The sequence below is a fragment of the Corvus hawaiiensis genome, chromosome 2, assembly GCF_020740725.1.
Source record: "Corvus hawaiiensis isolate bCorHaw1 chromosome 2, bCorHaw1.pri.cur, whole genome shotgun sequence".
Taxonomy (NCBI): domain Eukaryota; kingdom Metazoa; phylum Chordata; class Aves; order Passeriformes; family Corvidae; genus Corvus; species Corvus hawaiiensis.
This window is the reverse complement of record NC_063214.1, coordinates 117,921,053-118,064,645: the sequence shown is the minus strand read 5'-3', so window position 1 is coordinate 118,064,645 and position 143,593 is coordinate 117,921,053. Positions and strand designations below refer to the sequence as shown.

Below are 143,593 nucleotides of genomic sequence, written 5' to 3'. Positions count from 1 at the left end.
TGGGAAGAAGACAGCTGGATTTGGTGCTCTTCCCAGCATCTCACAATTTTCCCATACTAAGGAAAGGTGGACATCTGTGCCATGGGACTTCCTGGAGAGTGTAAGACCTCACCAGAGGAGGATCCACCACCCTGATATTAATTACCTGCTTTGGATGGAAGAGGCAAGAAGGACTGGCAAGTGCTGCTCCCTGTGGAAGGTACTTATAGGGACCTCTGTTCCAGAGCATCTGCAGTGAAGGAGGCACCACCTAATTTCTAAAGTTATAACACTGTTGTATCATTTGTTGGGAATTAAAGACCCCCTACATCTATTATTCTCAGCAGCCTTTTGGTGGTTCTCTTCCATTTTCCTTCATCCAGGTAAAAACAGCTTCCAGCAGCACCGCTCAGAAGTAACCATTGCACAATTTTGGTAGTGTCATAATTGCATGGTTTTTCTGCCACTTTCACTCTGAATGCTGTGAAGGCATCACAAACCTCTTACCCAGTCGAGTTTTATCAGCTCAGAGAGGTGCTGCTGTTGGGAAGGTTGAGGCTTTTGCAATTTTTGCTTTAACACTTTTGCTGCCCTCTGGTGTTTTAGATATCCTGGACGAGGAGTCACCTTGGATGATTCCATGATATCCGTGGTCGGGAGAGGTGTAATTACAGAGTTGGCTTGTTCATAATCAGGGAAGGAAAGCGAGGAGAGTGGAGAGGCACTTTTCAGAGCATATCCACGAGGATGTTCCTTTGATTCCTCTAGGAAGAGGGAGAAACTGGGAGGACACAGCTGCTAAGTTTTTCCATTGCAGCAGCTCTGTGCTCCCTCCCTGAGGGCAGCATGATCTGTGTGTGGGAATACACATGGAGGCTGATGCCTTCCAGAACTCACCTCGCAGGTATTTCCAGCAATTCAGTCTTTAGTCATTTCACTCAGCGTTTTCTATCAGTTTCAAAACACACTAACAACAATAGCAACTTTCTTCACTTGGCAAAAAGAAAACAAACCAAGAAGTGGAGACATTCCTTTCTACCCAATTCACCCTCCACAGCTAAAGTTAAAGCTAGCCTGGCTTTCTGTGGCAGGTTTGCTGGGGCACTACTTGCAGTACAGCTGTAGTTATTTGGTTTTGGGGATTTTGGGGGGTTTTTTTGGGTTTTTTTTTTGGGGGGGGGGAGTGGTTTGGTTTGGTGTTTTTGTTTGTTTGTTGGGGTGGTTGTTTGTTTGGGTTTGGTTTTTTTTCCCCCTAGAAAATACCAGTGTGATTCTTTTGAAAGTCAGATTTGTTTGACTATTTTATACAATTTAATTGAGTAAAACCTTGCTGAGGTCAATAGAGCTGCTTCTGCTCACACCAAGTTAGACTCTGGCCTAAAAAGAAGTGAAATGGGAGGTGTCACATTACAAAAAGTATACTGACATTTGAAGTAAAGAATATGACATAACCAACTAAAATACTTGTAGGCTTATTTCAAAGACAAAAGTATTATCTTGAAAAAAATGGTGCATGACTGTTTATAGTGTGACTTCAAAGTGTCTTTGAATTTGAAAAAATCTGGGCTGCCACTGCAATTTTGGCAAAAATACTTTAAAGCTAGCATGTCCTCACTGAGGCACCACAATGGTATCCACAAATGTATTTCAGACCACTGGAATGTCTTGGGTCATAACATTGCATCACGGTTACATAATTACCATCACAACAATGATCTTTGTCATTAAGGTTTATGACATTTCATCATTAACAAGGCGATGACATCTCACTGGCATAATACACTGAGCTTGTCTTGCAGGATAAAGGGACACAGACCTTCTCTTCATCATTCCTCCTTTTCTAGGGCTAGGAAACTGCTTCTGAAGCGGTCACCACCAGGTTTGTTGGGGTTCTTCACTCTCCTAAATATAATGTGGTACAAAATTTGCCACTAATGCCAAGGCTCTGAGTGTCTTTGTTTGTATAAAGGGAAGTACAAACACAGAACAAACAAGTGGTCTATGCCCTTGAGAGTGTCTCTGTTTCATTGTAGTCATTTCCCTTCCGTGTTTGTCACTCTTACAGTGCTCCACTGTGCCTGGGTACGTGAGCCTGACTGACAGCTGGCAACAAATACATGAAAAAATTATGTAGAAAAAGAGAAGTGGGACAGGTTATTTCCATTGCCCAGGGTAAATAAAATGCAGCAGGTAAACAGCCAGCATGGAACAATGGCTTTTGAATTTGGGTTTTTTCCAATCAAGCTTAATAGCCAAAGGTGGTGATGGTAGTAAAAGGGAATACACATCTGTAATCTAAATGTGCCTATTTAAATTTAGATAAAGTCACTTTGTTTACATCTCTTTAAACATCCATCTTCAAGGTATCCTGCAAGGTGAAGCACTTATTCTACCAAAATTTGACTGAAGAGGACCAAAGGCCCCTGAGTCTGAGCACATCTGTGTTAAGCTGCTGTTACTCTTGGCGTCAGGATCAGCCAGGCAGGGACCTTCCTGGGGCAGAACCACCTGGACTTCAGATGCCTGCAGACCAACACTTGGAAAAGGCACTTTCCCACCAAGACCATACAATCTTCACAGACAAAAGGCACAAAAGATAAGGAAAAGATGCATTTTCCCCCACTTTACCTGCTTTACTACTGGAGGGGCAAAAAGCCTACAAGGATGAAGTGTCTTGCCCATGGTAGTGACGAGGCAAGTCTATGGCAGAGTTGGAAAATACCTTTGTGTGTCCTGAGCTCAGCCAAAGTGCTCCATCCTTCACACTGAAATTAAGTGATTAATGTTAATCTTACAGCTGGTATAAATACAGTTACGTACATGCTGGGTTTAATACAGTTTATACTTATATGTAATTTTTCTGTCAGGTTGGACTTTCTGTAAGATTAGTACTTGTAGTTTAATGTTGTCCTCCCACTCCCAGATGAAATGTGGACAGAGAGCAGGTCAAACAGCATCAGCTGCTTTCTGCAACTCCCAAGATTTGCTGCTCTTTCCCAGCAGTTTCTGTTGAACGTGTGTATTACTTCTCACTGCTCCCTGAAACATCCTACATACTGTAGTAGCTCATGTGTTGCTTTGTTGTTTGGGGTTTTTTAGGCCACAACTTATCAGGGAAGTTTAGCAGTGTTAAGAGCAGCCAGAAGCTGCCAGCTTCCAAAGCAAAAAAAAAAAAAAGCTAAGTAGACTTCAGATATGAGAGCAGAGGTGGGAGGGAGGCATGTCCATGATCCATTTCACAGGGGATTTCATTCCTGCAAAATTATCCTTCCCCTTCTCCTTGTGTCCGATCTTTTCTCTTTGGGATCTTTTCTCTTTAGGATTCCAACAAAAGAGTTGAGGAAATTCTGCCAGGCCGATGGGAGAGCTGGAAACGAGTTTGGGAACCTTCCTGTGGGCAGGCCAGGAGACTGAAGGCTGTTGCCCGTGTCATTACAGCCACTGGAGTTGCCATGAGGTGCTCCCACGTGGGAAAGACCTGCCAGCTATCCTTCAGCCAGTGCAGGGACTGGATGTCTGCTCCCGTGCTGGGCTGGAGGGACAATCTGTGAGGGCAGGAAGGAATTCAGCCTCGTTCCTTTTGGACTGACTGTCCCAAGTGTCCTATTGCGTTTTACAGGAGTGCCATAGGATGCGGGGGTGCCCCGGCCGTGCAGCTGTGGGTGATGTGGACACGTGCCCAACAGGAAGCATCCTGAGACAATGGAATTCACTGCACACACACGTATGTCCTTTGTTGGTGGCTGTGCTGGAAACAGTGACCTGAGTGAGGCACTTTTGATGTCCCCTCGCTGCAGCCTCCACTCCCCTCCCCTCACTTGGTGAGTGATTCATGCGGAAAGCTCCAAATCATTCCCCAGGGACAAAATTAATAAGGGCCCCCTCACCTTTCTTCTGTATTCATGCATTGGAGTCTGAGATCCACCGTGCTCTTGCTGCAGTTTGAAATGGAAAGGCAATCACTTCCCTGGAGTCCCAGGTAATTGCTTCATCTGCTTGTGCCTGCCTGTACCTCTGCCAGGCAATGGGATGTGCACAGGCTCCTTTTGAGAGGGTTTTAATGGCATTTGTCTACTGCATACCAAAAAATCAGGAGCTTTTCCCCTCCCCCTTCCCTTTTTCTACTTTGCTCACTCTGAAAGAAAACAGAAACAAAATAAAAGTTGAGTTTACAGCGCGGTGCCGGTGGTACAGTTATTCCACAGGGAAAACCTGATATATCCACCTATTGTCTGAGCCACTAGCAAGAGCCCTTCGTCAATGAGCAAGTTACGAAAACAGGTATCCTTCCTTAGAGATTGATGTGATATTTGTGTTGGATATTTCCTGCCATGCAGCACAGATTGTTTGTGCCGGTGGACAAGTGAGAAATGCAGCTTTCCAGCGGGGGGGAGGACTGTTGCAACACACCTTTATTGTCCTCCTCTGGAGCAGCATATTTAATTCGTTTTCCACCCATCCATCCCTGCAAATACATTTCCTATAATTGCTGCTCTGTCAGATGCGCTGTAATCCGTCCCCTCCTACGACAGCTGCATTGTTGTCACCCCACTCCTGTGTCAGGAAAACTGTAATCCTGCTCTTACGTTACTTGGGAGCTGCATTTCTGGCATTTCCAATCGCATTCGCCCCGAGTCAGGCAGAGCAGGGACACAGAACAAAACACCACTTTCTGGACCACGAATGTAATGAGTCCTCTGGCGTTTGGGGTGTGCACGTGGGTTGTTTGGAACAAAACATAAATGCATTTTACACACTGGGAGGTTGGCATTCTGCAGCCACACACCAGACAAAGGCTCCCATTGGTGGCGGCTGTGAGAAGCTCAGCAGAATTTTTGCGTGGCGTTGAATCATGCGTGATGCATTCTTGCACACTGGTTCTGCACGTGGGCTGTGATGGAGGCAAAGACAATAAATAACCTTTCAGAGGGAGAAGGGTTAGCAAAATTCCTGCTTTGTGCGTCCCAGCTGATGAAATGACTCCAAGGGAGCAGGAGTGGGGGAGGTGGGTGGGCTCACAGTCTGTGAGTGAGACACCAAGACAATCTATTTTCCAATGTGCACACGTGTGTTACGCTCCAGTTCCGGGGCTGAGCAAGAACCTATGAACAATAACACATGGGAAATTTCTTATGTGCAATTCTTGGCACAAGCCAGCCCTGAGTTTCCAGGGAAGTGAAGTACAGGGCATATGGCACCTAAATACATGCCATCATGGATGACAAGAAACATGGAAGAACTTTTTGGATGGGGTTGTTTGTTGACATCCTGAAAATATCTTTCACAAGACAGATACTGACAAGACAACTCCAAACCAGATGATTCTCCAGTGATGGTTTCATACGAGCTTTAAGTTTGGGGTGAAATAAGCAGTTTGTGCTACTGGAGCAGATTGATTGTGACTCCTCAAATAGGAAACCAGATGTTCCTGCTTCAGCTACAGCTATTCCCCTGTTACACAGCTGATACAACCAGAGAGCACACGGCTTTGTCCTCACACTCAGCAGGACATGCTATCTTCAAGAAGTCTTCCTGTTTCACGCTCTTGATAATTTTTCGAGTTGGCTCAAACTGCTTCCTCTCTGTCGATACCCGTCACCTCTCACAAGATCAGTGACACAGATTCTCCTTCCCTGCTTAATTTATGCTTTTCAGTTGGGCAGATGGCTCCCCAGTCTTGTTGGACATACCGGGAGCAAACCTTTACAATTAAATCTGCCACTGCTCATCTTGGAGGTAAAGACAGACAGACAGGTGTCTTGGTCTAAAGAGATGCCTTTTAGAAGGTGTCCTAATTATGTGAGGATAGCAAGATCATATTCTGTGGGTATTTATTTTAAAGAGTAACACTTCTAGATGCATAAGAGGTAGAGAGTCAGATTAGGAAGAGACCCAGTTATGCAGAAATTCTCACTGCAAGCAAGGGTGAGAAAGCCAGGAGCTGAACTCATCTCCAAATTTTGGGCAGATGCTTCCATAGGAGCTGAGATCTGTGACGTGAATTCCTCCAGTCAGCATGTTCCTACTTGGGTAGGTCATGTCACTTATGTCAGCAGCAGGGCTTTTTGGGATGAAAACCTCTAAATTTTGTAATTTGTAATTGAAGGAGGAAGAGTGTGAAGAAGGAGAACAAAATGGGTATAGATTTGCAGTGGGTTCCAGTGCAAAACCTCTTCTGGTGAGTCTATGTGAGAACACCCCACTCTGGAGCTGCAGATGGGACATCCCATCAGGGGGAATGATCTGTGATTGAGGGAACTGGTGGTAAAAAGTTGCATAGTCTGCAAGGCATCCAGATACATCTTTTTGCTTCACTGCATGCCAATAAAAACTAATGTGATGGCCAAACATTTCCATAGACTCATTTGTTAATAAGAGATACTAGATAAGAAAGTCAATATATTTGCATACTCCTTCCTTTGACAGCATGAAATTATTCTGCTGGTTTGTAATATCAAAGGCAGTCTAACCTGGGACTTGAGGCTTTAGCCTATTGGCAATATTGATAAATATTTTCCTTAGACAAAAAAGTTTCTCACCTTTGAAATCAAAGGGATAAGCCATAAAGGGATATGTGCCTTCTCTGTTAGCAGGAGAAGTACTTTTGGGAAAAGAGGAATGCTTTTGGGACAGCGCAATAATCTGCCTTACAGAACATGCATTGAATTGGGTAAATACAAGCTTGCAGTGTAGTTGGGACAAAGTACAGGAAGGAGCAACCTTCACCACCACAAGTAGGATGGGGCTGTGGTGAGAACATCTATTACTGCATCTTCACAAGACAGGAAGGTATTCAGGAACTCCTCTTTTTTTTTTTTTTTCTGTCTTGTTAAATAACACAGCAGCCACGTGAGCATTCAGAGAGAATGTACTCATACAGCAACATTTATGGAAAGGAAACACTAGTTTGGGAATCAGAAAAAAATGCCAAGGCCAAACCTGATGGGAAATGAATAGTAAAGGCATGGTCAGAGTGCAGTTCACTGGGTGATCCAGTGCCAGCCACTGAAGCCATTCACTGAGGAATTTCCAGTGATGACAAACTCTCTCTGCACCCAGCTTCATCAGTAGACAGAAAGACAGTTTCTCTTGGGCACATTGTTAATGGCAAACTGTTTTCCTGGCATTGGAAGAGAGCAGAGTGGAGTTTATGTGCACCACTGTATCATCATGTCCTGACACAGAGGGAGCAGCATTCCTGCACTGCCCCGGCAAATATCACTGGGAAGGACAGGGAAACTTTGCAGAAGCATCACCAGTGCAGGCTGCTGGCCTTTAGAGTCTCATCAGTGAACTGTTTTGCATAAAGTCCATTAGTCAATGCAATAAAAACACGGCGAGCCATAAACCAGTTGTCCTAATAAACTAAGACAAAAAAGGCTGGGTCCTATGCTGGAGAAATGGCAGCAACTTTTCATCACTGGAGTAGCATGAGACAGCTGGAGACTTGTGCTGGGTGCACAGTGTGTCTTGTTTGACAGGACCTTCACAGCCAGAGCTGGTCCACTGGCCATGAGTTTAACTCTAGACTCTGCCCCAGTGCAGTCCTAGTGCGAGGGGGATGCTGCCCTGGTCAGCTCCTGCATCTGTCCCACTGGTGCTGTCCCACTGCTCAAGGCATCCTTGAGAGGACATTTCACCACACACCTAGCTGTCTCCAACAGGGCATTCCTACCCACAACATGGATGCTTTCTTGGAATGGCAGACCCCCCCAAAATATAAAAAGAAAGGGGAGGAAAAAAAAGCTTTAAAACCAAGAAAATCATCAGTGACCCCTGCTGGACATAGGCACAGGTATTGCTGTTGGGCTTCCCGTTCGCTCCAGTGCCAGTGAAATGTGTGCCTGGCTGAAGCTCTTGGGAGAGGAATAGAAAAAAAAAAAAAAACAAAAAAAAAAACAAAAAAAAAAAAAACAAAAACAAAACCAAAAAGTGGAAGAAAGTTAGAAGTTAAAATTGTGCCATTTACCCTGTTTCAGTGTGCTTCAGAGCTTTATGGAATCTCACATTTCCACCTCCACCTCAGTTGTTGCTGCCTGCTCCAGAGGAACCCTTTCCTGGCAGCCTTGACCCTTCCCTTCCTGCCTGCTGTCTCCATGGGCTCCAATAACTCCTGCCAAGGCCGAGCATGGGAAGCTCTGTGCACCTTGCCAGCTGCTTCTCCCAGGAAAAGTCCTTGCTCTTGTCTCCAGGATCTCCTCACAGTAGGAGTTTTGCTTAGACATGCAGGTTTCTGGAAGGGATCCTAAGCTTTCCTTCACATTTTTTAAAGCCAGCTCTGAATGTCCAGGCAGAAGCAAACCAAGTGCCCATTCATCCCTTCCTCCATCCTTCCTGACCCTGGGGGCAGTCTAAGGGGAAGTGTTCCTCCCAGGGTTCCCAAATGGCTCATCTTTGTCTCCTAGTGGCTCTCTGGCCAATGCAGTTGATTATCCTTGGAAGCCCTCACAGCTGTTGAGTCTTTCATTTGCTCTTGGAGCCAGGATAGTTGGTGAGCTCCAGGTCCAAAATAGTTTAGGACAACTGCATCCTGTCCACCTAAAAGTGCCCAGCAGGTTCTTGTGGATGGCCCCCAGCAGCTGCTCGGTGTTTTCATGTGCTGTGCAACAGCTGGATTTCCAAAGGGGAGAGGGGGCTCCTGTAACGTGGACAGTTGTCTCAACTGCCTTGGAAAGGAACAACACAGTCTCTGTCCCAGCTTGACTGAAAATGCCCTCAGCCAATGCTAACCGTGCCAAAACTATAATTACTTTATCTTCCTTGTTCTCCCGGAATCACCAAGAGCTGTTTTTTATAGGTGATAATCACAGTGCAGCTGCTCCTGACGTCGCCATTCCTTGAATCCAAAGAAATCCCTTACCTGCTCTGTAATTGTGTGCTAACTGCCGAGCACACAGGCAATGTATTCTGCCTGATTTGAGGCCACTGGGCTTCTGGCTACAGCACCATCCTCTGTGCAGAGGCACTGGAAGAAGGTGGACACCAGCAAACAGACTGGTGGTGTGATCTTCAGTTTCCAAAACTGCGGTGCCTTTCTGCGTAAGCAGCCCCACGCAGTCAGCAGAGCGGTGAATCCTCATTATTCACCCTGCTAAAACGATGAAGTATCTGCAAAATCTGGCAGAGTGTGTGCACAGGATTTGGACAAGTTCTGGTGGAGCTCTGGGGACCCCCACAGAGGGGATGTGGTGAGCCTGGAGCGAGTTGCCTGCCCACCCACTGGGTTAAGTGTTCTGCTCAGTGACCAGCATTAGGTTTTGACTTCAATTAATCTATGCACAAAAACCAACCAACCAACAAACAAACAAAAGACTTTGCATCATGGGCACTTTTTACCTCTCTAACAGCTGTGATCCAGCATTCTCCTCCCTTCTCTCCCAGCTCCTGGGGAAACAGCCTTTATATCAAGCAGTCATGTCGCCACAAAGATGTGTTTGCCAGGTCAGTAAACAGCAGTGACATAGGAATCTGCAAACAGGCTGAATCTCTGCTTTAATGACTAGAGAGTTTGAACAAATACAGGTGAAGAACAGTATGAGCCCTCTGCTTCCACCATAACCCCAACATCTAAGGCCTTGCTGGCTCAAGGGACTGACACAGATGTCTTGGGAAGGAGCATCATTTTTTGCCTCTACTCCATGCAAGAGTAAGTCATGAAGGAGACTGATTCATGGATTAGGCTTCCCTGACACACAGTCTTTGCAGAAGGAACAAGCCCCTCATTCCTAGGTTGTGTGGAGGAGCCCAGTGCAGTAAATGAGCCCCAGATGGGCACTCACAGGTTACCTGCACTGAGAAGCGAAGAAGGGCACACAGACCTGCCAGTCCATGCTGCTGGCTCACACTGTGGGTCTGTTTTGGACTGCTCCAGCTGGGCATCTCCTTCTTGAAAGGAGCCTAATTCTTCACAGTGGAAAAAGGAGTGAGCAAGTGCTCCATAAAATCAGTTTGTGGCTTTATTTTTTTTTTTTTTTGTCTGTCAGGATGAGTGCCACGGGGCTTAGGTGCTCTCACTAACTGAAAGCAGTGGGAAAATACCCAGTTTTGCACATCCCAGAGAACATCCCTACTGACTCAGCAGACCCAGCACTGACTGCTGATTTCCCCTCCCCTGCCCACGAGGCATGTTTAATGTCTGCTTTGTGTTAAACAGTGAAAATGAATGCTTCCCTGATAATTGCTCTCAGGAAGGAGTAACATCATAGTCAAGGCATCCTGCAGGAACACCATGAGTCAAAGGAGAGGTAGTTCCAAGACAATCTTGCTGTTAGCTGGGGTCCAAGCTGTGAAGATCTTGCACAGCTCTGAGCAGGCAGAACCCAGTAGGGCTGTAATTTTGAGTCTGACATCCTTTATTTTCCCTTTTTTGTACAAAGTTGTGCCTGGTCTGAACCCCAGGCCAGGCTTATTGCTTTGCCTGTGTTCTCAGGGGTAGAAGTACCCTTTGGATACACAGCTTGCATCATTAGTCACAGACTTTGATCCTTCTGCTCCCATTTCCTCTGTGGCAAGAGCCCAACCTCTTTCTTTCTGACACCACTCTGCAGGGCTCAGTCCTTTCACCACCACACTGAAGAGCATTGCAATGTTTTCAGTAGCTACTCAGGAACCCAGTGAACCCAGTGCAGATGGAGATACCCAAAATATTCCTGTATGGATGTGATAATAACATCCAAACTTTGTTGGGCAATAAAATGCAGCAGGGCTGGTGCAATACTCCTGGAGGACTGGCACATGAAATGGGCAGATCTCTGCACCATGCAAGCTTCAGTAATGGGCTGGACATGTCAGGTAGGTGGGCTGGGCACAAAGCCTCATGCAGTTAATCTGTCTCCCAAATGAGGAACTTCCTGTGCCTGGGTTTGTGTCTCATAGGCAGAGTGAAGCTTGTCTTGGTTCTTTGCAAATACCACATTAACAGCTGGCATTTTCAGTGGCCAGAACTTCAAAAGCACAAGCCAAGGAGTTGGAGTTCTTTGGCAGGGGGACAGGGGGTGTCATGGTGGAGGTGCACAGTGACAGGAAGAGAGGCAGCAGAAATGGGTTGCAAGAGGGAGATTCTGATTAGGTCCTAGAAAAAGTTGTCTCCTTGTGAGGGTGGGCACACACTGGACCAGGCTGACCAGAGATGCTGTGTAATCTGCAGCCTTAGAGATACTCAGGGCTCAGCTGGACAAGTCCGTGAGATGTTTGAACTGTGTTGGCCGTGCTTTGAGCAGGGGCTGGGACCAGATGTCATCCAAGGACCTTCCAGACATGCTCAAGCCAATGGTTTTACGATGCTGCGGCCAATGCCAGACAAGTCACAGTGACTCAAGAGGGCACCCTGAGGATGGAGACTGAGCTAAATTCTCCTCTGCTTTATAACTCTTAAATGAGACTGTGCAAAAATCCTCTCAATCACCTCAGGGACTTTGGGGAGCTACTCTGCACCAGGGACCCTCAAGGCTGTATCTGCTCTTGCTTGTCTCTAAGCTATAACTTTATTAGCACAGGATTTCTCTTCTGGCTGAGAGCTTATCCACAAGAAACACAGTTCCAATCAGCCATGGAACACACAGCTCCCCTTCAGCAGCTGATATTTCAGGGGCAAGTCATGAAGCCACAGGGACCCAGCAGCAGCACTTTGTGGTCAGGGCACAGAGCTGTGGGAAACCCATCTGCCTCTCTCAGACCAAGTGGTGGAAACAACATGTCCCACCACACAAGGAAGTCTCTCAGCTCCCAGGCCATCATCTCTTTGGCTCCTGGCTATTTAAAGAGCCTGTGGAAAGTGGAACAACTCCAGCACGAGGAACTGGGAATAATCCACCCCTCAAGACACAGAGACGCAGTCAGGACGCTGTGGAGGAGGCTGGAGACATGAGATTCCCTCGAGGGGTGAAGTAGTGGGATCTGCATGGCCTCCATCCTGTGCCACAGCCCTCACCTCCTGCCTCATGTCCTGCCACATCTACAGCAGATCTGCCACATCTGGGGGTTTGTGAGGAGCAGATAAGGGGCTCCATCCCATGCCAAACTTATTTCTTCCTAATATCTAACTTAAACATACTGTCTGTCAGTTTGAAGCCATTCCCCCTTGTCCTGTCACTCCAGGCCCTTTTAAATAGTGTCTCTCCATCTTTCTTGTCAGCTCCCTTCAGGCACTAGAAGACTGCAATTATTAGGTCACTCTGAAGCTTCTCTTTTCCAGGCTGAACAATCCCAATCCTCTCAGCCTTTGCTCATAGGAGAGGTACTCCATCCCTCTGATCATCTTGGTGGCCTCCTCTGGACTCTCTCCAATAGTTTAGGCCAAACTTACTGCTCTGCTTTGCTGCCAGAACAAAAGACCAATGGGTACCTCCAGAAGGGAGGAAACAGGGGCACAGCAACACCTGACACACCTTAAGCAGAGAGCAAACAAGAGAGAGGGAGGTGAGCAGGATTTATGGCTGTGACCTTGAGGCTTTCAGCACATCTCGCTCTATATAGGGGGCAGTTTTCTTTGACAGAGTTGCAACACTGCAATAACCTCCTGCACCTGGTAACAGAGGGCGGGGGCATTGCTTGTGTGCTTTGAAATAAAAACCAAGCATTAAACTAGTGAGAATGATATATTAAAAAAAAAAAAAGGTAGAAGAAAAGCAGTAACCTGAGAACACGTTTTCACAGGAATTGCCTGCTCTTTCTCATTGGGTCAGTGTATTTGCCCAGCACATAAACAACATTGCTCACACAACTCGCAAGGAAATCTGACCGGCAGCTCAGGCTGCCTGGGTGGGGAGATATTTTTGTCCTAAGGCCCAAAAGAGGAACAAACAACACTGAGCAGGGAGCATAGGTGAAGGGCAAGCTGAAGGAAGGCAGCTCTGAGGCAGTGTGGGGAAGATGGACCAGTTGCTCAACAGGTGAAAGCAAGAGCAGAGGGAGCAGCCTGGAGAGATGAGGAGCGGGAGGCAGGAGTGGGAGCCAGAGATGAAGAGAGTGGCAAAATAGATGAGTCTGTGGTGCTACCATGAGGATAGGAAGAGTAGGAGGAAAGCTGAGCTGAGATGTGATTAGAGGCTGGTCAGCTCAGAGTTTTAAATGTCAGGATGAAGAGCTTGACCAAACGTGGAAGGGAAGCGAGTGGGATGGCAGTGCAGCGAAGGGGCAGCCCTGCAGGCAGGCATTGGCCCTGCTGGGTGTTCCAGGGGACCTGCTGTGCCCAGCACAGGGTGAGGGCAGATGGAGAGGGGAAGGGAGGTGCCAGTGCAGAGCTCCCAGGGTGGTGGGAGACACCCTGACATCCCTGAGAGGCACTGGGTGCTGTGATGGTGGGAACAAACAGCCCTTTTGGGGACCTCCACAGTAAACAGGAAGAAGAAGATAAAGCTGCAGCCGGAGAGGCCACTTGGTTTCAAGGGAGATTTCCTCTGTCTTTGAAAGACCAGGGAGTGCTTGCAGCTAAGCAGCCAGTCCTGAGGGAAGCACAGCCCATGGATGGAAGGGAGATCCTGCTGGAATCCTGTGCCAGGGAGCAACGTAGAGTGATGTGGAGGAGTGTAGGTACAGCTTCCCATTCTGTCTGTCATGTTGGCACCTTTTCTGTGCTCAGTTCCTACTGCCACAAGCCTTCCTGATCTCAAGCCCACAGGAGGAGGACCCCCCTCAGCATTTTGAGATCAGCTTCACATATCCCAGCGACCAGAGGAGAAGGTTTCCCTGTGACAGGCTCTTCCAGGAAGCTACCATCCCACTGGAGTGGCAATGCCATGCACGCCTTGGGCTGACTTCCTCTGCTTGCACAACTCCCATCCCATCCCATCCCATCCCATCCCATCCCATCCCATCCCATCCCATCCCATCCCATCCCATCCCACTTTATCCAATCCCACGCTCAGGATGGGAACAGCAGCCATGAAAAGAGCTGGGTCGTACTGAAGCAGCAGCAATGCAAAGGAGATGCCAGAATACACAAATTGAAGGTGCACCACGAAAGTGTGAACAGATTGGGGTGCAACTGCCTGACCCCAGGAAGCACAGCTCTGTGGTGTCACATCTCCACCCTGTCTCCCAGTGGCCCCGTGTGTGGAGCCAGGTGGGGTGTGGTAAATGACGCCATGTGGAAATCACACTTAAAATGGTTTTGAAGAACAGTCACACAGGGCCTTTCTTTGGGTTCCCATGCAGATTTGTTCTCTGATGCTGATAGTGCTGTCAGCACGTCTGTCCTGGGCTGCACTGGCAGGGGAGGCAGGGCTGCGGTGCCTTCCTTACTCTGCAGTGTAACCCGAGCCGGTGTGGGCAGGAGAAGTCCTTGTCTGGCTGTACTGCTCTCACCCCCGCTGGCAGCAAGCAGAGATAGTGGAGGGGAAGTGTTGGTTTTCTAGCACGGATTATTTTCCTAAGGATTCCTATCCCTCGTGAGTCACTGGAGGTTTTTCCGCTGACTGCAAGGAATGAAATCCATATCACTGAGATACTCAAAAAATGTGTGCAGTGGTCAGGAATGCTGCTTTATCAGCTTTTAGGACACCCTTTGGTTATGAGACAACTTTGATTGGTGTGAAGATACAGCTAATTGCAATTTAAAGGCCACATCTTCAAATGAGGCACAACAGCTTCCCCTGTCTGAAAAATCTGTAGTATCCCAAAACGAAGTGCTAATTTGGTAAATGTTCAGCCCTCTGAGACTTAATTAGATCCTTTTGTCCAGGAGGAGAATTTGGAGCTGGGTTTCAGTGCTGGATGGCCCCGATCCCACTGTAGATTCTGGACATGGAGGAGCTTTGCTCTTTCCCAGAGCTCACAGTGGGATCACATCAGCCACAGCACCGTGGGCAGCACGGTTTGGGAGGACAGAGTCCCTTCCTCCCAGCTTCCCAGATGTCAGCAGTGGAGCACTTCCATCCCACACTGCCGGAATAGCAGGTCAAGATATTCTCAAACAAATAGACACCAAGTCAAAGCAAAGTTCAGGGGTTTACAGACCGGCAGTGTGCGTGCAGCTGAAGAAATTCTCTGGGTGGTTACTGCACAGCTTTAAAACAGCCAGGCTGGGGGAAAGGGCTGCATTTACATAAAAATATCCATTTTCCTGCAAAGAGAGTGCTTCTTCAGGGCTTTCTTGGAAAGAGCCCTCCAGCCGGCTCATCCCAAGCATCACATGGGAAGGATTTTTAAAACACACTAATGAGCAGCGAGATGGAGACACTAAGTGCTGGTTTAGACATTCTAGAGGAGGTCAAAACCGTGTTTAACTTCCATTAATGTCACTCCAGTCCCTTTTGATAGTACTGAATAGCAAAGGGAACAAGAGAAAGACAAAAACAATCTTAAAAGCTTCTCAAAAACACCACATTCCTAAAGAAGATGACATTTGTTTAGAGTGGCTTTAACGGGAAAGAAAGCATGAAAGAACAAAGATTTCTTCACTGATTCCCAAATTGTAGGCTGGGCCTGGGGAAGACTGAGATGTGATTCAGTGTTTGTTGGACACTGATACCAACTGAGTGCCCTTAGCACTGCCGATGTGGGCAAAAGAGATGGTCAGTGGGGAGCAGGGGGGTGGCAGATGCCCCCTGGTCCCCCTGCACTCCAGGAACAGCACAGGGTAAGCAAACAGAAAATCAGGACCTGTGTTGCATAGCAAATCAAAATGTTGGAGACAAAGGCCATAAGATTCTGTCCAGAAGGAAGAGAAGCAGCGGCCACAAGCTCAGAGAGACCACAACTGCTTTTGGCAGTGCATAAATGTCACACGGTGCTTAAAATACTTGATCAGCCTCGTCCAGCCAGCCCGGCTCTGGCAATAAACACACTGTTCTGCTTTAGATTGTGTTTCCCTCAAACGATGCTCTAGCAACCAACTGTGTTCAAAAAAGCCCAGCAGTTGCAGTTCGAGATTTATTTTAACTTTGCAGAGAATCAAAACAAAAAGAGCCAGAAGGGAGTGTGGGAAACTTTTTCCTAGATAAAGATGAAGTTAGATTATTTTGCTCTTTCCACCCTGCCAGGGCTGTTGGGATGCCACCGGGAGAGCATGGAGGATGTGTGGTCTAATGACTAACAGGGTCAGAGGAATCTGAGCCCAGACATTACCAACAGGCAGAAGCACCTCAGGCAAATCGCTAATTGCCTGTGACTTATTCCCATTTATCCGGGGGGCAGCAGCTCACTCCCGGGAATGTGGTGAGCATTTAATCAATTAGGGCTTGATTGCTGCTTTGAAATCCTGGCTCCCAAAACATGCGGGGTAATTGCAGAAAGTCCTTTATTATTCCCAGCAGCAGGGACCATGTTTGCACACATGGATCAGGCCCTCCCCAAGCCTGGCTGATCCCCCCTGCCCATCTGGGTAACCTGCTGAGGTGGTGGATCATGGCTAGGACAGATGGCTACGCTGCCCATCACTGGCTGGAGCTGGCTTTGAACCCCCCCAGATGGAGCTGTGAGAGGTGGATCACAGCTGAGCACAGGCAGGCAGAGAACTGTGGCAGTCGTTACCCTGATGGGAGAGGACAGCCAGTTTGTAACTCCATCCCTGAGGTGTGGCACTGGGAGGAAGGTGGGAACATGGCTGTGCTCCTGGGAGGGAGGAAGAGGCTTGCCTTGGAAATGGAGAGAGATGGAGATGGAGATGGAGATGGAGATGATGGAGATGGAACAGGCTGAGGTGACTGTGACCAATGGAAATGTCAGTGACCTTTAACTAAAGTCTGTGTACACTCTGCAGATGCTGAAACTCAGCTGGGTGGAGAGCTGGAGCAAGCTCTGAGCTGTCCTGTGCCCCTGGCAGCACCCATGCCCTCAGCTCCCCACTGGGGGAAGCAGGACCACCCTCAGGGACCCTGGCTGCTCTCCCAGGCCCCAGAGCAGTGCCACCATGCCCCCTGCACCGTGCCCGTGACAGGACACAGTGCAGCCAGCACGCAGCCGCGGGGCTGGAATGGGGTCGTCCGTCAGCTGTGTGGAAGGAAGCCAAGGGACGTTTTTTTAGGCGTCTCAGACAAGAAGGAGGTTAACTTTCTTTACTAGATAAGGCATTTGCCATCTAAGTAGGACATTTCAAAATGTCCCATTCCCAAACAAGCCTTTCTAAGAGGGCCTGAGCAAAACAAAGTGTCAGAAGCCATTGGTTTGAGCTCCTCCTGCTCTGTTTTGTCATTCCCCCCCCTACCCCTGGCCTCGCTTCCCTCTTTGCCTTCTTTCAAGGAAGAAAGAAAAAATGTTGAAATTGGAAGGCTGCCAGCAGGACTGGCCACAACAAGCCCTGCAGGGCACTAGTGCAGGAGAGGGTGTGACCCGTGGGGACAGTCCTGTGGCACCGTGGGGCTGGTGGCTGCAGCCGCCACCGGGCTCTGGTGGGGACTGAGAGGCTCTTGGAGGTGACACCAAGTGGGGTGACTTTTCTACCCACCCACAGAGCCAGGGGAGCTGGGGGGACTGGGAGCACTATGGGGCCACCCTCGTCTTCCATTGGGGGTTGCTCACCCTTGAGGTGTTGGAAGAGAGCTGATGGCTGCAGAGGCTCCAGACCCTGTTTCCTCTCTAGTTTTGTGCCATTTGCTGTTGAAATCAGTGACCTTGGCTATGGTTTCCCTTCTTCTGTGCGAGTGCCACCCACCTCCAAAGCTGGCACCCAAGTGCCCGATCTGCCTGGGGCGGTGTCATTTTGGAAAGTGCCCAAGGATGAGGACCCCTCTATCTACTACAGGATGTCCTACGTGACATTTTGCCATGGCCCACCATGTCCAGAGGACACAGCCGAGTTCAGAGCCCGTGCTGGTGACTCAGCCACATAATCACCATGGCTGACGCTCTCGCTGTGCTCTGCACTGAAGCGGGGAGCTGACGGCATCCACGCTTCACCACACACGGCTGGGGTCGGTGTGAATCCACCTTCCCCAGGAAGCTGATGAGCCAGGACAAGTTGTGTCTCCTGAGAGCAGGGGTAACCCTCACTCCTTGCAGACAAGCCGAGGAGATGTGGTAGATCTCTGGTGAAGGAAACACCCTGATGCTGCCAGAGGTTTTATGGCAGTGACAACTCTTAGGCAGACAGGAGGTGCCTAAACTGTGTGTGTGCCTTTGTCACACCAAAAATGCCATTCTCCACCTTTGCTGGGCAAGATGCATGAGCACAGCTTCCTCTACTGCAGCGCTGTGTTTGTGCCAAGCCTTGCTCCTGCTGACAGTGGCCAAAAGCTTTGTGAGACAGCCTCGGGGCTCAGCCATGGCAGGGCGAGTGCTTGGTGGCTCCATTGCCTCAGCCCTCGGCCTGTGCTGGTGCAGGAGCAGGGAGAAGCTGGTCCAGGTCTCCTGGAGCACTGCAGCAGCTCTCAGGGGGGCACACAGCAGGGAAACACCACTGATTCATGTTTCCTAATGAATGGCATTGCCACACGACTGTAAAAAGGGGAAGTGGAACCATGCAGAGGCTGTCTCAATACCTTCCCCCCACCTTTCCTCTTCCCCCACTCACTCTAGCTCATCCCAGGTCGTGTCTGTTGAGATTCACTTATTTCTTCCTCTTGCCAGGCTGTTTCTCATGGTGGGAGAGGTGCGTTTTAGGATGGCTTCCACTCCCTGTTAGCTTTAGAAATGATTCCCCAAGGTACAGAGGCACTTTCTCCAGCATCACTCTTATTCCAGCAGCCAAGCCAGGACCCCTTCACAGCGAGGATCAGCACCAGGACCTGTGAGAGGGAATCCCTGTTGTGACCATTTTCGTGCCATTCCCTTTCCCTCAAGAGACCCATGTGCTGCCAGTATCCTGGCCTGGGGGTGCCTGGGGATGCCTGTGCTGCACTGTCCTGGGGAGAGGCACAGTTCCTGTGAGGCTGGAGGTATCTGGATTGCCTGGAAAACAGCTGGGGGTTTGAACAAATCCATAGGAGCTCCCCCACACCTGTCCCCTCCACAGTCTGCACAGGCCACCCTGTACAGTGTCCCACAGCTTCGTGTCCGTGCTCCTGCACTCTGGGGTGGTCACCAGGCTACAGTGAGACTGAGATGAAACACCTTTAAAAGCCCTTAAAGGGTGTCACTCTACAGCAGAAGCACAGTCTGTGGGGTGAGGGAGCCCAAGTCCTGGCTTGTCATCCTCCCATGTAGGGAGCAGACAACAGAGATTCAAAAAAGTGGTGATGAAAAGCCCCCTGACAAACTCCAAGGCAGTGAATGATGTTATTTTCCATCAGGAAAGGTGCTGCCAGCCTGCTAACCAGGGGAGAGGACATTCGCCACCCACAGTACCACTCATGGGGCTGCCACCCCGTGCTGCAGGTGTCCTCTCCCAGCTGGTACTGAAAGCCATGTCCTGCCCCCTTGGATAACCCTTCTGGGATGGGCCAAGCTCCACTGTGATCCCACCAGGAGATACTGTGGGGAGGAGCTCTGGGAAGAGATTGTGTTCCCACAGTGCCCAAGTCAGCACTAAAGAGCCACTCCTCAGGGAACATTAATAATGTAGGAATAAACTGGAGCCTCTATTGTGTTCTGAGTAGGCTATGGTATTTGCTTATCATGACAATGTCTGAGCCCCTTCCGGCAATGCACTCGCCTGTCTGATGGATGTTTGGCACGTGCTCGTGTCCTGTCCCCAAAAAAGGAGGGGCAGGCTGCACAATTGCTTGGGCAGCAGGAGACACTTGGGTGCTGGACATTCATCCCAGATGATGAGATAGTCCTAAAACAGGCCTTCAGAATAGGGTCTAAACCCAAAGTAATCATGAGCAGCAGACACTCATGGTTCATTGAAAGCTTAGAAACACAAACCCTTGAAGAAAGAAGGGTTGTCAATTAATCTGGAATCTCTCTGCAATCTGAGATTTGTTGAACCCACTGGGACCAATTTATCCTCTGCAGTTTTCCCCAGTGATTCCTGGAAGTGGTCTGGGATAGCTTTTTCTGGACAAGCCTGTGTGCCAGCACCCCTGTCCCAGAGTGCACACGTGACACAATGCATGAGTTTTGGTTGAGGCACCCAGGAGCAGACACTGTGCTCTAAGTTCACAGCTGTCACTAACACTTGGTAGATTTTCTGTGAAAACTAAGAGTGTGGTGAAAATGTTGATGGTCATCTCGTGTTGCAGGCAAAGAGGTAATAGCACACAGCACAGCTCGGGAGCAAGACCCAAGCTACGAACACAAGAACAGACAGGGATTAAGAGAGAGATGTCCTTACCTTCCTGTCAGCTAAACTGAGGGGCTGCAACTCCTACGGGAAGTGTTTAACAGGGAAGGAAAGAGTGATTGAAATGCAATTCAGTCTGCATTCACCATCTATCAAGAAACCAGCACAGTGAGAGATCCCTTCTGAGAAGCCCTGAGATGGGATGACCCGAAGCTGGCTGGTTTACAGGAATACACAGCGCGTGGCACAGTCTCTCCATTAGCTGGATGAAGGGAACAGCTTAGTCACTGTGAGGGGAACCATTCACGGGGAGATGAAACCTTCGCCTCCTGTTGCAACAGAGGAGTTGTTGTTTCTAACTTGCCCACCATTTATGTCACCACTTGTGCGTGGCAGGCAGCTCTCCCCCACTTCCCAGCAAACTCTCAGTGTCACTGAGTCACCGTGGATGTCCCTAAGGGGGAGGTGCCCAAAAATGAATATCTCATGGGGAACGGGATACAAATACCTTGACTGAGCAGCTGCTACAGTGCAAGGGAGAACACGTTCATGGGGGATGATATCTGGGAAGTGCTGCAGTCTCTTACTGAAGCTGCAGCTCTTTATAAGAAGCAGAAAAGTCATCCAGAGGCTTGACTCAGTGGCCGTGAGGCAAATGCCTTTCATCAGAGGCCAGCTGAAAATTCTCCCAAGAGCAAAGAAGACTCATGCTGATCCCAGTGGGTTTGTACTCAGGGGTTAGGGGTCTGGGGTTAGGTTTGCAGAGGGGTTAAGGTGTTCCTTCTGTGCAGGAGCTAAGGGTGGGGTCATCCTGTCAAAGTCCTCCTGGCAGCAGCACCCTCATATCCAATTTGAGAATTAAGGCCTGAGAGTGAAGGGATTTAAGCCATCATTGCCACCCCGTGTGACTGGGCCACAGCACACAGCGGCTTGGAAGAGATGATCTCATTCCCTCCTGCTGGAGCTGTTCTGCCTGACATAGATAAATTAAGTATTGATGCAAGTATTGATTACCGTTGTGCTACGTATTGGAAAACTTATCCTCATCCTTTCGTGGGCGTTTTTCCATCTCACTATAATTAGGTGCCTGGGCAGATACTCTTCTCACTGAGGAGGTGAGGGTGGGTTTTCACTGTGTCCTGTGGGTCTAGCCCTGGCCTGGTGGGCAAGGCAGGAGGAGAAGACCCCACTGCCTTAGTGAGCAGAGAGACAGCACTGCCAGGACAAGCTGTGGCTGGCAGTGACAGCAGTGCCACCAGTAGAGCCCACACCTGAGGGCTGCAGCTTCTGGCTTGTGTTTAGGGGCTCTGTTTGAAGAACACAGTGAGTGGCTGGGACTGGGAAGGCCTCAAGGAGGATATTTCTAAGGAGAAGATGTGGTCTGCAGGCGCCTTTTGAAAACACCTTAATGCTTTCACATTTTGGAAGATGTTCATGTGCAGGATGCAAACAAAGTAGAGCCAAAGAGTCCTACAAAGACTAAAACTCCAAAACCAGAGAAGAACACAACAGTTCTTCCCACTCTGTGGTTTGATCTATGTCCTTTTCAGATTTTGCTCTGAAGCACAAGGGTAATACAGCTCTTACAGCAGAGAGACATTCTCAGTAGAAATTGAGTCATTTCAGTTAAGGTGACATACAAATATAATGGTTTAATGTCTGTGAGGCAAAGTTAAAAGCAAATGTATTTTCAGTAGAAATAGCTGATGGATCTTGTGAGCAGATTTTCCAATGAGACTGCTGTTAAGGCCCATCTGTGTTGGAGGTGTTGAATCTTTCTGGGCCAATCCCAAAGCAGAGAAACAATCTGCCCTGTGCTTCTGACCTGGGGCCATTGATAATCTCCGGGCTTTTTGAGATAAGACATGGGGCTGCTGTCCCAGTGCCATTCACTGGCATAGGGTGCATTGTTCAGGAATAGGAAGGGAAGAATAGGTCAGACAAGAACTGTTACAGTTATTCACAAAGAGAGAACAAAACTTAAATAGGACAGTTTTTGTAACATCACGTAAGCTAAAGCTCATCTGTCTGTCAATAAAGTCATCCCTGAGTAATTGCTGGCACCGAGGGAGCCAGCCCAAACATTTTACAGTTTATCAGCCTCTCTGTAGGGTGAATATTTGCACAAGGTAGAGCTTTTTTCTTCCCTTTTTTTTTAACCTTTCCCGAAATCAACTGAGAAGTGCATGATTTCTCACTGAAAACGTCACTGGTTTCCGCGATCCTGCCAGAATCAATAGATTCCAGCAACGCCTTTGATGTGGAGATGTGCTAGTGAAGCAAACTCACCGCAGTCTGTTTTTAATGCTTTCGGTGTGTGCACTCTCACAGGGGAAGAGTGGAGAGAGGGAGATGAAACAAGAACACAAAATGCATTTTACGTGACACCTTATCCCACCCAGAAGCAGAGCAGCACTTAAAGCTCAGAGTTCCTCTCTGGATGGTGCTCCTGTCAACAGCTTAAAGCAACATTGCCTAAAGTGGCATTTATCTTTGGGGCTCTCTATCAGATTCCTTTCTGATTTTGCTACAAGTGCGTTCCTCGCTGTTTATGCCATACATGGTTAAAGGGAATCTTTGTTGTTCCTCCAAAGGTTACAGCAAGGTCAGGACTGAGCACTGTACATCCTCTTGTGCCCAAAATATTGGACACTTAATCCCAAAGCCTCTGTCTCAGAGGTGGAAATGCACCTACAAGAATACCTTCTCTCCAGTCTGCCTGTAAGGTTACTCCTGAGCACAAAACACAGCAGCCATATAGGATTTGAGGCAGAAATGAGCCAGTTTCTTCCTGCTGTTTAGGTTCAAAGCTTGGTGAGAAGGGATTTATCCTTGTGCTGACTTATCCTGGGGAGTTCTGAGACAGGCTAAATAACCAGACCCTGGAGTGACCAGGGTGGTAGTCTCAGCTCTGGCCAGGGGCCACACAAGATGCCATTGTCAACTCGCAGCCCTGCTCAAGTTCCCCGAGCTGTACAGGTTGGTCTTGTTTGCCAGACATTTTGAGAACAATCCACACATGATGAATATGCAGTGCATTAAAATCAGAAGGCAAATCTCTGCCCCTTTAGGCACTGCAAGTCTGCAATTAGGGAACCCCAAAGCCTTCCTTTTCCAGGCTAAACAACTCCATCTCTCTCAGCCTTTCCTCATAGGAAATGTGCTCCATCCCTCTCATCATCTTCATGTTCCTCCTCTGGGCTCACTCCCAACAGGTCATTGTTCTTCATGTGCTGAGGACTCCAGAACTGGATGCAGGTGGAGTCTCCTGAGAGTAGAGGGGCAGAAATTAGAGTTATGATCCTCCAGTTGCTGAGACAGAGGAACGACCCACGTTTACAAAAGACCTGAAGACAGAAATTAAGAGAAAAGAAAAACACCACACATGGTCAAAAGCCTGCTTGTTCCTCAGCTCTCAGAGCTTCTCCACCTCCTTGAGGGACCATGAAAGCTTGCTTGATTCCTCCAACTGCAGGCGAGGAGGTGACCAAAGAAAATTATAAATACCCCTGACTCCAGTCAGTGAGCAGTCGTGGTTTGTACCTCATGAAGTTCAGGAGACTGACAAACAGAGGCTCCTTTGCTGTTTGTGGCACATAAACAGCTGTTTGAGAAAAGAAACATATCTGCATGAGTCTGTTATCAAAGACATACCTAAATTTTTGGAGATTTCTGGTGGTAGAATCCCTTCTGTTCCACAGCTGTCTGAGGGAGGCTGAGTGTAAACTCACACCCCTCTATTCCATACAGATGCCCATAAATCTGACAGAGAAGGCAAAATTAACAGCAGGATAACCGAATTAACTTTAATTAAGTCACTTTCTTATTTTTCATCCTGTGCACCCAGGAGAAAAATCAAGACCTGTACTATCTATTGTACCATGTCATGGTTTTGTAACACTGGAGAAGATTAATACACAATAAAGCAGGGACAAATGCCTGTGAACAACTTCATGGATAAATGGTTACATTCTGGGCTGGTTATAGCGGTGGAAGTCAAGAGAGGCAGCATTGCCATTGGTGGCACATCTCCAGCACTGATCTGACACATATTTTGTCTTCACTCCATGGCAAGAATGAGCAAAAAGTGGCTGAAGCCATTGGCCAAACAGCAAATGAGCTCAGACATCCCTGCTCCATGCCCATTAGCAGAGGATAACATTTCCAGCAATTCCAGTTATTCACCCCTGTGCAGTAGGCTCCAAAATGGAATAGAATCACAGAATTATTAGGGCTGGAAAAGACCTCTGAGATCATCGAGTCCAACCTTTGATCAATCACCACCTTGTCAACTAAACCACAGCACTGAGTGCCACATCCAGTCATTTCTGGAATGCTTCTAGGGATAAATGTTGTCAGAGCCATTGAAACCTGTCAGCGGGCACTAACAAAATGGGTTGTCTTATTTTGCCTTTAACAATTAGGGTAGCTGTTAATCCACACACGTCTTGGGGAGGAGCAGCAGCCTTTCTGCTACGTGAGCCATCTCACAGGGATTTTCTCAGCCCTTTGAAACATCTCTGTGCATATTGGTGGGTGTTTAATTGTGCAGAGTGGGACGCACAGTGAGACACGTCCTCATTGAACACAGGGTCACTTCTGAAGGGGCTGTGTTTTTTAAATCTTTCCTTGACCACAGCAAACATTTTAGGGCTGTGAGAACTTCCTTTGCTACTCGTGTGCCTGGTGAGGATGGACTTCTGAAATAACAACTGCAAGGGAGAATTACCCCCACCAACAGCTTTATCCCACAAACACTCCTTCCTCCTGCCCCGCTGGGGCACTTTTTGGTAACTGATTTTGCTACTTCACCTTCCAGAAAAGCCAAGGCAGTGTTTTACTGCAAAGCCCTGTGGGTGCACGAGTGCATGAGCACAGCTAAAGGGGCTTCTTTCTGGTGGGAACACCGAGTAGGATGTGTGCAAAAGCTGCTCATCCACGTGTAGCTCGGGGCTTGTAGGAAGGACAGCGGTGGGAATCAGTCAATGGAACAGGGGGATAAATGCACATGACCACGCTCCCTGGAAATCCCCTGGCTCATAGGACAGCCTGGCTAGGGAAGAGTTAAAAGCAGAGCTCTGGAAGGTTTGGCCAGATGACTTCCTGATGGAGTTTATACAAGTATAGTGTGCGCAAGGACGTATGTGCCTACGTGCCACTTCTCCCGGAGCAGCCTGAGCAGAGGGAGGAAAAAATTATAAAAACATCACAGATGGGTCCAGGCTGAAAACAACCATCTGATGAATGTGCAGGGTCATCACACTCCTCTCATTACAAACCTGCCAGACAAATCCATGTGATGCTTCCTCTGCTATGTAGCCCCCTTGCCACAGAACAAGAGGGCAGGGGCAGAGACAAGGCAGGGCAGGAGACAAAAGAGGGCATGAGCATGAGGAATTCACAGTATCCCAAACCAGCTGCCACTGGTTCAGCTCTGAGGACATTCCCAGCATCCGGGGAAATAATGCAGTCATCTGCAGTCGCTGGAATGCCAGGGTGATGCAGGGGTGATGCAGAGCTGATGCAGAGCTGATGCCAGGGAGATTCCAGGGAGGCACTGGCACGATGCCGGGGTGATGGCTGCAGGCAGGAGGTGTGATGGAATGCAGCTCCGTACGTACACACATGGTGGTCTCATAAAACCCAGCCTAGATAGAGGTATCAGTGAAACACTAACACGAGCTTGCTAGCATGGATTGTACAAACCTGGGCAGGACTTTGGTACTCAAACTATCCCCTGCCCCTGTGCTGTCTACATGGAAAACCCTCTGGGTTACCTTAATGCACTCATGTGCATGTCCTGCTGTGGAGCTGTGACAGCCAGAGCTGCTAATCCTGAGGGGAATGGGCTTGCTTAGGTGCAGGAGCTTAATTCCCACTGCTGTGTGCTGAGTGGGAGCTCTCTCTGTCCTCCCAAAGGAAAGGAGTGGAGACAAACCGAGGATTATACAGAGCAGCCTGCTTGATCTTCTGCAGGCAGATCAGTAAGAAGGCAAAGTCCTTATTACTCTCATTTAGCAGTAAATCAACCTTCCTCTCAATTATGGAGCACATTTGCCTCCTCCTGCTCCTTCAGAGCAGGGTGAGAGGGCGCCATGTACGAAAGGATTAAGCAGCAGTCCCTTTAGGGATGCTTAGTCAGTGAACCCGTGCTTCTCATTACATACTTACAACCTGCTGTCATTTGACAATCTTGTGGAAGGGCTTGCAAGTTTGTGCTGCCTCAGAAATTTCTGCTTGTTCACTGCAGCTGCACTCAGAGGGGATTCTCTGAGCACAGCAAGACCACAGCTAATTGCATCAGGAGGTCAGGAGGAAGGTCTGCTAAACTGCTCCTGTTACAAACCCCACCTGCATTCTCAGAGCCCAGCTAGGTTGCTTAGAGAGCCATCATTAGCACTGAAAAGTAAAAAGCTGCAGACAGAATTTGCACAAGGTAAAGCAGCGAAAAATTAAAGAAACAAGAAAACTTTCTTCCCAGTAGTTGAGCTGACTTTGGAAAGCAAGACTTGTAAATATTAGAAATTTGCCATATAAATAAAATGAACATTTTATTCACTGATTTCTTTTAGGTCAAAATACTAACACTGAATACTATCGTTTGACCACATGGATTCCAAAAGTCATGTTATTTTATTTAGCTGGATGCTTTTTATTTTATTCTTTATTAAGTCCAAAAACTTACCTTTGACTGGAGCAACAACAGATCCTAAATCCTTGAGTGCAGTTCTCTGGAAGGTGGTTTTGAATTTTTGACTTACTCTGTTGATTTTCTGAGTATTCTCATCTTTACAATTCTATCAAAGATGTCTGTCATTTCCATCTTATTTCTATGATGCCCAAAGCAAAAGAAACCTGTTGTGTTACAACCCACAAGGCAGGCAGGGCAATTAGGAGGAAGATGTGTTACATTTTGCTGCCTTCCAGTACCCAAAGGGAGCCTACAGATAAAGGGATAGTTTTGACAAGGGCATGGGGGAATGGCTTCAAACTGGCTTAGATGAAATATTAGGAAGAAATTCTTTGCTGTGAGGGTGGTAAGGCACTGGGAAAGGTTGCCCTGGAAGTTGTGGCTGCCCCATTCCTGGAAGTGTCCAAGGCCAGATTGGATGAGGCTCTGAGCAACCTGGGATAGTGGAAGGTGTCCCTGCCCATGGTACAGGGGTTGGAACTGGATGATCTTTAACATCCCTTCCATCCCAAATCATTCTGGGATTCTGAGATTCTTCTCTGCTTCTTTGCAGTGGTAGCAAGAAGCCTGCTAAAGGTGAGGTCAGGGAGTTGAGTTTTGCAGTGGCAGCTTGAGAGCTTTATTTTCTACCTCTTTGCATTTCACCCCTTCTAGAGATTAGCACGGGCTCAAGCCAGGCTGAGTAGTATCAGGATGAAGCAAGATAGTGGAAAAGAAGTGATTTCAGTTCATCTCAGTGGAAAAGATGAGTTTTCATCTCATTTCACACTGGATTGTCTCCCACTTGAGCTGACGTGTTAAACAGAGCTGTTTACCAGCCTGTGGTAAACTCAATTTTCACTGGGTACACAGCTCTGCAGCCAGGAGGGTCCCAGCTCCTGGGTGGCTGCCTGAACCCAATCTGAGAGCACAGAGCAGGGTTCAGGCTCCCTACCTGAATGGCAGACGTCTGATGCCAGCCACTACAGAAGTGCCCCTGTTTGGGTGGGAAGGACAGGCAGCATGAAACCATGTGGGGATTCATACCAGATTCATTCCAAAACCAAAGAGTCAAACCCATCTTTCCTGAGAAACAAGGTCCCTTCTCAAAAAAAAGAAGAGTAATTTAAGGTCAAATACTTTCACCCTAAGCAACATTAAGTGAAGAATGGCAAAATTTGGTTGGCATCCTGTGTGGTTTACCAGCAGTGCCTGAATTTGGATTTTGGGGAGGACTGCAACGTCACCACACTGCCTGGCAGCTGAGTGACATCAGGTCACACAACGTGGGAGAATGCCACACAGAAAAGGTCATTCCCTGGGCTCCAACCCAGCCTGTCCCACTTGGAAAGAGGGTTCTGTACTGGGCAGTAGCTTGTTCTGGAAAATGCCTTCTCAGGCTCAGCTTCTGTCACCCGAGCCCCTGACAGTGGCTGATGACAGGCAGGGAAGCTCTGGGCATGCACAGGTGGTAGGGAAAAACAGAGATGTCTAAAGGAAGGGGTCATTTCTTAGAAAGAGAAGAGGAACAGGTCACTCTGGGGCTGGCCAGCTGGTACAGGGTGTTTCACAAGCACATGGACTGAAGTGGCTGCTGAGATTTGCCCAGAAATGAGCTCGACCCTCTTAGCACAGCCACAGCCTCCTTTGCAGGACAACTACTCCCTCTCTTTCTTCTCTTTGGAGTATTTCCTGAGCTGCTGCAAACTAAACACAGATCCTCAGGGGCTGGAAGATGCCACCACTGTCTGGCATTGCCCCCACGACTGTAACCTGTCATATCTGTGTCCTCCCCCCGGTACAAATTGCTGTGGTCACCATGTAATAAAGCAGCTGCCAGCTCTCCATGAGACAGCTCCGTGTCCCTTGCCCATCCATGAGCCCCTTTGCAGCAACACCAGTGAGGCTGGCTTCTGCCCAGCCCCACAAAGCCCTGGGAGTGGTGCCAATGCTGTCCCCAAAGTGTGGCAGTGGGGCCTGTGCCAGCATTGCCAACCCAGAACGGTCTCACACAGCCTTGAAGTGAAAACCAACCTCCTTAGGTAGGAACTGTACTGGATTTTGCAGGAGATATCCAGGAACCCTCTGGCACCCGCAGCCACTGGGAGCAGAGCTGGTGTTCCCTAGTGGTGCTGCACTGTGCCCTGCTCTCCCACCCATCCGACCACTGGAATCCAGAAGAGTTTTTTTCAGTCTCGGAGGGATTCTGCCCTGCCTCATTTGTTATTTTTGTGCCACCACAGTCTTACTAAGGGATTGCATCCAAGCTAGGCTCTGGCTTATCCCCACTTAGTGAAATGCATACCAGTTTGGACACTTGTAGACCTGATGGCCTCGCTGTTGTGGCAGCTTGAAAAGGGAAACACATCCTAAATTCCCCAAGTTTTGGGGGCATAATTGAGCTTGTGAGGTCTGGTACATCCAAGGAGTGGTGTGGTTCAGTGCTCGAGCTGTAACATTCAAAGCCTGGCTTAGGGCAGGTATAGGATATGCAGCCACCAAACCTCTGGCACTGCCCATCTTTAAAAATGCCCCGTGACTTGCTCCCCACACAAGGCGCAAGACAGGCATTGCACCTGTTAGTGAGACAGAGAGGGAGGGCACTTCAGCTCCTCACAGGGACACATTTTTCACCCATTTGGCACCCATGAAAAGGGTGATGTCCCCTCAGGGTACCAGGCTCAGTGCCAAGCCATCAAGAAAACACATTGTCAGGTGCTGGGACCCTTAAATGAGGTATCAGCCCTGTCTGGGCCATGCAGTCTAGCACCTGCTTTCACACACAAGCACGTTTCATGTCCCCTTCCATCCCTGCTGGTGGCCAGCACAGCACCTTCATCCCAGCATCCCAAATACACCTACCTTCCTTCCCCATACAGGCATTTCGTTTGGAATACTTGGCTCAAAGCTTAGGCTGCTCAAGCTGGGCTGCAGGCAAAGTCGTGCCTCTGCTGAATTCAATGCCAGATTTGCCTTTGATTTCAGTAGGGAGTTAATTTTGCCCTACATGGTGGTAATTTACTGCTCGGCTGTGACCTTGCAGAACATCAGTCAGAGCCCACCTCCATTCTCATCCCCATCCTGCTCTGACAAGCAATTGCTCTCATGCCTCAGTTTCCCTCCTCTGTATCTAAAAGGAAAGCCAAGTTGAAAATGCACCTTCCCCTTCCTTATGAATTTCTTTGATACAGAGATCTAAAATACAACACAAGAGCCAACACTGACCTTCACTTTCCTTTACTGTGTCAGACCCATTTAGTGGCTATTTATGGCAACCTGGTCATTAGCACTACAAGAACAAATTCAGCACAAAGAAAGCTTTAAACCACAGAACTGGGGTGTGCCAGGCTGTCAGAACACCATTGTACACTACTTTCCTCCTTGCCCTATCAAAAGACAAAAGCTGCATTTGATGATTGAAGACACAGAAACCAGAACAGCAACAGGAGCTCCTCCTGCAAAAAGGGAATTTTGCATTTCCTAAACCCCACATTCCTCCTTTCCTCTACCCTGCTTGATCCCCTTGGACCTCTCCACACGGAGATCAGAGCAGGATTTCTCCCCCAGCTTTCTGTTCACCTCTTGCAGCCCCTCGAGCCAGACCTGGGCTAAGCTGCTCCAGCAGTGTCAGAAGAGCTTCTGGTGTGCACATTTTTTTGCTGCTTTGTTTTCAGACAAACAAGGGAGCAGGCAGAGGATGTGAGATGTGGACAGCCTCTTTGTCAGGCAGGGAGCTGCTGCCACTTGCTGGCACCCCGCTATGTACAAGTGAAAAGGTTTTTCCTTCTGCATTTCTTCCCATGGAAGATTTCAAGGGTGAAAACTCATTGGAAGGAGGTGATGCACCTCCTCCTGAGCCAGGAGGGATTTTTCATTTATGGTTTCAGGTCCTCTCATAGCTCTCTTAACACCCATGGGGCTTACTATTGCACATTTCCTTTTTTCTCTCTGTCTCTCTTCCTGGAGCAGAGCTGCTCAGTTCTGACTCTAGAAAGGGAAAGACAGGGAAAGACCAGATGCCTTTGCCTCCCTGGAGCTCACAGACAGTGAGAACACCTGAGTTAACCACATTTTTCATGAACCTTCTGAACTAAAATCAGGCTGGAATGGGATATTTGTGTTCAGATGTGGACAACAGTGAGATTGTCTCAGAGAGAAAAAGAACCTAAGAATCCTACTGTGAAAACATAACATCCTTATGTGCTTAGTTTTAATGAAAACAGTTGTGATAGCAGCTTGGTATTCCTTGAAAACATGCACAGACACCCACTAAAGTATGTATTAATAGTCACTACTTCATTTCTTGCCTTCCATTCCATTCCAATCCAAAATGCCCATCTGGCCTACGCTGCCAACAAATAGCGAACCAACTTCAGTCTTGATCAGTCCTGGGGATGTACTCACAGCACTATGTAAGACATGGGTTTAGTAATATTTTCCAGCTTGGATGTGATGGAAGTGGATATCCATACCTTCCTCAGAGGCAATATGTTGAGTAGACGCAGCAACAAGGGAAATATAAAACTGCAGAATAAGATCAGATCTTACAAACTGAGCACTTTATGAGGTGTCACACCCTGTGGATGCTTGGAGGATGCCATGCAGTCCAAAAGGATCTCTTTCTCCCCCCCCCATATTTCCTGGAACAAGAGGCTTAGAGATATTTTATGGTTGACATAGATACGCTGTAAGGAGGGGATTCATTCCTCCCAGAAAGTGCACCACACAATGACTGGGGAACACCTTTCTGCCCAGGAGGTGAAACTGTGCTCTGGATCACGTAAACACAAGGCAATGCCATGCTGGGAAAGCTGTGTTTGTTTGTTGACTGTCAGTTTAGCTAGAGATTAGATAAAGCTTAATTAATGCAGTCCAGTTATGCTTTTGAGGTTAAATTCTTAACACACAGATAAAAATTATTACTGAAAGTCACAGGCTGACTCCAGCAGAAGCCAAGGGAAGAGAGAGCTTTTTAACCACTGACTCAAAGGGGGCTTTTTTACTAAACAAACCACATTAGTGAGTTGCTATCAGCTCCATGCTCACAGCCTCCATTGCTTGGCAGACCAGTATCACCCTGGGAAAAGCCCCAGAAACAATCTTTCAAACATGCCCTTTTATGACCCCAGACATCTATTTTCTACATTCATTTGCAAATATCCTGCAACATGTAGTCAGAAAGAGATCAGATGGATGGACTCAATGATCTTTTCAACTCAAATGATTCTGTAATACTATGATTCTATATTGGAGCTGGCCTTTTATCATTGGGAAAATGCCAACTCATTTACATGAATGTCCACGGAATACCAGTGACTTGGCAAACATCTTGCCAGAAACCTTCAGGGTCACAGTCATTTATAAATAGGTATCAGCAGCAACCTCATTCTTACCAAAAAATTTACCAAAACCTCTATATCTTCCAAGCAGATTCCGGTCAAACAAGTTAATGCATCACAATTAATGCTTCTTGCCTTTCACTCTATTTACAAACACAATGCCATCCTCTGGGTCACAGCAAGTAATTCCCCTTCCTATTCTAGTGATCAACTGAATTCCCAATGAACCCAGAATCCAACTCTTTCCAAAGCCTTTTCAGGAGTCAAATTCCAGCCTGGTCATACCACTACAGCTGCCCAAACTTTTGGATGGTTAAGTGGCAGCCAAATGGAAAAGAAATGGACTGAAACAGGGATGGTGGCTGAGGGAAGCAATAATTCTCAGCAGGAGGGGTGGCCACCTCAATCTCCTCAAAACACCTCTAGAAACAGGACTAAATAACAAAAAAATACTTTGAAAACACCTCAAGTTTATGAACCAAAGTAGCAACACGAGGGAGAAGAAGGGAGGTGCAGTAACTGAAGGCAGAAGGAGTTTGTTGAGCCCTTTCCCAAATGAAAGCAAAGCCCAGAACCCAGGGCTGAGGACAGCGAGGCAAAAGGCAGCAGAAAGGAGGTGAGCAGGAGGAGAGGCTGTGGCCAGCTGATGTCCAGAGCTACGGCCACAACGTCAATGGGAGCAAGGCCAAAATTACATCGAATCTGCAGAAGGATCATGGAAATAGCATCCCCCTGACTGAAACACCATGAGTCTGAGGGTCAGCTCCAGGCCAGCTACTGCAGCCCAGTCAGGCGCTTCCCAGGGGATGTGTTCCAGCTCATCCAGCTGACCTGACTTTGGCTCTGTCCCCGGCTATCGCACCCAGCGCTGCATCCAACCATCCAGCGGGGCCACAGCGCCTTTCAGCGGGACAAGGGGATCCCTGGGAGAGCAGATCTGGTGCAGTGTGAGCCAGGGCCATGGGTTAGGACCTGGCAAACTGCCCCTGTTCTAACCTGGCTGCATTTGTAGATGAGGAACTAAGTGTTCAGTTCATCCTCCAGGCAGTGAGGATGGGTATCCCAAGGAGAAAAAGCGTCTGGGAAGAGGAAGGCATTCAAAATGACCCAAGGAGTCTGTCCATGCTGTCTGTGGAGCTGGCCAAGGGAGCAGAAGTGGTGAATGGGAGATGAAATGATCAGTTAAAACATGTGTTTTACATGTGGAAGAGAAGATATGGAAGGAGAGATGAGTTACAGCATGCTGAGATTGCAAATAGTCATTTCTATTTTTCCTCTGTGACACACACATTACCACCTTCTGCATGTTTTCCTACATAAACAAATAACTTTGCACCCCTCCCCCTGACTTGAATAACTTTTGAACTTACTGGCCAATTTTGACTGAATTTATCTGGAGGCAATGATATCAAAGATATCATTCCTGTAACAGTTTCTCAGGCCATGCAAAGAAGAGAAATTTTCCTATTTGAGAGACCAATTTTCTAAGCAACAGAGAATCCATGGGTGCACAAACCTCTGCAGGGGTGAGAAAGAAAGAGGAGGAGTGAGGTGTCCAAACACCACGCAACAGCTCTGGCCAAGCTCTCTTGATTGAGGCCAATCAAGCACTAGACACAGTATGGTGCTGGTAATTCTTTGGAAGACATTCCACTTGCAATGGCAAAAAACAAGCTCCTTTTTCCTTGCACGTGCACCACAGATTTCAAGTTATGCCCTCAGGTTAGGTTTGTGCTTGTGCTAAAGTTGGGTGAGCACCCCTAACCACCCAGCTCTCTCGCCCTCTTCCTTCCTCACCCCTGCACAGGCCTGTGCACCATGGATTCTCTGTTCCTTGGAAAATGGTGACTTTATACTGGTCTCTCAAATAGGATAAATTCTCTTCTTTGCCTGGCCAGGGCAAATATGGGAATGAAATTGTCTTTGATATCCTTGTTTCTCACTGCCCTTCCTCTCTCCCTGAGGGCAGAGCCCTCTCCAAAGCACAAGTGTCTGGGAGGCCATTTGGCATCTCTCCTGCTTTTTGGCTGTACATAGGCACTGCTGAAAACCAACCTGCATAAACCACTGGATAGGAATGGAAAGCGTAACAGAATGATCATAGTCCTGGTAGGAGGCCAAATGCTAACAGTGCAGAAGCCTGTATGGGTTTGTTAACCTACTAAAATAACATAACTCCTGCCCCACCAGCACATTCATACGTGGCTTCTGCCACAACAGGTCAGTAAAGATTTATTTACCAGGCCTGCAGTACAAAATGCTGGCTGCACCCCGCTGGGAATCTGCAGAAAAATGCAGTAAACAGCAACAAACTCTTTGGTGCTTCTCCTTTTGCTGAAAGCGAACCCTCCAATGGTGGCTATAAATCTTTTGCTGCCACTTGCAGAGGGTACTTACTAATTACAGCGTCAGCACGTCTTGTGCCAGTTGTAGGTCATTGGGATAGCCTAGAAAAGGAGCAGAAATAGTTTTGCAACGAAGGCAGGCTCAAAGAATGAATGTCTCAGCAGTGATCTCTCCACTGCTCTGGCAGCAGCACTAGGAAACTAAGGATCACAATGCAGAGAACAAGGATGTTAATTCTGCCTAAATAACAGACCACGTTTCCTCTACCCGGCTGTTCTGGGGAGCTAATTACACAGAGTCCCAAATCAAAGAAATATAAAACAGTCTGCAAATGACTGCAATGTTGATGTGTTGGCAGTCCAAACCATGACATATGGTCCTTCAGTTTGCCATCCTAGAGAACAAGCTCACGAGCAACCCTCGTTACGCAAAATTATGTCATAAATAACAGAAAGAGGCTGACTTTAGGAATGAGCTTGAGGTGACCTCCCACCTTAGCCCCACGAGAGACAGAGCTGCTGCCAGCCTGGTCATAGGTCCCCAAATGTACCTCCCTTGAGGGGGAAGGAAGGTGAATCATATCCAGGCAGGATCCTGGCTCAGTCAATACCCACACACAAACGTTGCATTCAGGTCACAAAGCCCAAGATTTCGGCACCAACACCGGCTGGACATGTGTGTGCCACCAGCCCTGCTCTGGGACTGCTCCGCAGCCGTGTGCCAGTCCCTGAGGCACTCATCAGCAGGATCCGGACCTTGAGGTCATCACTGGACCCCCATCACGGACCTCATGGAGTGAGGGACACCTGCACACAGCAGGAGGGGAGAGGGATGAGACACCAGCACGCCAAGGGCTTTCACACGCCCTCACCCACAGCAGCCGGTGCAGGTTCCTCACTCCAGTCCCAGCCGAGGAGGTGAGCATCGCTCCCGGTGCCACAGGGCTTGGGCCATTCCCAAAAGGGAGACCCTCCTCTCTCCTCCTCCTCCTCCTTCATGCTGCCCTTGTGTCAGAGACTGGAAAGATTGATACCTTGAGACATTTTGGGGTGCAGGTGTGTGGGGCAGGGGCTGGTGGGGCCTTGCCCTGGCGGGGCAGTGCCCTGCTCTGCACACCCCACCCCTCTGGAGCCTGCATCCCAGCCCTGCAGTGGTGCCAGTCAAGGGCACCATGGAGGCAATGCTCCACACCTGCCCCTGGAGCCCCTGACCCAGCTCCTGAATGGCCAAATGACTGGAATCCCCACCTGGGAGAAGGGCCCATGAAGGCCAAGGGGTATTTAAGGCTGAACACGAGGCCATCATGTTTATCTAGATCTTACCTCTCTTTGGAGTCTCTATCATCGCTGGAACCCAGGAGTTGGTAGCTATATGTGTGCTTTTCTATATCTTTTCTGTCTCTCTCTCTTTCTCCCTCTTCTTAATTCCCTCTTCTTGGAATATTTTGAGTAACTTAAAATCAAACGGGCTTAAAGTTCACTAAGTTGAACGTGCCAAGTTAATGCTGTGAGAAGTGTTTTATGTTGATTGAATGTTGCACTAAACCTTTTGCCAAACATTCACTGATTTTCTAAAGTTTGTCAGTAAAGTCTTTTGTGTTGCTTTGACCTCTTGAGAATATCTCATTGGTATTTCTCCTGTGCATCCAACTCAGAGTACACAAACCACTGTAAGCCCTTTTAAAAGGCTCATCAAGCTGGTTGACTGGGGCCTTACACCTTGCCTGAGCATTTCCTCTTCCTCCACTCCAGCAGTGCCTCACTTCCTACCTTTGTAACCTGACCCAGTGTCACCATCCCACCTCAGCCCCTGCTCAGCCCCCCAGGTCACTCTCTATCCCCCATGGACACCCCAGAACTAGTCCAGCAGAACCCCTGAGCACCAGACCTGTGCTCCTCCCTGGCAAGCAGAGAAGTGATTTTCCTGTGCAAAAGGTTAAGGACAGAGCTGATTTATTTTCTCCTTGCCCTCAGGGATACAAAGTTCAGCTGCACAGAGCAGCATCCCTGCATCGAGCAGCTCAGGGCACTGAGATCAAGACTTTGGCTCAGAAGACAGGTAACCCTGGCTCCCTTGCCTTAATCCACTCTCCTCCTGCCCCTCAGGACTGCAGGGAAGGAGGAACAGGCAAGGAGGAGTGTGATGTCCACTGCTTCTCCCTTAAGGTCATAGTTTTGAACTTGTAGCTCAGAATGGATAATTTTTATGTACGCAGCATCTGCCCTGGACACTGTGGACTTCATTAGTCCACAAAAGGCTAAATAGGCACAGTACCTTTGCACTTGCCTGCCTTACTGCACACTAAAATCCCAAATTCTGGTGTGCTGAGGGGCTGTTGGTTGCCTTGCTCTCATCCTGCCTGTGTTTGGGCTTCCAGTGGGCAAATGTAACTCTGGTAACGGAGTAGAGGAAAGCTCAGAGAGGCCACGGGAGCATTGTGCCTCTTTGGAAGGAGACAGCAGATAAACAGGATTAAGGAATTTTGCACAGTTCAACCTGCCAATTTCTGCGAAGAGGAAATGTAGGCAGTGCCTGCAGCCCTGATTCAGAGGAGAAGCCTTTGAAATGCCTGCCAGGCAAAACGTGTGAAGATACAAGCTGCTTTTCCTCTGTAGCAGGGCGCAGTGCAGGGAACAGCCCTCCCTCTGTGGAGCCCACCCTGCACCAGGCACAGTCTGTGGTGCTTAGGCAGTTTTCAAGAGTCCTGGGAGCCAAGAAAAGGCTCTTTTCTGAGTCACAGGCTGGTGCTGGTGCTGGGATTCAAACAGGGAGATCCCCTGCAAGATGTTCTGTTCTGGGCCAGACCAAAAAATTTCACTAAGAATTAGTTTCCCAGGAAGACCTTAATTATTTTCACCTCTTTTTTGTTGTTGTTGTTGAAAAGTGCTGAAAACTGAAATATTTGAAATGGGGCTGGTTGTATTTGGGGTTTTCTTTAGGGGAAGGGGCTGGACTTGGGGTTATGTCTAGAGAAAGTGTTTGGACTTTCAGGTGAAACTGGCTCATTCTGATACCCAGTCTTACAGCAGGTATATTCTGCTACGCCCTGTGGGAATGCAGTATTAGAGGGGCCACCTTGACATCACATACCTCTGGCCTCCACAGTGCTGTCCCCCAAGAGGAGAGATACACCTGTAACTCACCATTGCTCAGGGACAAGAGGAGCTGCCAGTGTCTCTCCCCAAAACCAGAGCCGTACATACCCTCTCCTCACTCCTGGTCATGACACCGAAGGATGAACACTGATTTTTGTGAGCTCTCTGTAAGCCAGCATACAGTGGGAGCTCTGCTCATTAAACCCAAGGGAAAGATATTGGGAGAAAAGGCAGGATCATTGGAAAAATAAGTTGCTGCTGTGTGATCAGCTCCATGGAGGGCCATCCCAGCCTGTACGGTGTCACTGGCCTGCCATGTTCTTTACCATTGGTGGTTCTGCCTTTTTGCCTCTCAGGTTTGGCTGGGAATGCAGCAGAGAGCCAGGTTTGGGCAGTTCAGTGGAGATGGGGAGAGAAGAGAGAAGAAAAGCAGGGCAGAAACCAGCACAGCCCAAGCATTCCCTGTGGCACGGGGACAACAGCAGCATCCTTAACCCACTGGGGTGGGACTGAGGCAACCAATGCGAGGAGGTTGGTGTAAGATATTGGAGATTTCCTGAGTGCCCAGAGTGCTCACAGAGGATTTGGCTGTGTCTCTACAAGCAAAGGGAGTGGGGCAGCCCTTGGGCAGGTGCCAGCGATGGAAGGTGAGGCTGGTGTTTCTCAACGGGAGCTCCATGTTGGGTAACCCGGTCCCATCTTTGCAAGAAGTCTGCACTCCTGGAGTATTGTATATCTAAGCTTTTCATCATTTTTAAAATGTTATTTTTAGAGTTTGTTTAATTATTTATTTGCAAGTAGTGATTCAGAAAAGTTTTTCCAAAGTTGGTCTGGACAACATGCTGTTGAAACTTCCTCTTCTTGGGCACAAGGGGCACCCACCACTAGCAAATTATAAGGAACTGAGTGAGGAGTCATGTCTGGTTTCCCTGCATCTAACTGGAATTTTCTCTCTTTCACATCATATCATATTTGTTCTGTCCCTCAGGGTACTCCTGTCATTGGATGAGGTTTTAGTGGGGCTGTTCAATCCTGTTTGGATGGACTTCCAGACAGCCCAGATAGCTGAAAGCTCGGCTGCACAGAATGCAGGATAGGACTGTTGGGATGTGGAGCAGGCATGGGGAGAAGAAGCTGCTTCTCCAGACAAGGTCCCAGCTGTGTTGTGCAGGTTTTCAGAGCAGCCCACTCCTCCCCTGCTCTGCTGGGCTTGGGGGGCTGTGGGAAATCTGCTTTGTTGGCCCATTCTGCAGAGCCCTGTGTCCATCTTCACAGTCCAGCCACTCCAGACCTGTTGGCTCTGAGGAGCCCGCAGGAGCAAAGCTGAATCGGCAAGAGAAGATGTAAGTATGGAAGATTTGTCAAAGAAATGTTTTAAAAAATATCAAATATCCCACAGCAGTCCAAAGTAATAGCTCAGCTGCTAAAAAGGTGGAATTAAATAGGTCAGGCTGTAGAGCTGTGCCACTCCATGCCAGCAAAAGGAAACAACTTCTCATCTGTTAGATTGTTTCATCCTTTGCTGTTCCAAGAATCCATCTCTCTGCTAGTAATGATGTCAAATAAATCTTCACTAAAATGTAAAAATGTTTATGATTATACGTACTGACCCGTTCCTTTATTAAATGAGGAAAACAGGATGATGCCTTGATATTTACTAATGGGTTACTCCCATCTAACCTTTTCTTGCTCATCCATATCATCTGTTTTCATTTCACCATTCAATGGCTGCCAATAAAATTAAGTCAATTAAATTAAAGGTCTATTATGTTCTTTCAAATCAGGCTGAGGTCCTTTTTCTTTCCCCAGTCAGTCAATGCTCTGAGCAGATTTTTGATAGGGCAGCTGGGAAATCTGGAGCAGATTCTCCTCTGCTGGAAATCGGTTTAGCTTTTCAGAAATCAATAGAGAGGCATCAGCTTACCCCAGCTGAGGGCCTGAGCCCTGATCTATAGGAATAAGCCTCAAGCCTCTCTTTGGGCCAAGATTTAGATCTGGAATCTCTCCCTCATGCAATGTCAAAGACTTTGTCTGCTTCTCAAAGTGTTAGAAGTTTCTTATAACATATATGGTACACTTACGCCATCATCTCTTCCCTATGGAAATAGCCCTAGCCCAGTATAAAAATGACCTTTTATATTTAACTTTGAATGTGAGCTATTGCCAAGAGGCATAAGTGAAATTGATAAAAGACTCTAATGTCGTATAGTAGAGTCTGCATGAAGCTGTTTGCTTTGGTTTTCTGATATTAAAACAGTTTATTGTGGTTTTTTCCAGTGTAGATAAAACCTTAACATCTCATTCAGTGATTATTAAAAAAAAAAAAGCAAACCAAGGAGGAATGTTCTACATCCTAACAAAATCCTAAAGATTGCAGATCTTTTCTGCAAAATTCTTATCAGGCTAGTGAAAATGTCAAGCATAAACCTAACCAAGGCACCATCACTTTGCTTGAATCTTGAATCTTGAATGCTTTTTTCAACTTTTAAGATGTGAGCCTCCCTCAATGCTCTGAATGCTTTGTCAGAAGTCATCTGTAAACTCCTGACTCATCATCTCAGTGCTGCTATTGTATTTGAAGCCCCAGCCCTCTGTTAGAAATCATCTCAAAGGTCTGCAAAGTAGAAAGTGCAAAGCAGAAAGTGTTTTGTCTTCCTGCAGACTTGGTGGCAAAGTTAGCACAATCCCCACCAAACTCTGCTGTGAAAGGAAGGCAAATAAAGACCTGGAAGAGCTCCTTCACAGAGGCTGAGAGAAGAGACAATGTTTACCCAAAAACCGTAAAGCAAACTTGGGAATTAAGGCTGAGCAGCTTTGTATGTGTAAGAGACTTTGTAAGCAAAGCTTTATTTAACTCTCTGCTGTCACAAATTCAAACAGTGAAACGGCTCCTAACCCTAATTAACTCAAAATGTTTGACATCTTAGGAAAGCTTTGAAGCACAGAAGGGCTTTCTATAAGCCAAACTTACAGTGCAGACCAAAAGTTTCCCTATTCAAATGTCAAAGTTTTTCAGTTTGCATCAGGCATCATATAAACTACAAGCAACCTCACACAAGAGCCAGCAACCTTTTTGGCTCCTAAAACACATTTTTCTAGGATAAAAGCTTTAAAGTGATTTATGGATTTCTATCTGCAAGCAGAAAATCCCAACTTTGCCTCAGACCCAAGGGGTGTGAAAATGAGTACAAGAGCTACGGTCACACGGTGAAAAGGCAAAGCAAGAATGTCCCTTGCATGGTGTTGCAAGAGGGGTAGGAGAAGAGAACAAGGTCAGACCTTCCTCTGAGCTGATCTCTCTGCCACTGGGCAGAGGATGGATCAGAGAGAACCCAAAATTGCTACTACTGCTGACACTGAACCGTGCCATAAATCAAGTCCCTCCAGATGGGAGAGAATTTGCTGAAAGTCCTTGCAAGGAGTTTCAAAGATAAGCTGAGACTTTTCCTTTAGTTTCAATGCTTCCAGATAGTTGTTTATTAAGTCTTACCAGAGGAACAGAGCTACTAACGTGACCCAGGTACAGCATAGAAGGAAGAAAAGTAGGAGTGAGTCTAATTATCAAGATTTACACAGCCTTTTAAAGATATTTTAACCAATAGTTACTAAAAACGTACATTATTTTCACTTTCCTACCAATTATTCAGTAACACGACTAGGAACTGTGGAGTTTTCTATCCAATCATTCCAAACTACTTTTACTGCAGAATATGGAGTAGTAGAAGAAGGAGAAGAAGGTTTAGAGAACAACAACAATCCTCCATTTTGATATTTTTTACTCTTATCTATTTACTACAAAGAGAAGCCTAAAACCTCTAAATTTTTCACCCTGTGACAATCTTACATAGCAGTCTATCACCTAATTCACACCACTGTATTTTCTAGTTCTTGTCTGACTGTCGGTAATTTTTTCCAAGGTTTGAAGCTAAAACAGTGTTGTTCAGGGTGGTAAGAACCCTTAAAAACAGGCAGAGAAATATTCTCGGCACTCTGGGTTCCTACAACTGCTCAGGCTAGTGATTGCCTAAGGATAGAAAGTTGAACCCGCTCTTTCCTCAAAGGATCTTGCCATTCATTTGTGCAGTTCCAACTCTAAATGGTCTCTGAAATGATGCAAACAAGATCTGGTTGCTCGTTGCCTGTTAATGACCCCGCTGCTGTGCAGCTCCATCAGCTCTGTGCAGAGCTCATTTCTGCTGAACGATCACAACTCAGCGGCTGGAAACCCAGAGATCATCAATTTCAAGAGCTGCAAAGGTGATCTTCCTCCCGGGAGACCCACACCCCTCCTGCAATTGTCAAACTGCGTTGGGGTAAAAGCGATGCAAATGAAGAGAACCCTTACTTGGCAATTTATGTGCTGTATCAGGAAAACGTTATCACCTGTGACATATCAGCAGGATTCTGTGTTTACTGACACCTTTGCAACACAACAGTGATTTTGGTGAAATCCTCGGGTAATGATTACGTCAGGAGAGTTGCACCACTGAAAAAGAATTACAGCACTTTCCATCTGTGCTGCACATTAGGTATCAGTGGTGATGACTTCCATGGGGTTATCCCTGAGTAGAAGAGAAGCAGGAGAACTCAGATTTCTGCATTTTGTCAGGTGAAGCTGAGAGCCACAGCCAGGAGAGCTTATGCTGGTGAGAGAGAAAGGGAAAGGGATGCTTATACCTGATGTGCTCACAGAAGGAGCAGGGTTTGACCAGCAGAAGCAGCAGGAAAACGACTTCTCCATCTCCAGACATGCATCATGTCTATAACTCACTGACAATGGTGGTTTTTAACAGGAAGGAGAAGAATAAAAGGAAGAATAAACACTCTGAACAAGAAAATCTGAGTTTGTATACAGCAACCTTTGCAATACATCTACTTTTTCCTTAAAGAAAGATCTTTCTTTAAATCTTTAGACCAAGGTGCCCCCATGAGAGTTAGAGCTCCTTTTGACTAAAACTGAAGTCCTGCTGTGATAAGGATTAGCCTTATCAGCCTGAGGGCTGTGGAAGAAAGTGCACCAGGCTCAGGGTAGGGGAGGGTGCTGGAAGGGTTTGTAAACATCTGGGACATCTGGGCTGCTGAGTCACACGTGCAGAGAGAGCCTGTGCTGCAGGCAATGGCCAGATGGCAAAAGAACACAAGAAAAGCTGTGTCCCATGTGCCTCTCATACAGGGCATGGGATTTGAGAGTGCAATACAGGAAATCTGTGTTGAAAGGGGTGGCTGAGGAGCTTGGCACTCACTGATGGGGAAGGGGTGTCATTGCTAGGAACAGCAGAGCAGCGTGGCTCCTGTGCAGGATGAGGCACCAGCAGTGGGTCCCACCCATGGCAGCTGGGCACCCCTGGGGGCACCTGTCCCTCCCCCAGGCAGCACCCCGCATTTGCTGAGGAAAGCTCCTGCATGGATCTGGTATCCCTGGGCTCTCCACTGGGCTCTCTTCAGGCCAGAGCTGCCAAGGAGGTCAGAGCTCTGCCTTGGCTGCTCTCCCCAGGCTCAGTCTGGGCCCTGCTGCATCTGGCTCCAAGCACCTCTGTGTAGGGAAGGGAGCACTCTCACTGCAAGCTTTCCCCTGGAAGAGCAGAAATTCACCAGCAGCTCTCAGCAGGAAAGAAAATTGTAAGAAAAAAGAGCGATAACACGTGGAGGGTGATGGGCAACAGTGAGAGAGAGAAGCAGTTGTTTGTTAGTCTGATTTATTGAGCAGGGATTTTTTGCAATATCCATGGTGCAGTGATGGAGCTCTCGTGGTGCTGATGTGTCCAAGCCCAGTTCTGACAGCCTGGGAGTTCCTGTGCCACAGGTCCTCACTTTGCTTCCCTGCCAGGTAGACTGGACACCTGGAGTGCTTTTCTTTCCCCTCCTCTTTTCTGCTAGTGGAGAGTGCAATTTCATTTCATTAATCTAGGAGCAAAAGCCACGAGAACAAAAAGCAAATATTCTAAGACTGACAAAATCACAAGAGCTGGTAGCACTGCCTGGATTTGTCTGTTCAATACTCATTCTAGAATAATTGGAAGAGACTTAACCAGCCCACTGGCACAGACAGGGACACATGGTGCCTTGTAAAACTCAGGGCAGAGAACAAAATGAAAAGGTAGTTCAGCCCAACTCCCTGCAGACACAGAATTTCAGTGTGAGAGTCTTGTGGATCCAGTCTCTCTCTGTGAATGCCCGTGTTCCCTGCTGTGTCCCCACATCCTTGCAGATTTCAGCACAAACAGGTACTCCTTGAGCCTTCTATGAAACTGTAGGGTAAACAAAGTCCATATGACAAGAGCCTGAATTAAGAAAAAGAGCTGACCAACTCCAGGCAGTGGCCAAGTTAATGTGTCTAGACTGTGTCCAGTCAGTGCTGCAGACCAGCTTTGATTCCCACAGCTTCTGGAATTCCAGTGGTGAGAAGCATTTTGTGGTGTAAACTTGTCCTTACTTCACTCACAGTTCTCTCTGGCTCTCCTGGGACTTGTTTAATATAACATGATCACCCCAGTGTCACCACAGTAAGGACCTGTGGGCCACACCCTGTGTTCCTCAGGCACTTGGTACTTTTAGGGCTACAGAAATACCCACTCCAAGGCTGACAACTCAAACAAAGAGTTAAAGATGCCCTTTCAGGCAAATTTCATGGTTGGACTTTGAGTCTTCTCTCAGGCCCAAAACTTCAGAGCTAGTCCCCCATGGTTTCAAGGAGAGCAACATTTTGCATTTTCCCTCCAGGCAGCCACTTATTAAAAATGCCAAGACAAGCAACTTTCCAGAGAATCCCATTTCTGCCTGCTGAAGGACAGCTGTGCTAACCAGGCACCAGTCAGACCAAGCCTAACATCTGGCAGCATCTACCTGGGTCTCCTCTCTCTCACTCCTGTCTGGTTAGAAAGCACAGGAAGAGGCTTGACTGATGCAAAACTGTAGGAAACAAGGTGTTCTGAGACATGGTGGGTATGGTAACACAGTACCTGTGCAGGACAGAAACAAAGCCATTTCTTTTTACAAGAACCAGGAGCAACAGCACCACCGAGCCCGGGAAATGGGAGTGAGACACATCTGACAGAGCTGGGTGAAACATTGCATCAACCAAGACAACCCCAAAAAGTCAGTGGGTAAACAGAACAGCTTTTTCTCTGTCCATACATACACACACACACACACACACATCTATATGTGCATGTGCTGCTATGTGTATTCAGGTAGAAGCATTATTCAGAGAGAGGTTAATTCCAAGCTGATAATGCCCCATTAGTGCAAGGCATAACCAGCAATCTGGAAGCATTCAGAAGTGTTCCCTTCTGTGGGTATAGAGCAGCTGAATTGGATTGTAGAGGCAGCAGTGGCTCTCCTCAGGGATCCTCAGAAGGCAGGCTGGTGCCTCTACCACCCCACATACCTTTCATCACAAGTCAGAGTTAGGCTCCAAGGAGGATTTGCTGCCTTATCACCTCCTCCTGCCCCTTTCACTGGCATTTACATCATCCTGAATCTGGCCTGGCTCATTTAAACAAAACCATAAAAAAAATACCCCTACATTTTCCTAATTACAAATGGATTTAGAGAGCCTAGTGCAGCAAAAGGCAAAGTAAAATTCACTTGCCTGACAAGCACAATCTCGTTGATGGAAACCAAAAGACCTATGCCAAGGGAAACTTTAATAGTCACCTGGAAAAAACATTAACTTGAGTTACATCTATTTTCTAATGGCATATTGTGTATGTAACAAAACACCCACAAATAATTTTGGGACCAGGGATGTTCCCCCTTCCAATTGTTTTCATCATGGGGGCCGACAGGGCTCTTACGTGCGCTTTCGACTGCCACGGTGAAAAATGTGTTCCCTGTTTGTTCTTGTTCTGCCTCTGCAGGAAATCAGAGACTCTGGCTTCCTGTAGGCTACAGATGCTTTATTCTTTGTATTCCCCAAATAGGAAGTCCTGGGGTCACTCTGCCAAATATATGGAAACTTAATTTTGTTTCAACACAGGATTAATCACTAGGAAGTGTCAGGACATTGATGGGCTGATAACAAGACAGTTACAGCAGAAACCTTTTATGGGCACCAGGGTCATAGCATTTGGCAGCAGACATGGAGCTCTGAGTCTCCCCTCGAATGGGGAAGGAAGGCTACCTGATGGGAATTAATGCCGGCAATTGTAATAGCAGTGTTTGTTTAATGCCCTGTAAACCTCACCAAACTTTCAAGCCTTTTCATATTTTGAGAGGAAGGTAAACTGTTTTTGATGACTAACCCCTGTTTTTGATGACTAAGCTCTGTGTTTTCACTCTACGAATCAAAACAGTCTGCGATAAACGTCCTCTCCTTACCACAGCCTGGCAATGGCACAACTCCACTCAGTTCAAGGAAAGGCTTCTGATTTGCACCCTTGGAATCACAGAATCATTAAGGTTGAAAAAGACCTTTAAAATCATCAAGTCCAACCATCAACCCAGCGCTGCCAAGTCTACCACTAAATCATGTTGCTAAGCACCACATGTTTTAACACTTCCAGGGATAGTGATTCCAACACTTCCCTGGACAGTCTGTTCCAATGCCTGGCCACCCTTCCACAGTGGATGAATTTTTCCTCATATCCAATCTAAACTTCCTGGTGCAACTTGAGGCCATTCCCTCTCACCCTGTCCCTTGTTACCTGGAAGTCACAGATCAGTCCCCTATTGCCACTGCATGTCAGAGGGGGTCCAGGCTAATGGATAGAACGGGATCACTGGAAAACCCACATTTAAATCCAGGAGCAATTAAATAGAGTTCCACCAAGTGTGCTCAGACTTTCTGTTTAAGCACAGCCAATACCACACTGCTATAAAGTTAACAACTATTATTATTCCCACTATAAAGGTGGGAAAAGTGAAGTACAAAGACTGAGAGCTTGATGTGCGCCCACAGAGTTGTGGTCTTTGTCAGCACTCAGGGACTGACACCATCAATCACAGAATTTATGAATTGTAGAATGGTTTGGGTTGGAAAGAACCTTAAAGATCACCCAAGTTCCAGGCCCCCTGCTATGGGCAGGGACATCTTCCACTATCTCACATTGCTCAGAGCCCCATTCAAATTGGCCTTGAACACTTCCAGGGATGGGGCATCCACAACATCTGGACCAGGGCTTTCATAATTATTATGTCATCTCCTGCAACAGAGGAAGAGATATGTCTAAATTATAGGACTTTGTGAAGATAACATGCTTCTAAAAGCATCTTCAATCCAGCATTTTCTACAATGAGTAAACAGTGAGGGAGGACTGTCCTTTACAGAAATGAAGATCCCCTTCACAGAGACCAGCAGGCACATGGTGCCCCGCCCAAACTGCTCTTGTGCAGCGTGCAAAGGGAGTTGTCACCTCCTCCCCTCTGAAAACACACTGCAGCGAGTATTTCAATTTCTACCCTTTCTGAGCTTGTGTAACATCTGCTATGGGAAAGCTGTCAGGTCAGCCCATTGTGCTTTGTGTGCATCCTTCATCTCTACTCTCTGAGACTGGAGAGGAGAAAACCTGGGTGAGTAGAAGGATGAGATGAGATGAGATGAGATGAGATGAGATGAGATATGAGATGAGATGATGAGATGAGATGAGATGAGATGAGATGAGATGAGATGAGATGAGATGAGATGAGATATCACCCAGTGCCATCACCCTTCCCACACCAGCAGAGCTGAGAGGCTCACCAAGGTCCTGAGCCACCTCACAGGCCCTTTCACCAGGCAGATCCAACACCACAAAAATATCCCTTGATGAGCAAGATTAAAATATCAACACTTTGCCCTGGGAATAAACTGTTGGATGCACAGCTGGTGGGGAGGGAAGTCTTGGGGCAGGAGTGCACCAGTTTTCTGCCTGAACTCAGCTCTGCAGAGCTCCCCTCTCCTTGTAATTAATCCCTGCCTCATTCAGTGATGTAGAGTGGACATTCACCTAAACCCATTAACAAGCTAAGGGATTTGAGCATGAGTTTAATATTAAATTCACAGTTAAATGTTCTGCTGGATGGAAATGGAGCAGAAATTGGCTTATGTGCTTTGCTGAGTAGGAACAGCTTGCAGCAGTTCAGCATCAGTAGCAGAGGGAGATTACTCTGTGAGGATGATTCACTCCACTCAAGCCCAGACAACCCCAAGCTCCACCAGCCACATCCCACCCTGCCTGTAAAGAGACTTGAGAACATGAGAGGCTTGAATTGAGCAATGATGCATATGATGAGTGCTGCCAGAAGACACCCAGGATGTGAGAACAACAAATGCAGAAAGGTTCACTGCAGAGCATCTCTCCCTTGGGGATCTGCAGGAACCTGCAGAAAAGCTGCACGAGGGGAGCAGTGACCTTATCGAACTGATGTGCAGCAACTGAGTCAAACCACCAGCACTTCAGCCAGCTCCATTTAGGAGCACTTGTCTATACTACAAAGCCTTTACCAGCAGCTAAATTGGCTGATTTATGTCAGAAAACTCAGCTTATACTTGGAGGGGGGCGATTTGGAAGATTTATCTTAATGTTCTCCCTGAATAAAATAAAGCTGTGTTCTTCTGCTGGTCTGAATTCTGCTTACTCTGCTTACTTTCCTGAGCTACCTAACCTGGTTTGGGAAATAATCTCTTTTGCCCAGAAAAATGTCAGCTTGGGTGAGGAGACCGATGCAGTGACAAACACATAAAGAGGCAGGAGAAAAAAAAAAAGGACAAGAGGCAGGAAATTTGGGATAAAACACAGGCAAGAAAAACCGGCAAGGAAAGGCTTCCCAATGATAAATCATTTTTGTTACAGGCAAAACCCAAAGGAAAAAGAACTAAGCAACTTATCAAAGAAACAGTCATGCTAAAAGCCTGTCACAGACAGAGTTTACATTAATGGATAAATAAAAGACATCAAGAAAGGTGTAAAATATTGCCCTGAAGGACACGTCCTTTACAGAAATGGCCGGGCTCTGGAGGGCAGAGCAATTGGGGATGAGAAGGAAATAGTGAGACCTAAATCATGGAATCACAGAACAGAGACCACTGGAAAAGACCTCTAAAATCATCAAGTCCAACCCAGCATCACCAAGGCCACCACTAACCCATGTCCCCAGCCACCACATCTACACATCCTTTAAATACCTCCAGGGATGGTGACTCCACCACTTCCCTGGGCAGCCTGCTCCAATGCTTGACCATCAAGAAAATTTTCCTAACATCCAACCTAAACTTCCCCCTGGCACAACCTGAGATCATTTCCTCTCCTGTCATTTGTTACTTGGGAGAAGAGACTGACCCCCACCTGGCCACAACCTCCTGTCAGGGAGTTGTGGAGAGTGAGAAGATTCCCCCTGAGCCTCCTCTTCTCCAGACTAAACACCCCCAGCTCCTTCAGCACTTCCTGATCAGACCTGTGCTCCAGATCCTTCCCCAGCTCCACTGCCTTCCTCTGGACATGCTCCAGCCCCTCAATGTCCTTCCTGCACTGAGGAACACTCCTGCCCAACTTAGGGTCAGCTGCAGACTGACTGAGGGTGCCTCAATCCCCTCATCCAGACAATAAAGATATGGAACAGAACTGGCCCCAGCACTGAGCCCCGGGGAACCCTGCTCATGCCTGGTCACCAGCTGGATGTAACTCCATTTCCACCACCTCTGGACCTGGCCATCCAGCCAGTTTTTAGCCCAGCAAAGAGTGCACCTTCCCAAGCCATGAGCAGCCAGTTTCTTCGGGAGAATGCTGTGGGAAATGGCATCAAAGTCTTTACTGAAGTCCAGGTATCCACAGCCTTTCTCTCACCTGCTAAGCAGGTCACCTGGTCACAGAAGATCAGGTTTGTCAAGCAGGACCTGCCTTTCCCAAATGCATGCCAGCTGGACCTGATCCCCTGGTTGATCTGCATGTGCCACATGATGGCACTTGGGATGACTTGCCTCATGACCTTCCCCAGCACCAAGGTCAGGCTGACACACCTGTAGTTCCCAGGATCCTCCTCCTGGCCCTCCTTTTAGCTGGATGGCACATTTACTGAATTCCAGTCAACTGGGGCTTCTTCAGCTAACCAGGACTGCTGGTAAATGATAGGAAGTGGCTAGGAAAGCTCCCTCAGCACCCTTGGATGAATCCTGTACAGACTTGTGTATGCCTGTATGGCTTGTACTAGGTTACTGATGATTTCCCCTTGGATTTTGGGTCTTCATGCTGCTCCCTGTTCCTGTCCTCCAACTCAGGGTACCCAGAACACAACTGGTCTTACTACAAAAGACTGAGGCAAAGAAGGCATTAAGTATTTCAGCCTTTGTCACTATGCTTCCCCCCATCTCCAGGAAAGGATGGAGATTCTCCTTAGCCCTCCTTTGGTTGCTAATGTATTTATAGAAACAACTGTTGTTGTCTTTCCCAGCAGTACACAGGTTAAGTTCTATTTGGGCTTTGGCCTTTCTGATTTTCTCCCTGCATGACTTCACAATATCCTTGTAGTCCTCCTGAGTTGCTTGCACCTTCTTCCAAGAGTCATAAATGCTCCTTTATTCCCTGAGTTCCAGCCAAAGCTCTCTGCTCAGCCAGGCCAGTCCTTCTCCCCCTCTGTCTCATCTTTTGGCACATGGGGACGGATGGTCTGCTCTTGCTGTGCCTTTAGGATTTCCTTCTTAAGGATCTCCAGCCTTCCTGGGCCTCTTTGACTTCAGGACTGCCTCCCAAGGGACTCTGTCAACCAGACTCCTAAACGGGCCCAAGCCTGCCCTCTGGAAGTCCAAGGTGGCTTTTCTTTGATCCCACTCCCTACTTCTCCAAGAACTGAAAACTCTACTATTTCATGGTTGTGATTAAAGGATCCTGCTGAAATTTGTTGAGCACTGTTTGCAGTACTTAAAAGTCCTAACTGAAATAGCCCCCAGAAAGTGCAAGTGGGCTCCAGCCAAGCTCTGAGCCAGCCAGCTGGAGCTGTGGTGAGCAGGAATCTCCTGAGCACAGGAACTGGCACCAGCGAGGTGCCTTCAGGGCCAGACCAAGCCTTGAGGGAAGGCTGTTCTTGCAACTTCACTGACCTCTTTGTGCAGCTGTGCAGAGCTGGGGTCAGGGAAAGGGGCAAGGGGTCCATCCAGCAGGGGATATTCTGAGAATAAGATGACCAGTGAGCAAGAATTGCATTTCACAGAAAAAAAAGAAAAAAATGGATTTCAACACTTGTTCCCCACTCCAGGAGGAATTCAATTTTGGATAGTCCCAACATGAGGAGAGGAGGGAGGAGAAGGGAGTGGGGGAAAGGATGAGGGGGAAACGTGGAGAAAGCCGGAGAGGAGCGCCTGAGGAGCTTGGGCTGGGGCAAAGCCAGCATGCCTGAGGTCAGACGTGGGGAGCACTTAATCCTCAGCAGGGCTGCTCACTTCCTCGCTGTTTAAAAAAAATACATCTATTTACAGGACCTCTCAGGGAAGGGAAGTTCTGTGAATCAGTGTCTGACTATTAGCTGCTGACCCAGATGAAGGCATTAGCAACTTGGAGTGCCCCTTTCACGTCGGCTCCCCAGGCATCCTGTGAGCTGTGTGCCATTAGAGCCAACCTCACCTGACCTTGCATCACTGCCACGTTGACACAGCACAAGTAATGTCACTTATGGACCTCAGCTGACCTCAGGGGGCTTTGCTTCCTGCCTTGAACCTCTTCTTTCAAGGTCCTCAGCGTGTCATAATGCAAAATCTTTCAGCTTCACATTAGAAAACTCCTCAGAAGGATGTATTTTCTTTCTGTGCCTCACTGTCCTTGGAGCTTCTCACAGCGACCAAGTTAGAATCATAGAACCATAGAATGGTTTGGGTTGGAAGGGACCCTAAAGATCATCCAGTTCCAGCCCCTGCCATGGGCAGGGACACCTTCCACTATCCCAGGTTGCTCAGAGCCCCTGGCCTTGGAGACTTCCAGGGATGGGGCAGCCCCAGCTTCTCTGGGCAACCTCTGCCAGAGCCTCACCACCCTCACAGGGCAGAATTTCTTCCCAACATCTAATCTAAACCTACTCTCTTTCAGTTTAAAGTTCCTACTCTCTTTCAGTTTGAAGTTCCCCAAGGTCCCTTTCATCACATAATTGCTCTGCAGAGCACCCCAAAACACATCCTACCAGTTTCCAAGACCTATGGATTGCTGAAGGTCCTTGAGGCTGCCCACCTCCTGCTAGGTATTAAAGAGGCTTTCTTTGAGCTTCCATGAGGCTCCACAGTGCCTGTCCCAGACTGAAGGGTCACATCTGAATCCAGGCCCTGCCAGTGGTGCCTTCCCTGTGCTCCACAGCCCTGACCCTGGCCAGGGAAGGGTGGGGTTCAGTCAGGTGCAGCTTCCTTGAGTTCCTCATCCCTTCAACCAGGAAAATCCTCAGAACTTGTGAATTAGAAGCCCTTGTGAATTAGGTAAATCCTCAGTTTTCTTGACGGCCTCTTCCAAAGTGCCAGCCAAAGGCATCCCTGGGGGATGAGCAGGTTGGTCCAGCCCAAGGGAGCATGGACTACAGGGGAAGGTGATGTCCGAGAGTCTGTGCAAATGATGGAGAAATTTCACAATTTGAGAGGTTTCTGGTGGGAATTTGGCACCAGGAGGCACATTTGTAAGGGCACCCAGAGGGGTTTTCAAAAGATCCCACTCTTCCAATGCATTTATTTCAGTGGAGGTTGGGGACCAAGGAGCTTCCCAAAGCCCCATTGCTGTCCCCTGCAGGACAAAGCTGAGCTGAGCTGTCACCCTCACACTGTTGCCTCTCCATTGCATAAGCCACAAACCCATGGCCCCGTGTCTGTGCAGCTCTACCCCATCACCCTGGCCTCGTGCCACCTTCAGGAGGACACAGAGCGCCTGGTCTGCATGAGAGCTGCTTTAATGACATTAACCCCTCCAAAGCTGTGTTGTCTGGGGAATGAGATGCAGCAAAGGGATTCAAAGTAGCAGCTCAATGTCTTGTGCTGCGTGGTTGTAATGGATTTGGGTCAGCGCTAAGTGCCCTGAAAGTTGATTTATGATCTCATTGAACCATGGCCTCTGCTACTTGGGAAATTTGAATAACATTTCCAGAAGTACCTAAGTGCTCCTGATATATTTTACTGCCAAAATTCCATTTGTTTCATTTCCTCTTTTTCCTCCCACTTTCTCCCCTTATTCCCATTATTGTTTCAGGAGTAAAGAAATGTTGTCAGTGTCACAAATAGCTCTGAAATCATTTGCATACAGCTTTTTTGGTTGGGGTTTTTTTTTATTATTTTTTATCTCAGTCCTCCCAAGGCCTTCACACACACACACCTCTTATCCTTATCTCTACAGTCACTATGGATGCATCAGGGATGGGCCTGGAAAATTTACATTTTGATAATTTTCAATGGGAAATAGATTTCCCTGTTTTGTTTTCTGCTTTTGCTTTTTTGCTCTGGCCACTGGAGTCCTGAGACCTTGTCCTCCTCCTCCTTCTTGTTCTTCTCCTCCCCCAGCAGGGCTTTAATGGGAAAAGAGACCTAAATTTAAGGACATTTATGCAAATTAGAGGATATACATACAGCAGGAAAGCTGCTGACATGCTTCCATGGCATGGGCAACTGTCCTTGATAGGAAAAAAGAGATTCTGAACTAATGGGAGAGCTTTAGGGTTTGCACCTTCATTTTCTGATTATAGAGTTTAGGAGTGCTTGGGGATTTACATTAAAAATAAACATAGAGGGCCAAAATGCATGTCTGTGCATCTGGGAGAGATAGGGAATGTGGACACCCAGAACTTGTTTTCTCGTTGTGCCAAATCTTGATTTGGTTGAAGTGAATGGAAACATTTCCACAGGCTTCAGCCAGATGGTAATTTAGGTTTTTTTCTGGAAAAGGTTGTCCCTGTGGAAGGAGCACTATTGCACACTCAGGACTGACTGAGTCCTTTTTATAGCTGCTTCTTGTTTATAAGCAAAAGTACTTACATTAACATTGCAAAAACAAATAGTCTAATGTTATTGCATTTTAAGGGCACATTAACTTGACAGAGCAGCCAAGTTTGTTGACTAAAATGATTTACACAACTCTAAGGCCACTAAACAAGTATTTCTTAATGTCTCAGCAGCAGCTCAAGGGAGCAGAAGCTAAAAATGCCACAGCTCAACAAACAGTTCTGTGTTCTGCTGTTGATAAATACATCACGCTTCTTTGCAATTAGGACTTTCACAGTTGTTTTAAAGAAAAAAAAAAACAAACAACAAAAATCAACAAATAAGCTGTAATTAAATAAATAACATGAATGATTTCTAAGTGCATACTGTCCTCTTTCCCTCCTTCCATTTCCCTCATATTACTCCATCAAAACTGCCCAACAAATCACCTGCAGTTTGCCCAGGATTCCCTAATTACCTTCAAACTGGCTGCTGGCTGGCCAAGAGGCAACCCTTAGGGTGGCCTGGTCAACACAGCCGCCCTTTGCCTGGCAGGGACAGGTCACTCTAGGTGTCAGGAAACTCCTTTTACACAAGTTGATCATCCAAGGTTGCCTGAGGGGCACAGAATGTCCTCCACCAGCAGATGTTTTGATGGGAGGTGAGCATGTTCACACCACACAGACAAGGTAAGCACCTCCCAGGGCCAGCCCTAAGACCAAGAGCCTACACAGGGCCATGGAGCCTTCTGTGGAATTCCAGTCAGAGAGGCACCCCCTGATCCGTCAAACTGCAGTAGGAATAGGTCCCTGTCAAAGGTTGTCATCCATTAGAGCTCAGTCAGGATCTCTACCAGCTCCCCAGAGGGAAGTGTCCAGGTGCCTTGCCAAGGGAGCTGTACAAAGTGGAGATAGTTCCTTATCAAACCAGGCAAAGGACTGGTAAAGGGAGCAGAGATACCGAATTGAGGAAAACAGTGTTCTGGCAGACATCCAGTACCGAGCACAGTCAGGCAAGGGACTCATTAACAAGGCCATTACTTGGTTCCTTTTCATCTGGCAAAACTTCCATAAAAGATGCTCTTCAACCAAAAGCTTACTTAGTTTTTGGAACTGGATGATAAAATTCAAAGTCTTCTATCATACAGAGGTCAAGCAAGGTGACCTTAGAATCATAGGACCATCACAGAATGATAGAAGGGTTTGGGGTGGAAGGGACCTTAAAGATCACCCAGTTCCAACACCCTGCCATGGGCAGGGACACCTTCCACTATCTCAGGCTGCTCAGAGCCCTGTCCAAACTGGCCTTGAACACTTCCAAGGATGGAGTATCCACAACTTCCCTGGGCAACATGTTCCAGTTGTGAAGGATTTAAAAACATTGAAGACTACAAAATCAATAATTTAAAAGATTTGAAAAGCTTTTGCCTCTGCCAGAAGTGTTGGAGAGGGAGAATAGGAAAGTGTGCTCTGCAGCTGGACTCCAGGCAGGGAAAACATCAAGCAGCACTACACTGTTTTGGTAAATTCTGTTTTGGTAATTTCTACGGCCATGGTTGCCAAACAACAGAGATCCTCACTGATGTGCTGACTTCCAGCAGGCCTGGTGCAGCATGAACACAGCCAAATTTCACAGCTCCAGAAAGAGATGAGAACCAGTAGTTTATGTCATCCAGTCACATAAAACATAAATATGTCCTAATGGAGGCATGCAAAGTACTTGCTTTACTTCCTCTCCTAAGCCAGCTGAGAATACGCTTTGCTGCTGCAGCAAAAGCAGCCAAACCGCTGAATGTCACGTTTCAGGCATACACCTTCCATCATGCACAGCCTGTCTGTTCCCTTGGTTTTCCTTATTTTCTCTGTTAGGTAGCAAGAAAGCTCCACTGTAAGGAGACAGACGTCTCACAGACCTGATTCTCACTCAGGCCCTGCCATGCATATTCATCACACACATCTCTCCTGCCATAAGAAGGTGGCTGGTCTTTTGCCTGCCATATGATCATTTGCCAGAAATCATTTTAAATAGAGAGGACAATGAGCCTGTTACTTAGAAATGTTTTCTGATAATTATGTTCTGTCATCCTGAGCCAAAGTGATGTAACATCTGTGCTCAAGCAGTTCCTACACAGATGCTGCCCAAGCCCCGTTTTCCCTGTGAACACTTGGTGAACAGTGAAAGACAGAGAAGGAAAACACCACTTGGAGTCACACTATCAGTATTTCCATGATGCAGGAAGAAGGCCATGAGCTGAACTCTCTTTACATAAACACCAATAGGGGATAAGTCAGTACTCTTGAAATCGGGGTGTCACCTTATTTCAACATCAAACTAAAGCTTGATGTGAAAGTTCAGTCAGAGCTGAGTCTGGCTCCACAATTTATAGTATTTATCTAACTCAGGAGACAGCATGATAGTAAAATGTCTCAGTTGCCTCTTTAATCTGGATAGTTTATATCCAAAATTGCATTTAACAGTCGGAGGATGGGAAGGAGGGCAAGTCACAGTTTGGACCAGGTTTTATTGGTTGCACAGGGAACTGCCTCTGGGGAATTTCTTGGGGAACAAGACCCAGGGAGAGGCTCCAGAGCAGGGATGAACTCTGGCCTTGGAGGCCAGGGGAGAGGCAGGAGAGGAATAGGGAGGGAGAAATATGTGCATACAGAAGGGCAAAGGCACTTGGAATTTCCCAAAAAATATAGGCTACAGGGCAGGAGGCTCAGATGAGAAGGGCACAGGCCAAGCTTGGCACAGGAGACAGCTCAACCCTGCTGCCCTGGGAGGAGACAGGAATTTATCCACAGGCAACACACTCTGCCTGCACTGCTGAGCTTCCCCCCTGCTCCCTCCCTCTGTGCCTGAGGACACTGCACATCTCCTCTGCAAGGGCTACAGCCCAAACCCCAGGAGCCAGGCTTCAAACTGTGGGAACACATTCCCCGCTGGGGGCTGTGAAATGGGATCCTGCCACCGCAGCTGGAGGGACTGATCCCTGCTTCCAGAGAGGCTGCTCAGGGGCCAGATGGGCATAGGGGTAACTCCCCCAGGTGGTCAGTGACTGGCTACTGAGCCACACAGACTTCCTCATGTAAAGGTCGCTGTTATTTTAGGTTTATTAATAAAATTATCTTAGACTGGGCTGAAAGCCACTTCACTATGGAATGGTATCTGAATCCTCTTCAGTTTGGGGATGCAGGGGCAGCAAGCAAAATCTCAACAATTTGCAAAATTCCCCTCTGAGACACACAGCTGTGCACTTGTATTTTTAAATATCAATTTGCATGTTATCTGGAACGGAAACATACATTTACACACATGTGTATAAAACTCAAGAGACTTTCTGAAGACATTGAAGTGCAGCAGAAAGTTGTCCCACGTCCCTTCAGGCAGGGCTCTGAAATGCCTCTCTTGGCCAGATGGTATTCCCTGTCCTTCTTCGCTGATGTATGAGAAGGTGATGGAAGTTTATGCTTGCCCAAGAGCTGGACCCCTCGGGAATTTCCAAGGAATTTGTGCTGCCCTCCTCACACAGATTCAGCAGGGGATGGACCTGCCATGGGCAAGACTGGCGAGGCCGGGTGTCGCCAAGGCCAGAGTGTTGCTGTGTTAGGTACAAAAAAAGCCAGGCTGTCATCCAGAGGGTGCTGCAGCTGAAGCTTTTGGGTGCAGTATCAGGGCTGGCACATCCCAAACCAGCCACAGGTCCCAACACAGATGTGCTGTGGGTGGCACAGCCACAATGGTGTGCTTGGACCAAAACCACGTCCACCCACAGCTGCCGTGGTGAACACCTTGGCTCCCTGGGAGGCTGACAGGAGCTAACGAGGCCTGAGGCTCTGCCTTATCCCTTTGCTTGGCCTTGGTTATCCAGTGCCAAGATCTTCTCCAGGACACTGTGACAAATACCTTGTCTAATGGCTTCCCCTGAAAAGCCAGGATTTTCTGCGTCATCGCCAGACGCTCTCGGAGGCAGACCCGAGTGATTCAAGCAGCGAGCAAATGCCAGAAAGGGGATGATTTCACTGCATTATTGAACACATATTGGGCAGATAAGCCTAGCAACAGGGCCTCTGTCTGCAGGCTGACTCCCAACAGTCAGCCACTGCTGCAGCTCCCTGTCATTCAACCACATGAATAAATAAATGAGATCCTATAGCTTTTCTGCAATAAGCAGAATATTAGCAGTGGCTCTCAAGACGACCTTTATCAAAGGAAGCAGCATTTATGTTGGAGAAATCGATCTAAAAATAAATGATTATCACTCATGTATACATAGAAATACCAAGGGCAAGATATGACTTTCTATAGTGTGAAATGACTCATTTTCCCCCTGAAGTTTCGGTGAGTGTAGAAGATCCTGCTAAGAGTGAATCACTGCAAATGGCCACTGGGTGATTGGCTGAGTTTGAACTAATCCCAGGGAGGAGAGCTGACGCAAGGGCCAGGGGCCTGGGACTTGGAATGCCTCAGCTATTTGCAGGGCAAGGACGGCAGACATTACACTCAGTTGTCACCAGCAAATCTCAGATTGCTCTGACAGGTGGCAGATTGCGAGACGTGAATGGCTACAGCTTCCAGGGCAACACTTCTGCTCATGGAAAGTGGGATGAGGCCAAGGGAATGGCCCATATTTCTTCTTTGTGTGTATACACGTGTCCACACTCTTGCATAAATAGCTGTAAAAAACAAGAGCACCTCTCCTACGGATCAGCCAACTAACTTGAACCCTCCTTTATACTTGCTAGCTCAACCCCTTGGTAAGAGTTCAAGCTTTCTGGGAGCGTAGCTGAATTTCCAGCCTCCAGAACAAGCCCCAAAACGTTCTGATGAGTTACTTTCAAACTTTGGCAGCACGAGGGAATTCAGCAATTCTGCAGATAATCATGGGCATGTGTGGAGCCCCTGCTCACTGGGCTCAAGCCACTCCTGGAACAACCAGTGACAGCAGTATGATGCTTCAAGGATTTTTTCTTTTCAGTTACCTCAGTGAGGTTTGTCCTCTGTGTCATTCCCAGGTATCCAGGTCAGCATGGATGCTGATCAGCACCCCAGGAATGGCACAAGCCTCGCTGGGGAGGGGAGGCATTCCCTCTCTTCCTGCATGCAGCCAGTCTGGACAGCATATTACTTGTGACAGCACCAGGAGAAGAGCTTTCTCCTCTCTTCCCAGAGGCACAAATAGAAATTGAGGACGGCAGGACCGAGCAGGCATGGCTGCAGTGTGCTAAGCAGGCACACAGCAAATTCCTGACTCACTTAGGAGTGCCTCCCCCAGGGCACAGGCATTACACGCACAAATATCAGCTTCACACTGGAGACGTGTCCCGAGGAGGGAGGTGAAAGAGAAGCAAGCCACGACTTTCCAGATTAGTTCACAGCTTTTTTGCAGCCTCTCTTTAAACTGTGATCAGAGCAGCCTGATTGCTGGGGAGGGAATGATCCCCAGAAAACTCTGGCTTCCAGAGGCACCCAGCAGCCTCCATAAGCAATGTAAGTGTACCTGTGCCTGTCAACAGCACATCCCAGCCATGCAACATCACACACGATAGAACGGGCTGAAACAGCAGTGTGTGGATGCCTTGGGATTGGCTTCACATGGAAACTCGTGCTCTACAATCTGCTATGGACAATTCCCATCTCACAGCCCAGCACCTGCCACGTGTGCAGGTTCCTTGCACTCCGTGAACTCAGTTGCTGAACGTGGGTCCCACAGAGGCTTTACACCTCGCTAAGAACCTGGCTGTCTTTCATTTCCCACTCCCAGAGCATGCAGTCAACACAGCTTGCCCTGTACTCCATAGGAAACTTTGTGAAAACTGGTAAAATTTTACTGTGGGTTACAAGACAAAATAAAAACCAAACAAACCAATTCAAGGAAAACCTGTTATGGAGAAGCATTTCCTCAGATGACAGAGCAGTCAAACAAAAGGTCTTTCAGAGAACAGAGAGAAACCTCTTTTGACTAACACAGTCTGCCAGAAAGAATGAAATCCTGGAAGGATTTTGAAAATGAGAGGGAAATGTGGATATTTCCACATCACAGAGATTTTTTCTGACTTTAGTATAACCAAAGCGGTTTAACTCCCCCTTTGAACTCTCACTTCTCCCTCCTTCCAAAGGCGGAGGGATGACAGGAACACCTGCAGTTCCTCCCATTCCTAAGGGGCATCAGCAACTCAAACACACGGGACAAGTAGGGATTTTAAGCACATGAATTATTTGCTAGAAACATTCATTTCCACTTGGCTAATTATCCTCAGACCTACTTGGATGACTAAAAATCCGTTCATGATTATGAAACAAGAGAGGGATGCAGCTGTAGTTCATCCTGTATGCAAACCCTTTGCACAACCAGGATGGAGTCAGCCCTTGTCCCACTGCAAGAGCTGTGCAGCTGCACAGCCACAGCCAGCTGCTGCTAGGGCAGGGAAAAGGGTCGGGATCTCTTAGCCAGCCTCACACAGGAGTTAAACAGGACTGCAAGACACTCATTTTTTTGCTGCCATGAAGTTATTCAATTGCACTTGCCAGTCCCATGGCACCTGATGGCCAAAGCTACAAAGAAATGTCAAACTAACCATAGGAACCCTCCCAAATATTGATATATTTGCATTTTACCTACTTAAGGACAGCCTCAAAAAACCCATGCAAACTCCTCAAGTAAGTGGAGTCCTCAGTAGCTGGTAACTCACATGGTTTCCAATGAAATTAAGGTTTCTGGGTCCTTCTGGGACAAATTTAAACCACTCTGCTCTTAGCAATGCAGCTTATCTAGAGGGAAAGATAAAGTATAAAAAACCAGACAAGCTGGCTGCAAATCCCACTGCACCCCAGCTCTCTGTAATTTCAGAAAAACTGGGTGAGTGTTAACTACAAGTTTGCATTTTCCAACAGAGGACATTCAAAGGACAATTATATCAATGACTGAGAAGAGCTCATAAACCACACAGGTGAGATCTATAACCATTTGTAGGTGAGGCAGGAGACTTCCACATAACATTCATATTTAACACAGTCACGTTTCCCTTCGTATAACAGGTCATAGTTGAACCCTGAAGAACAGATTCTTGCATGAAGAATTTTGTTAAGTACATCCCATTTTCAGTGGCTGAGATTCTCCTTCGGAGAATAATTAAGTATGCAATATATGGTCTAAAACAGCCAGGAAAGAGATTGAAAATTCAGAAAATTGAAAGGAAATTATTTCAAACTGGAGTGCTCTGGAGACTAAGTTATAAATGCTTTTGAGAACCTGCATTTATTACTTGCAATAAATAACTTTTCTTCCAAACACGCCTTTGTGTGAGAGATTAGCAGTGCAAGTGGAGCATATTTCTGCTGTGCAGAAGTTACTTATTTTAGAATAATGGACGTCACAAATTGGCCCTGCATAGCAACACTCATTGGAAAAAGATCACAGCTCCACTTAACACAAAAGTGCAATCTTGAAGCCCATTGAAACTGAAGTCTCTTCACAGGGCAAACACTGAAGTAGCTCCTCATTTACGTAAAGCCGGACAATTGTTCCACTTCCATACACAAAAAATTGCTTAGATATCTGCTATGCATGGGGAAAGGCTCATTAATCACATTACAGCAAGTGAACATCCCAAGGTTAAATCCTACTGCTGTGGAGCACTTCAGTGGTTTATAAAAGTCATCTAAATGGGATTTATATCTGCAAATCTTCACACTGTGGTGAAGATTTGGAGCTTACCTTTAAACTCGAGGCACTTTTTTTTTTCCCTGTAAGAAAAGCACAGCTCTGAAAAACAAATCTAGATAAATAAGGTTTAATTCTCCACTACATTAAGCCTGTTTCACAGCTGTGAAAATCAGTGGAGTAGCACTGGTGAAAAAAACCCAACATAATGATGATGAGAACTAGCCCAGGCTCTTTTGAAGGCTGTTCATGCAGCCATTCCACTTGGGTTTTCTTCAAGTCCCTTTGGATAGCTGCTGTGTGGAAGGAGGATGTAGGAAAAAAAGGCTGTGAGATGGTAAACCTTTTTCCACCCTTGTTTGCTTGTTTTATGGCATTCCTATCTTGCTGCCTCTGCATCATAACTCTACTTTCCTTCAAGGAAAAGAAAACAATGAGACCTAGATTTATCCTCACTGAGCGAGCTGCCTTTCCTTACAGTTTTGGTTTTTTTCTCTGTGAGAAGCAATTACACCTGAATTTGTTCCAGTGCTGCTGACTGCCCAGGAGGATGGCTGGGAGCACGGGCTGGGAGCCAGAGTAGCTCCAAAGGGACCAAGGGGACAGTGCTGATTTACATCCACAGGGGAACTGTCTCGGGAGCTTTGCTGTCGGGCAGGTCATTTCACTTCTGGAGTCTCCACTGGCAGACACTTTAAGTTTCCCCTTAGAAATCACACAAAGCTTCTCAAAATCCCACAGACCACTTCAAAGTCACCTTGAAATCACCTGTGAACAAAAAGGGGCAGCTCCTCTGCTTGTCACTAGTCACATGTGTCCCTGCCAGTGCCCAGTGCCTCCCACCCATCCCACACCAGCTCCCACCCACACTGCTCCAGGATGTCCTGCATGGGGCCAGATCCACTCTGTCCCAGACCGAGACAGCTGATAAAGCACATGTGCTGGGCTTTCTCCTCATTCATCACACCAAAAGCTGTTCTTTTGTGGTTGGGATCCAGACACGAGAAGTCTGAGTTGCTGTTTAAATTTGCCACGGGCTCCCTGCATGAGATTAGGGAAGACAGTTGAGCCCTCTGGCTCTCAATTGCCTGTTCCCAATGCTGACAGCACAGCTTGTCCTCTCATCCACCCTCTCTCCAGTGCATCCACTTTTGGGGACACAGGGTTTTTTACATGGCCTCCCTGGTAGGACCTACCCCATCCCAATTCACTGTGTGAAGCTCCATTTGGAGCTTTAAAAGCAAAGGGGGGTTGCACCCCTGTGCCAACATTTGGTTTTCCAGAATTTGAGTATAATGAGGCCAAGTGGCAGGAGAGCTGAGTTTTGGGCTGCAGAGGAGGCTGGCACAAGGCAGTTGGCAGCAAGGAATTACCTGAGTCAGAGGAGCACCTGAGTGGAAGAAGGGGTGTGTATGAGCACAAACCTGCTTAAAGAGCGTGGGCCACTCCTGCAGCCATGGCTCCAGAGAGCTGAGAAGGGAAAGGAGATGGGATGACTGAGCATAATCTTGGGGAAGAGTCAAGACCCTTGAAGGGACAGAGCAGTGCAAACACCAGCTTGAATTTTTCACACCTCTCTGACTGAGCCAAGAAATGTTATATCTGTGAAGCACTCTGCGTCACATGGCTGCAGTGCTCTTTCGCCCAGGACAGAGTGCTCTAAACCCAGATTTGCCACCTCCCCGACACATGGCCCCGCAGCTGAGGCTGTGCCCACGTTGGACACAGCCCTGGGAAGGGGTCCCTGCTCTGAGGCAGGGTCTCTGTTCACATCCCCAGCAGGCACTGCCGCAGTTGTGATGTGCGTGTGTGGCTGGCACAGCTCAATCACCCTTCGTCAGATTAACAACCTCTGCAAAGGCCACTTTGCAGCTGTCATGTCACCTGTCCCAGTCCTGGGTCAGACTCTTAATTTTAGCAGTCCCACATACCTTCAGGGCTACTTACAAGGTTAGAAACGGGGGATTTCCAAGTGAAAACTGTGGGTAGCCAGACCCACCCTGAGTTTTTTCATTCCAGAGGTGACACAGCTATAACTGGACCCTGGCAACGGGAAGACAGAGAGAGCTCCAGAAGGCAGCTAGGAGGCATGTGCTTGGGGTTTCTGATTTGGTCTCTCTTCGTCTGGAGGTAAAAGTGAAGTGCCAGGACTCCCAGGAAAACGACAAAGCACGAAGATGAACTGCAGGGATTCAGCCAGTGACAAGGTAATGAATGAGGTAGGGAGGAAACTCTGCCTGGAAGACTCTTCTGTTCATCTGCAGCTGGATGAATTATGCCTCCCAATAACCCACTGACAGCAGGGTGGGCTTGAGATTTTCTGCAGTGTCCAATGAAGTACAAGATTCAGCACTAATCTGTGGGGTCATGGGGCCAGGTAGAAAGGAATGAGGTGAATAAATTACATATGAGAAATAAAACAAGGTGAAAAGTTAGCTTTGTCAGTGGTCAGAAGGCCAGAAGGAAACACAGGTAAGCACAGTTTAGCCACTTCTAATTCAGATATTTCCTTCCCTGGTGTATGAGGAAGCAGCCAGACAAGTGAATTTACCCAGCTCCTTCCATACCAGCTCCCACCAAGCTACACTGTATTATGAGTTGAACAGCCAGCTCCAGCACTGACCTTTAAAGCACCACACAATCCCTTCCAACCACTCTGTAAACAGAAGAGCCTTCTATCCTTAGAACAGGCGGATGGAGATGCCCAGACCATGTCCACAAAATGCATCAGACGTGCCCAGGTCTGTCCTCTGGCACCAAGGCCAGCCAGCATGAGATGCTTCCAGTCTACTGAACTTCCTTATTGGCCAAAATAAGGCAGTTTCATCTCAAATGTCTACCAAGAACGGTGTCCAGGCTCTGCTGGCTTCCAAGCCATGCCTGGGAAACATCTGAAGGACCACAGATGTGCTTTGGACAGTACAGATGACTCAGCCTTAATGTGTGGGACTGTGCCCTGGCATCATTTAATTAAGAAGCAGAGAAGTAGCTTGAGGTGCTGAAGTGCTGCAGCTCCAGCCAAAACCAGGGGACAGTTTCAGGCAGCCCCTGGCAGCCAACCCTTCCATGGCTGGAGCATCCCAGAGAACAAAGCAGCTTTCTAAAGATGTGTCAACATCACTGCCCCAGAGCATGTCTTGGATGTCTCTTATCTCCTACTAGAGAACAATGCGGGAGTGATCCTTCCCCACATCCCCATTGCACCCTGGTTCCCACACAGAGGAAATCTGAGTGCACAGGCTGAGTTAGACCCATGTCACTGCCTGTGGGAAATGCAGCTGCAGCTGCAGGGATCCAGAAGAACTGGGAAATATCCTCCTAAGAACTCTACCTCTCCTCACACTCTCTGAAGAGCTCTACCTCACTCTGCCTTTTGCCCTGACTTTCTGGCCAGTCATCTATGGCTGGGTCATGGAATCAATGCTGATCTTAGCTGCACAGATGACAGCATGTCACTAATTAATGACAGCCATGTCAGCCTCCCAGCAGGGAGCTGCACACATGCCGTGCATTTTTAACATCAGTCAGTAAACAGTGGTGATGAAACATGATAAAAAATGCCAAATGTTTAGCACTGATACGATGCCCAGACAGGTTTGAGTGCCTTTGGCAGACAAGGGAGAGGGTGAGCTCCTTTTCTTTGCCATCACAATAAGCCAGTGGCCTCACTAGAATCGTATCTGCAAGATCTCAGAACTAAGCAGGATGTCCTGTTCATAAATCAAATCCCAGCAGACCTCTCCCTCGACAGGCTTTTCCCTTCCTGGACTGCACTTTCTGGAAACCTAACATTTAAAATTCTAATCCTGCAAACATTTGTACGCATGTTTTCTTACCTAGAGGCCCCATCACTGCAGTCAGATCTATGCACAAATGTTGACCAGGAACAGATTTTGTAACATTACTTTTCAGTGCATTACCGATTTCTAAACAAGTATCTGTATTTTTCCACATGACCTCATAACTCTGGGGCAAAGAGAGAACTGTATACGCCCACGGAGTGACTTTACAATCAGTTGCCTCAGCTGCCTTGCCCTGTACCAGATTTGGGATGTGCCCTGTGGAGTACCTCAGATACCGCTCGGTTGCACTTCCCTCCCTATTATTTAAGCAATAATAGCTGATGGGGAGGGTATTTCCTGAGAGTCATCTGGAGAAAATGAGGTCTCTGCCTCAGGCCCATAATTCAGCAAGGAATGTACTGCCAGGATGTCAGTCCCACCCCGTCCCCCTATGCCGGGCCCACCACTGCTACAGCAAGCGGCTGCTTGGTTTGGGGTTTTCAGGTGCAACAAACACGTCAGACCTACATTTGTGTTTTCCTCAGCGAGCTACTTCTCAGGTTTCCAGAGTGACTGGTGATTTTGGAGGCACAGAAAGCTGCTCCACTTCCAGAGGGAAATTTTGCCCTGAAGAGTCAATGAATCACGGCATGTCAGGCTGCAGAAGGGGACATGCAGGCAGTGTACAATAGACAGGATACACAGTCCATGCAGGATTGCTCTCATGTGCGTCGATTGCTGTGGTCTCCACAGGACACACAGGAGGATCTGTGAGCAGCAGGGGCTGCACTCAGCACTTGAAAAATCTCTGCATTATATGGGAGCAAATTTACCAGTCCAGCTACACATTTGGAGCGACTGTTCTGAGCCATAAACTGCCACCCATAAGCTGAGTTTCCGGCTACACTGAATTCCCAGAAAGCTGCACAGCAATCAGAGCTCACAGAGGAATCTGAGCAACTGTTTTATACCAGCATTTCTTCCACTGATGTGTTGTTCTTTGCTTTTCACAGAATCATTTCTTGTCTAAAATTGTTATGACAGCAGGACTTACTCTTCTCAGCAGTTACATACAAACGTATTTTCACATGCCTATACATATGTAGGTATATATTTTCTACTTTCTTTCTTTCTTTCTTTCTTAACAGAGAAATTAAATTTTTAAAAAGCCACAGGGATTTTAAAAACCTTGGATTCAAATCTGGAAAAACGGCAGTGGAGGATAAGCTGGGGAAGCTGGGGAGCATTTTGTTAGCTTTATTCATGTGAACTGTGAGAAAGAGAAAATATTTTTTCAGGTCTGTACCTGTAGGACTACAAATGATGCAGCACAGCTCTGGCAGCCTGCAGAGCTCATTGGCACAGGACAGCAACCTGTTCTCAGGCTGGGTAGGATTGATGTGGAATATTTGGAGCTATGGGATATTCTCTAAAATCACTGCTTGCCGCTGCAAATTAAACTCTTCTCCTGACTTTACCAGAGAGCTGCTGCCACCAGCAGAGCTTTCAGCTGCAAAGGTTCCTGTGGATACAAGGGCACCAGCACTAACAGGCTGTGGTTACACAATACAAGGCCATCAGCAGCAATTCTGGTTCAGACAATTGACACTGCCCTCCCTTCTTGTCCCCTGTGCCATCCCCTCACACCACCAAGCACCGCTGTCTGTGGGGCCACGTTTGGAAGTGGCTTAGGGAATGGATCCAGCAGAAAAGCAAGTAGGGAAATTGCACAGAATACCCACAGCAAAGAATCCCTGCGGTTTGATGTAGCTCAGGTGTGTTGGCAGCACTGGCCAAAAGCAGGTGGGCAGCACAAGAGGAGGCAGGTGAGCCACAGGTGAGAAGCTGAGGGCATCCACCACTGGCTGTGCTGCCAAAGACGCCACAGTGCAAAAGCACAGCCTGGCTGAGCTCCCCTGGCCCACCATGAACAGGGAAGCTGAACTTGGTGCCTCTCCTGAATGCCCTTTTGGCCTAAAACCACCAGTGTCCCAGGGATTTCCCGAGCCAGCTGCAACGTCCATAACCCTTCTGGTGATGCTCAGTGGATTTCTCTCCACAAACTTGTCTAAGCTCCTCCTGGATCCACACAAACTTCCTCAGCATCTACAGCACCCCCTTAAAGGAGAGAGCTGCTCCATCACCAAGTCATGGGATGGGAACAGGCAGTGGTGTGGCAGAGGTGGGCCCAGGCAGGGAACAGAGACTCCTGTGCCTCCTGGCAGGACTCCACAAGGCCCTGCTGAGGGCTGTGTGGCACAGATCAGGGGCAGGCTGGCCCCTCGCACTGGGCATGATGGTGGGGGTTGCTGTGGGGCAGGAGAGACACCACAGTGCCTTCTCCTGGCAGAGTGCGAGGCAGTGGCCAAGGAATGTTTGTCAAAAGCCAAGGGGCCAGCTCATGCTCCAGAGCAAACAACAGGGCTCAGGAACAAGTGCTCTATCACCCTCCTCTTCATAAGAAAAGTACCTATTCCCCAGACTTTCAGCATTTTCCCTGAGAGCCTCCAGTGGTGTTCCCTGCTGGAGACAGGACTGGCTCATGGGTTGTGATTCCACCTGATAGAGCTGTGCCTGTCTGCACAGTCCCACCACATGGAAACAACCTACCTGTGGAAGAACTGCTCTTGCTGTTGCCTCAGTGCTGATCAACTGCACATTTTGGGTGGGAATGTCTGTGTTGCTGCTGAGGTGAGTTAGGGCAGTGTCGTTCAGCATCCAGAAGGTTTTGACTTCTTGCACTTGCCACTCGAACAGCAAATCCTGGCATTTCACACTTCCTCTGAACAAAACTTCAAGCCTTTTGCAGAAGCTGAATTTTCAAAGAGGCCGAATCCCCTGCCATGATGAAACCAACAGCATTTCTATATTCACTTCAGTTTGTGTCTCTTTATTTGAAATTGCATCTACACCCTAGAGTGGCTGAAACTCTGGATGTACAAATCAATTGAAACTGAGTCACTGGGCTTGATAAAAGCAAACAGACGTCATCATAACGGGAGTGAAGCCCTGCTTCAAGCCTCAACCACCCTGATGAGTTACAAGATTAATTAGAGGAATGTATGAAACTGAAATGAATAAAGCAACCATTAAACATGTTGCTAATATTGAAAGAAACTTGGCCAAAAAAAGAAAAACTAGCTAGTGGACTCATGTTTACATTGTAAAATGTAAATTTACAGTGTTAACTTACTCCAGAATGAACAAACAAATATTTTAAGCAGGCAAGAAAAATGTACATACTTTCAGCAAACACTGACATCTTCTAACACTGGGGAAATTCTTGCCATGCTTAACCCAAGTGTGACACAATGCCTTGTAATAATTATCCATTACTGAAGCTTATCTGGGCTTGCTGATAGCCTGGTGTTCCTGTAGCACATAAAGCAGTGCATATTTCACCCCATTTATCTTGGACACCACTGTATTTAATCCCTAGGAAGCCAAGTGTATAAACCAAGAAACACTTGGGTGTTTCGAATTACTCACTTGGGGCTATAGTCAGTCTTTGTAGAGCTAGCAAATACATTAACTCAGATGCCTAAAGCAGGGCAGGGTGAGTATTTACTAAATATCTATCTCAGGAGCTGAGAGTTTGGTCCCTCTCTTCGAGTCTCACCAACAGGAAAGTCACTGTTAAGTGACTTCCCACAGATACTCCAAAAATTACCCAGAAAAAAGTCAGGGTTTCTTTTAAATCATTAAATCTGTGATGTCTCACAGGCAGATGCTCCTGCACTGCTGGGAAGTGGATCCTGTGCTGAGAATGGGAGAGAGGAAGGGTAGATGGTGACAGAGAGGACAAAGCCTCTATCCAGGGAATCATAACACAATACAAACAGTAGTTATTGATGGTACAGGCTTGATTCAGTTGATACAAGTTTCACCTCTTTCTGCCTTTTTTTCTTCAGAGAGCATTTACATCGGGTTACATCAGTGGGCCTGTCTTTTATACTGATGTGGAGAAGGGATAACACTTCCCACTCACCACAATTCCTTTTATTGGGAATAGCAGTTAGAACGTACTATTTATCCTCCGAACAAAAAAAACCCTGTTACAAAATCTCAGCAGCAGAACCTGAAGGTCTTTATTTATTCCTTGAGCCCTGGTCTGTAGTCCAAAAATTTAAGAATATTGTTGGACAAGTCAAACAACAGATGCATGGGGAACAATGAGGAGATAGGGAAGAGAATAGTGAAGATAAACAGCCCTGTTATATATACTCTTCTCACTTTTGACAGACCCACATTTCCAAGCCACAGAATGCAATTTTCATGCTGTCTCTAGACATAAGGATAACTGCTCTTCAGGAGCTACTTTGTGTGTTAAACAAATATGACATTTGCAGATTGTTTTCTCTCAGTACTTATTTGTTATATCCTGAGCTAATGACCTTAAAAATTGCTCTCTCTGATGGCATTAGTGTGAGACGATTTCCAAAAAGCATGAAATTGCAATAAACTGTCAAGTTTGCACAGGTGCACTGGAGATTAAGAGATCAGCCACAGAGCCATTAAGATCTATGGCAAAGTGCCCAATGGGACCAAGATCAAACCTTTAGAGTGTTTTTAAAAATGTCATCATTAGGAGAGAGATGCCTTCCCAGGAGTTCCACATAATGCTGGATTTTAACCATACCCTTCCACAGTGCTCCTCGGAGATGGCAGCTGGTGGAATTTTCTATTCATCTCTAAATAGATGAAGCAAATATTAATTCTGCTGGAGCAAGGATCAGTGGCACATCCTCCCTGAGATATACTACAGAAGCCTTCAAGTTCTTCCTCACCTGCAGGGAGAGGCACTTTAGAGGTGCAAGAAGCCCATTTGCACTCCTTGCACAGGGACATATTTTTACCTACTATGAAAAACTCTAAGGAGCCAGGTCTTGGGAAAAATGTGGCCATGAAAAGGTGGATTTCTCACCAGTAACTGTCTTCTCTGCAGTCACACAAGTTTCATCCTTACCCCACTGCCTTTCCACCTAGAAGGACTCTGGCCCAGGGAAATTCCACTAGCTGGTGTGGCCAAGGGCAATGGTGATGCCCTGAGCTGCTGGTCTGCACAGAGAAGGTGGGAAAAGAAACCAGTTTTCAAAATCTCCCACTGATATTTTCCTGGAAGGACAGGCAAGTTTCCCTTTAACTGCCTGGGAGTGAACTCCAGGGCATTCCAGCCCCATGAGCCAAGAGAAACGCTCTGGGATGCACTGGCAAATGCAGAACCCTTGGTACAGCAGGAGCACAGGCAGAGAATTGCTTTGCAGTGCTCCCACATGGGGTTGGCTCTGCCTAAGTGATAGGTGAGGAGCAGAGCGTTTGTAATGGCTTGGGAATGCCAAGCTTCAGTGCTTCTCATCTGGAAAATGACATCATCAATGCTGAGGTTATGTTTTACTTCAGTTCTCTGTTGGCAAATTCCCATTTCTGTCCTTTTGTGCTCTTGGCTTTCTCTGTATTGTAAGTCTTACACTCCAAAGGAGAACAAAGAGAAAGAATAAAACCTAATCCAACTTTTTCCCCCCAAACATTCCACATTGGTTTTTTCAAGAGAAAACCTGGGATGTTCACAAAAACCCCTACCCTGCGTCACGCTGTTGAGCACATACTTTCAGTTAGTTCTTCAAATATTTTTGTAAGATAGAGAAGTCAAGCAGGAGGTGGGAAATGACCAGATCAGAGGGTACACATGCTCAGCAGGCTGAGTCACCCCTGAACCCAGCCAGCTGCCTGCACACAGCTCCCCTGCTGCTCAGCTGCACGTTAGCTCTGGCTTTGGGCAGAAATTCTGTTACACAGGACATAATAGGTGCTACTGCTGTAGCATTTCATTGCTGACGTTGTCCTGGCCCGCTGTGGCACTGGCTCCTGAAGCCCTGCAGTTCATAGCTGGCAGGGCATGATGCTGAAGGTGCTTTCTGCAAGCCCATCACACAACTCCAAATCAGACCAGGATCAGGTGCTGCTGACAAGAGACAGCTCTATCTCAGCCAACACAGCAGTTCCCAGCCTTTTCCAATACAAAGGCTCATACACATCTTCCAGTGCTTAATGGCCATGGGAGGAAAGAGAGCAGAACAGAAGAAGATGTTTGTCTTTATGGAAAAGAGTAAAAAGGGCAAGAAATGCAAAAATATTCCCATCATCAGACTATAAGACCTTCTGCCCTGTCCCTGTTGTTGTATCCTTGGCCTTGGCTACTATTCTGAATTCAAGGACAGTGAGATTTTCAAGGTAAAAAAAACAAAGCATCCCCTGCAGGGCAGAGGAAGGAAGGGAACCACAGTGAGCCCTTGGGAGAGGGTCTGGATAAACAGAAGCTCACAGCACTCACCTGTCTGCCTGCCTTCCTCTCTGCAGGCTGTGGCCACAGGGCAGACAGAAGGCACCCTGCCACAGCTGAGTTGCTCAAGACAGGCCAGGTAGCTTTAGACAGCACTCTGGTTCCTGTTGCTGCTGTTTTCCCTTCCCCTTCCCTTGTTGCAATCCGTGCTCATTGCTGATGCAGAGAAGCTGAAATAGGAGCCCGGTTGGTTAAGACAGGCTTTGCAGCCCCTCAGGGGTAGCATCACTGCAGCTTCCCTGCTGCCAGCTGATCAGACACACCGTCCAAAGAAACCAGCGGCTCAGCAGGATGGGGAGGTTACTCCTTGTGAAAGGAAGGAAGGAAGGAACATTTTGAGACCTTACAGGGGGATGAGGTGCAGGGGCAGCAGTAACACAGGCTGTGCCTGTTTGAAGGCCTGGGAGATGCTGATCCACAGGCAGAACCATGCTGTGGACTCAAGTAGCTTCTCCAGGCTCCCACTAGCAGCAGGAACAAAACACATGGGACATTTTCCAGTTTCTAAGACACACTTCAAATCTTAGGTTACCTGCTCCTTGACTATACTTTTTATTTTCCAGGGAAGTTGAGTTTTTCAAGAATGAACAGATTCGGTATTCTAAAAGCACCCAGCCAGGATCCCCCCAGGGGAGGGAAGGGAGCCAGCTCTGCCTGCGCTGCAGCAGGAATGAGAGAGCAGCACACTCAGGTCTCCTCAAAGCCTGGCCCACAGGCAGTGCAGCCTCTGACAGTGGTTTCTGCTCCTGGGAGAGCTCCCCAGGGAACAGACCCATCTCTCTGCCCTGTCCCAAAGGACGAGCTTTCCTTGGGTAACTTCTTATCCCTCCCCCACCCCCATTTCCTTTCTCGCTTCCTCTGTAAACAGAATCTCCTTCTTTCTACGTCACTGTGTTTAAGGGCTGAGTCCTTGGAAGCAAGCTTCTTTTTTCTCTTCCTCCTAGTTCCAGAATGCCCTTTGTCCTTTTGTCTTCCCTCAAGATTTCCAGAAGGGATTGTTTCATTCTCATTTAGGATTTTAGCATTTAATTTAGGATCTTTGGATCCTCATTTAGGATCTTAGAAGTCTCCCACCTGGACAGGCAGAGGAGCACAAACCTGGAGAAATTCTCCCTCCCGTAATTTATGGTGGTGAAAGCAGGAACACCCTGGGCAATAGAGGAGCTTCTCCTTTTGGCTCCTTCCACACCGAGCTTTCATAGCATGAGCCCAAGAGAGTTCACACAAATTCAGACTACTGTCAACAACCTGGGCTGCAGAGAGGCAGGAGCAGCAAACCCAGGGTCTCCTTTTCCACGAGGTTCTCTCTGTTCTGGCAGAAGCAACATCTCCTAGGCTGGAAAGGACTCATAGGACTTAAGATGGGTCCTTTTAGCAACTTGCAGGGGTCTCAGTCAGTGCCACAGGAGGACTATGAGGACAGCAGAAGCCACGTCACAGCCACACAACCAGCTGGGAGCAGGACTGGGTATCCTCCACACCTCAGGCTCCCTCCTCTCCTTCCCTCAGCCAGTCATTACTTGGACTGTGGTATTATCCTCTCTGTGCCTGCCACACACTTTACTTACTTACCCCAAAGCCTTTTGCAATCCAAGTAAAAATGGTCAGACCAAGGCAGAAAGGAGGAAAGTTACAAGAAAAGAGAACCAAAGCAGGAAACTGATTTGGAGGACTGAACACTCCAGCATACTCCCTCTGCAATCAGGAATGGTCCAAGAGAAGCCCAGCCCCTCAGCAAATTTGCTCCATGTGGCTTTCCTGTGTACACAGGAGGTCTGTGACTGCACAAGGAACTGAATCCATATCCCCTGAGTCCCAGATAAGCCCAGCAGCTTATCTCAGGTCCCAGGGCTGCATCTCCTGCCCCAGCAGGAGCCATGGAGACAACATCTCCTGGCCACCAGTGGAGCAGAAGCTGTACAATCTTCTTGTGCCCACAGAAACTGAAATGCAGGTCTAAGAAACTAAAATTTAATAGCAGCAGGGCACTTCAGAGGAAATGCTTAGTTTGTGTGGTAATGTCTCCGGTTTTTGTGGTGGCATTATAGCAGTGCCTTAGTAACACTTTCCTGTCCTTCCCTCTGTTCTCCTCTTGTGCCACCTTTATCAGTGAGAAGGTTGCCAGTGGGTCAACCCTTGCCATAGACAGCCTGTACAGTAGAAGCTTCCTATCACTACAGAACACTCCATTACAATTAAAAATTAATGGCAAATGCACTCTCTCCCTCTCTCGCTCCTGAGCAATGTGTGTCATTGTGGGGACAAAAGCTTGTGGGATACCAAACGCTTTTCGTTAGAGGCTCTGTGGCAGCTCCCTCCTCAGTGCTCTCATGCTTGTCATCTGCCCTTGAAACCTGGCCTCTCCCTCGGCCACTGACAGCAGCACTATTGTTTCTAGCAGCTCAGCTTTTCAGCTGACTTCAGGATCCCCAGAGGCCATCCCTTTTTTTCTAACTGTGCTCCAGATTGCCATCAGTGCTCATGAAATTATTCCAGCACCGTTTGGCCCCTTGCCATTTACAGCCAAGAGGGCACCTCCTTTCCCTTGGCTTCCTTACCCAGGATCTGTCTGCTGCTGGCTGAGCTGCCTGGGCACTGGAGACACTGGCTGTGCCTGACAAGCAATCTCTAAAGGTTTCCGGGGCAGTGTTACACTCCGTCAGCATTGTTAGAGCTGAGCAGGATCATTGCTAGAGAGGCTTCCTGAAGGGGCTTCCTTACTGGAATGTGGGTGACTCACCGCACTCAGCCGCTCTTGTCTCAAAGAGATCACGCTCCTGCTGCACCAGGGCAGTGATGATGTTCGTGAAAATCCCTAGGAAAAAACAGCCGCTGCAATATAAAGGGGAGAGAGGGTGTTTGGGAAGAGCAGTGGCTATCGGTAGCTTCTTGCCGCTGAACGATTTCCGAGCGCACAGAGAGCGCTGTGTCCCTTTGCACCAGCCACGGGACGATGCATCCACTGCATTTCCCAAAATGCAGCTGCACCCAGCCGGGCCGTGCAGAATACAGTGACAGGAGCATGGGTGTTTCTGTGTGTGCCTGCAGGGGAGCCTGCAAGCCCTATGGAGAGTCTGCACATGCAAAGCAGAGGTAACCACCTGCCCACCCATGTTGTGGGTCCATTGTTACAGATCCCGTAGAAGTCCTGTTTTCCCTGCAAGTAGCTCTGCCGACACACTCCAGGGTCAGCAAGGGCTGCCAGGGGACCCACAGGGAGGCCAGCAGGAGAGCCTGCACTTGGGTTTACAGTGGCTGGCTGCCCTTCAGGTTGGCCACCAGGTTTGTTCTTTGGAAAAGGCATCCCACAAAATGCCATCACCACTTCCTGGCACAGGCAAGGCCCTGGTGCTTTTGGTCACCTCTCCGAAGTCAGGCAGCTCAGGACACATTCAGGACCATGTAGCCCAGTGCCCCCCAGCCTGAGCAGAAACATGCTGCCCCACTGCTGGGAGAAGAGCCTGGAGCACTGCTGAAACCCTGGGCATGTCTGCCCCCAACCTGGTCAATCCTGCCCCCAACCTGGCCAACCCTGCCCCCAGCAGCCTCAGAGACTTCACTCCCCCTCAGCAATGACTCCTGGCCCACTCTCAGGCAGCAGGCGCAGCCTGAGAATGGAGAAGATGGAGAGGGACTCTTTGTTGGGAACTGTAGTGATAGGACAAAGGGAAATGGGTACAAATTGAAAGAGAGGAAATTTAGGTTAGATATTAGGAAGCAATTCTTTACTGTGAGGTTGGGGAAGCCCCATCCCTGGCAGTGTTCAAAGCCAGATTGGGTAAGACCTTGAGCAACCTGGTCTAGTGGGAGGTGTCCCTGCCCATGCCAGGGGGGTTGGAACGAGATGATCTTTAAGGTCCCTTCCAACCCAAGCTATCTGGGATTCTGTGAAACTTATTCTGGACACTATGGATCCTGCTCAGGAGGAAGGTGTGCAGATCCAAGAACTGGGCCTTTTTTTCTGCAATTTTCCATTCTCTGTTTTGTGCTAGTACAGGGTGACTGCTGCACTTTATTTGACCCTGGTGGCAATACAGCTACAGAAGCAAGGAGGGATTTATCTCTGCAGAGAGCTTCAAGCAGTTCACTTGCTCTCTTAACACCCAACCCAATCCCCTGCCTCAAAGGAAGACTCAAACTTTCCATACAAGTTCAAAGCAAGACTCATGTGGCACAAAAGCCACTTAGGCAGCTCAGTCGGGGCTGACCTTCTCCATCCACCCCAGGTCACACAACCCCTTCCCCTCCTCAGCCCTTGCCCTCAGTGGTTGCTGCCTCTCCCACCTGCAGCCCAACAGCACAGACAAACACGTGCATTGGGAAGCACTGAGCAGCTGGAATTTGAAGTGCTTTCACTGCAGTCACACCCACAGTAAAAGTTATAGTTCCCATAAATGACATGTGCAACTATCATTTGGTCAAAGTCTTTTCAAGGTTTCCGACTGAGCAAGTTATAGGTTGTAAAGGTCATTGTAAAGCATTGGAGAAGTTTAAATCTCTACAACCTCGAGCTCGCTAATGACTTTTTATCAGCTGTAACTTGGAACTCACGTATTCAAGCAGCAAACAGCAGTTGCAAAAGTTCCTGCATACAAACCAGGAAAATTCCAAACAACACAGACATGGCCATACGCAGATGCAAATGAGATGCTATGAAGAGAAATGAAGGCGCAGCCATGCTTTGCATAGCTCATAACTTGTAGTACAAGCACTGGGCAGGGATAACAGAGCAAAGAGAGATTCCTTATTCCCCAGGAAAACTCCTGTCTCCTCACCTCCAGCATCCTCGCAGGACTGAAGGCAGTAGAGGAGATGAATCGTACAGTATTTGCAAGACTTGTAAAATCTTATCAATTCTGAAGTCCAATTTGTGCTAATCAGCACATATCAAAAGCGCAAATGATAACTCAAAGAAGCATGTAAGTGACTGGTGCCACCAGCTGAAATTGAATCATCTAAAAGTTCACTTGTGGCCACAAGACCAAATTGTCACATCTCCCATTCTTCCTCCCATTCTTCCTTAAAAGGAACTTACTTCCCTCTCTTAAGCAACCAGAACAGGATGATGTGCCTTGAACTCCAGTTCACTGCCATTCTCCTGAGTGCTGGGAATGGGCCAGTGTCCTCATGTAACCAAACACCACCTTCCCTCAGGACAGCTGCTTGCTGTTCCCACCCAAGCTCTCACAGTGCCCTTCAGAGATGCCAGGCCCCTCTTGCTGCCATGCCTGTCCCTCAGCACAGGGCACAGAGCCACCAGGGGCCTTGCTTTCCTCTACTGAGGTTTGCCAGTTTCTTTCCAGCCAGCTCGTGCTCCAGACCAAACACTGGCCTGAGATACCACACAAAGAACTGATGGGGCAGCACATTACACAGCTAAACTTCTTAAGCTGCACAAAGTAAGTTTTAGGGGATCCTCATTTATTTTTCATTTGCATCTAATTTACCACCAGCACCAACTATGAAGAGCCTAAGTATCTCCCTGGAGCATCAGCAAACAGGCATCATTCCAGGGCTCTGTACAGTGTATATAGAATGAAAGGAGCCAAGTTCACTTTTAATTGTGCAGCTGATACCGTGAACTTTCTTCTACAAGTTGTTAAAACAGATTTTTCATCTTTTGAGGCAGCTTAGCCTAAGAGTCAAATTTTACTTTCAGTTATATGGGTTTAAGTCTGGAGTAACTGATAATCTCAAAGCAACACCAAAATCACGTTTTCTCCTCCACTGAAACTCTGAGATTGTGTAACAGAGGAAATAGCAAAGCTGGAGTAACTCTGGACTTTGAACACAGCTACTGAAACTCGTGCTTTGACTGTGTGAGTCCCCTTTACTCCTGCAAGCTAACAATCCAGTTAATCAATTAAGTAATGCAGTTAATCAATTAAGTACTTCAGTTAATCAATTACTACAGAAGAATTCCAACTTTTCAACAGAATCCAGAAAAAGCAACACTCCAAGCCAGTGTTTTTTACAGCACAGGCTGAACTCTTGATTTTAAACCAATAAAGCCTCCTAATGGTCCAGAGTTTCAGAATGAAGCAAATTGAAGCAAAAAAAAGAACTGAGATTTACAATGCATCTGTTGACCAGTCTTTAACTGCAGCAGCTCCTTATGTCATACTGTGTCTTGTGTGCCAACCATTGTTCAACTTCATACATAAAGCTTTGGCACGCTCTGAGTTTTCAGAGTTTCTGTTATTCAGAGACTTTCTTTTACTCATAACCTGTCAAAAAAATATGTCTTTCAGGGGACAGGGGGACTCAAAGGAGATCCACAGTTACTTAATGGCCTAATTTCCAGTACTAACCACAAGCAGACAAATTAGGCCTTCAGACACTCGTCTCTTCCAACAGGGATCTCTCAAGCTTATCAACACACAAAATTATAAAATGCTGTCTGCAAACAGTAAGACAATCTGAAAGCTTGCTCATGTCTATTATTGCAAAATAGACACCAAAGGGTAGGATTCACCTCATCTAATTTCAGTCATCTAAATAGTTGGCATCTCGTCTCAACAAGTCACTGCAGCTTCCTCTACAGCCAATGGCATGAGATTCCCACCTATGTTAGGATGGAAAAAGGAACAGTAAAGAAGGCATTGATGCTGCTGATGAGGAAGAACAGATCAGTACTTTATGACAGATGCCAAAGTCTGGGAGAGTCCCACCATGGCGTGTCCAAGAGTATGCATGGGGTATAACAGACTCTTGTGTGGAAAGCTGAAGGCTTCACTCCACAGCACAAAGGTTCAACTAATTGTACACTGCCCTAGACCTGGAGAGGAGCAGGAGGGGCTGGTCCCTGGCTCCATCAAATGGGGGATTAGGGAAGGAAGGAACCTGAAAAACAGCAGAATGACCTAACAGCCCATCATGCAACCTGCAACTCCAAATGTCCATTTCATTTCACTACAACATTTAAGTATGAGACACCTTGAACATTTCTAACACTCTGGAACGTTAAAGGGTCAGGCTTATCCCTGGCTTCTGCCCACTCACCTTGCTTCAGCACCGTGTGACTGCACTGACACTTTTTTCCCCAAATCAAGAAGTATTATGAATTTGTTTTCCTGTGATAACAAGTTTCTCTCAAATGCTGTCTTCTTCTTTTCCATACACTCAATTAATTGTGAACACCTAGAAAAAGTACGCTAAGGGAAAATACACAGACTTTCTTAGAGAACTGTTTGACACAGGTTCTTCTCTGATGCTTCTGATACTTTTCTTCTCTAGTATTTTTAAATATACACTGTATTTCACAGATTAGATGATTTTTTTCTTATTTTTCAGTCTTGCATAATCAAACATTTTGTACAGAAAAAAGACTTTCTCAAGGTCAGTGGGTCATTGATGATTTGGCTCTGAAGAAACAGTCCTGGCAAGCTACACCTGAAAATAAAGTCATCTGGGAGACACTGAAAGAACCTACCATCAGATTTGAGCAGTTTGCTGGGGAAAACTGTATCTCAAATCACCTATTTGAGCATAGTTGACCATGCCAGTGGACACACAATTAAGATGAACAGTCCTGATTGTTTTGTTTCCCGATTTCACATGGAAATGAGGTGCAGTTGCACTGCCAGTCCCTCTCGTAAGGCTGAATTTGTCAGTGGCCCCTCACCACAGTTTACTGACCTGGCCATGAGCACCTGCGTCACCCCCAGCTCGTGCACACCACACTGACCCTTGGCTGGGAAGGGCAGGAAAGTTTTCAAGAAATATCTCAAATCCACAGGACATGAGGCTCCATCAGCTTTTCTGCTTGCAGAACTACTTTTTTCTTTTTCTGCTATTTACTGGCTTCCAAAGTTTGATGAAAGACCTTCGTGAGCAGGTAACAATTCAATGCGAAGTGGATGATGCCCTTCAGTGTTTCTCAAAATCAAACACTTTCATGAGTTGATATTCCAATTACCATTTTGATTCCTTCAGGATTAAACTCTAGGAGGATTAACTAGGATAGCAAGATAAGAAAACAAATCCAAAGAAAGTACACTTTACTGAAGATTTAAAGCCTTCCACAAGTCTGCACTTGGTAAGTTCAACGCAGTGTTGAATGAGACACAGCAGAACCCCATGCAACCCACCCATGTATGTGAGCTCTCTATCTTAATCTTCATTCTACAGCCCCAAACCAGACTGTTACCATCTGCAGCATCTGAGCCAAGTAATTTCAAGGTGATTTATTACATTTCTAACTCTGAACATCCATCATTCTGCAAACAGCCCAAAGGGAGATGCCCTATACCTTAAATTTCACGTTTTACAACCGTCTCCCTCCGCTCTCTGCCAATCATAATATTTAAATCCCATGAAGCTTACTTCATGTTTTCTGTAATTTGAAGTTCACGTTGTATTTTGTTAATACACTGAGTTCCCAGATGAGGTGCAATAACTTTAGTATGGAAAAAGGTGCTACCACAGCACTGCACTTCTCATTTGCTGCTCCCTTGAACAGCCTCACTTAACTGGCTCTGTTTCTGACATCACAGAAATGAATGCTATTTTTTTCTAAGAACATTATAGATTCTACCAATACCCAGCACTAAGTGTTTGTATTTACCCCTGAGGTGAGCACACTGTACTCAGAAGCTCTAACAAACCCCATGGTTGTGAGGGGATGTGATGCTGCTCACGACAGAGCAGCAGCTCATTTTAGCCTCTTCAGCACACAACTGGGTACCACGGACAACAGCAATTTATTTCCCCTCTCAGGGCTTTTCTAAAAACAACAGCCCAGTTTCTAGCATGCCTGGCAGCCACAGACCAGCTTGACTTGCAAATACAAATTGACTCTGAATACAATTTTTGAAAGCAGAATCCATTACATGCTACAGAATTTCAGTTTTATTACAATAGAGAGAGGTGAGAAATAACAACAATAAAACTGGAACTTGGGGTGCATTCTGACACAGAAGAGTTATAAAAGGCAACAAAGTTTTCCTCACAGTACAGTAATTCTTAAGGATGGATCAAAAGGATTATTTACCACTGCAGTGAACTGTTACCAATGAATGAGAATATTTTATTCCATCTAGACAGCAAATACACAACATAACCATGGACCATTTTGGAAACCCATTATCAATAAAATTCTGCTCAAAGAAATTAAGCCTGTCCCATCTCTACCAGATCACCCAAGGTTTTATTTGGGCAGCTAAAACCCAACACATTTTCCCAAGTACGATTTTAGTTGGGTTACCTAATTCCCAAAAAGGATTTTGTCCGAGGAACTTAGGCAGAGGTTTTTTTTCAGTCAAGCCCATCTCCAACAACTCTTGCAGCATAAAAAGATAGGAAAGACATATGCATTTGGTGTCGTAGAGCTCTTCTATGCTTCGTACTCAAATATTTTAAGATCCTCAAGTAGTTCTTTAGCGAGTGCCTGCAGCTCTGCATTGCGGCTCTGGGACAGGGCGACGATGCGCTGGAACGGCAGCGTCTCGCGCACCTCGGCGCCCGACCTGGCCAACACCTCTGGCTCCAGGAGCACCGACTGCAGGAGCCGCAGGACGTGGAGGCAAACCTCTGTGTCTGGGTCTAAAAGCAGGGAAGAAAAGCATCCAGTGCTTGTTAGAAGCCAGTCTGAACAGATCCACCAGGCAGACAGGGAATAATGGAAGTGTCGCAATTCCCAGATGCCCATTGCTGCCGGCTGGCTCCAGGAGGTACCTGAAAACCACATTTCTGTCCGCCCTCAGCAGCTTCTGCCCAGCAGTGTTTGTGAGGGAGAGATAACCAGGAACCTTTCTCTTGTTTTTCAGATGTTGAAACTGCTGTAAACCAGGGAATTTATCAACCTGACTTTATCCAGTCAGTGCCCAGGATGTACTGTTGGATGCAATCCAATTTAAGAGCAGAACAAACTGTATCCCATGATTATTCAGACTTAAAAAACAAACAGACTAACAAATCAACTCTGCAGTAGATCATCAGGCTTTTCTTTAATTTCTTTTTATAGGAGGCTTCAGATTTCTTCAAAGCTCAATAAAATATTAATCTTTATAAAACTTTCTAGCAACCATGTATCAACCTTCCAAGTGTTTAATTCTGCAGACATTGAAAGCACTGCTGCTCAGGAACGTGCCAGGGAAATGCAGCAAAGACCTTTGACTGACTTAAGCCAGGAAGACACGTAATAACTCCACTGCTAAGAACACAGGATGCATTTTTAATTACTGAAACATTTAGGAGCATTACATTTTAATCATTTGCAACGGCCCATTTGCATTTAGTGGTTTACTGCTTTATCAAAAGCATGTGGTAGAAAGACTTCCCCTATTCTGCATATTCCAAATGAAAACATCTAATATATTTTTATAGCTGAAGCAGTTATTTGTCCCACGTGCCATGCATTTTTAATGTGTTTTTCATTAGCATACCTAGTCTTCAGCAAGCTTTTGATAAAGGGTTGTGCAGAAAGGTTGAGAAAATTAATTCAGATCACTTGGAGCACAAAAGCACCAGAGAGACCAAAATCTCACTGAAGGAGCATAAAACCAGTGCAGTGATGAACCAGAGTGCACTGAGGTTGGAGGAAGCATTTGGTGGGGCTGAGGCAAGTTCTTACCATTCCTGGCTTATTTCACACATAACACTGGCGACTTGAAAAAGGACTGAGGAGAATTATTCATTAAAGCATAAGGGTTGAAAGCACCCAGGGGGACAGAGAACAGGATGTGATGGACAGTGAAGAAGACTCTGGTTTCAGAATGAAACTCACTGCTGAGATGGGGATTTTTAAGTAATTCCCAACAGCACAGGGCTGAAGGGCAATTTTAAAGATTGTAACATCTGCTCTACACCCAAAAGCCAGGCACTCTCTCTTTTCCTCCATTTTCCATCATAAATGGAAATAATCAAGTGTTAACCTGTTAAGAAAGGAGTTCTACTTTCTCCTGGAAAACCAGCAGAGTGAGGTATAATCTGAGGACGCAGGTATTGTCCAAACCCAAAAAGTAATGTACATTTTCTCCTTTTCTGTGCCCTGAGAATCCTAGCTGTTGGGCATGCTGGACAATTTTACACATATCAGATCAATAAAAACCCAGTGATTAGTGCTGCATACCCATGGCACAGTCACTCCTATTGCTGACACCCAGGCTGAAGGCTCTAAGCTGTCTCTTTCCATCATCATCTCCAGCAGTACCTGCAGGTGCAACTTTCTGAGTGATGAGCATTTGTAACTCATGGGGAAATGCTGCAGCTCAGCCTCACAGAGAGCAAGACTTCATATGCAATTTCCTGGCCAGCAACATTTCAGTGAATCCTTTTAAGAAAACCTGGGTGCAAATTTTGGTTTTCAGATTTATTCTGACCTAATCAAAATATGAATAAAAGCCTTGAATTCGTCCTCCTTTGCCTTCATTTTTTGCCTGTATGTCTTCCACATTGTGTGGTTTTTAATGCATATTTTTTTGCCAGATATAATTTTCAAACTCTGCACACATCACCTCCCCCTTTTTCTGTACTTTGTATTATTCTACATTTATTCATTAGAAATAAAAGCCACAAACTACAGCTCAAAGAGGTAAGAAGAAAGAAGCTTTGGGGGAGCAAAATCTATGTAGTTCATTTACAATCTTCCTCTGTGTGACATTATTCCTCCATGAAATAAAGCCACTAATACTTGTAATGGCTTGCAGTACTGCTGGGAAGCTTCATATATGTAAGATGAAAAGAGCTTTGTTATTAATACTGTTACGGGAATCAATGTTAGTATTATCTGCATGTGTTTAAAGGCTGTAGAAATTAAAGAATCGATCAGGGAAGAAGCCTTAGCAGGGGAGCCAAGAAAATGAGGATCTGTAGGAGATCAGGAAATGATTTCCAGCTTGACAAACAAGAACGTTTTCCAGTAAGAGCAGAGAGGTTCTAGGAAGAATCTCCAGCAGCAGCCAGAGAAGCTCAACAGCTTGAGTCACTCAAATGAAGAACAGATTAGGCACGTGGGCATCCAGCAAAGGAAGGAAATGATCCTGCACCAGAAGATGACTTAATACACATTTAACCTCAGATTGCCATTGTTTTGAATGTATTCTGAGATGTTCTGAGTTAAATAAGTACATATGCCTTAAAATACACTCCCTTAGGATTACATGTGGTTTTGAGAATATTACTTATTGAAGATAATCATGTTCCCTAAGAGGATTTAAAAAAAATACCAGAGAAATCTTTCTCTTGTCTCCAACATCATTAGGGACGTTTTCTAAAAACCCTGTCTACAAAGCACTCAGAGAAATGTAAGGAATCTTCATTATTCAGCATTATATTTATGTCAACAGCTTCCAGATTTAGTCATTTCTACACTAGCTGAGTAACATTTTGTTTGTACAAGATTGAAAAAATCCTTTTTAGCTGTAATCAAATCACTGCATCACATCCTCCCAACCAGCAGCACGCACATCTCCAACTACAATTTCAAAATTATCACCATTATTTCTGGAGAAGAGGGGGAGAAATCAAGCTGCTTGCCTCAGCCAGGATCACAGGCGTAGCCCAAACCTACCACCATCATAAGGTGCTGATGTAATTTTACCAAGGTGTTGAAACTGCTGGAGTTTGCTGACGTCCTGCAAGCTGCCAGCTCAGTTTGATGTCAATGGCTTTCAGTCACTGACAAAAGGCAGCTGATAACGTGGATGGATTTTAGTCACATCTGTCATTAGCACCAAGCTCTCACATGAACTGTCCCCTACAGCAGTGTTTAGGTAATTGCATTACATCAGCACTGAACAGCTTATCCACAATTGGCTCTGAGTTGTGTGAACTCAATTTACACGTGGCCACGCCATCCCCTGTCCACCTGAATGCAACATTTATTGCCAGCACACTGTTTACAGCTGTGCCTGTGTACAAGAACACAGAAGTTCACAAGGCCAAGTGCAAGGTCCTGCACACGGGTTGGGACAATTCCAAGCACAAGAACAGGCTGGGGAATGAAGTGATTGAGAGCTGCCCTGAGGAGAAGGACTCATGGGTGTTCGTGGGTGAGAGGCTGGATATGAGCTGGCCACGTGCACTGGCAGCCCAGAAAGCCAAACATGTCCTGGGCTGCATCCAAAGCACCATGGGGCAGCAGGTGAGGGAGGATTCTGCCCCTCTGCCCTGCTCAGGTGAGACCCCACCTGCAGAGCTGCATGCAGCCCTGGAGCTCACAATATAAGGAGGACATGGATCTGTTGGAGTGAGTCCAGAGGAGGGACATAAAGGTGAACAGAGGCTGGGGCACCTCTGCTATGGAGACAGGCTGAGAGAGCTGGAGCTGTTCAGCCTGGAGCAGAGAAGGCTTTGGAGAGACTTTAGAGCCTCTTAAACTGCCTAAAGGAGCTACAAGAGAGCTGGACAGGGACTTGGTACAAGGGAATGTGGTGACAGGACAAGGGGCAGTGGCTTTAAACTGAAAGAGGGGAGGAGGTTAGATTAAATATTAGGAAGAAATTCCTCATTATGTGTGTGAGAAGTTGCCCAGAGAAGCTGTGAATGCCCTGTCCCTGGAATTGTTCAAGTTCAGGATGGATGGAGTTCTGAGCAACCTGGCATAGCGGAAGGGTATCCCTGCTCACAACAGGGGTGTTGGAACAAGATGCTCTTTAAGATCCCTTCCAATTCAAACCATTCTATGACTTTACAATTTCAAAAGCTTCCTACCACTGCTGTAGGTACCATTCAATTAAATTCCTGTCTGATTCCAGCAGGAAGTAGCTATCTACCACTCAGCCTTTCCTTTTAATGAGCCTGTCAGACTATCTGTGTTCACAGCATATTTAACAGAGACAGCTATGGCCACAGCTTCCCCTGTGCAAGATCCCTTTGCATTGCCAGTGCTGGCAGGGCTGAAGCAGCATCTGCAGCAGGAGAGTTTTCCAGACATTTCTATATTGTTGATAGGTCTGAAGAGAAAAGAAATGTTGCAGTAAAGATGCACTGAGGGGAAGGAGCAGAGAGAACACCAGGGCAGAAAAAAAGACTGAGCTTTGCTGCTGCCATTCTTACAGACACAAATGCACTTTCTGCAAAATTTTTGCCCCAGCTCCTGTGTTACAGCTGGGTTACCTTCACTCTCCTCCCTGGCTGGGTGGCTGCTCTCACATGGAATTCAGCTAAGGAGAATTCCCCACTCTCCTACAGACACATTTGTCATGCTTTTACCAGGGAAATCCTTGAGAGAGACTCCCAGGATCCATACTGAAGCAGCAATTCAGTCCCAATTTCCCTGCCAGGGGCTGCAAGTGAACAGGAGTTTGCAGAGAGGCCACTCTGCAGCTGCTGGGTAACACTGTGCTCCTCCCAGAACATCAGTCTGCATGAGCTGTTAGGCAGGGCAATGACCTTGTCAAGAAGCTCCTGCTCAGATGGCAAGGACAGCCTAGAGCTCCACCCAGGCAAGCAGCTGAGTATGGAAAAGTATGAGTATGGGAAAGTGTGAGTATGGAAAAGGGCAAACATTCCACAAGACTTGCCCTGGCCACTCTTCCAGCCTCCCAGATAACTGAGGCTCAGGGGACTCTGCGTCAGAGCTGACATCCCTGCATTTACCAAAATGGATGTGGTCTCAAAGGGCAATCCTCTTCTTAAGATTAATGTCATCATCTGAAGAACAGCATGAAGATGAGTCAGGGCAGGTTTAGGCTGGATATCAGAAGGTTTTCCATAAAGAGGGTGGCTGGGCACTAGAGTAAGCTCCACAGGGAAGCTGTCACAGCCCCAAGCCTGCCAGAATTCAAGGAGCCTTTGGACAATATTCTCAGGCACATGGTGGGATTCTTGAGATGTTTTGTGGGGTCAGGAGTTGGACTCAATGATCCTGACGGGTCCCTTCCAACACAGAATATTCTATGGTTCTATGACAAGAGGATGAAATTGTTGAGCACTTGAAAGACTGGTAACTGAGGTTTTGATTTATGAGCCAAAATTTGTTTTAATACAGACATCCATTTATAAATATGATGGTTCTGTTTGTCCAGATGTTTTTTAAAATAACATGCTGCCATGCAAATAACCTGAAATTTCAAAAGCTCTCACAGCCATAAAAAATTCAGATGGAAGAGCAAAGCATTAGAAACCTTCAGAGTTAGTCATGAAAAGCAAATATTGAGGGTGCAGGCAGCAAAGTGAGAATGGGCTTCATGCAAGCATTTCTAATAGAGACAATAATTTGTAAAGAATTTGGATAAATAAGGTTGGATTTCCAACTGGAAACTGTGGGTTCCAATGGAACTGTGGTGGAGGAAACTGAAGGGCAAGATCTAAAATTAGTCCTCCTCCTCTTTTTGTGTTTTGTTTAATTAAGTACCTGGAGCAATTTCCCAGCTATGGACAAGAAATGTCACTGACTTCGTGTCTCTGCATTCCATGCTTTCTCAAGTATCCAAAGAAAGCAATTTTTTAAACTGCATTCAAAGAAAAGGAAAGAGGGGAAAACCAAAATAAAGATACACAATAATAAAAAACCCCCAACCAACCAAAAAACTCCACCCAAACAGAGAAAGTAAAGAAGACCCTAGACTCCTTTTCTCCAGCACTCATTTGCTGGCGGATGTTCTGCATGATCAAAAACGAAAAACATTTAATTTAGTCTTTATTATTAATACCTGAGCTAACTGTTACTTCTTATTCTTCAAGAGATCCTTGTCAGAGAAATGTTCCAATCCACTCCTTTGGCAGTTACAGAATGGAAGTCTTACTGCATCTTGAGATGGAAAACACCAGAAAAAAAATACTGACAAATCTCAGGTGGATTTCTACACAGTATGATATAGGCTTCTTTTTCTGTGGCTGAGGACAGGGGTTCTTTAAATCTGAAAGTTATCTGAAACCCTCAGCCAGCACACCAACACAGGGACAGCAGCTGATGGAGGAAACTAAAGCTGCCTATTTTGTCCAAGATAGGAACAGCTGCTCTGCAAACAAATGGTGCTCCACAAGAGGAGAACTCTATTGATCCCACAGGCTGCTCCACGGACAGAAATCTGAGTCATCATTCATGCTGGCACCAGGCTGGGAAGGTGTAGGCAGGCACAGCTGATACCTACACAGAGGATTCAGTGATCAGTGTTGGTTATTGAAGGGTGTCCATCTTTTAGGCAGTTTTAAAAAGGCAGGAAAAAAAAAGGAAGAAAAAGACAGCCCACTTGATAAAGTGCTAAAACTAGAGATATGCATTATCTTCAAAAATTCTGTCAAACATTTGGTTTTCTCCTATGATCAGTACAGCCTCCAGCAGAAAGAGGTACTAAGAATTCTTGTTAGGGAACATGAAGCCACACCAGCTCATCCAAGTTTCCCAAAGACAACAGGACAGTTTGCTGTTAACATTCTTACTCCACTAGGAACCTTCATTAGATTTTTTCCCTTCTTTCTCTTCCAATCCATGTATTCAACATCAAGGCACATTTCTATCTCTTCAAAAATGCTGTGAGACAACTTGAATGAAATCCCTCTTTGCTTTAGATACAACAAAGGAAAATAAAGACAATCGAGTCAATTATTTGCTCTCTTCACTTAACGGGAAGGACATTCTTCTTCAAGGGACAAAAATGGGCAGAAACTGAGAACTCAGAGAAGGAATTTGAGGGATTTATCAGCTGCATACAAGGCAGTGGAGAAAGATGGGCCTGATGCATATAGGCTGAGGTCACGGACACTTGTAGATTGGCAATGGAAAAGTAAACAGGGTAATTCTCTGAAAATGAAAAAAAAATCAGAGGCTGATTTCTGGGGCTTCTCTTAGTGGGAATGGTGATAAAAGCATACAAAACTGGAAAGCTGAGTCATGTCATAAGCCTTAATCAAAAGAGGCTTTGAAGAAGCTTCCAGCAGGCAGGAAGCACGTACAGGATACTCTGCCAGCACAGGGTAGTGCTCTACTCTCCTGCATGGAAATAACAAGACCTTATGCTGTAGCAGCTCCACGTGTTTATGAGCTGAATCTTGGCTAGCAGAACCTGAAGGTGCTGGTCAGGGAAACAGGAGAGGAGCAAGAGTGGGCGGAAGCTGCTGAATTTTACAACTACAGACATTTAGAAATAGATTAAATGTTGAGAAAACTATGGAGATCTCACACAAAATGATGGGAACAAGATGAGGTCTTGGATCTAACCTCTCATCTGATATCCAAACCAGTCAGTGCTCTCTCTTGACAGTAAGCAGATTTCCTCCAAAGTCGGGGATCTGAACCTGCAGAAGTGCTTTATCTGAGAATCTTCCACCCTTGCTGTAACTGGAGAAGTTTATTATCCAAAAAGTCAAGGAATTAGCCATGATCATCCTTCTTTCTACAACCCAGCCATAAACAATTAGCACTTCCAAATTGCAGAGTAGCCTTTCCATTAGTAGCTTAATTAATCATAAATGTTTTCCATTTCATCCTCTTACTTGATCTTTTTCAGACAACAGACTGCATCAAATGATTATCTTTTTTATCACAACAATTGGAAGGGAACATTTGGGAACCCACAGTTAGACAGGATACTAAGAGGGTGTTTTGGGTTGGTATTTTTTGCTAGAACAGCTTATGTATATATTAGCCAACATAAAGTAAAAGGAAAACCTGGACTAAGACATGTTAAATTTCAAAGCACAGCTGAACAAAGGACCAAGTATTTAATGGTCTCTGAGGATCACATTTTTCTCAAAATATATTAAAAACCTTTATAGAAATGGTGTTTTCCCTTACAAGGATTACTTAATTTCCTGAGACCTCGGAAGAGCAAGCCTGTGACATTCCACAGCAGGAAATTATTTGATGAAAAGCATGAGCAGCTACATTTTCTGTAAAATAGTTAAGGGAACCATGAGCTATACAAATAGCTTTCAGTTTACCAACCCTAACCAAAGCTTTTTTCAAAAATTCAGTATCAAAGTAATTTCTGGAAAAAGCAGATGCAATCTCTCTCATTTCAGCTGCTGTTAGTATTTTCCAGTTGTACTTTAGCAGGGGTTTAGCAGCACAGAGGGATAATTAACCTCCCCAGTCCTATCTGCACACCAAAATCTCCTCATAAATCTTGAGAAAGCCCAGGCAGAGCAGTGTCACAGCTCTGTCCCCCTGCTGTCCCTCACGAGCTGTGCACACAGCTGCCAGCCCAGTCCAACGCACACTGGAACGTCAATCCCCGCTGGCTCCTGCACAGCGATTTGAAGCCTCCCAAAGAGCAGAGCCTTGATGTCACTCATGTACCTGACAGTGACAACACAAGTCCTTGACATCCTTGGAGTCCTGCACTGGCCAAAGGCACAGCTGGGAATAGTCCTCCAGCCCTGGCAGCCCAAATCCTATTAGAGCACAAGGCCTCTCTTCAGAAAGGGCCACTTTTGCAATGGGTCAGTGTAGTTACAGACTTGGCTTCTCTCCCACAAACTCCTCTGTTAAATGGTAGTGAAATGGTATGTAGTTTCCCCTTAAAGTTTATTTTAAAGTTGGTATGGGAAGACACAGGTGGCTTTTTTTTAAACGACTCCATCAAATTTCTCCACTCCCAATTCTTAAATCTACCACCCTTAAATTTTACATTAATGAAATATTACATACAGTGCCAAAAGTTTTGTGGGAAAGGCACATCTTTTCCCTCCAGCTATGTGCCCTTTTTGTTTACTTCTATTCTGTCAAAAGCTAATCAGGTTACAGATAAAAACTTCTGGTTTGTTACTTGCAACACCTATTGCAAATCTACAAAGCCCTGAAAGTCATGATTTACAAGGTTCTTAGAGGAACTTACCATTCAACAGCCACCAAAGCAGGGGAATAAAACCTGGACTTTCACTGATGTACTTCAAGCCTTTCAGGTTGATACTCACATTGTAAAGTGACATTAGCATTAGCCTAGAATTCAAAGAAAGAAGATGTGATGGCCTTTGATTTCTTTGCATGCTTCAGCATCTTTTGCCATGTGTCAAGCAGGTACCGGTGCAGAACCCTGTGCTACTAATTTATATTTTAGTAAAAGAGACGAATCTCAAATTATATATAAGCAATGTTGTGCAACCCTTTGTTTCTACTGTTGAATCACATATTCTAAACACATGAAAAAATACCCCATGCAAGAGTAGGAAGGTCTCAGGGAGGGGAATGTTCTCTGTCCTGGAGCCACCTTGGCTACTGCTCTCTCATGCCTGAGATAAACCTGCATGTCACTGCACTGCCACCATGTCCAAACGAAAGGGAAATGATTCTATTCCAAATGGACTTCACACCTCACATCCAGTTCTCAAACAAGGTCTCATGGCTTAAGCTCCTATGCCACCAGCAGACTTCTGGACATTCTGTGGACACCTTCAGAAAGCAGAAAAGGCAGTGACCCACGGCACACTAAACTGAGCTGTAAGAGGTGTCATTTATGTGCCCTGAGTTTGATCACCTTGGTTAAGCAGTAGAAAGATGGAAGAGCAGATTTATTAAATCTACTGCACCAGTGGCCACTGCCAAGCAGGGAGGGGTGCTCTGGATCTGAAATTTCAGCTGGTAGAGCACACACACCGCTTTTCATCCAGCCCCTGCAGCTCTGGGCTTCCAGAACAAGCCCTGACAAAAGAGCACAGCACTACCTATAATCAGCCAGAATGGAAATAATCAATAAACCATCATCTTATAATGGCAATGTTAACATTTCTTGAGCATGTCTTTCACCCTTAATCTGTTTGACATTTGCAGTTAGAAATAAAGTGACGTAAAAAGGCACTGCTGTGTTTGTATTTTTATTTCACTTGTTTCTTTGTGCAGACAAAAGGGACTGGTGGTGGTGATCCAAGAAAGTGCTGAGGTTTTTGGAGTGCTGGAACACCCCACAAGCCAATGCAGTGGGATATGAATATGTAACAGAATATTTAATTAAACACACTCATCTAGGTACAACAGAGAAACATTTCCAGGCTCTTTACAACCACCTTCACCTCCAGGACCTGTAAATTTTAGTAAACATTTTTTGCAATAATAATTGCAAAAGTGCTCATTGAAACAAACCTGACAAAAATGATTAGTGGATAAACAATACTTTCTGGTGTTTTTTTTTGTTTTGTTTTTTTTTTTTTTTTTAATGTGGAGTGAGTCTTAATTATGCATTTCATAATCTTCCTACTTAGACAAGCCAAATTTAATTAACATCTTGTACTACTGTATCTGTCAATGCTTTCTTTTAAACCTGGAACTAAATGCACAGCTAAAGCCCCTTCCCGTCTTGTTAATACATGGGATTAGTATATAAAATGTACTATTATGTACTAATCTGTCTCTTTACTGGCTACTTTCAACTGCTACAAAAGCAAAGTTGAATATTCTTAACCATTTAATTATGGCTACAAACAATTACATAAATGTTTATTGACTGTGTTACAATTACAAATGTTGAACAAACCCTACATCAATGAGAAAAATAACTAGTCTTTCACATCTGCAACTTCAGAAAGGCAAGGACACCCCTGAGATTTCAGTCCCAGCACTCACATTGATGCCTGGGATCTATTTACTCCATATTCACAGACTACAGTGGATATCACAGCAGTTTTGGAGTAAGTGACAGCTTCTCCCTGTATTTTTTTATTTATATATTCATCCAAATAAAACACAGGATTGCTAGAACTAGGAAACAGAACTCCCCTCTTCATCAGCTTACTTTGATGCTGCTGTGTGTAAAATTAGACTCACAGTTTCCCCTGATTTTTCACACAGAAATAAAAAATATTTTTGAAAATAATAGTTAGAAAATAATTGTAAAATCTCAAAGCTAAGCAAAAGACAACCATAGCATTTAAAATTATAAGCCAAATTTTTTTCTTCAACTGATTGGATTATAAATTGATATCCTCCCATGAAACACCATGGTTATGCTTTAAGAAAAACACGTTGCATTTCCAGAATAATGAACAGACATTTTCATCTGAGAGGTATAGTTTTAAAAACGTATCTGTCTGTATGGATATGTATATAAATGTATGTGTAAACACTATTTATGATGACTCCAGAGTCCATCCTCATGTAACTTTGAAATTGCACTAGAATTTATGACAACCTTCATATCCTTGTCTCACAGCTGTCTTTCATTTTGTCCTGGCTTATGTTCCCTATGGGAGGAGAAAAGGGAGTTCTTTTGACACATCTGCTTATGAAAATGCTGATTAAGGTTAACCAGCAGCTAAAAAACCTTACATGCAAAGAACAACTTAAAAACAAATCAACCAACCCCCCAGACCCTTCTTTGCTGGGCTGGGAGACTGTAAAACTCCCCAAAAGGACAAGAATAAAATCTAGTGTTAGTTAGTAACAGGTTTTTAGAACTGAGCAGTGACAAGACAAATACAGAGCTCATTAAAAAAAGGATTTTTTTTTTTTTTTGATTATGGACATGAAAGACAAACACAGGGAATCATTTTGCACTAAAACATTTGAGCAAATTAGGCTCTCCCATTCTATGACAAGGCCATGAAGAAATGTCCTTTCTGGCATTTGCTCTAATGTCAGAATACAGCAATTTTTGTTACCCAATGGCAAGTGCCAGAGTAAGGAAAAAAAAAAGTTGATTCTGTGGGATATCAGAAAATACCATCACAGCACTGCATTCAAGCTATTGTAACACATGCTTAATATTTCTCACTTATCAACTACATTGAGCAACCTCTTTTCCAAGCTTCCCTCCATTTGTTAGCCCAGAAGTTCACACCTGTTGAATTCCTTGCCACCTCATGGGATTGTTCTATGTATATTTTACCAGCAGTGCTGCATGGCAGTCAAGTTTACATCACCACAGGCAATTCCTCTGCAAAGCAGGCAGATTTTGAAGCATAAATACAAGCAACCCAAAATATCAATTCAAAAGAAAGGCCCTCAAATCAAATTACATTAATACAATATGAAATTATCAAAACCAGTTTATCTGGACCCATAGACACATATCCATTTGAAATTCAGTGTGTGTGTGCAGGAGTATCTTCCTCCTCTCAAAGTCCTCTTTTTTTTTTCCTATTTACCAATTCTGAAACAGTATGGATCCTCTTTTAAGGGTTGTTTTTTGGCTTTGGTTGGTTGGTTGGTTTGGTTTTTTTATACACAGGAAGTCACAAATTTCCTTTCTTAAACTGAGATTCTCATAGAATTCTTTCAGTTGGGATGTTATCAAAAAAATCCCTTCTGTTGACCTTCAAGCCCAACACTCAGGAGTAAATAACTGATCTCAAATCAGTTATTAATCAAGCCACTATCTACAGCACAGGTTGTTCAGCTTTCCCCTCATCAGCCAACAGGTAAAGGCAAACACCTTCAGAGGGCAACTTGCTCCCCCTCACATGAGCAATCACCTGACAGCACCATCTCCTCCCAGTGACTGTGGGAAGGAGCCCAGTCAGTCAGCAAATGCTTGACATCCCCCTCTTTGACAGCTGGGGTTAGGCAAGATAAAACCTCTCCCAAGTGAAGACCGAGCCTGATTTCAAGACTATCACATCCAACCTGCCTAAATGTGTGCCTGGACGTGATCAAGTTACTGTGGCTGACAGGGCTGCTGTTTGTCAGCTGAGCTGTGACAGCTGCCTGGGGTATGAATTGCTTGTGTATTTAGGAAAAAACCACGACAGTGGCTCAAACCATCCTCATGAACAAGTGAACCAGGTGTACAGGACCAGCGCCCACAGTTCAGCAGATGAGCCATTCGTTAAGCCACAGTAATTTGTTCAGTCAAGGCCATACATCCTCAGCTTACAAGGTCTTGGAGGAAAAGGCAAAGACAGTTGTTTATTTAATCTCTCCATCAGCTGAAAAGCAGTTCTGCAGTATCTGAACTGCGCAACAGGGCCTTGCCTTTAAAGCTGTTTTGCAAGGTCACTTTACAGGCATTGCCTCTTACAGACTGAAGTGTTTGGTGAGTCTTTTTCAGTTGAAATCAAAAATTATTTCATTTTTGCTCCATAACTCACTTTCTTCACTAAGCACATGTGACATTTTACACTTCATATTAGAAGGGAATAAATATGAGTCCACATTTCCCACATCCTCTCTGTTGCAAAACTTGACCTCACACCTTCCTTATTTCTCACTCAACTCACGACCCCCTCCCAAGGTAGATGAGAGCACCCCTGCTCACCTTTACAATATTACAATGCTTAAGAGACTTCCAAAGAGACACAAAACCTGGATAAAGCTGCAAGGAATGCTACTGAGAAAACAACTTTCTCTCCAGGAAGGGAATAATGGGAGAGTGGGAAAACTACTGTCATCACTTGAGCTGCACTGCAAGATAATGCATTTCATTTGAAAGGGAAAAAAAAGTCAACATACACTTTAAATTTGTTGCAGAGTCCTGGCTTCATGTCTCCCAGGAGATGCATCATTGTGTCCAGTAATTCCTGACTGGAACTGACCAGGAATTCACGGCCACACGCCAGCGCAGCCACGTCTGTGGGAGAGCATAAAACATCACCAAAAATCATGTTTCAAACAAAAGTTTTTGCTAATTATCAGGACCACTAAAAAGATATGTCAGCTGTAAAGGATGAACTGTGGCATTTATGTAAACTTCAGACTACATTCACCTACATAGCAAATACTGAACAGCAAACACTGGTCGAACTCCTTCATACTTCTGCTTTGGCAACCAAAGAATTTATTCAGAATGCCCAGTGTCCCAATAGCAACACAGTAAATTATGAAACAAAAGGCTGCATTCATCCACAGGTAAAGTGTGACTGAAACAAGGCTGATCATTATAGGTTCCACTTTAAAGAAACAGGATTCCAGAGTTTTACAACCACTCAATTCAATACACCTGGCACACTACACAACCAAAATTCTTGTCAACATCTACTCAAACTCTCTTTTCCTACCTGTCTGCAAGTGTGGCATTATTCAAGCACAAACCAAAAGACCAAATTATTTCCAAAGGCTACTACTCCAGAGCAGACTTTCCTTTATTATTTTCCCTTACACCTGCCCCATAGTAACAGCGGCATAATGCATCACATATTGATTTTATTACACTCTTTGATGACACACCAACAGCTAAAAACCCCATTTTCAGAAAAGCTGTTCATTCAAGATTCACTTATTTGTATAAATATCCATTGTTTCATCTCTCTTGCGTTATGTCTTTAGTGTAATTTTGACAGTTACAGTTTCACAGAAATGCAGATGATGTATCAACCCTATGCCTCACAGCCTCCCAAGCCAAGGGCAATCATTCTACAGCAGATATGTGACTTTTTACTTATTTTCTGGCCCTAAAAAGAAATACTTAGTATGGAAGTCAGGTTTATTACCTTCTACTTCTCCTATACAGTGAAAGTGTGGTGTATTTGACAGTAACCATATTTTTAAGCAGTTTTAAAATCCTTAGTCCATGCCTTAAGCTGGGGCTGATCTACTTGCAGCATGTGCAATTCGTAATCTTGCACATGTTGGCATCACTGGTGATTCACGAAGTCAATTGATGTGTACAGACTAATGTGAGCACACAGGACTGGTACAATGGTCCTTGTTTCATTCCAGACTGAAGGATGCAATAGGGAATTTCAGAACTCAATAGCTCTTACCTGTCTAATCCTTAATGTCACGGGCAGCACAGAAGTGCCTGTAGCAGAAGTGTTAGTAACAAAATTTGCCAGAACTTTAGAAAACCAGAAAGTCACCCAAGATATCAACATTGACTACTTAACTTTGAAAAGCTGTATTTAATGCAGCTTCTATGAGGCAATATACATTCCCAGTACGTGTGGAATGCTATTCTGAGACACAACATTAACTTACTTGTTACAATCCCTGCCAAAGCTAATACAAACTGATTTTCCTCAGAATCCAAATCCTGCTGTTTCATGTCTTCACTTAATGACTTCACAAAGCTCTCCATGGTCTGGGCAGTGATTGTGAAAAACTTTACTGCTTTACTCTGCAAGAGGAGAAGAAAGATTACACACACTACAGCAACTATAATTATTAGATGCTACAGTAAAATTAGACAATCTTCCAAACTATTAAAGCATTCAGTTACTTCAAATAAATAACAGAAAATACCAGGTATTCACTGAGTGATGTTTGATCCCCCGTTACCTCAGAAGAAAACAGGAAACTACTCAATGCTACATTTATTCATAAAACTGAACCATTGCATATCTACCTCCTAAGCACACAATAATATCTATCAACCAGCAGAATTAAAGCTTATTTTCAAAAGTGAGAATATTGTCTCCTTGTTTTGCAGTAGCTGCACCAGGTGTTTCACATTTATCTGGCCTACTACAGTAGCTTTTGTCAAAATCAGCTGGAGACTGGAAACTTAACATGAAATTCCTAAGAAAACAATGAAGTATCCAGAAAAAAAAGCAGAATTCAAATGGATCCTAATAGGACTCATTATTGCTCAATACAGGATGGAGAGTAACAGGCTATGCAGAAGTTCTTTAGAAAAGGAAATGGAGGTCTCTCCTGGGTCACAGGTTGAGTTTAAGTCAGCCATGTCACATGAGAAAGAATTATCATCACAGGAGAACACACGAACAGGAGCACAGGCTGTAATTATGGGACAGTCTTGTCCCCTCAGCTGCAATCCTGCTCCGTTTGGAGGTATCTCAGCTGAGGGAGCTCCAGCTGGTACAAAGCTCAGGGCAGGTCAAAGAGCCTGGCCAGAGGTGCAGAGTCCACAAAGAAGGATGGAGAGACCTGTTTCTGCTCATTGGTAATTCTGACTAGTAAAACATTGCTGGAACTCTCTTTCACACAGAGGATGAAGCTTCCATAACCAAAACAGTGTGGCAGAGAGCCCATAATGCTGGGTTTCCCAGTGTCTTTGATAATTTTTCCTTAATAACTTTAATAGGTTGTTCCATGAAGCAGCTGAAACTTGTAGTTGTTCCCACTAGTGACCCAATGGGAGAGTTCAAGAAATGCCTGAACTTTTATTCATTTTGTAAAGTGACTGAAAATGTTAATATTTTTGCAAAATTACTGCTTTCACAGTATGTGCAAAGCTAGTGGTAACATTTATTTATTCCTCCACTGCTGCACATTCGCACATTAAAGATGTATAGTTCCTGCAGGGTGAGTTCAGCAAGAGGGGACAAAAACAGGCTCAGTCAACACAGTATCTTCACAAATGACACTGTGGCCCCAAAATCAGAGAAATGAAGGGATCATGGAGAAAGAGGAGGAAAACAAGTGCAATTCTGCATGTGCTGGATGTAGTTTTTATATGGGCACCACTCCTCAAGGACGGCAATTTTAACAAGCAGCAACTATAGCTCAAGAAGCAAGAGGGTGTGAGTGAAAATGAAGAGCCCTACAAGTTATTATGAAAATACATATTCTCGTGGGAACATAAGGGTACTAAGCACCCTGAGTAGTCAGTATGTTGCACAGAAAACAAGAAACCTATCTGCCAGCCTCTTGAGGTTTCACTGGTGTCCTCTCTGCTGATCCTTCTTTCCAGACAGCCACTACTTAACTAGTGCTGATGTCTGAAGAGCTGCAGCAGAGACCTAGCAGGTTTATAAATAGCAAACATTACGCACTCTGTACAGTCCCTTATTAATTGACGGCATTTTCGTGGGACTGAAGAATGTCTCACCCACATATGTTGAGATAACGACAGTTCTGAAAGCAGCCATTAAGGTGCTTGAGCTCAGATGGTGCCATGAACCCTCTGCTGTCTGCGGAACTCCTGTGTGAAAACTCCAGGTAACATGAAAAATTGCTGCCACAAAATATAAAGTCGTTTGTCACCATATCAGACAACTGAAGTAGCAAAACACCTTGTAGGATCCAAAATTTCTCAAGCTGAAGCAAGCCTTGATGCTGCTCTGAAATCAAACCTTCAGGTTGTATTTCCATGTGAGAAGCCCGTCATATCTGGCTGAAGCTTTTTGAAAGACATCCAAAACAATCTCACGGGAATTAATTTACTTCTTTTTTTGGTACATGCAGGTAGGAAATCTTGAAAACTCTATCATGATGCTCCTCTGGGTGTTTCTTCAAATTCTCTCTAGGAACATGTGGGCAAAACCAGCAGGCATCTCTCCCCCACTGCCTTGAGAACTACTTGTGTCACATTTCAAATCTGCTGCTTAAGTTCTGATCTTCCCAGTCCGTACGGACACAAAACATATATTGGTCACTAACGTCATTTCAGTCCACTTGCATTACAGGACTGTAAGAAAGACCCACTTCTGTGTTGCTTCAAAGACTGAAAAAAGCTTGGGCATTGTTCCCTGAGGCATGACACGATTATGAATTGATGCCACCTTCCCCACGTGAGCAAATATCAGCAACAGTTTCAAAGCACCCTCGATGCTCTCATACATTTGCGTAGCTCACAGCACCTTCTCAGGGGAGGAGGGAAGAAGCTACAAGCTGTACAACTTGTCCCAAAATAACCCAAACCAAATATGTTGTATGACAAATCTCCATCATCTTTTAATGACCTGACTCACTGCCAGTTGCAATCTGTGGTTGACACAATGCCACACAATCCATTTATGTTTCTCCTAGGAGTCTTGTTGCAAGCCCAGGCACATTTCTTACAGTGTTATGTGCACCATCACAAGAAAATGATGCCCCCAAATGTTGCTATGATCTTCACCAGAAGTACAGCAGTTCAACAGGCTTTAATGATTGCTGGAAATGACTGTAGGAGAAGTATTTTGCATTTCAAACAAACCTAACCCCCAAAGTACTGCATCTTTACAGTTGGGTTTTTTACTTTTATACAAATCTTCAGGCAGCAATTTTGTTTTTAACTAATTCAACTGAATTTTAATACTTAAGACTGCTTTTAACAACCAGCCTTGTTCTTTAAATTTCAACTGCTTTATACAGTGTTTAACAGATTTTTTTTTCCTAGTGACTGCTGCTGCTTGGATTTGGAATCATCAGAAGTTATCATTAAAAAGGCATCATTGTACAGCTTTCTGATATCCAATATAAAGTTGTAATTGTATTTTGGAGCACCCAACTAGAACAACTCTTACAAACATATTGGTTTACCACTTACTATAATGAACTAATCATATTCACTCAGCTGTTCATCATGCTGCTGAAAAATCAAGCCAAAAGAAACTGTGGCGTCAGTTCACTCAGATTAAATACAGCAATTTCTTCTCATGTTGGCTGTGTCAAGAATGAAAATCATATTTTTATCAGGCCTGGTCCCCTAATCCCTCCTAATTCCATCAGCTGCACTTGGCAGTGAAACTGGGATAGTTGCAGTATTACTATTGTCATTACTGTTGTTGTTTTGGTTTTGTGGTTTGTTTTTGTTGTTTTTTTTTTTCAAATAGTCTACTTGCCCATGTTTAACACTGATGATTTAATAAAATCCATGAGCAGTAAGGGTCTCTAAAATTCCAAGAGTCATTCACGTATTAAGGCAGCAGAAGGATTTATAGAAGTTGAGAACCAATGGATCTGTCTTTTCTCAATGGAAATAGGTCCTCCAAGCTCCCTACAGCCATGGAAACTCCTGCATGTGCCCAGGAACTATTGTCTCCTTCTGTTAGCTTGTGAAGATACTTATACTGTGCTAACTGTAGCCTTGCTTCCCGTTTAGCTGTGTGTGGTGGAAAACAGATAACCCTCATTTGATAACAAAATCATGAATTACTGCATTTATTCATAACACTTCACAGCTCCAACCCTTCTTAAATGAGAATGGATGGTGCCCAAAGAACATGTAAACCAGAAAACATTCTTGCTGCCCAGACAGTTTCTGAAATACATCCTTAAAGTGTGTTCCACAGCAAGGTCCTTATTTTAAAGATCCTTGTTTTAAAGGCCTAAGAGCATTACCAGGGGTCAGTATTCACCTGCCATACTTACTGCTCCTAGAATGGATTTCACAGCCTCCTCGTTGCTGGACACCCCCCAGAGCAAGGTGCACACTGCTGCTCCCATCTCTGTGCAATACTCTGCCTGCTGCAGGAGCTGCTGCTTGGCCTCGTTCAGCTGCTGCCGCAGGTCCAGTTTCTCCTGGAACAGCGTAAGGAAATTTTGGTTGCACTTCATGTCTGCCACAAGGGACAGAACAAGAAACACAATCATGGCCACCTCTGAAATGGAGGGTAACCCACAGCAGCTGCAGACATGTTCCTTCTCTCCTGAGCTGTCTCTAAGCAGTGCAGCCTGACAGGAACCAGAAACTGTCCACAAGGTCAAAACAAGTGACCCACCGAGACGGAGTGGCACCTAGAGAAGCGTGATAGGAGACATCTCCCCCTGAGCAAACAGATCCCTGTCTCTTCAAGAGAGAGATTTCAGCATCAGGGGCCAGCTTTTCCTGACACCTGACAAAAGATACAGGAAACACCTTACAGGACGGGAGGGTTGTTTTGTTTTTCAAAACAGGCTTCTGCTCTAGCCAACATGGAACAGTTGCTGGATATCTAGGATAAATACTGGTGTCTTCAAACTCTTTACTGTTGGCGTAGTCCTGAGCAGCAGTGTCAAAGCAAGACAGAGTTCCCAAAAAACACACCTAAGGTTTGAAGTTTGGAGGACCTTCCATTGCAAGGAAGTCGAGGCACCATTGTGCATCCATGAGGTTGGATGGGGTTCTGAACAACCTGGTCTAGTGGAAGTTGTCCCTGCTCACAGCAGTGGGGTTGGAATGAGGTAAGACAACCCCAAAATCCTTTCCAGTCCAAACTATTCTGTGACACAATGATTCTGTGATCACTTAAGTGAACTGCTAAGTGGTTCTTGCCACAAAGCATAAAGAGAGAACAGATCAACCCTAACCAAACTAAAGCACAATATCCATTTGGCAGTACTTTCTTCCAATCACACGGGAAGCTGGCTGGAAGAGTATCATGGAATTGGGCAGGATTCTAGGTCTCACTGTCTTCCCACCAGCTGCCACCGGAGTAGCGAAGCTGTTGCACTTCTTGGTTTAGAGCCAGCACAGACAGCGAGATCAAGGCAGGGATTCAGCAGTCTATGTCTCAGGGTGGGTGGGGGCTCCCAAGCACCTTCCAGGTAGGGTGGTACTAGACAGTGCTGCAGGGAAAAGACCAAGGCCAGTCCAGAAAAATCATGCCAATTCATGTATTAAAAGAGAGAGAATCACAGATTGCACAATGTCAAAAAATAGAGGGATCTGGGTTTTTTTGCCCTTTTTACTGACATAGTATTTTCAAATTCACTGCAGAACACACCTTCCTCAGCTCAGCCTTCCCAGTGTGTTTGGCTTGTGTATGGGGAAATGAGAAGGAATCTTTCCTATGTCAGTTTTGAAAGCAACTAAACAGAACAAGACTTTCAACCATGTATTGTCATCAAGACTTTAAGTATCTTGTCGTTTTTGGGGTTCAGCTCAATGCTTCATGTCGAGGGTTTGGAAAGAATAGAAAGAGAAACTCATCTGAACATTTACACAATATGGTAGCAACCAGTACAGAGCTGCCTGTGCTCTGTCACCAACTGCCTGCTGAGCCTCCTGATCACACCTACCAGCCTGATTTGCACTGCTGCTGATGGAACATGCAGGTAGGGATTTGTAAAGTTCAAATCTCATTTCTCAAGTAGACTTCTGTGTGCACTTACTCTCTGCAGTGAGTCTCTCTCACCTATATATGCAAAAGACTGACACTTGCTGCTGATTCCATAGGCAGAGTCTCCCAGGAAAAGTCTCTTACTTCTTAATACTTTGATCCTTTTTAAGCAAATTAGCCAAATTCCATCTTTTACATGACTCACTGCCAGGCCTATCAGCTTTTCTGCCACCATGTGCATCCACAAAATGTCCTCAGGTATCTTCCTGCCTAATCCCTATATTCTCCCTGTCTTTTCCACACTGTCCTAGTCTTAGGGAAATGTATCTTCAATACATTTTATTTGCATTTGGATGCTAATACTGAGTAAGACATAAAACCCAGTAATACCAAATCTAGATCCCCCAACAAGCATGCAAAGCCAGCAGAAGAAATGCCAGAATTTTTAACAGATCAAAAGCAACACCAGAACAAAGATATGAAGCAAGGAAAACAAAATGGTACATTCAAGAGCCAGGAAAATAAACGGAGCCTGCAAAAGCAAATAACCTGGCTGGAAACAACGCTCCTAAGAGTTCACATCACCAAGCAATCCCTGTGCTATGCAACACCACCATCTTCAGGAAAAGGTCAAGGCACGAGAACACACCAGTGCCCAAGTATGGAACTGCAAAAAGACAGACAAAGGAGACATTAGCCAAGAATAACACGTGCACTTGAAGTTTTGCTCAGGTTCAGAACGCACAGCAATTCCCTAATCAGTGATACAGCTCTGTGCAGAGAGTTTGGAATGCAAAATGTTGACTTATGATGGCCTCAGAAAAGGACACTGCTCAACCAGAAATGCATTTATTTTATGTTTGTTTCAGTGAATCATTTTCTTCTCCTTTAGAAGATAAACATATAGAAGATAATTCAGAAACTGTACACAAGGATGCCTAGAGCAGAACAGCAACCAAATGAAGAACACCAGGAAAGTCACTACCAGGAACAAAAATCACTCGTATACACACACCATCTTGCTGTACCCTGAAGAGCTAAAGGACTTCACACCATCATGAGCACAATCCACTCATACACACCTTCCTGGTATTTAAGAGAACGCATTCAGAGAACTGCCACACACTGCACAACAGCAAAGACATGAAGAGAAGAGCTTTGAGCAGAAACACCAAAATAACTGCTCCCAGTAAACTACCCATGCTTTAAGTAAAACTCATCCCCAAGAAATCATAAATGCAAACCACCTGCACTTTACTTCGTAGTATTAACAAGAATAATGGGAGGGACTCTCTTCATTAGTATCTAAAGCAGCAACATTCAGTCTTACAGGGATTTTATCCTGGGTGCTTACACAACTGAAGACCTCAGTGCACAGCAAAATGAACCCTGTACCTACTGCTGAACTGCAACAGCTATCCCAGAAGATATTTATTTTGAAATAAGGAACATCCAGATTGACAACTATTCCATCATACCAAACTTCATCCCAGAGTGACTTTTCTATGCAGATGTGCACTAAAAGTGCATTTCTGAACTCTTCATTATTCCTCTTCAAAAACAAAGTAAGTTTTGTAGGTTCATCTGTCTTTGTGCAATCCCAAGGCTGGCAAATGCCAGCTGTACAATCCCAACACTGTGAGCTTCTGCTGACTACTGAAGATTGCTCCAAGGAAATGAACTTTTGCAGCAGATAATCACCACCGATTCTCACGGAGACTCATTTGAACCCAAATGGTTTCACAGTCTGAGAAGTCACAGTCTTGCTATTCCTTCATTGTCAAGAATCTCCCCTCTCATAATCACTAAATACAATATTGACAGAGCAAAAGAAGCCCTGAAATTGCTCTTTGATTCTCAGCTGTACATGGCAATTGGATCAATAGGTGCTTTGAGAAAGACTATTAACACTAGACAAAGGTACACAGCTCACAGCAAACCAAGCAATGCTGGCTTCATTCTGCACATTGCACTGTTTAAATTATCTTCTATTGCCCTCCTTGCAAATATGTTATAGGAATGTTAAAGTCAAAAAAACTGATTCTGTGAAGGACCTCTTGATTCCAGCTATACCACAATGCTCAAAAATACCCCAGTGTTTTACTACAGCATGTTAATATAAACAAAATGCTTGATTTTTTTGTTCATATATACCAAGACAAGCCCTGCCAAGAACCCATAACACAACTCCATACAACTCTACTCTCCCAGAGTATGGAAGCTGAGAGAGATCCCTGCAGCTATGCAGGATCCTGTACTGCAGTGGGAGACAGTTGGTACCTCTGTTTGTACACATTGACTTCTTTCTGGTACTGCATCTTACCATATTTTGCCTAGTTACAATATTGATCCTTTTGCTCTAGAAATACCAAGGGGGTGGGGGGGAAAGCAGTTATGACCTTACAGGTTTTTTCCTCACCACCTGACTATATGGATAGAAATCCCAGATTGTTTTTGAGAGAGGATTCATTTTGTGACATGAACATGAAAATTTTATCAGTACTGCTTCTGTTAGTAAAACTCAAACACACAGATATCAATATCCTGGCAGCAAATCTACCTTCTTCTCTCTCATGCAATCTGCCTGGGCTGTTTCCAGACGGGCTCTGAAGTGTTCACAATCCATTCTCAGCTGCTCTATTTCCTCCTCCTTTTTCTCCAGGTCTGTGACAGGATAAATCAGACAAAAGAAAGAAGGACCACATTATGACCATCGGGCCTGCGTTAAAGCAAAGAGAATCCACCAAGTGCGGCTTTACTGAGGCGCTTCAGCCGTTTGCTTGTGCGAGATCACCTCCCCGTGGCTAAATGGGAATCTCACAATCTGCTGTGTGGCAATAGCTCTGAGAAAGCAAACCAACACATTTCTAATTTAAGAGAATCACATCTAGCTGTTAAATACAGAGGGTTGAGAAGACACTTAAAAATTTACTCAGTTTTCTGCTTTGTTTTCACGTTGGTTTTCATGAAAACTCCATGAGTGAAATTTCACCCAAGTCAGTGAGTATATTAAAAATGTAAGAAAAATACCAACATTAGTCAAAAGTGAGTGTTTCAATCTACAATTTACAACCTATATGGATAGCAAGAATGAAAAGCAACTATTCCAAATACTTTAAAATAGTATTTATAAAGTAGTATAAGCAACCTGGACTAGTGAAAGCTGTCCCTGCCCATGGCAATGGGGTTATAACTGGATGATCTTTAAGATTCCTTCCAACCCAAACCAGTCTGTGATTCTATGATTATAAACTATTTATACATTATGTCAGTTACAAGCAAATTTTATGATTCCCTTATAAAATTAATTTCTGATGTTATTGCACTTCTGATGTTATCAGAAATTTCCGTTATCAGAAATTCATTCTAATTTAGACACTTTATTTTAGTGAACAGAAATCAAGTTAAAAGTATTCAATTTCACCAGCACGATGCCTGTTTAAAAAAATTCCCTTTGAAGGATATTTTTAACAATAGTTGCGTGTTGTATTTTTCTTTAAAAACCACAGTCCTGGATGCTTAGTATTTATACTGAAAAACGGAAACACATTTAAGTAGTTCCAAAAAGTAAAATCTAAATAGCATCTATTCTAACCCTGGTTGGTTCAAAAAAAACCCAAATTACACCCCACTTTAAACATCAAACCCTTGGACATGACAGTTTGGTCTATGGCTTAACACACTTTAAATACTTCCCTTAACATGTGACAGTATTTTTTAATGTAGTTACAAAAAAATCATATCAAACTCTATCATAAAAAGACAACATCATTAAATTTATCCAAGTATGTTCTTATCAACCAAAGGACTTGGCTTCTGGCATTCTATTTAGTAATTCTACACTATTTGAAAAGAAATACCTTCCTGTTTTGGTCCTAATTGACAAGTTTATCATTTTAAATACACACACATTGCTTTGAGTAGCCTGTATAAAAGGAGAAAGGCTGTTTGTGGCTGATTTATCTGAAGAGGTAGAACATATTTCCACTCAGCCCTTGTGTGATTCTAAGCCAGCAACACTTTTTAGCAGAAAGCAGAGGTAAGCCAAGGGTTCACTGCTGAGAAACATCTCTGTGCCAGGACATGCTCTCTGAGCAACTCACTTCTTTTCAACCTGCAATCCAAAGGAAAAGAATGAAGGGAGGAATGGATTCATTGAGTTTTTGAGGATAACTCTGGACAGTGGCAAGAAACTTCCCTTCCGTCAAGTAAAGAAAAATCAGTCCCATGCACTTCTGACTGTGGGTGTCAGTCTGAAGCAGCTGACAGCAAGATATCTTGAGCAGGACTAGAACATGATCTGCTTATCTACAGCAGGCCAAGAACCTATTCATACTTGCCAGGTAAGTTCATCCAGTGAAAATATCTGTCCCTGCAAGGAAACAAGCTCTCCAGAGAGAGAAGAATCACTTCCAGCCTTTGAGAGGATGGATCCAACCTGAATCCAGCCAGAAGACACACAAAGATGCCACATCCTTCACCACCAGACTGCAAAAGTCCTGGAACCAAACCTGAGCCAGAAGGGGAATAATACTCACAAGTGAGTGTTAACACAAGGCAACCTGTACTTTATTTAAAGGGCTTCAGATGAAACAAGGATGTGTTGATGTCCTGTAAGGTATCACAATGTTTTATGTAGAGGGGAAAAAAAAGGACAATAGTGGAAGCTGCTGAAAAGAGACCTACTTCTAGCTATTCCTCATTTGTGGAAACTCCCCTGCTATGCCCAGTCAACCTCCCAGCTATGCCTTTGCTCTGAAGAGAAAGAAGCAGCTTTCACTACCAACCTGGGTGAGCAAAGAAAAATATGAAATGGTATCTTCATACAAAGAGGAAATATGTAACTTCACCAATGCAGTGGTAATCAGACTCTGGGAAGAAGTGGCACTTGCTCCCAAGATAAAGACTCAAAAGCAGAACAAGGCACTCGGCACAAGAAAGAAGAGGAGGCCCCTATTTTCAGATGGGAGGTAGACTCGTTCTCATCCACAGAAAGTTACAGGTCATAACAGGAGATTTTCTGCACCAGAGGTCTAACCTCAAAGCTCTGAGAGATGGAGAACTGAGTACAATAATGCAAACAAGTGATGAAATTCCAATTCTACTGATGCAAATGCTAGATCAATGTTAAATGCTACTTTTAACACTTCCCCAGTGAAATGTTATGTTTATGTTCCACTAAACATACCCATAACAATGCAGAAAAACTGCTGGAGCTGTATTTCTAAGACTCCTGGAGCCAAGCACTCTTCCTGAGAAGGGTAATAAGAACAAAACAGAACTCTCTTTTCAAAATGAACAATTACCCTGGCAAAAATCTAAATAAAGACCCTGACAGCAGCCTGAAAAGTAAGTGTTGGCTGCACTGAGAATTGCAAGCTCAGATCTCAGACATCACCCCTGGGAAGCCTTAGGAAATGGCCATCCTATTGACCTACACACACCAGCGAAATGTGCAAAGATCTCAAGGTTTCTCAAAGCTATTCAAGACTCCATCAGTCTCACAACCAAATGGGCCAGAGGTGCTGAAGTCTCTGACTACAATCTGTACTTCTTGAGGAGCAGGAGACTCTGCTCCTCAAGCACACCTCACACACTTCACAGTATGCAGAAAACTGCAATAGCTGATGCAGTCTGGAGATGTACAAATCACACATTAGGCTTCTGTAAGAACAACAGGAAAAAACATCTCTAGGAGCTGCCAGGACTCCTGTAAGATTCGCATGCCACACCAAGAGGCTGTATGTAGCAAACAGCACCATTCTGAGAGTGAGGGATGCTTGTGTCCCTGTGATGTGATCTGTATGCTCCGAAGCCTCCTTTCACTCTGCCTTATTTCTTGCTGCAGAGGCAGGAGAAGACTGGAGCAGCAAAAATCACCACCTGTCCAGCTGTAGGGGCACATGATAGCCAGAGCCTAAATAAATATTCAAATGACCTCATCACCTGCAAGAAAAATCTCCACTGTGGAGACAGACTCAAGAGAGGTCAAAGGCTGACTCAGCTCCACGTCCTGCCCTAGAGGACCCAGAGAATGCTGGGCAGCCAGCAGAACATTTCAAGGAGTCTTCAAATCCCTACGTTGGTGCCACGAGCCTGCTCTGGATGGCCCTGACAGTGTCTCCTTGATGCCTGGCACAAGGAATATAAGAAGGATCAGTGAGAGGAATCTCGAGACTGGACATGGATGTAAGTAGGTAAAAACTAATTGAGGATCTTGATTTGAATTGAGGATCTTAATGCAACTGGAAACAAACCCTGATGCCTTGCAAGAGCATAAAGAGAACGCATCCAGATCCCATCCCCTGCTTGTGACGTGGAAGAATCTTCCCAAAGAGCGGATCACTGAGGCAGCTGGAAGCTCTGCCCCAATATATTATTACATTGTCAGAGACAGGCCTTGAGGCCCTATCTGGGTCCTTCTTAGCTGGCTGTTGCAAATTCATTTCCCATTTATTACTTGACATTCTACAAGAGACACACTCAGTCTGTGTCAGTGCTTGTTCCATGTCTTTCCAGGCAAACCCAAATCCAGGTAAATTGTACAGCTGCAGGTAAGCTACAGGCTAGGGATGGAGCTGACTCCTATTTGGACCTGGTGGTATGTTGGGAGTGGGATAATTTTTGAAAAAAATAATGCACAGAGAAACCCAACATTGAAAAACTGGACTTTGGGAACAGCAGTAAAAAGACTTTTATTACAGAATCTTTTTTTTTTAATTAGTATAGCATACAAACTAAAAAACAAAACAGGCCAAATACAAGATTAATTCACTCTTCCTTCAAATTTTTATCCACTACTATTTACCATTATTTTGTTGGGGTTTATTTTCTGTGCAAAGTGACTTTTTGAAAAACAAAATGCTTTTGCCTTTTCTCAAAGGGAAAACTTTTTTTTTGCCTCATACAGCTTCCCCTACTGCCTGAATGATGTATGTTTTTATCCACAGAAAAATATTTTTACAGATTAATTTGACATGTCTGATTATTCCTAAGGCAGCCTGTAATCTTCTTTACTACAAACACATTAATTTACTGAAGCAGCCACTGAACAACACAGTTGAATCTGGAATAGCTCCACAAACTCTACAACTATTTCTGGGGAACAACAGTTTGTTCTAAGCAGTGCTGGCAGAAACTGTAAGAGCTTGTAAGATGGTGCAACTCACTTGATTCAATAGCATCCAGCTTCTGGAATGTCCCCAGGATATCTCCACTTACTATTTTGGGTAAGAAATCCCGCAGTTGCATAACTTCAGTTGTCAGCCTTTCCAAATCCCTCCTTCTAACTTTTACAAATTCCTCTTTGGTCTCAGCCTTCTGAAATAAAACAACAAAGCAAAACAAAAACAAACAAACCAACAACCAACCAAAGACACTGTTACAGCCCTGTAGCGCTTTTCTGCTGAATTTCTTTTCTTGGATAAAAATATTCCTCTCTATGACATCATTTCAGAAATTTGTAACTTTTTAACAGAGAACTATCCAGCAATCAAACCCAAAAGTCTCTGAGGTTGACCCTTTGACTGTAATTTTTTTGCCACTCTGGCCTAAAGTAAATAATATTACCTCTCTACATGTGTTTCTTCACCCAAAATGTGTGCAATGCATCTGAGAATGCTGCAAAAATTAACACTCACATTTTACAATGTGAGCAGCGTACACCAAGTGTTGTTTCATGACTGTCGTAAAGGGTACAATTACTCAGCTTTTTAATTAATTCAAAAATTTGCAAGATCCTCAGTCCTAAATTGCAACAACTCTTTTGGAGGAAACTGTTACTTTTTTCAAACCACTTTATCTTTTGTGAAGAGCAAAAATTACTTGCAGCCATCTGCAACCCAATCTCACGTAAATGATTTAATCCTGAGGTAAGACAGAAATGTTTACTAGCTTCCTCTCCTGCCACACTATAGCTATAAAATAATTTTCATTCCATATTCCAGTAGAACGTGTGTTAATTTTAAAATTACAGAGCAAGTTTTGCTAAAAAAAACCCATAAATTCCAATTTCTGATGTACAGAAATGTGCACTCTGCTGGATCTTAAAAAGGCTGATACACACACACACCCACAAAAAGAAGGTTTTAACATGTTTTGACTAAAACATCAATCATTTAATATGCTTTCAGAAAGCAAACTTACAACATATCTTAGTACTGCTTTGCACTGCATCAAGAACAGTGACAAAATGAGATCTTTTATGTACCACATCTTATTCCAGAGGCAGGAGGGTAACAAACCAAAATCTCATCTCCTACAGGTATAAAATGTGCCATCCCCACTGTCCTCTCAAGACCAGACACACAAGACAAACGGAGGTCATGCTCTCCAACCATTCCCTACAATTCTTTCCGCTTCCCTACTTCCTCAGATTGAACATTTCCTTTCAGTTTTGCTTCCTACTCTATTTCTTTCCCAGATATCTTTCAAATCCAGAGAGTTTTGGGACATGTCAGTCCTACCTCTGCAGGTTCAGAGCTGCAATGAAGGTATGGAAGAAAGATTTTGCCTTAATTTGAACTATAAGCTCTAAGTTGCATTTAGGAAGTGCTTATGGCAAGGTTCCTGAGGCCAAGTAGCACCACGTGGCATGACTCTGGACAAATTCAACTCATCTAGGTCTCAAAAAAGCATGGAATAAACACATCGGAAGAGGAGCCTTTAGAGGAATGCCATCTGCATGTCAGCAACCATGAATGACAGGGAGAATTCAGTACTGTTCAGACTTACGGAGCAAAATTTGGTACATAAAAATAGCTCTGTTCACTAGCAGAAGCTGAATTCAAATAAATCACACTGTGAATCACTGGTGTTGAGATATGAAATATACAGTAAGGAGAAAATTCTCACTTGTAGCTCCCACTGTAAGCACAGGTCTTTGCAGTGCTGCAGTTACAGTAGACAAGTTTTATTTTCTCTCTTTAAGCAGCTCCTCCACATCTCTGTGCACTACAAGAGTATATTAAAGACAAACACAGAAAGGGGAGAACAGGAGTTTTCTGCCCAGTCCTTAGAGTAACAGCAGGTTAGCCTGGATGTAGGAAATCTGACCTCAGTCTTCACCAAGCTCTTTCACAGGGGTCAAGTAGCCCAGTTATGCACCTGAGCTCACGGCCTGCCTGGTGTGACCCAAGTGACGGCAACTCCCCCTTCCTGCCCCACATGAGGGGGGGGGACAAACAGGGCAGAGCTCCCAGTTGGCAACGAACCCCGACCATGGAATCACTGCCAGCCCTTTCCTCACTCACTCCCCACCAGCCCAGGGTGCCTCTGGCACCGCTCTACAGCCCCCACCACGCTCCCCTCTACCTGCGGCCCCGCCATCGCCCCCTCAGGACCCCACAAAGCCCAGGACCGCCACACAACTCCCCGCTCCTGCTGCTCCTCGGGGCACCCACGCCCGCACAGACCCCCGGGCTGGGCTGGGCTCGGCCCCAGGCCCAGCCCTGAGCCCCTCGGCCGCTCTCGATACCTGCGCGTCGCCAGCGAGGCCGGCGCTGCGCCACATCCCCACAGCGGCGTCGTGCGGGGGCAGGCGGCCGGCGAGGGAAGGGCGCGAGGGCGGGAAAGGCCGCGCGGTGGCCGCGCCCCCTCCGTGACCACACCCCCGCTGCTGCCTCGCCCGCTCCGATTGGGTAGCCGCGTTCGGGGGCGTGGTCTGGGCGCCAGGCTCCGCCCCCAGCCCCGCCCGGAGCAGTCCCGGGACGACACCGGGACAGCCCCGGGAGAACGCCGGGATAGTACCGGGCTGCCAGGGCAGGGCAGGGCAGGGCTGCACGGAGCCGGAGCGCGGCCCTGCTGTGGTGCCGCTGGGGCTGACGGCTCCAGGGAGTGACAGCAAGTTGGGAGGGAGCGCTGATCTGCTAGAGGGCAGGAAGGCTCTGCAGAGGGATCCGCACAGGGTGGATCGAAGGACAGACGCCCGTGGTGTGAGGTTCAACAAGGCCAACTGCTGGGTCGTGCACTTGGGTCACAACAATCCCTGCAGTGCTACAGGCTGAGGCAGAGAGGCTGGAAAGCTGCCCGGAGAAAAAGGACCTGGGGTGCTGGTCAGCAGGGCTGAACATGAGCCAGGTGTGCCCAGGTGGCCAGTGGCACCTGGCTTGTGTCAGCAATAGTGTGGCCAGCAGGACCAGGACAATGATTATGCCTCTGTGCTGGGCATAGGTGAGGCCACACCTGAGGTGCTGTGTCCAGCTCTGGGCCCCTCGATTCGGGAAGGACGTGGCACTCAGTGCCGTGGGCTGGCTGGCACGGTGATTATCGGTCACAGACTGGGCTCGATGATCTCGGAGGTCTTTTCCAGCCTTAATGACTTTGTGATCTCTGGGGTGCAAAGCCCCGGGAGACCTCGGCCGGTGCCTGCCGTGGGTGCGCCCGCCCCGCTGGTGCCGATGAGCCCCGAACTCCGCATCGCGTTCCCCGCGGCCCTCCCTGTGCCCATCCCGGTGCCCCGCCTTCCCTGCGGTGACGGCGGAGCCCCGCGTCGGTGACGGCATCAGGCGGAGTCCGGCGCGGTGCGGGCCGGGCCGGGAGCGGGGCAGGAGCGGAGCAGGGCCAGGCCGGGCCATGGCTCCCGCGGCCGTGCAGCCGCCCGAGGTGCAGTTCGCGCAGCGCTTGGCCGCCAACGAGAAGCGCATCCGAGACCGCGCCCTCAAAAAGCTGCGGGGCTACATCGGCGTGCGGACCCAGCGCTCCGCCGGTACGGACCGGGGCGGCCCGGGGGTCGGGAGGGACCGGGACAAGGACAGGGACGGGGACAGGGTCCCGGTGCCGTGGCGAGGGGCGCGGAGAGAGCGGCGGCGCCGGCGGACGGACGGCATGGGGAGGGAAGCACCACGTGTGCGCCCAGAGCCCAGCGCGCCTCCTCGGGGCTTCTTTCCGGCTTGGTTTGGGGTTTTTTTTTTGTTCGTTTTTTTTTTGTTGTTGTTTTTTTGGAGGTTTTTTGTTGTTGTTGTTTTAATTTTTGATTTATTTATTTTTATTTCGTGTATTTTCCTTTTCCCTTTTTAACTTTTGTTTAACTTTTACGCATGTATTTCACCGTGTGTACGCACGTTTTGCCCCGGTGCTGCCGCAAGCGCAGCCCCAGCACTCGGGAGCAGAGGGACTCGTGGATCCTCGCCCGGGAAGCGTCTCCGGACACTGGAGGGGCTCGGGAAGGATCAGCTTGGACCGGGGGAGGGTCTTGCTGGCAGCATTAACAAATCTGGGATGGGAGCAGCGTGGCTCATGTGCTCTCGTTCCCAAGAAACAGGGTGTAAATGCACTGATCCAGGCTGGAAACTGCCCTGTATATGCAGCATGAAGTTTCATTTTCTGCTGTTTCTGTGAGGCGATGTTTTTTTCCGTGACTGATATTCAGGAGCATTGGAGGAAATTGGGGAAGGTTCAGGAGTGTTTCAGCACTTGTGTAATTGAAGCTGATTCTGTTACCCATCTGGGCTATCTCCACATTCATAGTATCAAAAGTTTTTCTGCCAAATTTTTCTATAAATTCAACGTGGAGCTATATATTGGCACTTTAGAACAAGAGTTCACCGGTGTTTCTGGGGACAGTTTGAGTCTGGCAATGCCAGTCTGAAGCTTCCTGCACCTGAAAGTGTCTTGTGCACAGTTTCCACATGGATGTGGGTTTTTCCTATATGTTATGTTATATATAATATATATAATGTAATATATAATCGATAATTTATATATAATTTTTATAAAATATATTTTATAAGCTGGTTCGTACATGATTTTATTATCATACATTTAAATTATGTATTACTGTATACTGCACCTATATTTTATATCTGTGGCTTTGGGGAACCAGCCTAGACCTGACCCCAAGGGCTAAACTGGAGCTGGAGTAATGGTTGGACCTGAGTCAATTCCTTGAAAAGACTGTAAAATAGATATTGTTTATTGCCTTTTCAGGTAGTATTTGTCCCATTAGCCGCATCTGACAGAGGGAAGGACACCTAGGATAGCCCTACAGGGTCAGGCCAGAGAGCCAAACAGTCATTATCCCATTCCTGACAGTTAACATAAATCTAGGGATTGCCTGGGGACTAGGTCAGTGTACATCATGTACCTCTCAAGTACTCTTTGAGCCTTCAGCTATTTTTAGCTCTAGAGACTTTCTAAGGGGGAGTCTGTGTTCAGCAGTGCTCTGTGCATCTCACTGCAAAGTGCAGATTCCTTGGAGTTTGTGGAAGTAGCCACAAGAAGGCCAGGAGTACTCCTAACTGAGGGAAAAGGCTGCGGGTTCAGGTACTGACATCATGAAACCATCACAGGGAAATTGCTCAGTTGAGCTGTGAACCTTTTGCATGTTAAAATCAGCACACCATGGAATGCAAATGAGTAGGAAATAAGGGTGACTAATTTCCAGAGCTCTTAGATTTACTTGCTGGTAGATACTATTCAAACTTGAAACAAAGGGTAATTTCTTTGGGCTTGGAAAAAAAGCATGTTCAGGAGAGAAGGGGATTTATTAAGTTATTTATTAATTAGCAGCCTTATATCCATCCAGTGTTCTGAGAGGGATGAGGCTCACACACCACACAACCCAGGTAAGATGCCCTAACCTGAGGAGCTGAGAATGTGCTGGCTTTTGGAAGAAGTGCTGGAGTTCACCCGATGTTCACAGTGACTGCTCAGTGTGGTCTGTGCTAAGGCTGCGGGAGCTTCTTCACAGAGCCAGAGCTCTTAATTTTCAGCAAGAAGTTAAACTCTGTGGGAGGCATAGAACTACCTAATGAACTGATGAGAGGATAGTAAGCAGAAATAACTTCTGGTAACAGAGGAAGCATTGCTGGGGGGTTTTCCTGTCTGACAGAGCTGCACTTACTCGGGCCCAGATCTGTGAAGGATTTATGTAATTTCCACTGAAATGTGCCTGTGTGGATCTGGTCCATTGCAATTATCTAGAATAGGAAAAATTGTAACAAATTCAATGATAGCAGTGTCAAAGCTGCCCAGCTCCCAGACAGAAATGCTGACAAGGATTGCATTAAAGTAGCTGTGAGTGGTTGTAACATGTTAATCCCAGCTCCAACAATACATAGGAACAGAGTTACAGTGCACAGGGACAGTTACAATTCAAGCCCTAAAGCCAAAATCTTTCTCAGGATAGGTTTGAGGTATAGAAGGCCTTCAGTTCTGTGGTTGCTAATATAATGCATTCAGGTTTTAAAATAGCCTTACTTGAATGATTATTATTTACCAGCTGTGGCTGGGGTCGGCACGTAAAATTTAAAAACAGAAAACACAATCTTGAAACTATCCTTTTGAGCCACAAGGATAAGAAACTTGCTGTAAAACCTTTTGGTCAGAGTCCTATGTCAAATGGACACAGGACTGCCTCAGGCACTTTAAAAAGCCCTGTATGTATGAAAAGCAACCCCATGGAAGTCTGTGTTTTCTTCCCTGAAGGTTCTCAAGCGTTGGAACAGTCTGTCCAGGGCAGTGGTGGGGTCACTGTCCCTGGAGGGATTTAAACGATGTGTAGATGTGGCACTTGGGAACATGGCTTAGTGGTGGCCTTGGCAGTGATTATCTGAGAGGTCTTTTCCAACCTGAATAATTCTGTGATTCAATTCTGTGAACTCCTGAGCCACATTTATAGGTAGCAGGTGATACTTCTGTCTGATGCCTCTGTAGGGTTAATGCTACCTGTGAGGTTAAACCTGCTTCTTACCAGTCAGTATGTCACATATAATTCCCTTAAGAAATGTTATTAATTTTAATATTTCAATGAATAATTAAACAGTGAATTAAATTGTTTCATATTTTATCTTAACATTACTGTCAAATCGAAGTTAAATTCATAATTAAGGCTTGATATTACTGGACATATGGCTTCCTACATAGTATTTTGCATATTTCCTCACTTCCTTTCTTTTTAACCAAGCAGGACTGCAGATGATTCCACTAGCATGTTTGCAGGTGTTTTTGTCTGAGTGATAATTGCTTTCAAATGACTTGGTCCAAGGAAAAGGTGCACAGTTCAGGTCTAACGCTGGGTCTCAGGCTTTTTGACTGACACACTCCTGAGACAGTGGTCTTTGTGGAGCAAATTTCAGCTTACTGACGATGATGACCTTTTCAAAGTGATTTTTCACGAAATTGCTTGGGAGTATTTAGTAGGCCATAGTTTGAAAATAGCTGTAGTAGGTCATTGTAGCTGCCTTGTAACAATGTACTGTTACAATTTTACTTCACAGAAATGTAGTTGATGTAATGAAAAATCCAGTTCTTGAGCAGCTATTATGACTTCCATGTAGTACTTTACTTCTGGAATATGAAAATACTGTTTTGCTGTTAAAATTCAGGTGTTACTACACCTCAAGACTAACTATTGGAAGTATTTAATATAGAAATTTAATATAGAAATAAATGTGTTGATTGCTAGAAGTTTATTCTATCAAAACAAACTCCTAGTAAGGAGTAAAACTATTGGTAAAGTGAGACAAGTTAAAAACAACAAAACAAAACCCATCATGTCTCTTGTAAAATTAGTTCTGATGCCCTCATTAAAAATTTCTTTCAGATTTTGTGTTGAAAATATGCCAGAGAGATTTATCAGAATTATCTTGGTATTCATCTTACCTGTGATTGCTTTGAAATCTTTGTTGTTTCAGTACAAGGTAGAATCTTACAGTCATGGAATCACTGTTCTATGCCTAACTGCCTTCCAGTTAATGTACTTACAGTAGGAACCAAGGGAAAATAACAAAAACAAAGAAGAAAGCAGGGAGCAGAGGGAACTGCATGAAAATATTTTGGTGGAAATGTGTGGTTTTTTCCTTTCATTCAGACTTTTTCTGGTCTGTAGGTGGCTTCAGCCAGGAAGAACTGCTGAAAATATGGAAGGGCCTTTTCTATTGTATGTGGATGCAGGATAAACCTCTGCTTCAGGTATAGTAACTGGGTTTGTGTTTGCTTGAGGGGGTCCCTCCAAAATACACTCTAAGGACATACTAATTTAGAACAGGGAAAATTATCTTTTTTTTTCCTTCCCCTGCAGCCTATCTGTGGCACATGCAGGAGAAGAGGTGACTGTAACTCGGTGATCTGAATGTGAGCGGATCATGTTTGGACTCACCTTCTGAGGGGCAGGTGTAGCTGTTTACCTTTCAAAAGGAGAGCTGAAATAGATGCCTCATGAAATGTTGATTTGGTGTAACTAAAGCAGTAACAGCAGGTTGCCCTTAACTGCTATAACATTTGTGCAGATTTCAGTGTGAAAGTTTCCATTTCCTTTTCCTATGTTAGTTCAGTAGCACTTCATCTACTACCAGCTTTGTCTCTACTATGTATTTTGGTCAACTTCTACTAGTTTGTCTCCCTACCTTCAAAAGATACTGGTTTTGGAGTACCAGCTCTCAGTAACCTCAATTTTCAAATCACTTGTCTGCATGAACAGGGTTTATCTCACACATGGCCCAGACAGCTCCACAGAGATGTATATGAGAGCAGTGCCCCATAAGTTTTACATCATTTGTTAATGGGATTCTTCTCCTCTTAATTTAATATTGTCTGCTGTCAAAAAGATGATTTGTGCCGAGATCTGGTAAAATGAACAGGTTTTGATACCCTTGAAACTTCTCTTCCAGCTGACCTAGTCCTAGTGGAAGGATAACTGCAGTCCTAAAGCAGCTGTTGAGAGAATATTTCTCATTCTGAGAGATGTTTCATGAAATTCATACTTCTTGCTGTTTGCTGGTTGTGTGTTTAGTGAGGAGACCAAACTCCAAAACATGCTACACTAACTATATTTATTTACTTTTAGGAGGAACTTGCAGCCAATATCTCACAGCTTATCCACGTGTTTCAGAATACAGAGACTCGTAAGTACTATTTAATTACCTAGTGCTTTGTAAGGTACTTCCCTCTTTGGTGATTCCACTATCACAGTGCCAGAATACAGACAGACAGATGGGGTGCTGCTTTGGGGTATTTTTCTTTCCTTTTTGTCCAACTGGTGTATGTGATTGCATTAAAGGAGGTGCAGTTTTTTTCTGGCTGCTGCAGAGGAAGAGTTGTGTCTTTAGTGTGATACAGGTGAGATTTTGCAGGACAGGTAGCAAAGCAAACTTGTCCCCTTACTTTTCCATTCTGTGTAGACTGCTCTGCGTATTTCCTGCTCAAAACCAACCTTGTTTCATGAGCTGTTAAGCCCCTGGTATTCAAAATGCTCATGAAATGGAGTACTCAGTCAATGCCAAAACTTGCATGGGTAGAAATGAGGGCAGAATGGATATTTTCCTTTAACTTGTGCATATATAACACAAAATAGATGCAAATCTGTCCCTGTAACTGTTTTTAAAAGTAGCTGTGTGCCTTTTCTTGTATTGTTCTCAAGTTTAATTGACTCTTGTACCAGTCTCAAGCCTGTCTTCCCGTAGCTCTGTCCCTGTCACTAGGAGAATCCTAGGGAACTGCATCCCTTTCTTGAGATTCTTTCAGGTTAGCAAAATAACCCATTGTGCCAGACATGCAGGTGTTTTTCCTTGCTCCCTTGCAGGACACCTGTTCATCCAGACATTTTGGCAAACGATGAACCGGGAATGGAACGGGATTGACAATCTGCGTCTGGACAAGTACTACATGGTACTTACACATCTCTGGGTGGGGTTTTCTCCTAGAAAACATGTGGTGCTGGTGTGCTGGAAGGTAGCTTTGTCTGCACATGCCTTGGTGTATATTTTAAGAGAAGAGAAGGGATCATCTTCTTGACTCATTGCAAGAGATGTTTGTTTCAAAGGCTTTCACTCACCACTGCGTGAATCTAAAAGCCAGTGCAGTTTATATCTCTATATATATATTAAGTGCTTTCCCTCCTAACTCAGTTATTTTTTTCATTGATTTATATATTGGAATATAAATACTGTCTCAAAGGACACTGTATCAACATCAGTTATATAGATCAGGCTGTTTAAAGACTCTTCTATAAAAGACTCTGCACCAGAACCCCAACTTTTCACCAGTAAAGTATCCACTGCAGTACATTCAGTTGTCAGAATTCTTTCTATAGGAAACAGAATATTAAAACAAGTACTAAAATCTTAAAAAGCGTACCTTTGTAAAGAACAAAATCCCATTATCTTCTTCTTTGAAAGAAGGTCATTACAGGCACATTCACTCTTGGTTTTTCTTTCCCAATATTAGCAGATAGAAGTTATTTTAGTAAGTGAGGTGTTTTGAGCTAGTCGAATGTAGTTACATATCACTGTCTCTTAGTGCAAGTTTTGAGTAAATTAAATTATTATTGTTATCATCTGTCCCATATTGTTGAGCCAGTTTAAGATGTGGCTTTTCTTAGATTAAGGCAGAACTTAATGAAGAAATCAGGGGTGTGAATCAAGAGAAAGCTGTATAGTAGAAATGATCATGGATTTTTCTGTGCTTAGCATATGAAAATAGTTTGTTGCCTTTTTTTGCTTCACAGCACCCTTCTGTTGCATTACATGATAGACAATCTGTCGAAATGTTCATGAGGCACCTTCCACCTTGTGCTTAAGAGGTTTACCAAGAAATCTGTTCCTGTTACAGTCACAGTGACTCCTCTACCCGTTTTCATAAACAAAATGTGTAACAGATTTTGTGCTTTGCAGCTGATGCGTCTGATTTTGAGGCAATCCTTTGAAGTGCTGAAAAGAAATGAATGGGATGAGGGGTAAGCGGATTTCTGAATGTTGTTGCATCATAAACAAGTCACCCAATATACCTGTATTCAAATATATTTTCATTTAATAGATCCTTTTTTTCCATAGATGCTACTGTCATGAAGTCTTAACATTAAGGCTTATTTGTCCTTTATATCACTTACTTTGTTTAGTGACATAGTCAGGTGTTACACTTCATTAAATTGAATACAGTATTTAATGTATTTCATTTTCTGATTTAGCCAGAAGAGCTATCAATGAAATATCACCTGCAGGGAGTGCAGACAGGGGACCTGCATCCCCAAAAATATGGAAAAGGAATTTTTTTCTTTGTTTATGTTGGTTTTCTGATTGGCTCTGACTTATTTTTTAATATTTATTTTACTATGATTAATCATGGCGAGTTCTCTTCTGATAAGACGGAACGCCTTAATTGTAAACTAGCTTCCTATTTGTTGTAAACATCAGTGGTTTTGGTTGTATTTCTTCCATATTCTATTAAAAGGCAAATAATTGCAGTCATTTGCTCTGTCTAGAGCTCTGTGCCACTTCTAAGCTTGTTGTCTTTAAATCTATGAAGAGATTTACATCTTTTAATTGAAAGTGCTCGATAACCCAGTGTTAAGGTTATGGTTTCTCTCTCTTACCCTCTGAAATGTGGGATGCACACAGGCATGTTTTTGTGGAAACAGAAAGGAATGCAGAGCTAAAGAACACCCCATCCCTCCTGTTCCACGTTAATTTTGCACTGGGTAAATGCCCTCAGGTTGAAGAGATGAAAATGTTCCTTGACAGGAGTAGAAGGTGTGGGAGGAGGTTTGATAAAGCTGAAGCCCTTCCTCCCACACACATGGTCACCCAAACTGATCTCTGACAAGGTTTCTAATGGCTTTGGCCTCCATCTTGCACTGGAAGGCGGCAGTGTGAGAAGAGAGCATTGTGATTCCTTTATTTGCAGAGTGAGGAAGCTCAAGAACTGCCTTTCCCTCCCCAGGTGGAGCCGAGAAGCTGCCTAGCATGACTTTCTTTCCTCTTGCCTTTTAAAATGCTTTTGAAGAAAGGTGTATTAAAGTAAAACTGAAAGAAGGTTTATGGGTTTTCAATGTTTTGAATTCTCTTTGGGACTGGAAATGTTTGTTCTGGGCAAAATTGCAGGAGGTCCCAAAGAACGCCAGGGGAGAAAGCTTGGAATATACAAAACTTCACTCTCCTGAAAGATAGCAATGATAGGCCTCAGGAGAAAAAAAAAAGGAAAAAAATTCAAATTGGATAGTTGTCCATAACAGTAAAGAAGTGGAGTTTGTTTTCAAGAGGAGTTTGTTTCCAAGGCAGATAAGACATGAGCAATTGAATATGAATATCTTGTTCTTTTTTTTCCCCTTTATTATTTTTTTCAGTCTAGTTGAACCATTGCTGCAGCTATTAATGAAAGAAGTTATGGACCCAGACAGCAATTCTCCCACTGGGATAAAGTTCCATTTCATTGATATCTATCTGGATGAATTGGCTAAAGTTGGTGCAAAGGAGGTTAGAAAATACTTTGTCATTTTCTTCCTGATTGATGTTAACTGTGGCATGGAGCATCTTAGAAGAAATGTAATTTTTAGATTATGCAATTTTTAATTGTTCTAAATATAGCATAACAACACTGAGTAAGCCTGAAGAAAGTGACTTACTACAAGTTACACTTTTACTTTTATTCATGTCTTTGACAGTGAGAATATTGTAGTTTCTCTGAAGTTCCTGAGTACTGCTATGCTGCTCCAAATTGAGGTTGGAAAAATAGTGATAGAAAAGTTAGACCATTTCTCATTTGTTTGTTTCAGAAGGGACTCAGTGTAATTTCCCTTGTGTGAACTTGTTTTTCAGTTCTTTGCTTTTGCAAAGGCTGACATAAAGCCTGCTCTTGGCTCGTTATGTAACACCTAAATAGAGAAAGAAAGTGAGCTTTCACCATTGTCTAATATTTGCTTATTGTTGTCTGTGCATTGTGCAGTTTACCCTGCATATCCAGATGTTTGTTTTGCTGGTGACATCTGTCTTGCCCTGCTGTGTTTTGCTGTGACAGTTAATTTGTGACTCTTAATTTTGGCTGCTGTTCCAGTGGTGCAGAGTTTTGCAGCAGCAAAGCCAAAGTGCATTCCTCCTGTCCCTGCACCCTTCTTGCTGCCCCACGCTCGTCCCAGGCTCCTCCTCAGTTACTTCCTTTTGTCTCTGGCTTCTGATACTTCTCCTTGCAATGGACAAAGCTGTTTGCAGTTTTCCATTCCTGTTCCTTCCAGTCAGTATTCAAACCAATCCTGCCTGCAGTTTTGTGGTTATGGATTGTGGAGCAAGACAGAGATGTCTGCACCAGAGAAGTGCCAGAGCTTGGTGCCCAAATCATTTCTGCAGCTCCACAGTCATACAACTGTAGCTAAGCCACTCACTGGAAGCCTGGAGAGGGGAGTGAGTCCCCCAGACTATTTGCAATCACTGATGATGCTCATAAATTGAATTTTGAAGGGAAGGATCTTGATCTTTAGCTCTATTGTAGCTGACAGTGTTTTGGTGCAAGCAGCCCAGTTAAGAGTAACCCAAATCTTACTCTTGTCTGCTACAGACCTTCTTTGGGAAAGTAAACAAAATTGTTTTAAGTTTTCTCTGCCTCCTGTTTCCATATCTAAAGTAAGAAGCCTTGTTGTATTTCTGTACGCAGCAGAAAAAAGTCTGCAAGGCAGTCAGTGTTTTTATAATACTTCCAGGGAAATCTGGAAGTTGATGGTAGCAGTGGTAACAAAAAGGCCCTGGATACCTCTGCCAGTTGGAATTAGATAATATGCTGAAAGACTGTTAAAGAAGATTCCTGTACAAACACCAATATTCACGGAATTTCAGTGTACACATACAGTATTTTCTGTACTCACAGGATTTTTCTTTCTAATCAAACAGCTCACAGCAGACCAGAATCTCAAGTTTATCGAACCTTTCTGCAAAATTGCTGCCAAATCAAAAGAGTAAGTTCAATGACAGGATAAATACATTTTAAGAATTAAGAAACTCTGAATATGGTAATAAATGGATCAAAGAGTCATAATTTCAGAATGTAGAAAAAGAAGGGTATTTTACCAGCAATGTTCACAGTCATTTGAAGCTAACTTGTGTTTATCAAAGCTATAGATAGTCTGCATGGATTTATAAGAACTATATCAACCTCTGTTGATTAATTTGTCCAGTTATTTTAATTTTTTAATGCATAGAGCAGCTGAGCTGGTTGGCTTCTTTGCAGTGTAATATAGGTCAGCATACAAACAGTGAAATTTAAGAGGGGCACATTAGCAGGACACTGCTTGGATTAAAGGACTTCTGTTTAGGGAGTAACAGGTTCACTTCCATCATCTGAAGAGCGTGGTGTTCTTCCACGTTCTTTCTTACCCATTTTCCCTCCAATTCCCCCTTTTTTAATGTGAGAGGCAGGGGTGTTTATGGTCTGCCTTTGGGCTCACCCTGCTCTCCTGTGACACAGTCGCTGCATGCTCCATGCTGTGGCCACCGGCATCTTTGAGATGATCGTGGATCAGTCCCCCTTTGCCATCGAAGACCTGATGAAAGAGCTGGGTACCCACAGTGATGAAGAGGATGCTTCTGAAGAAGGCAGAGAGGAAAATGAAGAGGTGCTTAAAACCAAAGGTGAGGAGAAAGCTCTAAATTGCCCTGGTAAGAGTTGCCAAGATGGAAAAATTTGTTTCCTGAAAATACTGCTCTGAACCAATCAAACACATGCTCAGGGTGTTTTGAGGATAATTGTGTTTTCCCATCTTCCCTTCAGATGTGCTTAATAAAGTTTGTTCTTTTGGAGTCACTATCTCAAACCATTAATATTCAGTCTTTTTTCTACAGTAGCAGACAGATGTCTGTCAAGAAAATCAGCACAGAGCTCTGAAAAAACAGAGGATATCAATGAAAATTCTGATGATGGGATCGGGACTGTTCTTCAGGTTTGTGGCTTACTTACTCTGTTATTGTTACTTCTTTTTCCCCCTTCCTTTCAAGAGGTGCCGAAGTAAAGGGTGTTAAAGGATAGACAGGTTACAAAATTTCAATCTCCTTTTGATTTAATGTAAGGTGGTATTTATGTAATGTGTATTCTGTGAGTGGTAGTAAAATAAATCCATTTCTAAATTCTAAATTCCTCTTTCCTCTCTCCTGTATCTTCTGTTTTCTGCTCCTTCCTTCCTGTTTCAATAATTTAAAAATGTGTGTGCTAAAAGCCAAGTCAGTTTGGGTGGGTGGGGAAGCAATCAGCCTAAGTTTCATTGAAAATGGATGATGGGATTGATGCCATGAAGATTTTTGCCTTTTCTTTTATACCCCTGTTATGCCTTTTTACAACTTCTGTACTCCTAGTGCTTTTTGCCTCCGTTCTTGGACTTGTTTGTCAAGCTGAGAGACTCAACATTTTAGAAGCTTGGTAGCCAGGGATCAGTGTGCCCCAGAGCCCAAGGTCCTCTCCAGAACACATTCTGTAAACCAAGAGAGAACCATCCAGGGGAAGGTTCCTTGGGGAGGGGGGGCTCACTTGAGCCTCTCACTGGGGAATCTTTGATAGATCTGCTAATTAGTAAAACCCATAATGTTATACCCAATCATTTGGGGTATATTCGGCGGGGTGCATTTCAATCCATATGACCTGGACGTGTGCACCTAAGGATCCTTAAAAATAAATACCAAGGTAAAATCCCTTTTCCCCTTCTAACCGTGTATGACTCTTGATTTTAAGACCAGGAAAAGGCATCAGGATGCATAGGAGAGAGGATAATATGTTACAGTTTGGGTTTTCTAGACCCAGGGCCAGTGCAGTGTAGTGATTTTGACAGATCCTCCCATCAAACACACATGCAGGTGGATACACTTCATGCATCTGTGGCTTTTAAGCAAGAATTAGGACATGACACACTTTAAATCTGATATTTAGCTAAATATTTATGGAAGTTTTGAAGTGGGTTGGCTTCTCTCTTGAGTAAGAATTAAGGTTGGGAACGTTTGAGAAAGTGATACCAAGTTCAGCTGTTCTGTTAATGAAGCAGCCATCTGTACAAATCAGTGTGTGAAGGGGGCGTAAATTTCAACAGAGGAAAACATTTGGGGTTTAAAGGAAGTGTCTGTTTCAAGATGTGCATCTTTACAATTTACCTGTTGAGCTTAATACTTGATGTACTGGTAACACGAGTTGCACTGAGTTATCTTGCATGGATAAACTAAGAAAAGCTGCATTGTACTTCCCCCCAACAGTTTGATTACAAGGCTGTTGCTGACAAAATCTTCGAATTTGCAAGCAGGAAAAATACACCTTCCCTGAACAGAAAGCGTCTGTACAAGCTGGTCAAAAAGTGAGTTCTCCTGAAGTTCACCTTTTCCTGAACAACTTCCATTTGCTTTCTGTCCAGCCTCTCTTGTCCTGGTGATGGTGTCATGCTGTTCCTCACTGGTACCAGACAACTGCAGCCAGTTGGGGTTTATCTGCAGAGCTTTATCTGCACAGGGTGGGTTTGTTCTGCAGGATGTGACATCAAGTTTTGTGTGACACAAGGAACAGATGCAGAAAAAATGTTGAACTGCTGTTTTCTCAATCCTTTCAGTGATTTGGTTTGAGTTTGGGGGTTTCTGAGGCAGATCTCTTCTGGAGTGAGTTCTCTGTAACTTCCTATGCAAAATATGTTGTTCCTATTTTGACAAAACCATAGTAAGTGCAGTAGTGCTGTTCTGCTAGTGTTATTATCAGTGCTAAATGAGTAATAATGTTTTGGTTTTTCTTTTCTCCCTTCCTCTCCCCTCCAGGTTCCAGGACTTAGCAGAAGGTAAGGACTGAGCACCAGACAGAGACAGCAGTTATTTTCCATTAAATGATATATAATGCTCCCACACGATATGTACTGGAATTTTTTTTTCTCTTTTTTAATGTCTATTTCAAGAATATTGTATTGGGAGTTTTGTGGGTTTTTTAAAGCTCATTAAGACACATTACATGGTTTTGGTGAGATGGCCAAATTCCTTTCACAATTTGAGCAACCCTGTACTTTGTCCTGAAATAAAAGATGATTATTTTTGCTTAAACAAATAGGAATCAGTCATATGTTTTTCTTTAAGGTTGGGTGGGGAAAAAGGAGTTGTTTTTTCTTTCTGTGGGAGTTACACTGTATATGAACAGTTCATATAACTGTTCATAGAAGTAGGACTCGCAGTTTTCTGATACCTTATCCTTTCTCAACAGGAATCTTCCCCCAAGATATTCCTGAAGATGTTTCTACAGATGAAGACGATGATGAATTCGGCAGGCAAAAGCGAAAGAAAAAAGCTGTCAAGCCTTGGCAGCAAAATGAGCTGGAAAAAGTAAAAGGTAAGGCAAGATCAACCTTTGGAAAAGAGACAATTTGCAGTGACTTGTGCAGTTTGGCCAAGTGTCAGATACCAGCTGTTCTGAGGATGGCAACACTGTTGTTCAGGATGTGCTGATCTGTAGCCTGTTGTGATGAGGGTTAAATGTGAAATTAAGTTCTCTTTGAAAGTGGGGGGAGTTCTCTTACCAATTCTGAGGCAAGCATCACCTCAAAAATTTCAGTCAAAAGCAGAACTGGAAGCAGGTGTTTGCATCGCTCCTTTGAGCAGGTGAATTTACTGTAGGAAAGCAGAAACATGTCAGTCTTAAAACAGGATGAGTGTTGAAATATAAGAATTTGGGGATGCGGGATGCTGGAATACTGAACCCCTGAGTTGCCCTTCTGATGGGCTTAACAGGTGGGTAATAACTCTTTCTAGGGATGTTGCTATGAAAAATAAGGTTGCCACAGGGAATGGTTTAGATCTTAGCTGTGACAAGGCAAAATTAGCAAAGTATTAATTAGGCCAGACATCAGCAGACTGCAGTGTCCTGAGCAGCTGTAACAGTGAAACTGTTGTGCAGGCTGATAACAGGAAAATGGTACACCTATTTTAAAAGAAAAGAACAAAAAAAAAAATAGAGTTCAGTTGTTTTAAGTACCTTTGTGTTTCACATCTGTGTTATGGCATTCTTTTTGTGATGGATTTAGAGGATAAAGAAGAGCTTTCAAGTGTGAAGGTGTCATCAGTTTCCCAGAGGAAGAGGAAAAAACGGAAGAAGAGGGACAGCCCAAGTGCTGATTCTGGAACAGCTGATGGAAATTGTGAGGAGGGAAAAGCTGAAACATCTGGATCTGATGCTTCTAGCCAGGAAAAGGTGCCAGAAAATAACAAGGAGAGGAAGAAAAAGAAATTGCTAGTAAATGAGACCAGTGAGACCACAAATGTAGCAACTGACACCAGAGAAAATCACAGTATTTCTGCGCAGAACAGTCTGACTGACGCAGAGCAGAGTAAAAAGAGTCATTTGAAGAACGTGAATCCAAAAGTGCAGAATGTTCCTGCAAAACCAGCATGTCAGAATGGACCAGCCAGTGCCAGTGCAGCAGAGGATGTCAACCCATCTGTCATGCCATCACCTCCTAAGGCTATGAAAAAGAAGCAGAAAGCAGGGGCTGTCCTGGTGAATGGGGAACCCCCTGTGCAGCAAACTGACCTGAAACCCAACAAGGAAGGTGTGCTGGGGACCCTGCCAAGAAGGGCAGGGTCTGAATCTCTGCCCTCCAGAAAGGTCACAGTGAAGACAAAGACAAAGTTAGGTGGTTTGGAAGGGATGAAAGTCTCCAGTCAGAATGCAGCAGCCCTGAAAAAGAAGAGAAAAGTGAAAGAGGTGCTAAACTCAGTCGAAGCCAATGGAGTTCTGGAGACTGCATGCAAGAAAAGCAGGAAGGTGGTATGTACATCTCATTCTTTTCTCTGCCTGCTTCAGGAACTGCCAGGCTCATTTTCAAATTTGGCTTTAGCTTTCTGAGCATGGGGCTGCATGGGCTGCATGCTGATGTCATCATGCATTGCCACCAAAAAGAACTTGATTCCCCAGAAATCCACACACTGCTACAGTGTCACACCCTGCTGTACAATGACACTAAATCCTGTGCCAGCCTCGCAGCTGGAAGAACCCATCTAGCTGAAAAATGGGATGTTACGGGCAAGATGGGGTTGTCTGTCTTTCTTTTTTTTTCTTTAGTCCCTGCGTTAATTATTCTTTTGCATTGGGTCTCTGGTTGAGCTTTACATGCTTACATGTAAGCATGCTTACAAAGGGCATCATATTTTGACAAGACAATGAGAAATGGGAAGATGGAGCATCCCCTCTGCAGCAGCAGCACACAGATTAGGATAAGCTCCTTGTAAAATTGCCCACAGCATTCCAGGAGTGGCTTCTTTTGCTCACTCACTGCTCCATCTTAAACAAACTGATAGGACTGTCAGGGGAAAGTATTTGGGGAAAGAGAATAGACATTGGAATAGAGAATATGACCCTGTGACCTTTAATGTCATCAGTGGCTATGTAATCACATTTATGAATGATCCAGTTTTTTATAAAGACAGTACTCTGGTTTTTTTGCTAGGAAGGTCTGCTTGTAGTCATCTTCTTCAAAAATGTATATCTTGCAGTTTGGGAACAACCTATTTATTCCCCACCATCTCCCACCCCCATTTTCTTTTTGGCAATAAGTAGAACAGGGTTGATTTTTCTCAGTGATGTGAGTGTCAAAAAGCACTTTGCACTGTGTAATTTTGATAGTGTGGCTAAGAGAGAGAGTGCAGAGGTTCTTCCCTCTCCAGCCACTGAAATGATTTTTAACTGCTCATTTCCCATGTGCATATTCACCCTAACACATTCAGGGGTTTACTTACATTCTTGGAAGTCTTGCTGACAATCTCACTTTGGTGGAAAAAAAATTCATAAAGCACAAATGAGATTATGAGCACATAAAAGAGTTAAAAGTGCATGTTATGAGCCTATGAGCTCACCTCTGTTTGACTTAAGTTTAAAACTCTAGAATTAGTTAAGTAGTGCAGCATTGTATATGAAGATACAACTATTCAGTCCTTCACAGGAGAAAAAATTCATATTGGAACTTTGCTTAAATAACAATAAAATAACTGACATTTTCTGGTTTTTGATGATAAACTCCTGAGGGGGACTATTCAGACTGCATTTCTCTCACTGCACAGCTTTCCAAGTAGGAACCATTGGCTTTGTCTCCTGTTGTCTCAATATTCCATATCTCACACCTGGTTTTTCTTTGGCTTTGTCTCCTGTTGTCTCAATATTCCATATCTCACACCTGGCTTTTCTTTGTCTATAAAAGTTTAGTTTCTAAGAAAATATGATTATGACACCCCCATCTCTTTCTTTAAGACTTTGCTGTAACTGACCAACAGGTTCCAAGACCTGTGATAGATTAAAGATAAGATGTTCCTGCAGACTTCATGGAAATGAGTTGTTGGCACAAATCAGTGTAAGGCACTGAGGGAAAGGCAGCAGCACAGCCCCAGCACCGGCTTGTTGACTGTCAGGGCATGGGCTAGTGGGTCACTCTTCACATGTAGAATTCCAAAGAAATTATGGCATTTGCTTTTAATTGCCCAGTTCACATAGTTGTGCGTGTGCTGAAAGGGAGGAGAGGGATGGAGACAAGGAAAGATACATGGAAGCTGAGTCAGGAGGAGAGGGAGAATACTGATGAAAGAAAGAAGAGGGCAGGGTAAAGCTAAAATGCGTAAATGCAGAGGAAGTTAAGCTTTGCTAATTTTGTTTTCGTTGCTTGAGAAATAACATGTTGTTTTATTTCCTGATTTTAATTATATAATCCTGGCCCTGTGCCCAGAAATAAGGGGCATGTTTTGATTCTTGATTTCAAGGACAACACACACCTCCAGAGAAATAGCTTCAAATATTCAGAGGAAAGAGGAGGAGAAGGGGAAAAAAGCTGACAAGATCAGCATTATTTCAGAGATGTCTCCACAATTCAGAAAGCTAAAAGTCTTGTGGGTTTTCCCTTTATTTAAAGCATAAGTGATTTTCAAATCAAAAGAGGCCATATCCTCTGGACATTTTCCACAGCTTTCAGTGAATTCCTTCGGAATTCCATGTCTGTAGGTTGATGAGAAGCATAGCTGAACTTCCCCTCACCACAGTCCACAGGTATCTGACTAGTCCACAGACAGCAGGTTAGAAAGCTCTGCCAGTGCAGGTCCTAAGAATTGCCTTGTGCTGGAGACAAGAATTGCTTTAAATCCCATAAAAGTATGAATTTCAGGCAGCAAACCAGTAGCACTACACAACAGCTGGATTTCTGATAATATAGTCACATTTTTTTCTTCAAGCTCTCCATCTTAGCCCAAAGTTGTGTTTGTTCATTAGTTATTTATCTTATTCATCCAGAAGTACCACGGAAGAGTTTTTGCTTATGGTGAAGGGAAAAAAAAGATCACTTGTGCGCTGGAGAGCTGGATCAATTGTGAAGTATCCTCATGCACATGGAGAAAATGTGTTTGCACTCTGATGGGCTTGGCAAATCCATTGCAAATTCTTCCTTTTGTGCTTTGCAATGACTTCCCTATTTCTGTGCAGAGCTTGCCTTAAACTTCTGCTTTCACTCATGCTAATTGCAAAATTACCTGCTGAGAGTTAAATATGATGATTAGCTGATGTGAGTGTGTAGTCAGCACTGATCCCTGCGCCAGGTATTAGTTAACTACAGTACTTTGTACTGAAGCATTTTTCCCTTTCCCTCCTCAGGAAAGCAGTGCTGCTCTGTCACCATTAAAGAAAAAGAAAGTGAAACCAGCAAGTGATTTTGTAAAATTTGAAAAATCAACTGTACCAAAGGCAGTGTTCTTCAGGAAAGCCAGAAGCGCCATCTCTTCCACCAGGACATCCATGCAGGTAAGGTGATCTCACAAAGGGCAGCTGAGTCTGGGGACAAATGTCTTCCCAGGCAAGCTCCCCAGCTTGCAACCTCACTCGTGCTGTCTTTTCCACTCTGTGTTAGTCTCCTAAAATGAGCAGATAAAACTGGAAATGCTGAGGCATTTCCCTGTAGACAGAGTCAAACACAGCTTCAGAGTTTCAGAAAATGAGTTGTAGATGTCTCTGAAATCTCTTCTTCCTTCCCCTCTGCTTTCAACCTTCTTGTTGAACACACACCATTCTGAATCTGCTCATTTCACAAGAAAGCAAAAGCATAAACTGATTTTCAGTCTTGCAAAGGGACTTTGAGCCTCCATTTCTTCTCATTTGTGGAGAGTGGCAGCAGTACAGGGCTTCAAAAGACTGCCTTCTTCTCTAGACCTTTTTAACATCGAAAGCTTTTCAAGTCCTCTTAGTTTGAGGCCTGAGTGCAGTGGGGCCAGTCTGTTTAACACACAAATATCTTCTTGTTTGTTGCTGAATTACATAATGACATTAAGGAGAGTATGTGATTTCTGCACAAATGGAATATGTTTGCTTTTGGCTAGAAAAACAGTGCTGTCTTAGCAAGGGTCAGTGCCACAGGATTGGGGCAGTTCTAAACCGACTGAAGGAAGCAGGTTGCTTTACATCAGTGGGGTGCAGGTGAAAGAACCCACAGCATTGCCTCAGAAGTCTTATTTTATTTCATGTGTTTATTTTGCTTTATAGCTGAACAAGCTGCAGTCGCCCAGCTCCAAAAAAGTCACGTTTGGCTTGAATAAAAACATGACTGCAGGTGAGTCTGACATGTGTGTGTGTGTCCACAGTCTCTCTGGTAGCTGTACATACTCACACACCTGTAGAACACCTCTAGAACAGGATGATTCTGATCCTTTTTTGTCTCAATATTTGTATTTCGTTTACAAACTCTCCTCAAGTTCCTTTCCAGAGGAGATGGTAAAGTTCAGGCCATTCAGCCCTGCAGCTAGACTTGAGCAGTTCCAGGGTGCTGGATTAGTGACCTGCAGAAGGAGCCTCATGGATGGAACACTGCAGCAGGGTGATGGACTTGCCTTCCTGAGCTGCCTCTTTGCAGGGCTCCTCTGAGGGAAACACGTGCACTTCACAGTCATCATTGCTCACTTCTGTTTCCCAAGGCAAAGGTGCTGACATGCTGATAAAATCAGACTTTGTAGTAGCAAAGTTTGCTTTTTATCTTGGCTGCCTGTGGTTTATTAATGGTTATGAGTAGATAAATGTCACTTCCCTTCTGTAAGCAGACAGTGTTTTCCCTGTTAAATAAATGTCTTGCTCCATAGCACAGAATTATATTCCATGTATTCATTTAGGTATTTTTTAACTCTCTGAGGTGTGCAATAGGTCAAGTTCAAATTGAGAACAGTGTATTTAGGTAAATGTCTTCATGTTAATATAACACAGGTGAACAAAATGAAAAACAAATGCCTCCCTGCTGGCTGAAAGGATGGCCAGGAGACTCTGGAGCTGTTCAGCAGTCAGAGCAGAGACACTTCTTACCCACTGTGATCTTTTAAACTCCAGTGTGGCGTTCTTCAGGATAGCTGGAGCACTTGTGTCTGAGGAAAAGGCCCAGAGTCTCTGGTGGTCTGTGGAACCATCGGGAGGATTCTCAGTGGGTTGCAGCAGACCCTGTTCCCCAAGGGACTCTGCTGAGAGATGTGCTTCACCACCATCTGTTTTCTCTGCCAAGTTCTTAGGCTTCTGATGCTTGCTGGGCTTGAGGATCTAACTCAGGCTTCCAGGGCTGGGAAATTCCACAGTTGATTGATAGGCCCAGTTGTTCCAGGGGTTGCATTTCTTTTAACTTGTTGGCTTGTTTTTCAACAGAATTTAAAAAGACTGACAAAAGTATATTAGTGAGCCCAGAAGGACCCTCCCGTGTGGCTTTCAATCCTGAACAGAAACCTCGTCATGGGGTGCTGAAGTCACCCACAGTGACCCCAGCAAAAGAGCCCCAAATGAAGAGACCATTTACTATGTCAGCTAAGAAGAGACCAACTGCTGTGGACTTCTTTTAAACCAACAAGTGTGGCCTACTTTTGTACAGGACATTTTGCTAACCTAGAATGTTCTCTGGAGGTATTTTGAACTTCTTTATTTTTTTAAGTTAATACAAATTGTATATACAAAATTCTGATTATGACCTGGGTCATTGCTATTTTGAAACCACTTCAGCTCTACCTTGAAATACTTGTTTTGTCTATTTACAGAAAAGAAACAAAATCCAATCTCTGCTCAGGTTTGGTCTACAAAAAGTATGGTCTCTGCCCATGTCATTCCCAAGAGACTTGTCCATTTAATTAAGGAATGTTCAGGGTTTGATTGTTCCAGTGATTTTTTTTTTTTTTTTGAGCCAGTGTAGGACAACTTGCACTTCATGCTGTCAAACTGTCTTTCATTGGACAGAATTTAAATTGGCAAAAGGCAATGCAGGTTTTAAGCCTACTTGTTCGTGTATTTTAAAATTCTGTCTGTCATTTTTCATGTGTCACCCCTGGCATCCTGTTAATTCTTCTGGAAATAATGATTACCTCATGTCTCTGTTTAATAACAGCTGGACTTGGGCAGCTTTGCAGCTAGCAAGCAAGCTTTCCCTGGGATAAGAAACCCTTAGCTGTTGCTCAAGTGGTCACTGGTGCAAATAAACCTTCACAGCAGGTTGCCTGCTGAGTTGGGAACAGGTCACCACATTACTTGCAGTAACACAAGTGCCAAAGCTGGCTTGAGCCTGTCACATTTTGAGCTGACTCCTTCTCTTCACTGAACTGAAATTCATGCTCTTGCGCAGGAGAAATCTTTGGTATTTCCAGGTCTTGCCCCAGCCTCCACTGCTGCCTTTCCTGAAGGTCTGACAAGACTCCTGGTTTTCTGATTTAGCAGCTGGTGTCACCACATTGTGCCAGAACTCAGCTCTCATTCAGTGCATGAACCTCTGACTGAACTGAAGTGAGCTGGATAGTGCATCTCTGGGTAGGACACACATCTCCCTGAGAGCTTTGGTGCCTCTCAGTACAGGGTGAATGAAACTTTACAGCCCAGGCAGCTTGGTTTTGGTTTTGATGTAGAATCAGATGTCCACTTGGCATTTCTCTGAGTTCAGTTTTTATTTGGATATTTTATCACTACTCTGCATGTTTTGTTTTTAATTTGCTTATTTGGTAAAGATTGAGGTGCATTGCTGCAAGTGATCATTTATGTATTCTGAAGGGGAACAGTGAGGAGGGGGAGAGCAAATTAAATTAAAACCTTTTTTGATACAATTGGAAGATTTGAAATCTTTCTTTGGAAATTTTCCTTACATGAACGAGGCAAAGACTTTGCAGCAGCTCTCTACATTAGAACTCAGCTTGGAAGCAGAGCCTGGTGCCAGAGCAAAGCTTTTCATGAAGCTTCACACCAGTTATTTCTGTGATCCTGTAAGAGAGAGAGTGAACCTGCTTCATTACCTTGTCGTAGGATAACTGGATTATCAGTTAAATAAACTGATAAATGTTTATTTACCTACTTCAGCCAACAGAATTACATTTTGTGACCTTTTGCATACTTTAATGCTGTTTTTACTAGTCCTTGATGTTGACTGTCCTCTGCCAGATTACTCCTCATAAGCAACTGTATCAAAACTGTTCTTTTGTAGCTCATCTACAATTGCTTCAAAATACTGGGGTCCTGCTGGTTGGTCTCAGCTACTCAATTGTAATCTGTCCCAGCTCTCGCACTAAGTTTGTGGCAGTCCACGGTTTGTGGTACTGCCAGAAATTAATTTTGCTCTTGTCTTTTCTCATTTACAGTGAAGGACTGAATTTAATTTGGTTTTGGTATTGGTGTAGGCTGTATCGGTCTCTGTGATCAATAAAGAACTCTGGAGAATACATTGATAAATTAATTATACTTGTTTATGCAAGTATTATTCACTATGTGTTAAAAAGCTCATTGTATATTAGCATAATGGATTTTGTTGAGAAGATGATGGTAAGTAGGGTGTGACAGCCTGTTCAACATGTTGTACTGTTACTTTGTCCTGTGGGTGAAAAGTCTCCTGTGGAATATGCATAAAACCATTTGTATGTGCATGGTTGTTACTGCCTCAGGTTGCAGATGCCACGTTCCTCCAAGGATAGAGATGCAAACAGTCACTCGGTGGATCTGGTATGCACAGAAAAATTCAGGATCAAGACACATTGGGGTTTGGTTTGGTTTTAATACATATAACTTATTATGGAAAGGTATTGGCTGTCTGGATCTGTTTCTGTTGATTGTAGATCCACTGAACCTATTGCTTGTCCAAATATTTTGTTGCCCACAGTGTTAAATGGAGAGGGCAGAAATGGCAGTCAGGTTTTTACCTAAAGTTTTATTGATGTGATTGCTTGTTGCAAGGCATCCATAATCCATCTGTGCCATGGAAATGGTGCAATGTTTTGTAAATATACCTATGAGGTGGGTATTGTCTGAAATTTCATTCAGGACAACTTTACAAACAAAACCCAACCACCGTCAATGCAGTTTATTCAGCATTGTTGGGTTACATTTGAATACATTACCCAAATTATTTGGATGGTGACAATTCCAACAAACATTGAAGACAAAAAAAGAAATGTAACATGCAGTATCCATTGCACAGATACAATAGTGCTGTGAGGAGAGATGTATTGGTAAGAAAAGAGAAAGGAAAACTCATCTGACCTGTTTGATGTCACTTCATAGGTTTTTTTTCAGTGTTATTCCAGCTCCCCAGCTGCCAGCCATGCTCTGAGTCAAAAGTAACATGGCCTCACTTTTAAAGGATGGTGTATTTTAATGATTGTCTCTGCATTTTTGTTACAAATCTGAACAACTCTGTATTTGTCAAGCTCTAATAGTTTATAATTCTTCATAGCTTCAAGAGAACTCAAAAGCACAAAATTAATTCAGCAAGGCAAAAAGTTGAAATTCTATTTCAATTATTGGATATGCAAGATCTCTTACAGTTTGTCAAAGCTGTGTGACTTGGAAAGCATCCAGTGCCCTTTGTCATGAATTACCTGCATTGAGATCTCATTAGAGGCAGGAAAAAAAAGTATCATGTTATGTTCCTCTGCAAGAGCATTGTTAATACAAATAACAGTGTCTAAGCATTATATCATTTAATCTAGTCCAATAAACCATATTTTTTGTGGACATTGTATATTGGGTAAATCTGTGAATTTCAGAAATTTGGAGAGGGTAACATCTGGGGGGCCACTTGAAAGCACAAAGGAAGTTTTTCTTGCTGGTGTACACCTGCTATCTGTCTTTTATTTAACAGTATAAAGAGCCCAAACTGATCAAAGCTCAGACACCTTTCGAGTAGGCTTGGGACGGGACGAAGCTGTTCATACACCTTGAACTTCTTCCCTTTGTAACTGGGTCAGAGACAGCAGCATCTAAAAGATTGCTCAGGAGAAACTAGCAGATCACACACTGTCACTGCTTGGTGATGAAAATTGGTAACTGAAGTGATAATGTGGCAAGAAGTGCACTGGAGAGAGCCAGGATAAGTGAGAGATGGACAGTTTGAAAGCTGCTGGCCTGATTGTTACCAGCAGCACATCCAAAAGAGCTCTGCACATAGAGAAATCCTGCACGGGGTGCTACATCCCCACCTCCGGTAGTGGGAGGCCCTGCACCTGCTCAGGATCAATTAAAATTAATCAAGGTGTCTTGATAGGCGCAGAATTTTCAGGAATGCAAAAGTAATTATTCAGACAAAGAAAACTGATCTATCCCTACTAGTAAAGTTAAACCAGTTTACCTGAATCCTCAGGTAAGGCAGGAACAGATTTCCTTCAGAGAAAAGTTGTGTGAAGGAGGTTGGCCCAGAGCCTGTGCAGCATCCTGAGGGGGTGACACAGGGTGGCTTCAGTATGGATACATTAATAAAAGATGCTGCTTTTCCAACCAGGCTCACCTGTGCCTGGTCCATCTCGGGAGCCAGATGGGGCCAGGGAAAGCAGCAGAGATCTGAAATTCTGAAACTGAAACAGCTGCAGTCTGTGGCCAAGTCTGTGTCCCTGGGCAAGCCATTCAAGAGCCCCGGGGCCAAGGCAGAGCCCTGAGGGATACCCCTTGTCCCCAGCCTGCAGCTGGACATGGAGCCAGTGCCCAGAACTCCCTGGCTGTGTCCATCTGGCCAGTGGCTCGTGCCCCAAATAGCCCAGCCTCCAAAGCCAGGGCTCTGCAGGGTGGGGCTCGGGGTGTCCTATGGGACCGTGTCCAAAGCCTCCCAGGGCTCTGGGCACATCAGGGGCTACAAGTGCCCGAGTCCGGGGCTGCTCCGTGCCACTTCAGTGGGGTCAGCTGTTGAAGGGCCCTTTGTGACACAGGTGTGTGGTGTGCCCTGGGGTGCCCAGTCCCAGGAGAGCCGCTCTGTCACGAGGAAGCAGCTCCCCTGAGAGCCTCTGTGGCACTGCGTGATGGAGATGCTCACGGAGGAGGTGAACCCCAACTCCCCCCCTGCCATGGAGTAGCCAGGCCTGTGGATGAGGCCGCAGGTGATGGCCAGCCCCGGAGGGAGAGGGGAAAGACGGAGCTGGGATGGGGCCAGAGGCAGCTCCCTTGGGGCCAGGGCTGGGCAGGTGGCTGTGCCAAGGCAGTCGCCTCCTTCCCCCCCAGCCGAGGCACAGAGCCAGGGCCGTGCCCTGCACTGCCCCTGCTGCCCCCGCAGCCTCTGCCCTGGGTGGCTGGAAGCCCTCGGGGAGCAGTGGGAGGGGGCAGTGGGGGGGACAGAGCTGCCAGGGCCACAGACTGTGGGGTGGGACTTGGCCAGGGAGGAGAGAGAGTGGGAACCCTACATGGGCCAGGAACTGCCCCAGTGGGGAAATGAGAGTGTCCAAGAGCTGGAGCAGTGGGAAGATGAGAAATATCAGGAGCCTTCGCAGTGGGGAAATGAGAATGTCCAAGAGCTGGACCAGTGGGAAGATGAGAAATATCAGGAGACTTCCCAGTGGGGAAATGAGAATGTCCAAGAGCTGGAGCAGTGGGAAGATGAGGAAAACCAGGAGACCTCCCAGTGGGGAAATGAGAATGTCCAAGAGCTGGAGCAGTGGGAAGATGAGAAATACCAAGATGTGTCCCAATGGGAAGTGGAGGAAGACCAAGAGCTGTCCCACAGGAGAGATGTGAGGTGCCAGGAGCCTTCCCAAAGGGGAGATGTGGATGTCCAAGAGGTGTACAAACGGGAAGACAAAAGAGACCTGTCGCGATCAGAAGGTGAGATAGACCCACAGCTGTACCACTGGGAATTTGAGAGGCACCAAGAGTTACTCAAGTGGCTGGACATGGGAATCCAAGAGCTGTCCCAAGAAGAAAATGACAGTGACAAAGTGCTTCCCCAATGGGAACACTCAGTTGACCAAGAGCTGTCCGAAGGCGAAGTCGGACGAGACCCAGAGCTGTCCCAAAGGGGACACAAGAGAGACACAGAGGTGTCGCAGGAGGACTGGGAACAGATCGCCATCCACACCATCTGGGTCAACCCCAAGTACCCACAGCTGCTGCAGGACCCCGACGCTGCTCCCCAGGACTCGGCCAAGGCAGCGGCTTCTCCGGCCTCGGCTGAGCAGGGGAAGGCAGCAGGGGCACAGAGCCAGGGCCCTGCCCCGCACAGCCCCTGCTGCTCCCCAGGCCCCTCAGCTCCCCAGCCGGGAGCCCTCGGGCAGCGGCCGGCGGCCCCCAAGAATCGCCCGTCCCGCTTCAGGCGGGCGCTGCGGGCGCTGCGGGCGCTGCTCCGCTGCCCCTGCCTGCGGCCACGGCCGGACAATCAGTGACCGCTGCCCGCGCCAGGCCGGGCCCCGCAGGTGGCGGCCGGCCCGGAGCCTGCCCGGCGTCCTGAGGGAGCCACACGGGCTGCCTTTGATGTCCAGGTGTCAGGGACATCAGTTCCTTGTCGGGAGAATCTCCTGGCTGAGGCTTAGGGCTTGACAGGCACCAGTGGTGTCAGAGCTAAGGGCAGGTGCCCAAAGCCTGGGGAGAGGGAGCTCCTGCTCAGAGGGGACACCAAGGATGCAGGAGGGACAGGCCACAAGGACATTCGGCAGAACTTCCCAGATGAGGAAGAAACTCATAAAGCCAACTCAGCAGCTGTGCTGAAATCAGCTCTGACCGGGGATAAAAGTGCTTCAGGCACGGGGAGACGGCGACCACCGACCCCCAGCTCAGTGACCCCAGAAACCCAGAGAGAACAAAGGAAACTCTTCAAAAGAAGAGACAGACCGAGCACAGAGAAGGACTAGTTAGCATAAGGAGCAAGGAAATCTTTTAACCAGTAGAGGAAAAATATTAATATTGAGATATTAGTCCATGTACTAATATTAATTATTAATAAGTTATTTCTAATCAAGAATAGTCAATAATAAAAGATTATATTAATATTTAATACATACCAAAACAAAATACTATTATAAAATACAAAGATAAATTTTGTGTATTATTTTATATTAAATTAATAAGAGAGCCACATAATTGGTAGCCAATGAACATTAATCCCGTTTTTGCTAAAATGTATAAATAGTGAAAAGTTTGATAGTTGCCGTGCTAGCTTTGCGCATTTGCCACCCAGCACCTCTTTCTGTGCAGAACAGTAAATAAAGGAAATACTTGAACTCTGTGTGGGGATTGGCTTCTTGCACACTGGGTGAAAGAATCCTTTTTGGGACAACAGCTTTGCCGTGGACACATTAATAAAAGATGCTGCTTTCCCAGCCATGCTCACCTGTGCCTGGCCCATCTCGGGAGCCAGACGGGCGCAGGCAAAGCAGCAGAGATCTGAAACCCGGCGGCTGCTGTGGCCAAGACAATCCCACGTCAGCCACGAGAGCCTCTCTGGGAACGAGCAACAAATCACAGAGGGCACCTGTCCGAGCCGGCTCCTCGAGTCCCTGTACCAAGAGGTTGTCGTCCAGGTGTTTGGGGAATCTCCTGGAGCTGTTTGGACCAGCTGCGGGGTGTTCCCAGTGAACAGCCAGCAAGTGGAATTCCCTCCCAAGGACAAGGGCGGATGGTTTGGAGGTGTCCCTTGGTTCCTTAAAGAATCATTTGTCGGTGCCGTCGTCCTGGCTGGGTGGCCAAGAGCAGCCTCCCACAATGACACCCTCTCCATTGGCTTGTCCCTCAATCCTTACCTCAGAGGCTTTCAGGTGGCCTCACCAACTGCAGCTCCGGACATTCCAGCCCCTCCAGTTCATCCAAAGCTCACGGCAGTGCCCTGCACACTCCCAGTGGTGCCCTGCACACTCCCACGGTGCAATGCTGCTTCAGCCATCCACAACAGGGCCTTGCCTGTTTGCACACTCACCATTGTGCCCTGCTTGCGCACCCCACTCGTGCTCACACTCCCACTCTGCACACTCTCCCTGCTCGCACGCTCACACTTGAGCCCAGCACACACATCCCATGCACACATCCCTGCATGACCCCACCCCTGTGCCCGGCCATCTGGATGGATGGGGCACTTTGGGATGTGCCTTAGGGGTGGTGCTGGGATGATGGTGGGACTGGATGGTCTTGCTGATCTCTTCCAATCTTGATGATTCTATGACTCAGGGATTGCCCCACCGCCGTGCAGCACTTTGCACTTGGCCTTATTGAACCTCATGAGGTTCTTGTAGTTTCACTTCCCAAGCTTGCCCAGGTCCCTCTGCATGGCCCTGTCCTTCCACAGTGTCACCTGCCCCTCGCAGCTTCCTGTGCCCTGCAAAGGTGCTGAGGGTGAGCTGGATCCACTGTCTGTGTCCTTGGGGAAGCCATTCAAGAGCCCTGGGGCCAAGGCAGAGCCCTGAGGGACACCCCTCATCCCCAGCCTGCACCTGGACATGGAGCCAGTGCCCACAACTCCTGTGTCTATCTGGCCAATTCCTCATCCCCTGAACAGCCCACCCTCCAAACCCATAGCTCTCCTGTGGGCAAATCAGCACAAAAACATGCATACTAGGTGAGAGAGATAAAGAACTAAACTGAACAGAAAAAGGTTGAAATCATTGTTCAAGATCTTAATGACAAAAAAGCCAGCCTTCTCTAAGTCCAGTAAGATTTGTGAGTGTGTTATTTCTTAGAATTTCCTTCTGCTGTTGAATTCTTTCATTCAGTGAAGGTTTGGTCAGGTTCCAGCCTGGATCCTTCTTGCTGATCTTGCTCAGAGGAGGATACAATACTAAAAAAACTCTCTGTGAAAAAATTTTGCTCTTTAATAAGGAATGGGGATGGCGAGAGAGTCGCTGACTAAATCCTACCTCACTGAGACAGGTCTGTGAAAAAACTTGGAAGTGCCAGGAGTTAGACCCTTCAGGTAAATGAATTCCCATCTAAGTTTAGGGAGCAGATCTCCTTCCAGTCCTGACCCATGTTTTCATAGGCTTTGCCACTATGGTAAACATCTGGGAGACGTCTATTATAAAATGAAGGTTAACACTTGTCTAATCCAATAATGGGTACTTGTCTCTGCAGAATACTGTCATGGAATAATTTTGTTTCTGAAAATAAAGCCCTCAAGTCTTTAATTAACCCCTTTGAAAAGGAGAGTGGGCATCATTCACAGGATCTGCACTGCTTTCCAGTAGACCATCAGAGAGCAGAGAGTGCCCACTCTTTCTCCCTTAGAAATCCACTCAGGAACCTGTTCTGGCAAGAGGGCAAGAAATTGCTCTTTGTTGTTCACAAGCTGCAAAATTGGCCATTGAGGGCCTGAGCTGTACAGAGTTGCCTGCCAAGAGTAGGAAGCATTGTATTGCATTGTAATGCCAGGCACAGGAATTTGCAGTTGTCCACTGGCATGTTCAGGGCCTGCGCAGGATACAGACGTTTTTGCTGATTATCTCTAGCTGGCCATGGACAATGATGTTATCTGCCCAAGGAACCTGCTACTGCTGCTGATAATGTCAGACAGCTCAAATATCTGACAAAACCAGATGGCAACTCTTCATTTTTGCCCATTTATCTTGTGCAATTTTCATATCTTTTTTATCAGTTTAGTTTATTTAATTGTAGAAGTTGTTAGTTGTCCTGGAGAAAAATTGTTGAGAATGCAAGTTTCAATGTTTGGTATTAAATCCTGGTGCCACTAATGTCCACTAATTTCATCCTACCATTTTATTTTTGTACTAAGGAGAAAAATCCAGGAGACTTTCAGAACTACATAGGTTAGACTTTGCTATTAATCACAAAGGTCAAAGTGACAGGAGTGAGGAGAGCTGTCCCCTAGTAACACAGACAAAACCAAAAGCAAATTAAAAGGAATTTCCAGCCTGGGACAGAACCAGCATCTCTCAGACTCCTGAAATCTGTCCTCTATTACTGCTATTTTGCTAATTAGTGAAATTACAATAGCTGTAAAAATTATGTAGCTCGTGTCTGAACTACTGTATTTCATTCAGATTTTTAAAGGTTAGTTTAAAGTAGAAAATCTCTTTGTAACCACTGAAGGAAAAGAACAAAATGAAATTACCATTACCCACGTAACAGGACTAGAAATAGATGTGGTATTAATCAACTTAGCATGTACACCCTGCAGCTTGAACTCAAGTGCAAATCTGTTCTGTTTCCAGAACAGCAGTGGCCTGGCTTCCTACTGCTTTGTGTGCACATTTCCCCAGGGAATAAGCTGTGCAGCTTTGCCAAGCCGATATCCCTGAGCAGTGGGAGCTGAAGCAAGGGACTCATGACTGCAAGACGACAGCATGTGATGCAAGACACACACAGGACAAACTGCTGAGAGATGCAGTTCATGACTGAGAGGTTTATTCCCATTGCCAGGAAAGGCCTTGTTCTTTTCCAGCTGTTATCACGTTTCATAAAACAAATACGCAGCGTGTGCGGAATTTCTGACCCAAAATCTAAGTCAAACAAATTTCAAGGTTAAATATCAAAAACCAGGTACAGAAGAGTCTGTGAAATCAAAGAATTAAAGGCAATAAAATATCACCAGTTTCTTCACGTTTTCCCCAAAAGTGCCTTTAAAATGAAGCAAACCAAAAACATTCGTATGCATTTCTCTAAAGCTGGTGTCCTGACCACATGTTGTAGTGTATCACCCCATAACTGCTTGCATCTCCTACTTCTTTGCTTTCCAGAGCAGGGTTCTGCTCTGCTGCTGGAAATATACTTGTTGACAAAGGGGTATTTCCACTTACTCAGCTACCCCTTTAATGCTGATTATTATATGAAAGGTTATTCAAGGATGAAAAGGGATAACTGGGATTAAATTCCTGACAAAGAGTTACTTTCCCCCAATATTAGGTAGTGGATACTAAGTGCAATAGAACTGGTTCCTGAGGGTGCGGCATGAGCATTCAGGACAAATGCAAGCTGATACAAAGCATTTTAGCTCCCTTAGCCAAGCAAAGGAGGTTTCCTGGTTTTCATTAACTTCAACTATTTTGTTAAATGGTCACTGGAACCAAAATGTGCAGACATCAGCAGCAGCCAAAATATTTGTATATAGTTATGGGGAGTTGTACCAGTGTAAGGAGTGCTTTAGCTTAGAATTGCCCAGCATAGTGGTCCTGCATGTTTCCATAAAAAGGTGTATTTTTAGTTTCTGAAGGAGATGAGGATCAAGAATGCCATGATATACAGTGCTATTCAGCTGTGGCAACTTGTGACAGCAATACAGCGTTTTAAGCAGAACTTAGTTATCACTGGCCTGTCTCTCAGCTTGACACCCAGCCCCTTGGATGCTATCCCAGGAGCAGTTCCATTTACCTCAGTAAAACAATGGATGTGAAGATTGCAAGGCTGGGCCTGACATTTGGAGGCAAAAATGCTCAGAATACAGGGAGCTTTGTCAAGTCAGTGACAGAGAACAGGTCTGAGTCAAAGTGAAAGTGGATACATAGCCCACTTGATCTTCTGATTGTGTCATCTCTTAATATTGACAATTCCTGACAAAGTTAATCACAAGTTAATGTGGCCAAGTGAAAATTTGGCATGAAACAAGGATAACGGTACCCTCCTACATCAAATGTTGCTAATACTTTATGGCAATTTTCACAATCATAAATTGGTACTTTACAATCTGTCTCAGCAAACATTGAGCTGACAAGCAAAAATCAGCATCTTAAATACAGATGGTTTTCTGACTGAGGAATGCACAATTAGATGTTGTCTAGACGTGAGCAAAGCCTTTGACACCGTTTCCCACAGAATTCTGGAAAAAAACTGGCTGCTTGGGCCTTGGACTGGCCTAGTCTTCACTGGAGCTGGGAAAGGGTCTGGAACACAAGTCCTATGAGAAGAAGCTGGGGGAGCTGAGGGTGTTTAGCCTGAAGAAAAGGAAACTCAGGGGTGTCCTTATCACTGTCTACAATGACCTAAAAGGAAATTGTAGGGGGGATTGATCTCTTCTCCCAAGTAACAAGCAACGGGACCATAGGAAAAGGTCTCAAGTTGCAACAGGGGAGGTTTAGATTGGATATTAGGAAAAATTTCTTCACTGGAAG

The 143,593-nt window shown here is 45.3% G+C and overlaps 2 protein-coding genes across 11 annotated transcripts; one reads left to right on the top strand and one right to left on the bottom strand.

Annotated features, from left to right (window-relative positions):
• Positions 1-52,798: 52,798 nt before the first annotated feature.
• LOC125319111 (heat shock transcription factor 2 binding protein) lies at positions 52,799-111,210 on the bottom strand. Of its 8 annotated transcripts, none has more exons than XM_048290091.1 (9): positions 111,100-111,179; positions 110,478-110,576; positions 108,794-108,944; positions 104,185-104,288; positions 99,955-100,104; positions 95,896-96,034; positions 94,432-94,549; positions 89,888-89,991; positions 79,993-80,708 (listed from the first exon to the last, which is right to left on the bottom strand). In XM_048290091.1, exons 3-9 carry the CDS (start codon positions 108,873-108,875, stop codon positions 80,500-80,502), a joined length of 906 nt encoding a protein of 301 aa, XP_048146048.1. In that variant the 5' UTR covers positions 108,876-108,944; positions 110,478-110,576; positions 111,100-111,179; the 3' UTR covers positions 79,993-80,499. The 8 variants fall into 8 exon arrangements, with proteins under 8 accessions (XP_048146092.1, XP_048146048.1, XP_048146059.1 ...); XM_048290102.1 differs by having other exon boundaries at positions 108,794-108,941; XM_048290113.1 differs by lacking the exon at positions 110,478-110,576 and adding an exon at positions 86,762-86,859 and having other exon boundaries at positions 80,625-80,708; positions 111,100-111,207.
• A 907-nt stretch (positions 111,211-112,117) lies between these two features.
• On the top strand, positions 112,118-135,302 carry RRP1B (ribosomal RNA processing 1B). 3 transcript variants are annotated; one of them, XM_048290041.1, is made up of 16 exons: positions 112,118-112,329; positions 116,452-116,534; positions 117,409-117,466; positions 118,144-118,229; positions 119,234-119,295; positions 120,682-120,811; positions 122,216-122,280; positions 122,790-122,953; positions 123,170-123,261; positions 124,556-124,653; positions 125,102-125,121; positions 125,535-125,660; positions 126,352-127,094; positions 129,954-130,100; positions 130,836-130,902; positions 131,973-135,302. In XM_048290041.1, exons 1-16 carry the CDS (start codon positions 112,197-112,199, stop codon positions 132,161-132,163), a joined length of 2,265 nt encoding a protein of 754 aa, XP_048145998.1. In that variant the 5' UTR covers positions 112,118-112,196; the 3' UTR covers positions 132,164-135,302. The 3 variants fall into 3 exon arrangements, with proteins under 3 accessions (XP_048145998.1, XP_048145991.1, XP_048146006.1); XM_048290034.1 differs by having other exon boundaries at positions 112,119-112,329; positions 123,167-123,261; XM_048290049.1 differs by lacking the exon at positions 112,118-112,329 and adding an exon at positions 113,448-114,187 and having other exon boundaries at positions 123,167-123,261.
• Positions 135,303-143,593: the final 8,291 nt, after the last annotated feature.

What these genes read in the sequence shown, in the direction of transcription:
- LOC125319111 (XM_048290061.1), bottom strand. Translation starts at nt 111,135, where the DNA reads ATGTGGCGCAGCGCCGGCCTCGCTGGCGACGCGCAG. An exon ending in GCCTCGCTGGCGACGCGCAG is followed by an intron (nt 108,945 to 111,099) that starts GTATCGAGAGCG and finishes GTTTTATTTCAG; the next exon opens with AAGGCTGAGACCAAAGAGGA. An exon ending in CTCTGCAACAAATTTAAAGT is followed by an intron (nt 89,992 to 94,431) that starts GTATGTTGACTT and finishes TTTGAATTCTAG; the next exon opens with GCTAATGCTAATGTCACTTT.
- RRP1B (XM_048290034.1), top strand. Translation starts at nt 112,197, where the DNA reads ATGGCTCCCGCGGCCGTGCAGCCGCCCGAGGTGCAGTTCGCGCAGCGC. An exon ending in GTTCCAGGACTTAGCAGAAG is followed by an intron (nt 125,122 to 125,534) that starts GTAAGGACTGAG and finishes CTTTCTCAACAG; the next exon opens with GAATCTTCCCCCAAGATATT. An exon ending in CCACCAGGACATCCATGCAG is followed by an intron (nt 130,101 to 130,835) that starts GTAAGGTGATCT and finishes TTTGCTTTATAG; the next exon opens with CTGAACAAGCTGCAGTCGCC.